The sequence below is a fragment of the Oreochromis aureus genome, linkage group 15 (genome assembly GCF_013358895.1).
Source record: "Oreochromis aureus strain Israel breed Guangdong linkage group 15, ZZ_aureus, whole genome shotgun sequence".
NCBI lineage: Eukaryota > Metazoa > Chordata > Actinopteri > Cichliformes > Cichlidae > Oreochromis > Oreochromis aureus.
The window spans coordinates 7,534,775-7,676,196 of NC_052956.1; the positions used below are offsets into that span (position 1 = coordinate 7,534,775).

The window sequence follows — 141,422 nt, forward strand, 5'->3', positions numbered from 1 at the left end:
TATTATCATTCTACTTTTTTTTTTCCAGAAACTGAATATTTTTAGTAATTTAAAAAAGGATCCAATCCATTGTTGATAAGAATAGCCATTGTGTTGTTGCATCTTTTATTGCTTACAGAAGCAATCAAGCTTATTGGATATCTCAAATTATGAGTGATGAGCAACAACCTTCTCATGACCTCTTCAGGGCACCCTTACTTGGAAAAGGGATAGTTTATAGCAGTGCTACTGTGTAAATAAATGACAGATTGTCAGGTCAGCAGGCAACAATTGGTCCTGGTAACAAGCAGCCCAACAAGCTAAAGGAGAGGGGATGACAATCACGAAGGCCAATCAGCTGAAGAATCCACCAGTATAAAAAAAGAGAAAGTTTAAATGCTGACAGACACAAACAAAAATAGCACAGAAAATCATGCACATGGATATTCACAGTTCAGACTGAAGGTTAGAAGAGAAGCATTGTTGACCGATCACGTCTCTATTTTTATTCCCACCGCCCCCGAGAAACGCACACCCGCACATGACTTCTTTTTGCCAACTAATCTGTTCAAAGTTTCTACAGCATCATGCTGCGTTTTATTACAGGGCTTTACTCCAAAATAGCCCCATTATCAGCAGCAGCTCAAATAGCATCATGTTACCTAACAAATTGTTGCTGTGTGAATACATATCAGATATCACCTGGAAATCTGTCAGACCTCTTTAATGTGACCCTATCTAAATACACACATGCAAACTCACAAGAATTCCACTTGATCTTTCCAGTCTCTTCCAGCCGTTCTACTTGAAGCCGGTTTGGACTAAACCCAGCAGCTGGAAGACTGTGCTCAGCTCCAGCACACCAGCCAGCCAGACTGACTGAGTTTTATTCTGCTGCTCAGAAAGGCATCAGGATCTGAAACCTCACACAGTGTATAAACCGAGGGACTGGAATGACCACACACACCTTTATAAATGTAAATGTGATCCAGGATATACAGTAGATGATTTGTGTGTTCAGCAAAAGGAGCAAGTGGGAGAAAATTAGAGGTTAAGTGTGTGAATGTGAGTTCAAAGTCAAGAAGGAGAGATATAAAGTTAAAGGGAAAGAATGAGATCATGACTCTGTGTATGTGTGTGTGTGTGTGTGTGTGTGTGTGTGTGTGTGTGTGTGTGTGTGTGTGTAAGAGAGAAGCAGAGTGAGCGGTATTGGCCACGGTCTGACTTTGACCTACACAGACTGCCAGTGAGAAAGCAGCTGACAGTCTGTCCAGTTGGCATGCGCGCAGTGCTTCGGCAACGTGCAGCCTGCCTCGTACACAGAAACTGTTACCGAGCACGTCTGTTACTGAGTCAACAGCAGCCACTGGTGGACGAATCCAGACATTCATTCATAAAAAATTATGACTACATAGTCTCGTGATTACATCTAGAAGTATGGAAATCTACACTGTGATGAGGCATAGATGAATCAGTTGTCTGCTTTATAACTATTTCAGACATAACACATGAAGCAATTATGCACATACGCATTTCCTGAAGATATTGGCTATACATGTCTTGGAAATACACCGGCACATATATGGACACATTCTGGCTCCAGCTGGAAAAACAGAGTCTCCATACAGTCACCAGCACATCCTTTGCTATAAAAGTCATAAAGGCAGAACAGGGCAGAACAATCTCCACCGGGAATCCAAACTCATACTAATTTAATGGTTGACTACTTTTGGTCTAAAGGTGGAGGCAGATCAAAGTGTTTTTTTCTGGGGCAAGAACACTGTGCTATGCTTTATGAGGGACACAGAGACCAACACAACCATATAATGTAAGCCATTGTGACCAGAGCTGGAGGTATCTGGTCTTTGAGTAATGCATGAGCAAGTAAAAGTAGGAGGAACAAGGACGTCAAAGCGGTACCAGAGGCAGGAGTGGGATTGCAACACTGTTAAGTAATACCTTTCAAGCTTTCCATGATTGCCTAAAATAAAACCCGGGTGTCCAGTCTGGGCTCCAGGAAATGTCCACCGACAGGAAATGACGAATAAATGGTCACTGTAACCAAAAACTCTTGTCTAAACATTAAAACGTAAGAAGGCAGCCTGGTGATGTGGACTAGAGCTCTCTCTGGGTTTGAAAAAGATGGTAAGGCAGCAAATTTGCAGACTTTTTTTGGTGTCTGCAACAACAACAACAGCTTAATAATCTTTTAATACACTCAGCTGTTATAGTCAGTCAGCTTTGAGAGACTACCTCAACAGCAAATGAGAAAGAAAGCTAAAGACAAGAAGATGTGTTTTCCCTGTGCCCCTTTTTTTCCTAATGTGAGTAAAGGATGAATAGTTGTTAGCCGTTTTATATGCACACAATGAAAATCAGACTTTATGCATGAAATTAAGGTTTCAGGTCCATCATATTTTTCTAATTATTCACCTTCTTTTCATAACTCCATCACATTAATGCTGTTATTATTTACATGTCTGGCGATTAAAAAAAAAAATAACAGGGGCATGTTTAATATTGTTTAAAATGGCCACAGGAGCCAATAAAAAAGGCATAACACCATGATGAATGGAGAGGGAGCATGTAACAATGTATAGCACCTTTTCTGAATTGGATCGAACGACAGCGTGGTGATGTCAGGAGTCAGCCACCAGCCAAGCAGACTGGCAGCATGAGATGGGGTGATGATGTCATCAGGCTAATCTGAGATGCACGATGGCAGTGTTTCTGTCTCTGTGCACACAAATCGTACTCGCTGTCTCTGCTTCTCTAGAAAACGGCAGGTTTTTGTGTCAGCGCGCAGGCAGGAATGTGTTAGGTAACAGGGCAGACACAAAAGAGCCACAGCATGATCACTTTCTTTTTCTGTAGCAGCACCTATTACGTTTTGAGCATGTGGCCCCCTTTGAGACCTTATATGTATTCTGACCTATATCCAAACTCCCATCTGCATGCCGTTCGTCCCGGCGCGGTCGTCAAATACCCCTTCATCTGTATTGGATTTTGGAGGCGCAAGGCAGAGAGTGTGACTAGCAGCAGGACGGAGATGAGTGTGATGGTGGAAGAAGAGGGGGGGGGGGGGACCCAGAGAATTGAATCAGGGCTGTTGGTGTTGTGGGGGCACAAAGATGAGAGTGGTAACTGCGTCTCTGCAGCTGTGGCCTACGTGAGCATCGGCAGGAACGCTCTCCTCGTCTCAGCCCCCTCCCTCACTCATTCCCTCGCTCTCTTTCTCTCTCTCATCTCTCCCATTCGCCCCCTCCTCTGCTCATTTGCACTTTCAAATAGACTTTTGAGAGGCCCCCCCCCTTCCGCCTATGCCCAAATCCTTCTTGCTCTGTTCTCTCATTCTCTCTATCATCCAACTCCCTTCTTTCACAGAAAAACTGCAGGGACCCGGACAGTGAGAGATGCCATGCTCTGCCAGCTAAAGGATATCTGAGATGACTGAATGGGGAAGAACAGAAGACAATGATCCGCTTTCCCACACGGATGCAACAGCACAGACGTACACAAAGCCAATCTAGCCTGAATTGACCTAAAGGGGAGGTGTGTGTGTGTGTGTGTGTCACCGTCATTCATTTCAATGCACACGCAGCAGCATGCATGCCAATGCCCACAGTCATGTGACTACTTCAGTATCTTGAATCGGTGGGCAAACACTGGCTTTAAGGCCAAGGTCAGAGGTGATACGCGCAAGATTGAGCTGAATGAGCCAAGTGGGAGGAGGAGGAGAGAAGGGAGGAGCAAAGATGAGGAGACAGAATGAATACAATGAAGGAATTAACGGATGATGCTCACTGGAAGAATTCAAGGACAAAATAAAGTATGAAATAAGTTAATACATTGTAGTACAAGTGTCCATATTAAAGAAGGTGACGTCAGAGAGGAAAGCATAATCGAGAGAAAAAGGACAAAGCAGAATGGGCTGATTGTCCTTGCACTGTTAAGCAGGTGCACTTTTTGGCAGTGGCTAGAAGGCCGAGACAGACTGAAGAGCAGTGCTGACCTCTGCTGGCTGCATATAGGGTTGACTCTGAGTGTATGTTAGCTAAATTATGGGTTTTTCTTTGTATGTTCGGTGCCTTTGTCTGCCAAGCAAATCTGTGGGTTACATTTCTGTATATAGGTACCAAACAACAAGGGGGTCCTTGAGTGATCATTTATTAATTCAGAGTTAAAGAGACTTCATGTTGCTAACTATATTAGACCATAGGCTAGCAAAATGCACAAGTGTAGATTAGAGCTCTTTTGTTTTTAATGATCCACAGTATTGGAGGGCTTGTCAAACATTCGGCCTGGGAGCCAGAACCAGGAGCGTCCAATTTAGCCCACTGCATGGCTTTGGAAAATGTGACAAATGCAAAGAAGGAAGGCACAAATTTACACATTTAACTAGTTTTGACAGTTTTGCAGCATTCTTACTGACAAAGACATGTTTGCCTAACATGCTACACCAAAATATGTAAAAAAGATAAACCATTAATTATAGAGATGGACATTTTTTATGTTGATATTCCATTAAATAACAAAAAAATGTTACTAGTTAATATAGAAATGTATCTTTTCAAAGCTGGTCCACAGTAAAAATGACATTTTCTCCCTGTCAGTTAACAGTAAAGACGTAGTGATGTAATTACTTCACAAATACTTGACATTGTCTTTTTTGTATTTCTAAAATTTAAGCCCAAAGCATCGCACTGGGAGCTTTCTTTGACTTACTACAACGGTGTTTAATTTATGAAGTGTAAAAAATACTAAGACGTAACAATGAACTTGTATTTCTTTTACTTGAGACATTTCAGGGTTTAAACTTCTTTATATTGAAAGAAAGAGGAACAATTTAAAGTTTTTTTGTTTTGCTTGTTTCTAAGTTAATGGGAAAATGGGTAAATTTTAACCCATTAATGCCCAATGTATCATATTATATTCAGTTTTTTATGATGTTTTGAGACTTTAACATCAATGGGATATTTTCCCCCCTGCAAAATGTTAATGAATTGCATAATAAAGTTAAGCATTTTTTTTTTTTAAACGCAAGAGTTAGCAATAGGAAAAAAAATAAAAAGTCATATATGGAAAGTAAAATTGAATTTTTTTTTTAAACAAATATGTCAGTTGGTTCAATAAACTCTTTCTGGCAATCACTTCATAGCTCAGGCTTTAAGGGTATATAAAATGATTTTAACAGCCCTGCTTTAGATAACAGTAGAGTGAAAGTGCTTTCAATACCAAGAACTACAAGTGTCTTGATGACAGGGGGTTTCTTTAATATATAAAAATAAACCAACAAAAAAGAAATTTTATAGAAAACAGAACTGGAACTAAACTGACCTTAAGAGATGTCACTTTGCGACAAAGAACTGGGAAGTGAAAGCTAAAAGTGAAAAACATCTTAGTACCTTTGAAAAAGCTTGTAGGAGCTGGCTGGAACCCATATTACTCATATGCTAATAAATGGATGTATAGTGCAAAAATCAAAGCACTCTGCTGCACATGTTTGTATGGACTATGTAGTTCAATGTAGCATGTAATCACTGAAAGGAAACCCGAAGAATTGAAATACAGCGTTTCCATTTATTTAGAGAATTTGATGATAAATTGTTTACTTAGGTCACATAAAAACATATAAATCATTAATGAGTTTTTTCTGAAACTTTTTTCCACTTTAGTCTTTCTGAGCTGACAAAGACTGTTCTCTATTAAAAAAACAAAATCTAAGAGAAGTGAAGACCTCTCGGTCACAGTGCCAATCTGGGATCAGTGATTGTGCTATATCTCAGATAAAATTTTAAAATCATCAGCTATCATTACTGTTGAGCACAGAAACTCTTGTTGCCCAGTTACTTTCAAGTGAAGATTCAGCTGGAGATCGCATCAACAAGAGCACATTTGTGCCATATACATATGCAAAGTGGATGTCCCTGAGTTTCAAGCATGTTCTTACTTGGAAGAGGCACTTGTAAAACACAGTGCAGAGCTACGCGCCTGCACCTGTGCTTAGACAGGAATAAATCATTCGATCATCAAGACATTACTACTGAGACAAAAGACAAAAACTTAAGGATTAGAAAGTGGGGTCTGTGAGTGATCAGAGGAAAACCCGTGGAATGGCATTTTCCTCACGATCATCATAGACACGACCATGGAGCGTGCCCCCTTGATAGAACTGGCGGAGGTTGAATTTGGCAGGTGCAGAGACGTACCACATCACCACCCCTGTGGGGTTCACTGACACTACAAATTCGGTGGAGTCTTTGAGCGATGTGGCCTCATCTGTGAAGACATTGAAAACCTACAAAGAAGACGGGAAACAGAAGTGAATTTCTCTAGCAAGTATAAAGACAGACATCTTGCTGATAGAACACTTTTGGTCTCAGTGGGAAACCTTTGGTCAGATTTAGCTAGTTTCTCATCATGTGTTCCTTAAAGATCTGTTCTAAGTCCCTTATTGTTCTCATTGTATATAGAATAGAATAGAATAGAATAGAATAGAATAGAATAGAATAGAATTCAACTTTATTGTCATTGCACATGCACAGGTACAGGGCAACGAAATGCAGTTTGCATCCATCCAGAAGTGCTTTAGTGATATAGATATATTACAATATATATTAGCAATAATATAGATATGTAAGTATATTACAGAAATGGGTCTATTATGGTATGTTATAATGTACACGGTATGAAGTATGTTGTGAATATTCTATAACTATAGGTATGTACAGGCTGTAGTGAGTACAAGCTATGTACAGGATATGAACAGGATATAAATATGAAAAACTATACAGAATATGAAATAAATAACTTTACAGAAATCTGGCCAATATGGCCTACCACTAGGCCATATTAGTAGTAATATCCATTTCCTATCATCTGTATGCAGATGATATTCAACTGTACCTTTCTTTTAAACCTTATGAATTGGATAAACTATCCATTCTAATGGACTGTCTTAAGGAAATTAATGGTTGGATGGCAAACAATTTTCTGCAGCTTAATACAGACAAGATAGATAGATAGTTTAATTCTGGCTCCAGAGAGCATTAAGCCCCAAATTAGACAATGTTTGGGACCTTTCTCATCCACTGTAAAACCTCTGAATCTTGGGTTAATTTTTTACCAATCTTTTGATGCCCACATCAAGTCTTTGACCACCTCTTTGCTTTCTTCACTTAAGAAATATCACTAAACTCAGGACTGTTGTCTCTCAGGGTGAATTGGAGATGCTTGATGCCTTCGTCTCCTCCCAATTAGCCTGTTGTAATACCCCTTTTCCTTGTCTGTCAAAGGCTTCTATAAATCGCCTTCAAGCTGTCCAAAATGCTGCGGCAAGCCTTTTAACTCGCAAATCTTGCTAAAGAGTCTGCACTGGCTTCCAGTTAGTTTCAGATTTCAATTTAACATCTTGACTCGTACTGTTATGGCCTTACGAGGTGAGGCCCCCACTTATATTGTCAAGCTACTTCACGCCAATTCTCCAAACTGGATCCTTAGGTACACTGATAGTGGTCTACTGGGGATTCTACACAACCAAACAGGATTATGCCTTCCAAACCTTAGCGCCAAAGGTATGGATCTCTCTCTCTCACTCTCTCAGAGTGATACGGATACTAATATGTTCTCAAATATATAAAAGCTATATTTAAAAGTCCAATATTCCGATATATCTGTCAGTATATTTTTGTCTTTGAGACTTCCAAACAAAGAAGTTGTAGAGTGCCCCCTGGTGGATAAATTATTCAGACAGCAATCATAACAGGGTTGAAGGGTGTTTCTCCACTCTCTTTTCCTAATTTTCATTCATCAGCCATTATAATGCTGACACCAATTACTAATACCGGTCGATAATATTGCCCGCTAATAACTGGTTTCGACTCTACTTCAAATTGTAGAATAATAATGTTCAGAAAACTGAATTTGTAAAGTGGCAGGGAACAGATGTGCAACTGGTGTATTATGGCTGAATTCCAAATCTCCAGGCAGAGGGAAAGGAACAGCCCAGGGATTATACACAATATACACAGATGAAAGCCATCTCCACATTACACACATAATATCTTCTCCAGACTAGAAACCCATGTGATGAAGCCCAGAAACACAATTGTTGGTCTGTTGTTAAATCTTGTTAATGTTAATGCATATACACCACACTGACAAAACTTTTGTCAGTGTGGTGTATGTAAAGGCCCAGCATTACTACATCTTCTTTACCTTTTAGTGTGACTGCATTTGCAGGATTTTTTTTATCGTGTTCAGCTTAAAGGGATTTGATACAAAACATACTCACAATGTTTTGTTGTTTTAGTCATTCGATTGATATCCTAAAAGACCTACAACACATATGTTTCCATAATACCGACACCAGTTAAGCTCGCACAACTGCCCTGACCTGCTGCAGCAGTTTCAGCACCAGCGTGAGTGACTGTGCAATTTTTCTGTGCTCAGTGTGAAATAAGAACTGGAGCCTGCACTTGTATGACATCCAGCTTGCCATCCTGACAGCCCCTTTTTTGTGTTCTCTTCCAGTATGACTCATTGGACCAGTGCCTGAGTTCCAGTGCTCCAACCATAATAACTACACCTGCTTTAAACGAGACGCCTGACTGTCACCCAGAGCCGCTCTGATTTCATGTCACCAGCCTGCCCCTGTGATCCGTCCTTGTGTATGATGAGCTGGACTTGCAGTTGATACTTTGTTGCTGTGTAGCTTGTTTCTTGGTTGTCGTGTGAGACACTCGCCACACCCTGGAGACTGGGCCAGGTGTTAGCTTCCACATGTCACACCACCCCAACTGATCACAGATCAGGAGTTGCTCTACGTGGATGATTTTGGTAGGTTAGTGCAGCACATGATTTAATTTTATTCACGTAATCCTAATAAAAGACTGAGTCATGTACCATGCTATAACGCTATAATATTTGAAAAGATTTCAATCTTTTGTTTGTTTGTTTCTTGGATTTTTTTTGTTTTGTTTTCTCTAGTGCCGTTTTATGTTGTTAACCTTGAAACTTTAAAAACAGGAAAGTCTGAGTCAACCTTGCTTGCTAAAATTACCTCCCTCACCCCTAGTGAACCAGGTCGAAACACGATACACATCCCTCCTAAGTCTATAAACACATACCTTGTAGCTGCCTGCGGTGTAGTTGAGTTTGCTGAGGGAAGTCGTGTAGCGATAGGGCATGTCTGTACGACGGCTGAAGAACAATAAAGCGCTGGCATTCTTTGACAGGGGGCGCCAGAACACTTCAATGCCACTTTTCTCCTGGGAGAAAGAAAAAATGTGAACAATGAAACAAAAAACAATGCACAAAAGTCCACAAAAAGAGTCTTTTTAAAAAAAAAAATTGTATCTACTAAATTGTGCTTCACCTTCACAATGCGTCTTCCCTGGATACCCAGGGCATCCTGGTTGATGCTGATGGCCATTTTGTTCCGCAGGATGCTCTGGGCACCGCTGGAGATGGTGCGGAGGTCGTTAGACATGAAAAGAGGAGCCGCCATGATCGCCCAGAGAGCCATCTGAGAACGAGACTGTTCCATGCTGAGGCCAAAGTCGCCAATAATCAGCTGTGAAGATTAAAAATTTTCACACCAAAGAATTAAATTGGAGGCTGTAGTCTCTAGTACATGTAATCTCTCTTTCAGTATGGAGGTGTAGCTGAATGATTTGTGCAGAACAAATATATATGTAGAGCACTGAAGAGGCTTAAACAAATCGTAAATATAGACATATATAAAATCCTGTTATTAACATATAAAGCTCTACATAGACAGGCTCCAGCTTATATAGCAGAGTTTCTGTGACTGTATCACTGTAGCCAGCCTCTCTGGTCCTCTAACCAGCATCTCCACCTGCCCCTCGCTCTGATTTTTAAACCAGAGGTGCAGGTGGAGATGAGGTAATTGCGTCCAAACTGTGGAATGGCCTTCCTCAGTCTAACAGGCCAGCTGATTCTGTGGTTTGTTTTAAACAACTTCTGAAAACCCGTTTTAGTAGGCGAGCTTTTCATTTGGAATGAATGTCTAATCATATGGTAGATTTTGTGTTTGTTCATGTGTCTGTAAGTGAAACATGTATATGTGGCTTTTCTATTGTTTATGCTATTCTATAAAGCACTTTATAACTATTATTATTATTATCATTATTATTATTATTATTATTATTATTATTATTATCATTATCATTATTATCATTATAAATATGTTTATATTTGGGGAAAACAGTACAAATTTCAATTAAACAAACCATATCAGGGTCGTTCCACCTTCCGGGTCCTGCTGCAGGTGTCAGGACGTCCTGGTTTTCAAAGAACCAGTCAACAATGTTCAGTACACTGTCCCAAGAGTCCTGGATGTCACCATAGTTACGCCACAGGTTGCAGATCTCACCCAGCTGAGTGTAATTTACCTAAAAACACACATCAGTTTCATATAGTGAAGAAGCAAATACTAAGTATTAGAACAGGATTCGCACAAAACATCAAAAAGTATTTTGGATTTTAATTGTACCTTAGGTGGCAGCCCACCCTGGTAGGCAGGCCAGCTGCAGGAATAGCCAATGGGACGCCCTGTAGCATTTAAAGCCTTTGACATGAGAGGGTAACCTGTTCAAGACAGTGAACAGGAGATCTAAAACGAGGTCCCAATCAGCAATATCTTAATATCCACACAGAAAAGGTTCAGTCTTGTGTTTTTACCCTGCTCTTGCTCCGTGGCATTAGAGTAACAGCCGTCATATTTAAACATATCCACCTCCCAGTCTGCAAATGTCTGAGCATCTAATTCGATCTTATCCAGCGGGGTGCCAGGGTAGCCCCCACATGTGAGTTTGCCCATGTCCCCATAGATGCCCAGCTTTAGGCCTCTGTCATGCAAGTAGCGTGCCAGCTTCTGGATTCCTCCTGGAAACCTGAAAGAGTAATATCAAACACACATGTTTAAAAATGCCTTCAGTTTTAATTTTGCAACCACAGTATGATTTTTTTTTTTTTTTTATCCTGTAACCCAATTTCCTTTTGCACTTTCCAGGGAAGTGAAAATTCATTTTTGTGCTGACACTAAAACACCTGCTATGAATCTACTGAGTACTGTGTTTTGTTATTCATGTGATTGTATGACTGTCACACTACTTCACTGGGTGTAGGCCAATAACAGATATATGTTTACAATGGTCTTTGTGCTCACACAGCAAATACTGCACCTCTTAGGATCAGGCTGCAGCCGTCCCTGATCGTCTCTTTGTTTGGAAGACCAGCAGTCATCTATGTTCACGTAGACGTAGCCGAGTTCCTTCCAGCCATCCTCTGCAAGTCTGTCTGCCATGTCCATGAACAGATTCTCACTGGAAGAAGGACAAAGATGTTTCATAACGGTCTCAATCGCATTCCTATTTATGCTGATACTGCATTTGAAGATAAGAGTGTAAAGAGCACTACCATATCTCTTACATATGCAGTTCAAGCCAACTGCTTCTACTGGCTTTCTTAAAAAATATCCTGTCATTATATCTCTCTAAAACTGAGACTAGACCATTATTGTTATAATACCTAAATACCTTTTAAGGTTTTAATACAATCAAGCCTGGTGGTACACATACAAAATTTTGGCTTACCTGATGCAGTTCTTGGGGTCGTTTTCACAGTCAATATCACATCGGTATCGTTCCCATGCCAACCACCCCATGGGAGGGGTCCTCATCAGTCCATTGTCAAGGGCCAAAGTGGTCCCAGTGAGCGCAAAGGCAAAAAAGAACACTGCAAAATGCATTTCTGCAAATACAAAATTACAAGTTGAATCAGATGTCAGTGCAGTGTGTCAAAGACGAGCCAGAAGAGTACGTCCAGAAGACTAAATAGCAAAATACAGGTTAATGATTGCAGCACCTGACGAATAATCACCTGACATGGGTGTGAACGCAAAACAACCTGCTCGGTGACTTACCAGTGAAATAGACTGATTGTGTCAGATGATCAAATGAAAAGCCGATGCTTATGTAAAGGATATTCTGCTAAATAAAATTTATAATATAAAAGTTGTTCGCAACATGATCGCCATCTGGTTCTTGTAAATACACAACACTCGATCTCAAGCGAGTTTTTTGTATTATGAACACTAACTTGACGGTAGCTTATTATTTAAAAATAATCTGGCATAGATAACAATTATTCTAGCAATTTAAAACGCAGGAAATTTAAATACACTTTTAATGATTTAAATGAAGGGGTTTGCTGAATACATGCATGAAATGAAAAGCTGAACTCACTGAAGTCCGATCACGGCTCTTGGAAACTGGAAGCTAGAAAGAGCAAATAAGACCAAGGGCTCAGCCTCCTGCAGTCCGATTCTGTGCCCTTGTCTCCGGTCTTCCCCTCACTTCTTTAAATAAATGCTGTGATAAAAGAAAATCTGCTCGGTCCTACTGTAGGGGAATATACAAAAAAGTACACATGACAAGGAAGTGGGAGCCACGTGACAAAGGAGCCCTATCAGCTGACCACAAAGCAGGAAGCAATGGTGAAAAAACCGCCGGGGAGACCGTTGATTACGGTTTATTTACTACAGTTTTGTAGCTAATTTGATCTAATAAACACCTTTTCCAATATCGAACTGTTTATGTTTAATGAGGTCATGTTAAATGTGATAAAATCATTCATACAATATTGTTTTATAAAAGCTATAGATTGTAGTAGCCTTCACCTCTCATTTGGAATTACAATCCTGATAATGTCCGTGTGTGATGAACAAAATTACAATTGCTTCTTCATCAGAGAGGGAGCCTTATTATTAGAATTATTACAGCAAAAGTGTAAACATATCCACATCCAGCAGGAGGAGCACTTGAAATACAAAATTTCGAACCACAAAACCTGGATTTAGTTGCTTCAAAAGTTGCTAAAAATTCATAGATGATAAATGCTATAAGATAAAGTCATCGGACTCTCACTTTGGTAGAAAAGTTTATTATTGCCATTTTTCATAGATTTTATTAAAGACACGAGAACAAAGTATTGTATTTTGACCAGCTGCTAGTAACAAAGTGATTAAAGATACCATTTTAAATTAGTTATTTGCTATGTGTAGACACTACACTGGTTCATCCCTTGAATTGGGTGCCTTTTTTATGCTTGAAAGATTCCCAGGTCGGTGTTAATTGTCTGAACAAAAAAAACAAACAGTCCTGAGATAATGGTCAGGTGCCGTGAACGGGCTGAAAGTGATAAGGTGGTAGATCATGAACAAAGAAAAACTCTGAAAAACTTTTAGAAAGCTTATTAAAAAGGACGACAGTCAGGCTGCTTTGAAGCAAAATATAAGAGATGGCCCAAAACGTGTATATTACTGTATATTTAACAGTTGTTTACTGTTTGTTTTTTGGGTTTTTTACACTGGAATATTAGGGTGACGCACTGACGCACGCAGCCTTTTTGTTTTTCTGATTGGCTCAGACCACGGTGTGTCAAACGTGACATCAAACAGGAAACGGTGAAACCTATGAGCTGCTACACAGGGAAACATGGCAGACGCAAGCCAGGGTAAGATACTAAGCTGCAAAAACTACTTAAAAAAATAAATAAACCAGGGGTTTAAACAGTATATTAAAAATCCATACAGCAGCTACCTTTATGTAATGGATCCAAGGGTTATATCACACGGATGTAAAAGCTGCAGGCATGCTCCAGAGCTAACTAAATGAAAACAATTGCAGACGAGGGTTTAATATCTCTCATTTGGACAGAATCGTCTCTATTGACATAGACTTTAGGGTGGGTAGCTGGTCTGTTGAAACGTTTATTGTCCTTTTTTGCGTTTAAACAGACTTCCTGGTTTCAAGTTTCAGTCGTCCACTCGTTTTCATTTTCCCTTTAAAGTGACAGGAGCAACTTCGCGCATGTGCAGAACAGTCTGCGCATACAAGTTAGCAGACTAGCAGTATCACAGTGTAAAGGTGGCACATTACACATAAATAACTGCATTTAATCCATCCGTGGTGACCTCTTGCAAGTAAAGGGCCAACTGAAATAAACAGACTTCCTAGTTTCAACTTCCTGAAATTGTAGCTGTCAGACAAACAAGTGAAGTCAAACCTGCATTTGTGATCACACTGTCATCATGGGCATGAATTACATGGTAATTTGGGGCTTTTGAAGATTCAGTTTGAACTGTTTTTTTCTACTGTGGAATGATTGTACAGCATACATCTTTAACAACTTTTAAAAACAAGAATTGAGTACAAATGTTTACATTTCTTTTGAATTTTCTGAGATCCACACACAGTCAAAAGTACATAGAAACTCAAATATATATACATATATCTCCACTAATATTTACACTTCCACCACATGCTTTTGGTAGCAAGCTTCTGACACAATTCTGACTGGATATTTGAGTCTTCATGGAGAAATTGAAGTTTGTTTCAAGTGGTTGGTTTACTGACACAGACCTGGAATTCAAGCATAGTCCACAAATTTTCAATATGGTTGAGGTCGGTGCTTTTAGAAGACCATTCCAGATTATTAATGTTAGCCTGCTTTATCCATTCCGAAACCAGTTTTGATGTGTTTTGTCGATTGTTGTACAGTTGGAACACCCGATTTGTGCAACGTGGCAGTACCACTGGCAGCAGAGGATGATGCTACCACCACCATGCTTGACAGTTGGTACAGCATTCGTGAAAGCCTCACCTTTACTCCTCCAATTATGTGTCTTGTAACTGTGGTCAGATATCTCAATCTTTACCTTGTTTTGCCATTAAACTTGCCTCCAGAAGGCATTTGGCTTGTCCATGTTGGCAGATGCAAATTTTAGTCAAGCTTTTGAAGCAGGGGTTTCTCACCCATGGTGATGTAAAACTGGCTTCACTGTGTACAGTGACACTGGTGACGCAGTTTCCTGTTCATGGCAGGCTTGAGCCTTTGTGGTTCCTGGGTTGTTTCTGAACATCCTAACCTGTTTCCTCTCATCTGAGGGTGACAGTTTGGGTCTTCTTTCACACCTTGGCAAAGTGGTGATACTTTTTACTCTATACTTAGATAGCATTGTTTGAGCTGATGAACTTGAAATCTGAGGTTGTGTAGAAATGGCTTTAACAGACCTCAACTTGTCAATCCAGTGAAGGCCGTCAAAGAAATCCTTTTTAAGCTAGTAAACAGAAATTCCTCGTTGTAGTCGATCATGATCACCAACGAGAAGTTGATAGGCCTTTACCTTCTCAAGTTAAGACGTTCAGCACCACTTAAAAGATGATTGTGTATCTATATATTTGACCTTGTGTGGATTCGAGATTCAAACTTCAATTCAAACTTGTGCACCCAATTCTTGTTTTTTGCAGTCATTAATAATGTATGCTGGTCAATCATTACACACCCTGGAAAAAGAAAGTGCAAAGAAATCATTACAAACCCAAAATGATTATGACATGCTTGCCCATGATAAGTGGATGTCAACTTTTGACTACAGCTCTATTTTTCCCCCTTAAATATAACAGAGAGGTAGTAGTGAGGCACAACACAGAAATCCCTTTTTAGTTTCTAGTGCTTGTTTATGTTTTATGAAGTCAGGTAAAATTTTGTGGGATGAAAACACTTTTCTACCCAAGGAAACCTTTTTCCAGATGACTACTAGAGTAATACAAACTGAGTGCATATACTTAGAACTAGTGCTTGGATTGGCTTTCAAGTGTAAATCAGTAGACAGTACTTGACTTAATTCCTTTTGTATTTCAGGTGTTTTTGGTGTGGTGTCAGCCCTTGTTGGAAGTGGAGCGGCAGGTTTTGTGTTCGGAGAAGCTGCGTTATTTGCAGTTGAACCCACTCTGACTGAAGATGGCCTCCTGCTTAACGCTGCAACTCTGGCTGCTGGACGGGCCGGTTCCACTGGTGTTGCAGTAGTGACTGCATGCCTCGTGTTCACCTCGGTACTCTTATGTCTTGGAAGTGGTTTCCTCCTCGCTGCCATGGTGATGACACTATTGAGTAAAGTTGGAGTGAGACTGCCCTGGTTAGCAGAGGCCACAACAGGAGCCTCTGTTGTGGTGGGTGCTGTCACTACTGGATTGTTAGCGGGCGTCCTTCCACCGTGGATCTACATTGTGTTGCAAGGTGCTCTGGTCCTTTTCGTCTACTCATACTCCAACATTAATGACATGACCACAGCTCTATTGATCATCTTCACCACTCTATACCTCAGTGTAGTGTATGGACAGTTGGGAACCTTTTTTGGACTCATCAGCATGATTCTGACCATCGTTGTCCTCTTTGTCCTTCGAAGGCTACTAACAGGCCGTGTCCCTCGAAGACCCAAATCTAAAACTGGGTGCAAACTGCTGGAGAGAATATTCTTCTACTCTGTTTTTGTGGGGATTCTGGGATTTTTTGTGGGCTTAGGGGCAGGTGAAGCAGTAGATGGGTCAAAAGAAGAGGTGGTTGTGATGCTGCAGTCAGTCCTCTGGGTGGCCTATCTGTCTGCGGCGCTGCTTGGAGCTGGCCTGGGAACTGTGGCTATGGTCGGACTGGGTCCAGAGGTGGCTGGTAAGGTTGCTTTGGGAGTTGCTATAATGACATCAGTGGCTTTGAGAGCCATTCTGCAGTGGAGCTCCTCTCTAGGGGCCCGAGGCAGCACAGCAGGGACGCTAGGGGCGGCCACAGCTGCAGGGGTCTCACTTGGAGCCGCGAGTGTTGCAGCAAGACGGGCATTTGACTCAAGGAATTCAACTTTAGCAGTTTTAGGTTCGGTCGTCGTCGGTGCAGTTGTGGCAGCAGAATGCCAGTTACTTAAAGCAAGTCCGTTCACCGCATCAGAACTCATAACAATCACCTTTGTTGCAACAGGGGCATTTGTCCTGGGTGCACCAAAGAGCCCGTTCCACACTCAGGTGAATCTGCAAAAGGGCCTCCTCACGGGGACTGTGCTAATAAAAGAAATCGGCATGGAAACAGTCACCGCAGCAGCAGCACCTATTGGAGCCGGGGCACTTGGGGCTGCAGCGCTGGGCACCGCGGCTCTGGGGAAACTGGGGACTGTGGGAGTCCTAGTGGCTATAGTGTTGGCTTTGGGGAGCGCTCTAAGCGGCATGATAGGAAAATCACCACCAACTACAAACGCTCACAGAGACTGATTGACGCCTGAGTTTACATCTGTCTGTAAATCTTCTTGTGTTGCTTTTTCGCAAGTAAAAAACGTAAGGCAAAAACAATAAATGCAGTGTCATAAGGTATGGTATCTGTTATACAGATAAAATGCTCGTGTTTTAATGTGCTGTTGTGGATACCAGTGTTAAATAAAAACATCAGAAAGCTTTTTTTTTTATTTCAGTGGCCTTAATCATCCTCTTTCTTCTTCTTTTTTTCTAAGCTCTTCACAGCATCACTGCCACATTTCCCAAGACATGACTGCACACTGGCAGTTTCTTTGGTTTCGTCTTAGCAACAGTAACAGAGGTGCTCAGAGAAGGGGGGGTAAGGCAGGAGAAAGACAGAAAATGATCAGAAGGCGGAAGAGCATCTTAGAACTGATGTGTTTAGGCAGATAAAAGTAACCAGAGTAAAGCTTACAGTAGTCTCTCTGAAAATATTATATTTTGCATTGATATTGATTTAGTAGATCTACAACGATGACAAACGAGACTTCACCTGCCTGGGAACTAGAGGCTCTGAGAATCTCCTCTATCTTAAATGTGTTTTTGTATTTGAAGGCGCTAAATCTAAATTAAAAGGTAAGCCACTTTTCATGGTGGGACTGAACTGAGGAATGGAATGGAGTTATTTTCTGCTTTAAATCTTTTTGTCTCGTTTGGAAGAGCCTTTAAAAGTCATGAAAACTTTGATCATGCGGTCAGCTGCAAAAAAAATAAGACAGTAATGGGGCACGTCACAACTTTTCCGTGGATTTTCACATTAGTGTTGTAACACAGTATTCCACTAACCAAGAGGATTAACCTTTAACAAAGAAGCATGTCTCTGAACCGGGTCCGCACAATGGACACGGAGCCGTCTGCAGAGTACTCGGTGGAGTACTCGGCCCAGGTTTCCAGTGATCCGGGCCGTGACGTGGGTCGGAGGCGTGAAGTGACCGTAGTGCAGTCCAGCTGCTGCCGCTGCCTGCCCCGCGCAGTGCGCCTCACCTTTACCCCCGAGTCGTTGGAAAGGCTCTATCAGAACTACTTCCGTCGGCAGAGACAGGAGAACCTGCTAGTGCTGGTGATGTTCGCCGCTCTCTTCAACAGCTTCGTCATCATAATGTGTGCGGTGGTGTACACTGAGGACAAACTGGCGATGGTGGTGGTGGCAGCTGTGGGGCTAGCAGCGGACGTTGCGCTCTACGTGTTGTGCTGGTTGCAGAAACTCCCCGCATCACCTGTGTGGCGCGGAGCAGTGCCCTACATACTGTGGCTGATGGTCACCGTGCATGTTTTGTGTTACATGGGACTGAACTACGAGCGCTTTCCACATGCTAGTGACTCGGTGGGCTGGCAGACTTTCTTCATTTTCTCCTGCTTTCTAACTTTGCCACTGAACCTGGTGGCCCTGCTTGTCCTCGCTGTCCTCTCGTGCGGGATTCACACTCTGGTTTTGGGGATCACGGTGGCTCAGAAGTTTAAGGATGGCGCGCAGGGGGCGATGCTGGTCAGACAGGTAAATGTCTGGTAAACTCACAAGGAATAAAGCAACTAGAACTTTGAAACGTTTGTAAATCCAAAACAAACAACAACAAAAAAGAAAAGCAGAAACTGTGATATTAGATGTGTGTACATTTGATTCTAGGGCAGTGGTTCCCATCCAAGACCCAAATTTATGCATGTTGTCAGTTTTTCTTTTTACTAGGCTGCATCAGCTCTTCACCAGGCTAGAGCACTGGTACCCACAGTAAGACCATTATGCAAACAGTGCAAAATTTAAGGGGCCTCACACTGTTTTAGGGCCTAATACCCAAGTGGAGAGGTGTGTGACAGGTAAAGTGGGTTTGAATTATGGATAGTAAATACATTCATAATTCACTACATTAAATAAACCCCTTTGTTTTTTTGATTTTGTGCAGTGTTTTGTTAATGCAAACTAATTTCCTTCCATTCACATTTGTTGTCTTTTTGCCACACTTGGGCTAAGTTTTAGGGCCCCAAAGGTAAATACATATATATATGCCGGATATAATATTATTTTAAACGCAGTCTCAATTTATAATGAGAGTGCATGTGAACACACCATGTGTGATTGCACTGCATGCCAAATAATGTAGTTTGGGCAATTTGGAAACAAAATTGCATCTAAAAGTTAAAAGTCAGTTTCCACACACTGATCTTTACATTAGATTCAATTTATTGTCACTGCAAAGTACATTACTCAAATAAAAATGAAATTTGGCATCCACTTCAATGTAGAAATAATATAAACATATATACATACAATATATACATACATTATATTCACACATTAGGTTTATCTTATATATAAGCTAAGATAAATGCTTTGTTTATCCCATATTTGGTAAATTCATTTCAGCAGTTGAGAGGTTGATGAAATTATAATAATTTTTATAAATATACTGTATATTATAATGCATATTATTATTGTCCACACAAACACTTTTGTGGCACTTTTTGTCCTCTTTTTCAGTTGCTAGCCAACGTGATGCTGTACCTGTGTGCCGCCATAGTGGGTGTGATGTCGTACTACATGGCAGACCGGAAGTACAGGACAGCATTTTTGGAAGCTCGTCAGTCACTGGAGGTGAAACTGACACTGGAGGAGCAAAGCACCCAGCAGGTATATTACCCATACCCACGTGCACATTTTCTTTGGTGAGTGAACGCATTTTCTTATTTTTGGCCAAACAAACCCACAAATGCACAAGTACACAAATAGAAGGGTGAGATGCGACACGCTGATTAATTACAGGATGTTTTGCTCAGCTCAGGACTAATAGGTTGTTAGAGAGGCAGTTGTTTTCACCAGCGCAGCCACCGTCAGGGACCTGACACAATAAGGTCCCTTTAGCACTTTGCCAGCCAACAGATGCAATAGAGAGAATGAGGACATGTTACCCCATGAAGCATTTTAAAAAAGAATTATGTTTTTACACTTTTTATTATATTTTAGCCTGTTTATTACTTCTTCATTTTAATCAAACCTCAAGCTGCGTTCAGGTCACCATTTTGCTGTAAATCCTTTAAGATTGCTCTTTTGCGTTCCTTACAGTCACTATGGCATGCTTTACCTTCTGTGGCATCAATATTAATCTGTTATGAAGGCTTATCTCGGCTAGAAGAGGTGTTAAATTAAAGAAACGGCAGTAACGCATCTAACAGCAATCGCAAATTGCGAAAAAACTGGCAATTACTCACCATCATCACAGATTGAAAGTTGATACAAATGTGCAGTTATTGTCACCAAGCATTTAATTCTTCCCTTTAAACACTGTCACGCCTGCCTGTGACTATTTGCAAAACAAAGACAGCAGACTCTTGAGAGTTGTTTGAAAAAGGGGCGGAAAAGATGGTGAAAAGCGAGGGACGTGCGGATACGGATGGGGAGGCAAAAAGACAAAGGAAGAGACAGAGGAGAGATAGTATTCCCACCGTGCCTTTTCAGTGGGAGACTGGGTCAAAGATGGAAAACAACCAGCCAGTTAGGACATATCTGACCACTTGACGCGATTCTTGAGAGCTAAGAGGAAAATAAAATGTAAATTTGTACACTTTCTGTACACGTACAGAAATAGGGATGACTTTTCTTTTCCTATTTCTCACATCTCGCACCTTCTTTCAAATCTTGCTCTATGTAGGAGGAACTATTACTGTCCATCCTGCCCAAACACATCGCTGATGAGATGCTGCAGGGCATGAAGAACCAGGCAAATCAGAACGAAGTCCAGCAGCAGCAGCAGTTCAACACCATGTACATGTATCGCCATGAAAACGTTAGGTTAGGATCGCTAAAAAAAAAAGTCTTTTTAATTTTATCAAACCTCTGTTTCACAATATTTTTTGCAACAGGAAAGTGTTACATTGTTTTTAATCATCCACTTTTATTGCAGCATCCTGTTTGCAGATATTGTGGGCTTCACCCAGTTGTCCTCAGCCTGCAGCGCCCAGGAGCTTGTAAAGCTGCTCAATGAACTGTTTGCTCGCTTTGATAAACTGGCAGCAGTGAGTATCAGAGTGGTTTCAACTGTTTTTTCCTGTGAGATATATGTACCCATAAGCCACTTTATTAGGTACACATAGATTCAACACGGTGCTGGAACATTCCTTTTTGTCATACTGACATGATAACATCACACAGTTGATCCACATTTGTCAGCTGCAAATCTTCAGTTCTGCCTCATCCAAAAGGTGCTCGTGACTGTGGAGACCAGTTGAGTACAGTGAACTCATTGTCATGTTCAAAAAGCCAGTTTGAGATGGTTTGAGCTTTGTGACATTCCTAGAAGCAGCCATTAGAAGATGGGTACACTGTGGTTATATAGGGATGGACATGGTCAGCAACAATACTCTAGTGGGCTGTGGAGTTTAAAGAATGCTAAATTAGTAATAAGGGCACAAAGATTGGCAAGAAAATGTCATCCACACCATTACACTAACAATACAAGGCAGCATGGATGCATACATTCATGTTATTTAAACCAAATTCTGACCCTACCAGCCCTATGTTACAGCAGAAATCAAGACTCATCACACTAGGCAACAACTTTTCAGTCTTTTTGTTGAGCCTATGCTAATTGTACCTTCAGCTTCCTCTGCTTAGCTGACAGCAGTCGCACTCGGTGTGGTGTTCTGCTGCTGTAATACAGTTTTCTTCAAGGTTAGATCTGTTGTGCCTCCAGAGATGCTCTTCTGCATACCTTGTTTGTAAAGATTTGGTTATCTGAGTTACTGTTGCCTTTCTATTAGCTCGAAACAATGTGTCGTTTGACATCTGACATCTGAAACCAACAAGGCATTTTTGTCCAGACAACTGCTGCTCAGTGGATATTTTTCTATTTTTCCTCTGTAAACTCTAGAGATGGTGGGAAAATCCCAGTAGATAAGCAGTTTCTGAAATACTCAGACCAGCCTGTCTGATACCAACAACCATGCCACCTTCAGAGTCACTTAAATCACCTTTTTTCTCCATTCCGATGCTCCTGTTTGAACTTATACATTAACAAGCAGTTGAACAGCTGTCCCTAATAAAGTAGTCATGTAGTCTATTATTAGATATATTACTACTGGATATTTCTGAATTATCGTTGTTAAGAATTTAACAAAATTCTATGCTAGCTTGACTTGGTGTAATTTATGTAGCTTATTCTCTTGCCTCCATTCTAGTTAGCACCCAGTTTCTGCTTACCTGCGATGCTACTGTACTACGAGTGCACAGACAGACTCTGTAAAGCTAGTAGCCACCATGACATCACCCATTGGTTTTAGACATTTTAAAACCTTAACATTAATGTTTTGACTGCCACCATGTTGGTTTATAGGAAGTCATTCCAGTATTTTGAATGAAATGATTGAATGCTGAGTCATCAGCGAGGGCTAACAAGTTTGGTTAGCAGGCTACATCCATAAACTATACAGCACATACAGATATATGCTAAGTACTGAAGCACAGTACTTAGTTAGCACAAACCTCTTGGGTGATTTGTACAACACAAGAAGTAATATTATTTGTCAGATAATTCCTCCAAAATGCTATACACAGTGTGTAGAGGTCCAGTTAATAGCAGACAGTCATCAGCTACAGTTCTGTGTCTGCACACCTGTCAATTGAAGCAGGCTCACCCCTTACTTAAAGTCTTAGCGGTTCTCAAAGTTATAAACTAACCGACCACTGCATAGAATATTGTGAATTAGAGCTGGAGCAACTCTGCCAGACAAAGAGATGAGATGACACAATTTCTTGATTTCTACAAGCATCTTTTTTCTGAATTATGTTCTGAGAAGTGTTTATGAGACTATATAATGACATTATTGGATTGTTCGAGTTATAGTACCAGTACCTTTCTGTTATTGAGGTAAACATCCATGTCTGATCTCATATTACAGGAACATCATCAGCTGAGAATTAAGATTCTTGGAGACTGTTACTATTGCATCTGTGGTGTTCCTGACTTCAGGGAGGACCATGCCGTTTGCTCCATAAAGATGGGCCTGGCTATGGTAAAAGCCATCTCGTAAGTAGTGACTTTACTAATTAGGAATAAAGGAGGAAAACACAATGAAAACATTATTATTAAAACATTAGAATTAGAACTGTAATTTTTTTTAAAACGCTTACACAAAATAATGGAGAAAGGAAGTCACCACATAGAGAAAAAAAACTAGAGAGGAAAGAATCAATTAAAATTTTAAAGCTGCTTAACAATATGAGCAACAGTTAATTTTCCAGTGACCCCTTGATTTCTCTCATGGTCTAGGTACGTTCGAGAAAAGACACAAACCGAGGTTGACATGCGCGTGGGCGTCCACACCGGCACCGTGCTGGGAGGAGTACTCGGGCAGAAACGCTGGCAGTTTGATGTTTGGTCCACAGATGTCACTGTGGCCAATAAAATGGAATCTGGAGGGATTCCTGGGTAGGAAAATTGTGCGCTTCCTTGGTGTCTGCGTAGTGTTTGTCTGAGAGCAGTTCATTTTTTTTCTAAATTTCACTATTTTGTATGCTATCTAGGAGAGTGCATATTTCCCAGACCACAAAAGACAGTCTGCATGGGGAATTTGAACTGGAGCCGGGGAATGGTGGAGAGAGGTGTGAGTACCTGCTGGAGAAAGGCATTGACACTTACTTAGTTCTAGTTCCTAAGCAGAAAGCCAGTGGAGTCAATGGAAATGTGAGTGGCTTGTGCCTTTATCCCATACAAAATAAATAAAATCAGTTAAATGAAAATGTTTTGTTTTTGTTATTGATGTAATATTACCAGGTGTCTTATCTGCTTCTCCTCCTCAGACACCTGGTACACTGACCAATAGAAATTCCAAACAGTTGATCAACACCACAGCATCCAATGGGAATGCAGTCTCACAACAGTCCACACCTACTGAGTCTAAAAAGGAGGTGAATTACAGCTGCCGGTCATCATTTCAGTAACCAAAGATTAAAGTGTGTTGTTTATTGTGTATACATGAGTAAGGCCTATCTATATGTTTATAAAAAGATAAATGATTTGATTTATTTTTTCAATTATAAAAGACAAAGGTTCGCTTGGTAATTTTGTCTGTATCTGATGCGTTTCTCTTTGTATTACTGGCAACCTTAGATGAATAACAGAGCCGAGGAACAAACCATCAACAGACGACTCCAGCAGGAGCTGCTGGAGAGGGAGACTCAAAAAATGTAAGAGAAAGAAACCCCAAAATTTTAAAAAGTGCAATAAAAGGATTCATTTTAAAGACTAAATAATAGAAATCGGATTCGGTGTTCCAGGAATTGAAAAGAAACAAACTCAGTGAAGTAACCCACCTGCATCTCCTCAATCTGTGCGCCATCTCCCCTTTTTAGTATCAGTGTCCTTCAAAATGTTCTTTTCTTCCTGCTACATCTCACTGCATTTTTGACAGAATGAAGGATCATGTGATCAACCCAGTTTCTCTGCGTTTTGTGGATGGAAAGTTGGAGGACCACTACTCCTCAGAGAAGGAGAGGAGGAGCGGAGCGGCCTTCTCCTGCTGCATGATTGTACTCCTTTTCATCACAGCAATGGAGGTCTTCATAGACCCATTGTGAGTTTATGTATCATGTATGTGTCACTTTATAGCATGGGTGGCACAGCAGTGCAGCACCATCACCTCCCAGCAGACCTTTGTATGTGGAGTTTGCATGTTCTCCGTGTAACTGTGTGGGTTTCCTCCCGCAGTCCAAACACTTCCATGTTAGGTAATTGCTGATACTAAATGAGTGTGAGCATGTGTGGTTGTCTGTCTCCCTGTGTTAGCCCTGCTATACACTTGTACTGGGTATACCCCGACTCTCACCCTGTAACAGCTGGGACTGATTCCTTGGCCATGTATGAGTTCATATACATTTTGTTTATGTATTGTTGCAGTGATAGCACATGTTAATTTATTAGAAATTGTAGGACGTTGTCTGATGATGTGTGTTCTCCTTCTAGGTTGTTTGTGAACTATGTGACCCTCGCAGTAGGACAGGTGTTGCTGCTAATACTCACAGTATGCTCCCTGGCAGCCATCTTCCCCAGGGTGAGATTTTTTTTTTAAAAGGAAACTTAATTCTTTTGTAAATTGTCGATAATAGTAATCTATTAATTGCTAAATGCCTTTGATTAGTTGTTCAAACCTCTCTAACAATAATGCAGAGCCTAAAAACTATGGTGATGTGACAAATTGAGTACACCCCATGATTCAATAGGTTTTAGAGCAACCTTAGCAACAATACCTTGAAGTAACTGTCTGATGTTATCAGTCTCTCACATCATTGGGTGGGAACTTTGGCCCACTCTTCTATACAATGTTACTTCAGTTCATTGAGGTTTGTCGGCATCTGTTCATGCACAGCTCTCTTAAAGTCCCGCCACTGCATTTCAGTCAAGTTGAAGTCTGGATTTTGACAAGGTCATTGCAGCACCTTGATTCTTTTCTTTTTCAGCTTTTCTATTGTAGATTCGCTGATGTGCCTGGGTCATCCTGTTGAACAACCCAGCTAAGGCCAAGCTTTAGGTGTTGGACAGATAGCCTTGCTTTTGACTCTCGAATACTTTGGTATACAGAGGAGTTTGTTGTCAACTCAGTGACTGCAAGGTGTTCAGGTCCCGTGGTTGCAAAACAAACCCAAATCATCACTCCTCCACCACTGTGGTTGACAGTTGAGGTGTTTTTACTGATATATGCTGATATATTGCGCTTGGTTTTTGCCAAATACAGTTGTGTGCATTACAGCCGTACATCTCCATATTGGTGTAAAGGACGTTGTTCCAGAAGTTTTGTGTTTTTTTAAGTTGCAGCTATGCAAACTTAAGCTGTGCTGCCACACTCGTCTTAGAGAAGAGGCTTTTTGCTGGCAACCCTTCCAAATAAGATATACTTGTTCAGTCTGTTTCTAAATGTACTCTCATGAACTTTAACATTTAACATGCTAACTGAGACCTGTAGAGTCTGAGATGTAGCTCCTGGTTTTTTGTTGATGTTTTGTGCAGTTTTCTGAGGATTGCACAGTCTAATCTTGGGGTGAATTTGCTGGGACATCCACTACTGGAAAGATTGTGCCATTGTGTTAACACACACCTGAATGCTCCAAACCAGCAAGCTGACAAAACCTTTGCTTTTATAGAGGTGCTCACACTTGCTAGTCAAGTGCATTTGATTAGCAGCACTTGGCTGCTTCTTAAGGTCTTAATTCCTATGGAAGAAGTAAGGGTGTACTTAGCTTTTCAGAGCACTGAATTCAGTCGTGTGAAAAACATGTTCTCACAGGGCTTTAGCTAAGTGATATTTAGCATTTTGATTGGTTTTTACAATTGATAAGGAATTTTTCTCAAAGCAGTACTGATTTTATTGTCACACAGGACAGAATGAAAGTTATACAGTTTACACTACACTATATAAAAGTTGACTATGTTTTTAACATTTTCTTATCACAGATGTTCTCCAAGAGGTTGGTATCTTTCTCAATGTGGATTGATCGCACCCGATGGGCGAGAAACACATGGGCCATGGCAAGCATATTTGTTCTAACCATGGCTGTGATCGCTGACATGGTACGACTTCAAGAAACTTGGTAAAACTGCATGTGTGCATGTCCGTAATCGTGGCAATATGGATAAACTTTTTTGTCATTTCGTTATATAACTTAATGTCATAACAGGAAAATACATACAATCAGTTTCCAGGAAATTCCAGTAGGGATTAATGTACAACATCATATCTCCCAATCTGAGTGTGTGTGCGCATTCGACTTTCCATAAGTGTGTTCCCACTTTGTCCTCATCAAACTATCGCTGCCTTTTATGTGTCTGACTGTATGATCCCAGTGGGGTCTATTAGTTGTCTGTCTTGCTGCCTGCTGGCTCATTTGTCACAGCCCCATAGGAGCAGCTTGCTACACACGCTGCTGCCTTTGTGGGCTGACGAGAATAGCGGATGCTAAAGAGAGCATTCATTTCTCTGCTACGCTGTCACGTAGAAGTGACAGTCGCCCTTTGAAGAAAATGAAGGAAAAAATAAAATAACGGAGCATGTTTTACTACTGCTGTTCTCGTATCCGGGTTATTCTCGACAAGTTTTAGCTCAAAATGTGAAGTTGTTAATTTTTCTGCCAGTTGGAGTGAGTGGATTTTTTTCTTTTCGTTGTGTTGCAGTTAAGTTGTGCACCTCCATCCCTTCGGATCTTCAACAGCACGTCTGGTCCGATGTTGGAGTCGCTTGGTGACGGAGGCTGTGCAGATAATCCGAAGCACTACAGCTTTATGGCTGTGATGTCACTAATTGCAACAACCATGTTGGTGCAAGTGAGCCACCTGATTAAACTAGGCCTCATGGTGCTGGTTGTCACAGCAACTGGAGCCGTTAATATCTACAGCTGGCGGGACCTATATGATCTGTATGATTACATGCAGTTTGCCTCCTACAGGTGAGAAATGACTAATCATCGATAGATGTCTCTTTTAGGTTATTCTGGGCGTTTTGCTTTAGGCTGGATTTGCTGCTGTGTCTACAGTGCTGTGAAAAAGTAGTCGCCTCCTTCCTGTTTTTTTAGGTTGTTCCAGATTTGTCATACTTACATAGTTCATATCATCAAACAAATTTTAATAGTTATTAGACAACGATAACTTGAGTAATAATAACGCAAAAAGAACATTAAGAACATCTCATAGTTTCCAAAAAACATTTTGATGATCCCCAAAACTTTTGGGAAAATATTCTGTGGACTGACGAGATAAAAGTTACATTTTTTGGAACATTTGAGTCCGGTTCCATTTGGTATAAACTAACACAACATTTCGTAAAAAGAACATCATACCTCCAGTCAAACATGGTGGTGGTAGCGTGATGGTCCAGGGCTGCTTTGCTGCTTCAGGACCTGGACGACTTGCTGTAACTGATGGAACCATGAATTCTGCTCTTTACCAGAAAATCCTGAAGTCTGACTATGAATTCCTGCCATGAAGCTCAAACACACTTGGGTTATGCAGCAGAACAATGATCTGAAACACCAGCAGATCCACCTTTGAATGGCTCAACGAAAGCAAGATGAAGGTTTTGGAGTGGCCTAGACAAAGTCCAGACATAAACCGGGTTAAGATGCTGTGGCGTGACCTTACACAGGCCGTACATGCTTGAAAACCCTCCAGTGTAGCTGAATTAAGACAAGTGTGCAAAGAAGACTGGACCAAAATTTCACTACAGTGATGTGGAAGATTCATTGCCAGTTATTGCAAATGCTTGATTGCAGTTCTTGTTGCCAAGAGTGGCACAACCAGTTATTAGGGTTAAGGGGCCAATTACTTTTTCTCTGCACTGTTAATGACAGTATTGTCTCTAATGGTATCCCGCTTTTGTATTTTCAGAACATTGATAGTCCCATCCAAGTATCTCATGACAGTGATGATTATTGTTATGATGATTGGCTTTTACATCTTTGCACGCCACGTGAGTGTCACATCTATGTAACACCCGGAGGGTTAGAACCTGCACAAGAAAATGTTGTTCAACAAAATTCAAATTTTTCCATAATAGGTTTCTCTCAAAATATTTCATTAATTCTGTCTGTGTTGCGTGTCTGTGTGCAGCTGGAGCGACAGTCCAGGAAACTATTTCTGTGGAAGATTGGCGTGCACGATCAGAAAGAGAGAGTCTTTGAAATGAGACGCTGGAATGAAGCGTTGGTCACCAACATGCTGCCAGAGCATGTGGCAAAACACTTTCTGGGCACTAAAAAAAGAGACGAGGTATATATGTTGAGTTTGTTACCATAGGAGTCAGGGAGAGAAAACAACATGAGATAATGGAGGAGAAGTCATATTAAACAGCATTTTGCGATTTAAAACCATTTGAGCTTACACCTTCTGTGTGAGCAGCAGAAAGAGTTGTTCAAAAGCAGCTTAAAGTATTGAAGTTACCGCAGGTGATGCTGTACTGTGCCATCTTGTGGTCTATCTTATAATTACATATTAGTGGCAATAAGCTTAAAAACTGTTTTTTATGACCCAACAAGTCATTTGTTTTGTGTAGGAGCTGTACAGCCAGGGGTATGATGAAATAGGGGTAATGTTTGCATCCATCCCGAATTTTTCTGATTTCTACACTGAGGAGAGCATCAATAACGGGGGCATTGAGTGTCTGAGGATTCTCAATGAGATCATCTCCGACTTTGACAGCGTGAGTTCTGGCAATGTTGCACACTAAACGTGCAGCTCTCATGTGACCTCAGAGCATGAATGTAACACCAGGAAGTAAAACTAATCAGTTTCCACTTTCCCCACCAGTTATTAGACAGGGACGAGTTCAGGTGCATTACTAAGATCAAGACGATTGGAAGCACCTACATGGCCGCGTCAGGCCTCACACCGGAAAGCAACACAAATGGATACGGCAACCGCAAGGTGTGATAATCTATCAGCATTATATGTCTATACCAATCTGTTGAAGCCTTTTATCTAAACTGATTATTCTAATAATTGTAAGAGCTATTTACTGGTTGTCTACAGCCAGAGGACCAGTTGCTGATTGAGCGCTGGCAGCACCTCGCTGACCTGGCAGACTTTGCCTTGGCCATGAAAGTCACCCTCAACAACCTCAACAAGCAGTCCTTCAACAACTTTATGCTACGAATCGGTCAGTGTGTGCACCTGAGAGTGAGTCTGAGTGTCCAACTGCAAATGTGCACATGTGTTCATGTCTCCTTTTTGATCCCTTAAGGTCTAAATAAAGGAGCAGTTCTGGCCGGAGTGATCGGAGCTCGTAAACCTCACTATGACATCTGGGGCAACACGGTCAACGTGGCGAGCAGGATGGAGTCAACCGGAGTGATGGGAAACATCCAGGTAGCACAACCAAGCGCTCCCAAAAACAAAGATACAGCAAATTTAAGCATCCTTTTTATTGTGTTCATCTCTTCTAAATTCTATGTTCTACTTGGTCCTCAGGTTGTAGAGGACTGCTATGACATCCTGAAGGAGTACGGCTTTCGTTTTATCCGAAGAGGGCCCATATATGTCAAAGGGAAAGGCGAGCTGCTGACCTTTTTCATGAAAGGCAAAGACAAACCCAATACCAAAGATGGTGCAGTAACTACTACCCTTCCACACCAAGTTGGAGACCTTCACTGACGTTTTTTAAAAAATCTCTTCAAATGGCATAAGCCCGATAACAGCCCTGAGCAAAATGTCCGTTTTGTCAGCCATGAATTTCACAGGATCTTGTTTTTTGTGCGCTTCATAGCCCATGTGAAGAATATGACAGTAGACTGACACAACAAAAACGCTAATTCACAATTAACAGGACTTTTATAGCAGTGAACTAATGTTTAAGAGAAAAAACATGTTTTGTAAAGTTGTATATATATTTAAGAATGTCTCAGAGAGCTCCTGGGTTAAAGATTGCTGCACTTGATTCATGATTTTTTTTCAACATATTTGAAAAAGCAAACACTTCATCCTCTTTGATACAGTCCCTGTGAATAAATTTTATAAGCTCACATATAAAAAGGACATTGTTTAAATGTTGAAAAACGGTATAAAAATTAAATGCATCCCTACAGACAATGAACTGTGACAGGGTGAGGTGTTTATGTATTTTGTGTGGTCATTGTATATAGACCTAAAGAGCTTTCTGTAGCCTTTAGAAAAATTATTTTTTATGTCTGGTAGGTGATTTAAACAAGATCTCCAAATTATCTGAAATAAATAATACCACAATAAGTAGTATTATACATGTAAAGAACTATCAGTTTGTCCAGGATTGGCCACTCCATCAAATTACACCAAAGTGTGTCTCTAAAAAGCCAGAAATTTTATATCAGCATCTACAGGTAACTATAAGAGTCAAAATGCATCTTTCTGCAATCAGGGAGAGAGTGAATAAAATCAAGCAGCATGGAAGGTTGAATTTGGCTAAGAGGATTTTAGAGTAAAACTACATTTTGTCGGTGAACACAGATGCAAAGGCAAGGGCTTTTAGAATAAATTTCTCTGCACAAATAGAGTTCATTGCTTACAAAAACAGTAAACATGGTTTGATTGTTTTTTTTCCAGACCAAAGACAATTTTGGGGGGCAATGTAACCTCATACAATTTGTGGCAAGAATGTTCTGGTTTAGGTTTATTTCACTGCCTCTGGGAGCACACAGCTTATAATGAACGATCCAAATATGAATTCACATCAAAGGTTGCATGAAGGTAATGTGAGGCCATGTGTCTGAAAGCTTGGGTTGAAGCAGATGTGGACTTTTTTTTAACAGGATAATGATCCTAAACAAGAAAAGAGCACACAAAGAATAAATGTAGGGTTAGTTAAATCCTAGAAGCGAACCCCACTGTATTTTTGTGTGGAGGTTTGAAATAAGCAGTACATAACAGAAAAGATACCAAGAAAGGTACTGAAGGAACTGAGCATGTAAGAGTTTTCAAAGCTGCTCACCTACAAGATCATGAAGTATCTTGTGGTATCAGCTGGTTCATATTAATGTTGAATAAACGAATAAAAGAGGTCAGAGGCATACAGCATCTTTATTGGTATGCACTGTTTCAAAAAGGGTCGGGTGTTTGCCTTGTATATTACAAGTTTTCATTAGATAAATAATAAATGACTTTCCTTTTTCCTTTCTTTTTTATGTATCTTGCACTGGAGTTTCTTTTTTAAATGATGTAAGGTAATCACAATGCAATTATACTGCGTTAATAAAACATTTTTGCATTAAACTTCTTGATTATTCCGCCTTGTGGGATTGACTTCAAGATCCAACATCAACTGGTCTGCTTGCCAAAACCATTTGTCCAAAACTGTGCTTAAATTAAATACCAAATAACTGCCATGTTTAATTTAGTCTGATAATACACTCATGTTGATACAGTCTCATGGTTAATATAATTGATTTTCATTCTTTGATTTGGTCTGATCTAATGTTAAGATTTTCATTGGGACTGACCATAAAGCACAAGGTTTGAAATCGGTACATCAGAGGGACAGTTCAGGTTGAGCAGTATGGAGACAAAGTTAAAGAGGCAAGAAGGTTTGGACATGTGCAGAGGAGGGCTGGTGGATATACTGTACAAAGGGTATTAAATATTGAGCTTCCAGGCCTCGAGCGAAAGAGGAAGCCCACAGAGAAGATTCATGGATGTAACCAAGGAAGACATGTCGAGGGATAATTTGATGGAGGAGAAATAGGGTGAGATGAAGGCAGATGATCTGCTGTGGCAACCCTAAAGCAAGCAGTCAAAAGTTTACACTGATACACTTTGGAAGTTCATGTTTATTTGGGCCTGGTTACTAGTCTTTTGACTGAGTGATTCATAAATTCAATCACTTATGAAGATACCAGAAAATAAACCCTTGTTTATTCTTAACGCGATTACGTGTGTAGTATTTTAGTGATGAGGTTAACTTTTATAACCTTTAGGCCATGAATACGAAGATATTGAGGACACATTTTCATTTACTTATTTTGTCACTGTGTTAGCTAGTGATCAGTAGACTAGCTACACTAGATTTACTCATTACGTTAATTCAAAATTCCGGATATATTACACTTCAAGTCTCTGGAGCACTAAAATGAACTTTAATATGAAATGTTATTGTTTTTTGATAATTATTATGCTAACTAGGTTTCATGCACCACCCATGGATTATAATTCTACCCGGAAGCCTGGTAGTGTAGGAATTTCCGGTTACGTCAGGGCGTCAGGACTCCATTAGAGCTGCAGCTGTTTTGAGAGAAACAACAACAAAACGGGCTAACTGACAGAGCTTCCACAGTGACAGTACGCTCTAAGCCTGACAACGAGGCCTCAGATCTGGAAGCTTAACCTTCATTTCCCACCCGGAGCTTCGCCGGCTTCTAACCACGGCCGCTCTCGGTGAGGAAACTCTGGCCTCCGCTTCCTCCTCCTCCGACTCGGACACCGGCGGAGCGTCGCCGCCCCCGCGGAAGAAGCACCGAGCCTCGGCGGCGGAGGGAGCAGGAGAGCCCGGGGCTTCAGCAGTTTTGACAGGCCTTTCCGGAGTTGTCCTAGGACGCGGTGCACACTCTCAAGCCACCTCTGCCATCCACTTTAACCGAAGTGTTGTCAACAACCTCAGCAGCAGTATGCAGGCAAACGGGGCTGGACAAGGACAAGAATCCTCGGAGCTCTCTTGCTTAAACAGCGCACAAAACGGGGAGTCCTCCTCGGTCGGAGGAACTCACTCAAATGGGCTTCTCTCCAGCACAGATAACGGTAATAACGTCGGTACCAGTAATGGATCTTCAGTAGGGCCCTGCACGGGGACTTCGGCTGCTTCTACGGCCTCGAGTTCGGAGGTCGGCTCGTTGAAAAAGAAGAAACGACTAACGCAGGCGGAGGAAGATGTCATACGATTAATAGGGCAACATCTCCACGGACTAGGACTGAAGTAAGTTTATTCAGTGTGTCAGTCGAGGAAAAACTCACGAAGGCGGTTAATGTTAGCATTGAACGTAAGAAGTGCAATCTGTATAACTTGGATTTTATGTGAAACTGCGATATAGCAGCTGGTAAAGGCGATATTAGTGCGCTTGACAGACACAAACATGGGGGGATGGGGTAGGTAGTTAGCCTGTGAGCTCGGCAGTTGGTAGAAAGAAGGGGTCCATCTTGCACAATAACAGCTAGCTTAATAGCTAGCATCGGTAGCCTGCGCTAAGGTGTTGTGTCCTGATATTAAACGTTCACGGAAAGATAAAACATAGTTCAACATAGAGCTGTTTCACGAGTTCATCATAACTCGTAGGAGGCTTTTAATGCCAGTTACGTCACGATCTATTAATAAATGTTATAGATTTCGCAGTGAATAAAAGGCATTACATCATCTAACATTAGTAACGTTTGTTCACACAAAACAAGGATCGCTGATTTGTTGTGGTTTTTCAGCCATATAAAATGGAGACAGTTCGGTTTTCCTAATTAGGTACTTAAGCAGAATGATCGAGTTTACGGCGTGCGTTTGGCGTTTTAGAGGTTATTGCGCAAAAAGCAATTGCGGAGAAAAATGTTAGGTTAGTGCACGGCGTTTTCAGCGTCGGCTTTTTACTCTGGTGATAGGTGGCTTTCTTCTTTTTGTAGCTCGTCTGCAAATGCAGCACTTTTTAAAAATGTATTTTGGGGTTTCTTTTAGAGATATACGCGGATAAGTCTTGTAATACTGAAAGACACTGTAATAACGGGTATGGGTTATGAAATATGACCTGGTTATTTTAGTATTCCTAGTGCACTCTTTGCATTTGTTGATGGGTCATTGGAACTATTTATTTCATCAAATCAGGCACCATTTTACACAGCTATCTCACAAATGTTTGAACTTCTCTCCTGCCTTCATTTTTTCCGTCTTTGTTACTGTGTCCGAGCAATGTGTCAACAGCCAGTCACAAACAGTGACGTGCATGTATTGGAGCATGTATTTATTTAAAGCCAGCAGTCAATACTGTGGGCGACATTTGTTCCCGAACTGAGCAGAATTGGATGGCTTCATGGCGGCTGAGGAATGCGCTTTCTGCCAGCTGTTTCACATGGAAACGTTGGTTTGAATCTAATTATAGAAATGAAGGGGTTTTTTTCAAGAAACGTGTGCATGGTGATCTTCAAACTGCCAGTGGTGTGCACTGTTGGGTCCTTTGATTTCTAGCCTTCAGCTGAGAAAGTATAGCATTATAGGCATTATAAAAAACATTGAAATTGCCTGGTATGAAACAGAGCCCCTACATTTCAGTTAGGGAAATACAAGCAAAATCGGGCTCAACACAGAGCTGCTGCGCCACTCCATTGATACCTGAGAATGATGTCATCATGCTGAAGGTGTCAGCCACCCCCCCATACCCATTTCATTGCATTATCTTGCACACACATCTCTGCAGGAGCTTTTATGGCAGTGAAGTGTGTTTAGCAGAGGGATGGTGTTTGCACAGATGGTTATGGTTCACTGTTGACAGAGCCGAAGGGGGTGATGTCAACCGCAGTGGAAGCTTGATTCATGTTGGTGTCCACAAATAATGCTTGGGTGACACAACTGCCCCACAACCGGCTTCTCCCAGTTATTGTTAGCCATTAAATTATCTTCTCCCTACTGTCGGCCACAAACATTAATACTGTCTTGTCACCCAGTACACTATTTGCCATCACCATAAAGTATTGGCATAATGACATAAATGACTAGTGAGGAAAAAGGTCTATAACCTACCTAAAAAATGTCACTTAACATAATGATGGGCTAACTTGTCAGCTGACTGAGCTCACATTTTCAAGTATTGAGTGCCTGTTAATAGCTGGAAAACCACATTTGTCCATGATTTTTTTTTTTCCTTTCACATGTCTCACCATTATATATCTGGATAACTTCCTCTCCTCCACTCTCCTCCTGTATCTCTGCAGTCAGACGGTGGACCTGCTGATGCAGGAATCAGGCTGCAGACTGGAACACCCCTCAGCTACCAAGTTCCGCAACCATGTCATGGAGGGGGAGTGGGACAAGGTTAGTATTTGTTTACAGTGGCTAAATAATAGGACATATTCTGGGCAACATGGAATTTGTGAGCGTGAAATTTTACTTCAGAAAAGCAGAGCTAGAATACATACAGTATATCTTTGCAGATCAGTCTCGTCTCATAGTAATTATCAACTAAAGCTAAGTTTATGAAAGCAGCAGGTGGTAACATAGGTGAGTCCAAACAGCAGTCTGTGTACGGGGCACAGTTATACAAACCCAGCAGCATGAACTTGTTTAACTTTTAATGTTGAAGCCCGCAGGACAACCATCTGTGGCTGAGTAGAATGAACAGAAATTTAAAGGTGAAGTAAAATGCTTATTAAGGTGTCTTTATGTAATTGGCTTTTAAATTGCCAGTTTATTTTATTAGTGCTTGATCCAGCACTTTACAGCAGACCTATAAAAGTGTTAATGCTGGTACAAATGAATCCTGGTGTAACGAACCTACATCAGTTTAGAACTCCTGTGGTCATAATCAGACTAATATACAAGCAATTTGTTTTGATTCCATAAAGTTATCTACAAAACGGTAAAAGAAGCTGGTACTTTTAGATTCGTGCTTTACATTTTGATCACAGCACAGTTGCATTGTCAAAGCCTTATAGATTAGGTGACCATAAAATCTGTATCACTGTTTATATAATTCGTTTTTGGGTTTTTTTTTTTTCTTGTGCATGCATGGAAAGTGCTGAGCTAACGATTCCTCCCTCTTTCTCTCCCCTCTGTCACCCTCCTTTTGTTTCGGTGCAGGCTGAGAATGATCTCAACGAGCTGAGAGCATTGATGCATTCTCCCAATGCTATTGTGGTAAGCTCCCTTTGCCCAAACCTGAACTGGACTGAATGACAGTCAGTCAGTTAGCAGGTACAGCTGGAGTTTCCAGAATGATACAGTTAAAGAGCGGATTCCTGTTGTGGACAGCGCCACAAGAAGGAGCGAATCCAAATTTAGATTTAGAGTAATGTACTGGATACTGTTTTTAAGCAGAGTGCGACTCCACATTGCAATGATGTTGTTTTTTTTTTATATAGTGTCTTTACATCGATTATAACTAATCGATTTAAAAGCTATGTTTTGGTTTGATTCTTGCTACTACAGCTTTGTTTTTGGCAGATCAGTCAATACTGGGAGCAGATATGAGAGATCAAGAATTTGCATTACAGAACGTGGTTTAAAAGAATTAAATATGTATACATTTAACAGCACATTGAGCACATATCCATGTCATGTACAGTATTTAACAGAACAGACTGCAGTTGTGTATTTCTGCGGTACACAGTAGATCTAACAGGGCCTTTAATATTGAATACCACTGATCCACAAACATTTATTCCTGTGAAGATTAGTATGAGAGTAAATACTTTACAGTATTAGTTTGGTAATGAGACTCAGCTCAGACTAATTATCCCTAGCTAGCATGCTAATTAGCAACAAGATGAGCTCCAAAAATACTCCAGAGTCAAGTGCCTGCTGCTCTGTGTCATAAGGTTTCTAACAGCCATTCCCTGCTGAGTTATTGTGAAAATGGATGTAGCTGTTTTTTCTTTTTTTTCTTTCAGAACGCCATTTTAGTTCTTGAGTTGAGATTAGCGTTGTCATAGTCAACATGACATTCACAACAGTTCTGGAGCGCAGTTTGCTCGTGTCACGGGCCTAAGGGGGAGAACTCTGAGATGTGTGTTTCTGCCCTCTTTATTTACAGACTTATGTGGGTGGCTTTTGTGTAGTCGATATGAGCGTGCTTGCTGTACTTGCATACCTGAGATAGGATGGAGGCGCTTGCCACCGCAAATGACATCGCTGAACTGCAGTGATGTGTAAACACTTACTGATAACCATCCATATAAAAGAAATGATGATGTTAATATTACCACATGTGCTATGAATATTTGTAAATATATTCTAATAATGACAAATTAATTTTTTTTTATTATATTCTACCACCAGTTTGAGTTTTTTTGTATCAGTGTCATATATCCTAAATGAGAATGTTTTGTTTTTTTGCTTCCTTAAAATGTGGTACTTTATCCTTTTTTATGATAAAGTTATGCAAACTAGCTGTCATGATATATATGGTTAAAATCACTTCCTGTCAGTGACAAAACAGTAGTTTAAGCTTATTTGTCATTCTTTTATTTTCTCCTTACAAACAGAATGCCAGTACAGTCTGATAAATGGTTTTCTTTGTTGTGGTACAAAAAAGAAACATGTTTCAGCTTGAAGGCATTATCCACGTAATTCAAAACAACAATAAATGATAACCAGGTGAGCTTTAAACGTCACTCAGTAAAAAGAATGCATAATTGCTTGATAGGGTGAAGCACACAAAAGGCCTTTCTTATTCCTCAACTAGAAGTCCAGTATGATGTATGTTGCCAAGTATTTCAAGGTGTATGAGTATTGCTTCCTCTTTGAAGGTGTAGTCACACAGATGCATTTCTGTTATGGGGGGAAGCATATATGTGTTATATGTTACAATCTGAGGCCAAAAGGTTTGAACAGAGATCTGCTGTTGAGCCGTTTCTTACATTTTATTTATTAGTATTCCATATTGTCACTGTGCAGATGCATATGTCGGTGCCACTTATTTTTGACTTTGATTATAAAATGTTATAAAGAGCTTATAAGAGTTTATGCTATTGTTGGACAAGGTCAGGAAACTTCTTATTTTTGTTGGCGTGTTTTTCTGATATTATTTATCTGTATATTATGATAAGAATGTTACTATGGGATGGGGACGTCTGCTCTTGGGTGATAATGTGGCTTTAGCTACATGAGATTCCTAAAAAGTACTTTGCGACACAAAACACATATCGTAGTTTGGAACACCTCTGTGTGAGTCTTTATTCATTTATTATTATAGATGGTTTCATATTTTTAATCTGACTTATTTTCAGTTATAAAAACTGGATGGGGTTTCTGGCTCTGGCAGTCATGTTTTCTTCCTGAGAAATCTTGTCTTGCTGGGTAATTCATTTATTGATGCATCCTATCATGCAATTATATATTCTCTTTAATGTTTGATGTTTGAACCGTTTCCCAAAATTAGAACGAAGGCTTTGTTAGGCGGCGCCAGCCTTGTTTGTTTTGATATTTGCAGCTATGGGAGACTCGGTGCATTGAATGTTTGGATTTGAGTACTGTTCCTCCTGTTCTTTACTGTTTATTTCTTCCTCCTGTATGTTTTTGGTGTTATAGATTACCTTCTCTATACCTGTGCTTCTCTTCTTTCTACTCAGCGTATGAAGTTCCTGCTGCTGCAGCAGAAGTACCTTGAGTACCTGGAGGACGGAAAAGTCTTGGAGGCTTTGCAGGTCCTCCGGGGAGAGCTGACGCCACTCAAGTACAACACAGATCGCATCCACGTACTCAGCGGGTACTGTTTAATGTTACCTCTGGCTTATAGCCATCATCAGGATGTTCACCCTGTCTGCACAAATACACACCTACTAACCACCCATATAGCTATTGGAGAGTCCTGTAGATGCTAATGGTACGCCTGTTTGGTGATTTATTTGTACCAAAATCCGCACCTGTATAAATATTGTTTGCTGATAATTAAGGGTATATTAAATTGTCTTCCATTATGATGATTGGTTAAGCTTAAGCTGTTGAATTCACTGTAAAACTTCTATATGGTAAATGATTTTAGTTGTAATTTTCATAGTGCAGTTCTTGTTTTATCAAGTTCTCCAGTAATAAAACAATCATGGATCTTTTGCTTGATCTGTGAATGTTAGTCAGCTCTTTTTTTTTAAATATCAAATACCTGAATGTAACAAGTTCATCTTAGACCCTTCAGGATGCTGTATTTACCACATCTGAAAGTTATCAAAACAATTTTGTCCATTTCGCTAAATTTAGTCTAAGTTAAAATCTGTATTGTGTTGTCAGTGGTTGTAGTTTACGGCCATTCTTATCACTATTTTAAGCTCCTGCTTACTTCCTGGTGATAGGATGTCTTTTTAAAATTGTAGTAATCCTTCATGGATGTTATGATCTCTGCTCAGTGTGTGTTTTTTGCTTAAACTGTGTTCTTGTATGTTCTTTCAGGTACCTAATGTGTAGCCATGCTGAGGATCTTAGGGCCAAGGCAGAGTGGGAGGGCAAGGGCACGGCTTCACGCTGCAGGCTGCTGGATAAACTACAAAGTGAGGAGGCATTGCCATAACTGACCCTGTACAGCTAACAGATGTCTTATTTTTGTGTGTGTGTGTGTGTGTGTGTGCATATTCCATGTGCAGCTGTGAATCTGTATGATCCTTTTTTTTTTGTCTCTCTCTTTGCAGCATACCTGCCTCCTTCTGTGATGCTGCCCCCTCGTCGACTGCACACCCTGCTCCGGCAAGCAGTGGAGCTGCAGAGGGACCGCTGCCTTTATCATAACACCAAGCTGGACAATAACCTGGACTCGGTCTCTCTCCTCCTTGATCACGTCTGCAGCAGGTTGGTACTGCAAAGCTAGCACATTGCGCTCTCTCCAAGATGCTAGACTTTGCTAAATTATAAAACTGTAATATTTTACTCTTGTTGTTATGAAACTAAAATGTTAGAGCTCCTTGTGATTCTAAATTTTGTTTTTGGAGTGGAAGTCAGCTGATTTTTCTCTTTAATGACCTACTCCACTACTATGTCTCCACTACTTCTTTTCTTTTGTACCTTGTTGCTTCGTATATTTTAACCTGTTGCATTTTCTCTCTCCTATTTATTTGCTGTGTATTGTAAAATGTCCCAAACACCTGTAGCTCACCAGAGAATGGACATGCAGCCTCTGGGGGTGTCCTCTGGTGTCTGGAACTTTGACACTGGCAAAGGATCCTTTAAGTCTTTTGTAGTGTGAGATGGGGTGACGTTGATAGGTTGAGGGAGTGGGGTGTTTGGTGTGCACCAATGTTTAAGTAGATGGTACATATCAAAGCAATATCCACCTGAATGCCAGGATCCAGGATTTCCCAGCAGATAATCACTGTTGTTCGCAACCGGTCAGTGGTTTTACTAAGATTGATTGTTTTAACTGACACAATGAAGGGAAGATGAAATTCAAGTTCTTTAAGGCTCTGGTTGCTCTGTTGTCTTTGTTCACACACCCTTGGAACAATACGCAAAAGTCACGAACAGTGCCTTTGGATTGGCAGACTGGGGATTGACCTCTTTATAAAGGCCAACCAGTGGGTGTGTTATATCTTCAGAGGATCACAGTTCAGTGCAGTTGTGCTGGCGAGGAGAGTCTAAGCATTAGTTCAAACTCCGTTTCGGAAAGAACAATATAGAAACTGGGCCAACTGTCGATCTCAGGGGATAGTACAGGGTGTGTTGGAGTTTTCCCCATGAATCTACATGCATATTATGGACCTGGGAAAATGCATATGACAGCATCCCTCAGGGGGCTCGCTTCATTCAGTGGAGGAGTTCAAGAACTTTGCAGGCTTCTTCATGAGTGGGGCAAGGGTGGAGTGGAATAGATAGGAAGATCAATCAGAAACTGCAGTGATCTGGGCACTGTGACTGTTCTGTGTGGTGAAGAGAGGGCTTAGCCCAAAGTTGATGACTTTCTGGTAGATCCTACCCTCACCAGTGGGCACCAGCTATGGGTAGCAACTAAAAGATTAAGAATACAAGGAACAGAACCAAGGCTCTTTCAAAGGGTGTCCTTACAAGTGTAAGGATTAGCGATACCAACTGTTAGCTACAAAGTGATGGGCAACAAGCCAAGTGTTTTTCTTATAGGTGGGCTGTAGAGCTGGTGGGAGCTCTGTTTTGCATGAGGGGCTCAAAGTAGAGCTGCTGTCTCTTTGCAGTGAAAGGAGACAACCGAGGTGATTAAGGCTTAGACGGCTGCCCCGGCCACCTGGACCTGGGTTAAATGGATGACTGAATTAAGATTTTAACTTTTTGATCTTGTGTGCGGGGTGTGTGTGTGTGTGTGTGTGTGTTACAGGAAGCAGTTCCCGTGTTACACTCAACAGATTCTGACTGAGCATTGTAATGAGGTGTGGTTCTGCAAATTCTCAAATGATGGCACCAAGCTAGCCACTGGCTCCAAAGACACTACTGTCATAATTTGGCAAGTGGACCCGGTAAGTTTTGGGTTTTTTTTATTTTTTAAGTATTTTAATTTCAGACTTAAAAACAAATTGTCAAGAGGTTTTATTTTTTTTAAATTTCCACAAACAAGGGTCCAATCCATATTGTGTCTCAGTGTTTTTCTTTGTCCTCTTACTATCTGTGTAGGAGACCCACCAGCTGAAGCTGCTGCGAACCCTGGAGGGTCATGCGTACGGCGTCTCCTACTTAGCCTGGAGTCCCGATGACACCTACCTGATCGCCTGCGGACCAGATGACTGCTCCGAGCTCTGGCTCTGGAATGTTCAGGTAAGTTTGATGCACGGTGGCTTCACTTGTTAACTTTAATGCTATATTGCCTCTTCAAACAGCAGAGAACATAATAGTACAGTTGTGTAGAAAAGCATAGATGGGTGAATCTCAAAATCTTTTTTTTCTTTTTCAAAATGAGGAAACGTGTGCTAGATAACCTGCCTTAGATACTCTGTAGTGTGCTGTGTGTACTCAGTGACCTCTCTGCTTCACCGATCCCCTTCTGTTTCCTTTCCTGTTACTCATCCCTCCCCCACTCTTGCTTAATATTTCTTCTCGCTGTCTCCCTTCCCCCATTTTCTCTCCTCATGATTTGCACTCGGTCTGTCAATCCCCCCTCTTCACCAGACGGGGGAGCTGCGGACCAAAATGTCCCAGTCCCATGAAGATAGTCTGACCAGCGTGGCCTGGAACCCTGATGGCAAGCGCTTTGTCACTGGAGGACAAAGGGGACAGTTTTATCAGTGTGTAAGTGAATTAATGATTTTTTTTTTTTTTTTTTAAATCTTGTCTCTATGTTTAATGCACAGTTGTTTTTAGTTTGTGCTTTTGAAAAATATTTCACCTTTTTTTTTTTTTTTTTTTTTTTTCTTGAAAAGAATTAGTCATCCCAGCTATTTTGTTATATTTTTGTTGAATTTAACTTAAGTTTAAACTGCTGTAACAATTTTGCCAAGTTTGGTGCTAAATAAAGCATATCTTATCCTGTTATCATTGCTTCTGTTAATCAGTGCTGAATTCCTGGAATGCTTTCATAATGGCGTGCTGGGGAAGAGAGAAAAGGAAAAGAGATTTGGTTGTGTTAGCAGCTGTTAAACGTCTATTGAAATGCTGGGATGACCTTAATCAGGTTTTCAAACAATCATGGACTCTTTTAGTGTTGTGATTTTCTATCCAACTTACTGAAAGAGCCCATAAAAATATGTTTTTCACAGTTGATCTACAGCTATCTGTGTGTGCTTTGTGACTAAGCAGGTCTTTTGTGTGGATGATAAATGGTTGAAAGAAAAGAGAAGATTCTGTTAGCTCTTTCCCCTCCCAGGGAGGTTCCCTGTACCTTTTAATGAAGAGTTTTGACACCTTGATATATATCAATAAAGATGTGGTTTGACCATTGGAATAAGTTTGGGATTTTTCCCAAAGGTTTCCTCTCGTAAGCTGATTATCCCCACTAACTTCTGTTTCACAATCGGTCATTTTGTCCTGGAAGCAGGCCTGAAACATGACAGAAACCACTTAAACCACTTCACAACAGAGAAACAAGTGCTTCCCCTCGTAAGCGTCCAATGGGAGTAAGAGTTAAGTATGATTGCCGTACTATGCTGTTTCAGTGTTTCTCTTCTCTGATGTGTGTATTTCAGGACCTGGATGGCAACTTGTTAGACTCCTGGGAGGGTGTGAGAGTGCAGTGCCTGTGGTGCCTGAACGATGGCAGGATAGTGCTGGCCTCAGACACCCACCAGCGTATCCGGGGGTACAACTTTGAGGACCTTACGGACAGAAACATGTATGTGTCAGCGCTCCTCACCCGTGCACTGTTGTATACCTACATGAAATATTGTTGACATGTGCCATTTTTCTCAAGGGGCTAGTCCAGATGTAATGAATCGCTAATCATGGTAGTTGTTGAAGCTGATCTCTTCTGATGCCGAGCAGTGCTCCTTTTATAGCTATGGTTTCACTTTAAAACGGATCAATACCACAACAAACTGTTCCCGAATTTTAGGAACTCTACAGCTGTCTGTAGTATTTGCTCCAAAATATCACGTTATACTTATCAGCTACATCACAGTTCCTGACAGCCTGTGTCTTGTTCACATGTCCTTTACAGAGTTCAGGAGGACCACCCTATCATGTCTTTTACTGTTTCAAAGAATGGAAGATTAGCTTTGTTAAATGTAGCAACTCAGGTAAGCCACTGACCAATTCAGGCTCTTTACAGCATCAGCCCTGCTAAAATGCATGACTGCTTTGTTTTGCTAAACGGTGTAAAGTATCCTTCAGTAGTTACAGTCTGTTGGTCTATACCTTTTTGTAGGGAGTGCACCTGTGGGACCTTCAGGACCGGGTGCTGGTAAGGAAGTACCAAGGTGTTACCCAGGGCTTCTACACAATCCACTCCTGCTTTGGAGGACACAACGAAGACTTCATTGCTAGTGGCAGTGAAGGTACAGTCAGAGTGCTATGGGAATAAATGGCGACGTTTTGACTATGTTTAGTAGAACATGTATGAGTCTTCTTTCAGGGTAGTGTGTTCTGGTCCAGTGTCCTTTCTGCGTGTAGCTCTGCATGGCTTCTGATTACCATTATAGTAGTGACTTATTTGGGAAAAGTAACTTGAATGCCTTTATTAGGATAGTTAAAGCCCTCAGCAGCCAATTCCCAGCCAGTCTGATCCTTTGCTGTATTTCATTCCTCTGCTCCCTTTCCCCATATTCCCTTGTGAAATATGGAGAAATGTTTCTTCCTTTCATTCAGTTTCTCGAAACTTTCTAAATTCCGATCAGTGTTGTCTTTTACATTAATTCCCCTACAATTCGAACCCTGTTTTCCTCCACCTGTTTTATTGCTTTCTTTATCTATTGCCACAGACCACAAAGTATACATCTGGCATCGGCGTGGTGAACTTCCTATCGCTGAGCTCACAGGCCACACGCGCACCGTTAACTGTGTGAGCTGGAACCCGGCCATCCCAAGCCTCATGGCTTCTGCCTCTGATGACGGCACAGTACGCATCTGGGGCCCTGCACCCTTCCTTGAATCACAAGAGGCAGATGGGCTCAACGGTAGTTGTAACTGTTGGTTATAACACGATTTTATTTTATTTTTGTTTTTGTTCATGTTGATTTATGCTAAAATTCTCCTCAAATCACCATTTTGATCTACTAAATGTTTATTTCCTTCTCAGAAAACTGCAGTCACATGGACAGTTGATGGTCACTAATAGAGCAGAAACCGTGTCTCTAACAACAAACAACATCCTACAGTAAAACACAATGTTCATGGGCGAAGAAAACCCAGCATCCACATATTGCAAGAGAAGAATAATCAACAAAAAAGAGAAAACATACGGAAGAAAATTGTCTCCTGACTGGCCTAGAAAAAAATAGCGGGTGTGAAGACGGACCGAAAACTTGCCTTCATCTGAAATCCGATTCTGACATAAAGGCCTGATAAATGAGTCGGCGCCCAGCGGGCTACTCCCTGGAGAGCTGTAATGGCTGTTCTCCTCTTCCAAGCAAACCCTTCTTCCTCCATGTCCCTGCGTGGTCACCAGCCATGCCAGGTCCTCACAAGTTTCCCAGGAAACCCACCTCCATCTGGAGCTTGGAGCACATCAAGTCCCCGTGATGCCTCCAGACAGACACCGCAGATCAGCCGTCTGCTCACTGGACTACATCTGTGTGCCTGTCTGTCTCTCACGTTACCTGTATAATGTCTCCGTGGACTTGGGGTGGGGTCTTGCTGGGGGAGGATGGTGCATAGAGGGGGGATATAGCAACTATTCTGTATGTATGTTTTCCTCTCCCCCTCTTTCTTGCTATATTAACATTCAATCTTTTGGACAAAGGCTGAAAGTCCACAGTGGAAACATTGACCGACCAGCTGACACAGACAAAAAAAGGCTATGCTAAATGTTGGATTTTTTTATGATAGTCATAGGGTTTATTCTCATTTAAGAGGTGAATCTTAGCAAGTAGTGCCCTTGGAAAGCTTTAGTGTGAAGATTCCACTTTTTGTTTCTCAACATTAGGAAAAATAAAACCTTTTTATTCCTTAATTTAACTGCTAAAGGACAGTTGCTGTTCTGTTTCCAACTGACAGTACACCCCCCCACACCGTCTGTCAAGCTAGCTACCGCACAACTCCATTACATCTGCCTAAGAGGAGGACAGAGGAACTCACAGTTCACATATCATCTGCGAGGAGGGAGGGGTGGGTCATTCGTTGTTGATAAGGTGGCGTTTCCACTATCAAGACGTACACGTTGACCTTTCTCAAGAGACATGCTTTCAGATGTGGAAAGTGCAACTTTTAATGCACATCAGTGACTGCTGTTCCTCCTCTGTGTATGTGTATGTGTGTGAGTGTGAGTGAGAGTGAATGAGCGATTATGCATGCACACATTAGTATGAGAGCTGACGTTACCGAGTGCAGATTTAATTGGCGTGTGTGTGTGTGTGTGTGTGTGTGTGTGTTCAATTCGCACCAGCAGATAATCCCCCACCCCTCTCTCCAATTCTCCTAATCCCATGTTAAAATTGTAAAGAGGATTTTAAAACCAGTTCTGAGTTATCCAAAGCCCCATAGGGACCTCTATCTGTGGAACAAAGAATACTTGAGAGCCATTTTGTAAAAGAAAGTCATTTTGTTTGGGTTTTTTTTAATCTGGGGCTTTAATTTTTACATTCAGATTTTTTTTTCTCTTTTTTTTTTTCTCCTTACCACGTGGCATTTAAGCAACACTGAACCAGTGGCATCTGCTTTTTGTGGGTTTGGGGAGGAGAAGGAAATTTCAAAAGAGCATTTCGAGCGAGACATGTTTCTAAAAAGCTGTAAAGTGTTGTTATTAGCAAAGAGTCATTTCTTATGAGAAGTTAATGATTGTAATTAATGGACGTGTAGTAGGACAGCCCCAGAGAGGAGAGGCACCAGTACCCAGATCCACACTTCAAGCACACAGTTAGGGAGTGTTGTTGCAATCCTGGAAACGCACACAAACTGCCTTCCTGTTTATACAGTTGCACACAAACCTTCACTATGTACGGCAGCCCCCCGCCCAAACTGCACTTTGAGTAGTCTTTTCTGCTCTCTTGCACATACAGCATCCATGAAGTTCCCAGCCTTTATGGTTACCACATTTGCCAGTCAGATGGCGTAAAACGTTACATTGGTGAAGACACAACCTACATAGGAGATTGCTTAAATGAAGCGAGCCCTTACTATGCCTCTATGCATCTAAAAAGCAGTGGCTTGTCTTTGACTTTTTGAAAGCTCGCCCTCACTCTCAAAAGGCGTAGCAGCCTCTTCTCGAGGGTACCGCTGTTGGAGCTTAGAGAGAATTCAGCATTAACCCCCCCCCCCCACTTCACTCTCCAGCCAAGTTATTCAGTGGTCAGTGCACCATTCAAAGCTTTCTTCCTCCCTTTTCAAGGGTATGTAATGACTATTTGCTACAGACTGATATACAGTGAAATGTTTCAAAACAGTGCTTTTCTGTCTGTTTTTATTGGACTTTTTTGTTACTTTTTTTTTTTTTTCCCTTTTTTTGTTGTTCATATATCATTTTTTGGTTGATCTCTTTCTCTGTATGATCATATTAAAGTATAACCAGACATTTGGAGTCCTTTTTGTTTTTGTTGTAATCTTTATAACCCTTTTTAACTCTTTCATGTTTTAAATATATTTTGTTCATCTGTATTCAGTTGCATTTTATCTACCACTATCACAAAAAATAAAATAATATGCACAGTAACACTCATGCACGTAGGAGTGAGAAGAGTCATAGGAAGTGTGTTACGTACAATCAAATCAGGTTTGATCTATCCACCCCTCGCCTTTAAAGAGTTTCCTTCATGTGAAAATCTTGTTTTATCGCATGTCTGTGTATGCGACTGATCATCTCTCTCGGCGTGCCGTTGTAAATTGGCAGTGGCTACTTCTCTGACCCCGCATCAAAGCCAAATTTACTTGAGGCACTTGTGTATGCGTTGATCTGATATTCACACATTGGAAACCTCTCTCTTGACTCCTAGACCCTAGAATGGACTCCTCTTCCACGCCCTGCATCATTTCAGAAGACTTGAGACAAATGGTACACACCAAGACCCCAAATAAGAGTTCCAGTAAAGCCCATCATTCACCTGCTGGTGGCAAATGCTATGTCTGTATGCAACCTGGTGTCTGCTCTGTTCTTTTGTCTTGGGTTTACCAAGGGACTTGTTTCTGATTTAACTGTCTTATTTCTCAGAGGTAGAGGTGGTGGGTGGGGGATACTAAGGGCTTACAGTAGCATCTCTAAGTTCCTTGGGTTTGGGCGGGAAGGGGAAATGTGTGGATTTACGTTCAATGTGTTATTTACAAAAGTGATTGTATTGTTTTGTATTGTTGTGTAGGGAAAGTGTTATGTATGCATATTTTCAATAAAGCATTCAGGGTTTTGAAAAAAAAACAACAACAAAAAGAATGGTCCATCGCCGTTTGGTGGGGCAGGAAACTTAGGCACCTGTGAGATGCTTAGAAATCCACTCTGTCACTCTCCCATCCTTAAACAGCTCGGCACAACTCCACCCCGAAGTCACCAATGTGGCAAAGCATTCGTGAAGGTCTCTGTTTCCAAAAGAGTTGGTGCGCTGTGTAAATAAATACTAGAATAAATGGAATACAAGGAATGAAAATAATTTAAATTTCAAAAATGAATAATAGAAATGTGACTTCAAAATTATACATGTACTCATTCTGAATTTGAATCATGCTGAGATGGGGACGCCTTCACTCTTAAAATTTGTTGTGTAAAATGAAAACAAAGCTTCTCCATACTTGCTTCATTTCAATTGCTAAACAGTTCTGTGTCAATGTGTGGTTTAACATAGTCCTGCTGAAATAATCAAGGTGTGCTGCTCCCAATACCTGTGCATATCATTAAGTATTTTGGTGCCTTCGCCAAGGTCCCATCCCATGTGCATTAAAGCAGCCTCTCCTCTTTTTACACCCTCATACCAAGACTCCTGACCTCTCCTCATTAGTGTGACAAGTCGTGAGCGGATTTATTTCACTGTTATCAAATTCAAAGTGAGCATGCATTAAAAAGGCAATACTTGTGTTTCTTCATTTTCTTTGTACAATCAGATCAATAATTTCAATTCTGTTCCAATCATCTCAACCGTTACTTTTTCTATGGCTATAGTTTACAAAGCATTCCAACTTTTTGGAAACAGGGTTGTATTTTAATTCTCTTCAGTGATTTCTGAAAGATCATTAAAGAATGTTTGGAGTCAGACCTTCTGGGAAGAGGCTGCCTTTGATATCAACATGAGGAGACAGTAGAATAATCAGAATAATTTAAGTTAGGTGTTGTTGGCCATTTCAATACAAAGATGGCTATTTTGGGTTGTAATAAGTACACGTGGATTGGGCTCAAACTGCAATATTTTATGTGAGCCCACAGTGCTCAACATTTAAGTGCAAGTCCAAGTGAAATTATTATTTTAAACTAAAAGCAATATGAAAACTATTGGCATAGCTGCTGAAATTCAAAAAAGAAAAAAAAAGAAACAGGTTAAAATGACTGACAATAAACACCAGTTATGAAAAGGGGGACATCTCATTAAATACATTTTCATTAAATAAATTGTGATATTTTTGTTAAATTGTACTTTGATTTTTTGGCAATATTGTGTTAGAGACTGTCATGCTAATAAAGCACCTTTGAATTGGAGTTTGAAATATCGGGTCTATATTGAGACATGCAATTCTTTCATAATTTGCTTGTTTTCACCTTAGTAAAAAGTTAAAAAAAAAGTTGCCAAGCAGAGCTAAGTCGAAATGCCACATTATTGTCTCTCAATTTTGAGTTACCTATCTCAGAATATCCAAATTTCGAGATACAAAGGCAAACCCAAAATTTTGACTTACAAACTGCATTTGTTTTATTCTTTTCTTTTTTTCATGTGTCCCACAATGATAGGCGAGAAAGTAGTATCGTATACGACGTTGAAATTGTCGTGTATGTGCAAAGTCATTGACATGACATTTACTTGTTTACATGTAATTTACTCAGATTTAAAAAATAAATAAATAAATAAATAAATTGGGTTTTAACAAGATCTATGATTTGATGATTATGTCGTTGGAGTACTGGCCATACGACTCCAGTGATCACCTGCCAAAAAGTGATCTGTTATAAATGACTTCTTGTCCCGTAATCTGTCAACCATAACTCTCATGAGATCATTCCTGTCACAAGGTAAAAGCTGCAATCAGTTTTTATAGATTCAAAGATTCTTTATTGCCATGCAGTCACAGAACGAACTTCTGTGGTAGTTCTCAGCCTAAAAGCAGGCGGTATTTAAAACAACAGGGTAACAGTACATACAAACAAGATATAACTCATGAAAACAATATAGAAACACCGGAAACCTAATTTTTCGACACATGGATCAGTTTTTGGCACGACACCTGCCGTGTTTGTTTTGCTCCATGGAAAAGAGGAGGGACGTCGCCGATGACGTCACGCGGCTCAGCCCGCCCACCCCGCTTCTCCTCTGTGTCTCCTTCTCGCAGTCTGGTCGAGAGTCAAAGCCGAAAGCAGAGAGAACATCGACGGTTCTAACTGAACCGAGAATCCACGGCAGTCATGGCGGCGCCGTTAGCCCACTTTGATGAGGACTGGCAGGACTTTAACGAATTCAAGCCGTCCTCGGACGCGGTCGACCCATTGGACAAGCTGAACTCAAACGTGGGCGATTCGTCGGGCCTAGACGATTTCTCGGATCTGGACAACAGTTTCTCTGGGGAGATCTGCAGCTTCAAGTCGATGGAGGACCTTGTCCACGACTTCGATGAGAAGCTCACAGTGTGTTTCCGAAACTACAACACTACGACGGAAAACATAGCTCCCATTAAACCTATCACCGAGGATAATTACTTGAAAGACGACGAGTGAGTGTGATTTTTGTTTTTATTGCCAGTTTTCTTAGCGCTAACTTTTAATCTCCCGGCTAGCTAACCACTTTAGCCTCTCCAGGCTAACCTTACATTGGCACTATGGGAATCTTAGCTAGCTTCAATCAGTGCTATGCAATATTTAGCCAGAATACACTTACGATAACACATAACTGAACGTGTTAAACCCATTATCTGTCACCGCTTGACTCGTTAAGTTGGTCTTTAGGAAGGAATAGCATTTTACAAGCAACAAATACAAAAAATAAACAGATTTTTTGCTATCTAAAGAAGGAATCAAGAGCTATATATGTGTGGAGGACGTGTTGATGCCACGTTAACAGTGCTGGATTTCATGCTGGACTGTTTGATGTTGGCCATAAAACTGGTGATCCTTAAAGTGTACATTTGGGAATAATTGAATAGTTGTTGACCCCTGTGCAAATGCTCTGTCTCCTCCTGTTTTCAAATCGCCTTTCTCACACGACACAAAAGAGTTTCTGCTTTTGGCTTTCATGATGTTTCCTCTTTCTGGATACAGAGACATGTATTCATAGATTTTATTGCTGCCCTGATGTCAGCCTCCTTCACTGACGGTGGCTTATCAGTATTTACTGATGTACGTGCTCCTTATTTATCTGCTGTGCCACATGCACCTTGCACTAGATTAATGTTTGAAAACAGTGGGATGGGTAACAAAAAGAAGAAAATCCACAAAATGTCATGATAAATGAAAAAACTGGGTATGAAATAAGAATTTATCAAACCCTTCTATTGACTTCAACATCTGGGCTCACCATGGACTCTACATAGCCAGGTGTGAAACGTCCAGTTAATTGCCTTAAGCCTGCATTCTTTCTAATGGGAGCAGCACAGAAAGACAGGAAAAACCATCCCACTTCTAACTGCAGTACTTTTTGTACCTGAGTAAATGTTTCCCTCATTTGCTGGATAGTTGTCTTCTTGTATTGTCTTGTATAGTGGTCATTTTTATAAGTTGTGGTTCTGTTTAGGCTGAAATAGCTTATGCATAAGCCACATGATTCTGGAGCATCTGTCTTGTGTTTGACGATTGCTGTTTGGGTGTGCTTAATATCCCTACATTGTCACTGATGGTTCCAAAATTCCAAACTTTAAAGGAGGATTCAAAATGGGTGTCCAGGAACCCAAGTGGGTGATGTCAAAGTCACTCGGTGGTTTTTATCACTAAAATTTTTTCTATTTATTTATTCATTATAAATTCCACATGAAGGTACTTCGTTTATGTTGTATCTCACAGGCACACATACACATTTACATGAAAACCTGCTATTAATTCAAAGCAGCAAGTCACATCAGCCCTGCAGCCAGTGTAGTTGTCACTTTAACTACTAAGCTGTCTTGACTGCATGAGTCACTCTCCTCCTCCCTTTTGTAACTAATATTTCAACACTGTGGCACTGTAAGATGCAAGCACACGATGTGGGGAAGCTTTCCCACAGCCGACATGAATAGAACAGAGGTTAGCCATTGATTTCTGCTTTTATAGAGGAATTATAGAGGAACACAGTCAGGATAAATTGATAACACACAAACATAAGTGTACTTATCATGTCTTTTTTTTAGACACACAAAATAGTAGCACACAGTTAAGGCTGTAAAGGTTGCCGTACCCTTGTGAGCAACTTGTCCAAAAGTTACTTGGAGTGAGACGTACCCACTAAGAAGTTTTAAAATTGGAATTGCAGGTTGTACAGGTCCCCTTCCTTATAATTAGAGGCATCAGAGTCTGCTCTTTCTCAGGAAACGGTGGTGGATGTGTGACCCATTCAGAACAACTTTCCTAAGATTCAAAAACCTCCATAAACCTTTTCTAACAGTTTTTGACACAGACTGAGGGTCCAGAGGATTGTGCGTAGAATTATACAAAACTCTGCTTGGGCACCCAGTTTTGATTTTTATTCTTTTCTTTCTTTTTTTCCACTTCAGTGCAACACACAGACAGTTGTGCACATCAGAGAGCTTGTCACAGCAAAAAGAAGTAGCAGTCTGTCTCACTTAATGATCAGTGGAATCCTGTGGGGAAGCTGGCATGACAGCGGAAAGAAAACATTTATGGTTGTTGTAGGTAAAGAAACAGGAAGCGGGGAATGTAATAATTGGACAGCAGCCTAGTGAAGCCTAAAGAGCAGTGCCAGACTCGGTGAGAGTCTTTTCTGGATGACTGCACTTTTGCGGGACGTGCCTAGACGCTTAACGAGTTCTCTGGCAAAACCATGCCTGAGACGAACTGCGGGATGACAAATGTGTGTGTGCTTGAAACAAAGTGGGTAGAAAAATTAAATTATTAAATATATATATATATTTGTACCCCCGCAAGCATACATGTATTCTTAAAGTAATCTGGACAAATTTCCTCAGCACTGAGGTAAAAACAAACTAATCGAAAATTTCAATTGAAATAACAACCAGGCCTGTTTTTAAAATGCAAATGCATTCGGTGATACTGAAGCTAATGGTGCATTTTGGCACGGGCTCACGTGGCAGAGACGGCGTCAGTGCTCAAGGCACAAAAAAAAAAAATAGTTCCTTGCCAGCCTTTGCCCTATTTAGAACAACCCAACAGCCCCACGCTTCCCAAGCTGTGCATGAGCACTTCAGGGAGAAATGTGCATGTTATATAAACATTTGCCTGTGTGTGTCTGTGTGTTTGTGTTTCCGAGGATGAGCAAGAGGCTATGACAATGCAGAGCCATTCTGACACATGGGTTCACAGCATCCATCCTCTCTGTGCTCGCACATGCAGAGCCAAAAGAGGAGGGAAAAAAATGGACCTCCTGCATGCACACTTGAGTTTAAACCCTGAACTGATTTGATTTTCATGTCCTAGAGTTTAAAAAAACATGCAAAAGTACCCATGGGGGACTAGATGAAAGTAGTTTCCCGCAGTATTTATATAATTGAACCTAACCTTTATCCGTTTCACAAGAATCCTCCGAGCCTGCTGACAGTCTGTTAACAAATATGTTTTTACGCATGATGCTGGATTTGTGTTTAACAGTAACTTGTTGTGTTGAACAGACTCCGTGCCACCATCTGTTCGTCTCTGCTAAGTTGTCTGCCAAACTCGAATGCTGCACAGTATTGTAAACATTCAACAGTCTGTTGGTGTCACTGTAACGCTCCCCCCAATCACCCAGTGTTAGTCACACACTCAGAAAGAGCTCTAATAGTAAAAATTCTGAAAATAATTTGAGAACCAATGGTTTAACCAATGGTTCGTCACATTTCAGCAGACCCTGGGCAAGTGACGTGTTAGAGCTGTCGCATTTATCAGCGGCTTCGGTGTGATTCAGCAGCAGGAACGCGGTGAAGTGGTGAGGGGGTGGTCAGAGAACAGGACACAAAAAGTGCCAAGTAATGCTGTGTCACACTAAAAAGAGAAGGACGCTGTCTGTCCTGTGTACAGATAAAACTACGTTTCACCCGTCTTTCTCTGTTTTGCTCACTACTTGTCTTTATTTCTCATAATACCCAATCCTAACTGCGTCACGGATGCTTGTGTCTTTGCTCCAGGGTGTGGAACGCTCTGACGGATAACTACGGCAATGTGATGCCGGTGGACTGGAAGACATCTCACACTCGCTCCTTACACCTGCCTACCCTCAACCTCACCAAACACGAGGTACCGCAGAGGCACACGCGGTCCAATGTCATGTCTGATGTTTAAAACACACAGTAGATATACATTTCTAAAAGTGAAGTGCACAGATCGGTAATCAGTTTGAACCCTCTGCCTTCAATCTGCTTAACCACCTGTTTGTTGTCTCATCCAAGTTTCCTCTCTGTCTCTCAATCTCTGCCCTCGCTTCTTTCCCCTGGGACAGAAGTTGGATAACCAATCTTTAGATCTGTCTGACGATGAGGAGCTGAGGGAGCAGATGGACATGCACTCAATCATTGTCTCGTGCATCAACGACGAGCCGCTTTTCACAGCTGAGCAGGTAAAACATTCACACCTGAGCACAGCAGTGGTGTGTTTTGGCAGATGTTAAAGAAACTTTGATGTGGATAATTGGGCCTCAGTAGAATTGACATATTTTGCATCTTATGAAGACCAGAAAACACAGTCTATCTATCCAGCTTACAAAGATGCACTGAAATCCTCAACACAGTCACATTTGGCTAAAGATGAGTGTCCAATAGATTCACTTAGGAATGATGGCTTTGGGACAATAGTTTTCAAAAGACATGCTATCCTGTAGCTCACGTTTTTTTCGCATCCATCATGCAGGAACAATGGAGTGATAGACTATATTTTGCTCTCAAAAAGGTGAATAAACAGCTTATTTGTTTACTAAGATGTCTTAACTCACAGAAATCTAACACCATTTCAAAGTGAAAACATTGCCCTATGATTTTGTCTGTTTTTCTTAGAGATGCACCCAATTCATATGAATAAGGAGGAGCACTTTTATTTCGCTGCAGAGATTTGGATATTGGCAGCATAACATGGATGTCAAAGCAGCGTTATTTTTACGTGACGTTTTCGTCACTACAATAAAAAATCATCATGTCAATATAGATCAGAACAGTTGTTCCAATCGTTTTGGTCATGTAAACAAACACTGAGTTCTGCTGCTTTTTCTTGAAATGGCTCACCTTATCCCGATAATTGGGGACTGTAGGACTCTGATTTCAGCCAATGTTTACGTGAACTAGCAATAATGTTTTCTGTGAGGAAATGTGTGAAGCCTTTAGCACGGTGCTAGTTGTAGTGGGAGGTGAGGATAAATGTTTTTTCATTTTCAAAATGAATTTTTTTTTTTAACACAATTTAGTGGGCTACATGCTTAACTTAGACATTTTGTTTCTACCCCCTATCCTATCACACTAGTATCAATCCGATACCAGCGTTGGTATCGATACTGTTGATATTTGGATTGATCCGCCCACCTCTGTGGTTTTTTTGTACAGGTGATTGAGGAGATAGAGGAGATGATGCAGGAGTCTCCAGACCCAGAGGACGATGAGAGTCCTTCACAGTCCGACTTGTCCATGCTCTCTCAAGACCTTAATGCTCTGAAACGCTCCGGCTCCAACACCAGCTACGAGGACCGTGAGTATCACCGTGTACACCTAAATTGCAGCAACAGAAAGCTTTAAAGACGAAACGCTTTGATGGTGGCGTGCTCGTTCCTCATGTCTGCGCTGTCCAGTGCGTGAAGAAATGGTCAGGCACATGCACTCGTCTGATAACATTCTTACATAACGCATAACAAATGCGGACAAACAGCAAATGTGTTGCCCCAAAATGTTATATAATTACATATCTGCCTAATGCTGGACTGGGGTGGAACATGCATTTGTACACAGAAAGCCTTAAGGCCATTTTGTTTCAGGTATTTGCATCTGTTAACTGCAGATTCTAGTGGGTTTGGGGTTATTTCAAACACTGGAAACTAGGACTGTGAGTGTCACAATGTTTGTCTGCAGTATTTAAACATTTACTCTTATTTGAAGGGATAAAAATATGTAAAGCTACACAAGATGTTGCCAAAATACCTTCTTTTCTTTCTTCATTTTTCGCATTAAATTTGTTTAAGATGTAAAAGGTTTCGTGTAGGTTGTAAATATGTCTGACTTAAAAACATTCAAGTGTAAATTATATGTGTTTTTTCCCAACAAACACTGTATGGACTCAAAACATGGCAATCCATAATCTATAATTACTTGTGACCCTCTGGAACTATGTGGAGGTGTATTATTTCATGGCCTTCAGGATCTTTTTTGCTGAAACCTTCGGGCAGTGGGCGTGTAGCCCCCAGCCAGTATCAGCATGAGGGCTGCGTAGGCAGGAGTCTATTAAAAAAAGAAATGTTGCGACCAGGTTACATCACTGTCTCATGCTCTGCTCTCTGTCTGTGTCGTGGAAGTATAAAAAGCTCCCTCTATCGGTGCTTTCCTTTGTGCTGACTTCCCCCATATTGGATCTCCTTCTTGGATCTCAACTTTTCCCAGCGAGACCTAGAAAGACATTCAAGAAAGAGGCACAAAAACGGAGGATGCAAAGCTTCTTAATGAGAAGTAATCAATTCCACAACATCTGTGATAACTAGCGTCATTCTGTGCCACTTTTAGAAGTGCTGTATTTGTACGTCAGACCATCGGCACGTCCAGAAGCGTCCTCGCTTCTCATCTTCTTAAGTCTGGATCTTAGTGCGGTGTAAGATGTATTTTTTTCAATGAAAGACTGGGAGTCATTTCCATGTCATAAGAGAAAAAAAGACACAAGGAAGCTTAAGTTAGGAACGCTACGTTCAAATTCAATTCAGTTAAGTTTTATTCATATAGCACCAAATCACAACAGTGGTTGCTTCAAGGCGCCTTTATATTGTAACATTAACAAACCACAATAATAGAGAGAGAGAGACCCCCAACAATCAGATGACCCCCTATAAGCAATCAATTGGCAACAGTGAAAGGAAAAACTCCCTTTAAACGAGGAAGAAACCTTGTTTAAAGAGGCCATGCCTCCATATTTGTATGGAGGCGTGGCGGTGTTTTTTTTTTTTTTTGTGCGTTTAAACCTAACCTTTATCGAAACAATAGAAAGATACCAACATCTTCTCTGATTGACATGTTTGTTCTCACTAAAGCTGCGCTGTCTCTCTCTCAGCATTCGTGCTCTAGCTTGCTCAAACACTGCTGCATAATACACCTTTAAATGGCTAATGCCCCTTTGTCTCCTTTTAAACTGGTACAGCAGATGCTTGTAACATGGTTATTACACATGTGAACCTTGTGATAGCACTGAAGTCACTAACAGATACAATCTAAGGATTTTGTAAACTGCTGTTCATTGTGAACACCCGTCAACCCACGTACACCATCTTCACTCTCCTCCTTCCTCGTATGTTCACATGGTCCTCAGGGCTGCGTCACATGTCCGTGTCAGAGCTGACTGAGACTCTGGAGGAAGTGGAGGCGGCCATTCGTCGCTACAGTGAGGAGCTGATCCAGGCTCTGGCTCTGCGAGATGAATTGGACTATGAAAAGGAGGTACTTTGATTTATTTAATTATTTTTTAAATCCACAGCAAGGCAATGACGTTCAGGCTCAACAATGACAAATGGCGGCAAAAAAATAATAGCCTGTCAGAAAAGCTCTGTAGTACTTTTTTGTAAAGAAGCCTAATGTGAAAGGATAGTTAATCGATAACCTATTTGTTTTATAGCAGCAGCTCTCACAGATTTCTACAAGCCTATGAACCTCTGGCAGCTTTATTTTTAGCCTGACTTGTCATTGTCACGATTCTGTCACACAGTTCTGTCTGGTTTTCTCCTTGAAGCGTCCAAAAATAGATTTCTGGCATAATAATAATAATAATATTAATTTTAACGAGAATAGCAAAGGGTAGTGGGATCACAATTAAACCGTTTTTTTGGGGGGGGGGGTTTTTTGGGTTTTTTTTTTGCATGTATCCAGGTGAAGAACAGCTTCATCTCACTGCTCATTGAAGTGCAGAACAGACAGAAGGAGCACCGCGAGCTGCTGCGGAAGAAGAAGAAAATCCGTCACACGACTACGACGGGGCCCAATGGCCAGAGGACGACCAGCACGCACATACCCGGCACGGTGAGTCACGTGGTCACGCTTGTGGAAAAAGACATGCATGACTTTGATGAAAGTGTTTAAATTATGAGGAGAGATGCATAACCTGATAAACGGTCTGCATGTCTGAGAATCTTTCATCACAGCACCAAAGGTTCTGCCAGGCGCTCTCCTTCTCTTCGCACTGAAACCAAATCCTTCTCATCTCTCGCTTCTTCTATCTTCCTCTCGCTTCTTGTAGCTCCTCACTGTGGAGGGACTCTCCAATATCATTCAAAATGGCCTCCGTCAAACTTTTGGCAACACAGGAGGGGACAAACAGGTGCCCCTGCTCTTTCTTCTTTCCACTTCCACTGCAGATAAAATTCTCTGCTTCTTCTGTTTTTTTGTCCTGCTGCCATATTTGTTTCCTTTTGTGCAGCTGCAAACACATGCTCGCCATCATTTTAATCTGTCTTCTTCTTATTTATTTATTTTTTAATTATTCTTTTTTCCCTTCACTTTAGTCATTCTTATCTTTGTCTCAAATGTTGTTTTTTTTTTCCAGCATGTACGTCTCAGTCATCTGATATTTTTATTTTATTTTTTAATTTTTTTACCCTCACCTCAGTAAACATTTTCTCTGAACGGCTGCTGAAAGGTTGCAACCAGCAGCCAAATATTTACCACATGTTCATGTGATCTGCATGGCGCTCACAGATATCATATTTTATTTTTTATTTTTTATTTTGGCGTGAAGCGTGACGGTAGCTTTTTGTAGCTGTGTCATTGTATTTGACATAATTTATTTTCTTTGCAGTACCTGACCACAGTGATCCCTTATGAGAAGAAAGCAGGCCCCCCGTCTGTAGAAGATCTCCAGATCCTCACAAAGAGTGAGTCGAAATCCATATCAGAGGAAACGCAAATGTGTTTGCATTCATATATGAAATAAACAACAATTTACATTCGATGATTACAATCAAAACCTGTGTGAATTTTATCAGTTGGACCAGCACCAACCCAGATAAAATGACATTCTGTAAAATGATATTGTGTTACCAGGCAAACCCGGTGTTGCCGTTTGATTGGGGCTAACCTGTCAGTTTGTGTGGTTGTTTTCTAAATGTAAAAAGCTGCTGTCTTCATTCTAGTCCTCCATGCCATGAGGGATGACAGTGAGAAGGTACCTGCCCTCCTAACAGACTACATTCTCAAAGGTAAGCACTAAGACTTTATTATTACCAACTCTATAATTTGACTAAAAAAAGGGGGGGGGGGTCGTCAAAATTTTAGATCTCTAACAATCAGGTGACTTTATTCAGACATCCACGCTCTGTTTTGCTTTAAAAGGGGGAAACGCACAGTTCCCTTCTTTGTTTTTAAGGAAGCTGACAGTGCAGAAACGTAAGCCGCTGCACAAAGGTTACTTAAAGGAGGAGAGAAATGCTTTCCTTGCCACCCTTCAGTGTTGACCTGTACTTCCTTTGTCTTTCACCTGTGCCGCGTTGTCCTTTGGGGGTAGCTCTGGTATGAGAGCAGTGGAAACTGAGGTTTGTGAGGTGACCACAGATCCAATTCTCTCTCTGTGCGCATTGGTGACCTTAGCTATACCCAGAAGCAGCAGCCGTCCCCTCACTCCCTCCTCGCTACTGTGGTGCTTGTTTGCTGCACTACACTTCCTCCTAAAACACAGAAGCGCACCCATATTTTGCCTTTACTGCGAGCTTGTAGTAGTAGCTACGTGTTCATGTGTGCTTCTCACCTGTAATTATCATTTCCTCTTCACTCACTGGGTCCGTGCTGTAGTTGCTTTCGCCTAATGTGCAGCTCTCCTTTTTGCAAATAAAGTAAAGGGCGTTTCTGCTCTTGTTCTCTCCACAGTCCTCTGTCCCACATAAAGTCAAAGGCGACACTCCTGTTTCCAGAACCATCCACTGGACCATCAGAAGAGGGTTCTGGTAATCCAGGAAAAACCCACAAAGTGGCCCCCAGTTTCCACATCATAGACTTTCTTTCCTTGTGGTACTTTTTTAAAAAACTCTGTTGATCCTAGGATTTTAACTCTCCTTGACTCGTATATTCCATTGTAACTTTTAACTTTTTAATGCTTGAGTACTACATCCCTGCATATATTCTGACTGCATGATAACTTGTCTATAGATGCCAGTAATCAGTATTAGTCTGAACACCTCACTTCCTGGTTTGTCCGGGCTTTTGTGAACAGTCAGGAAAATAACAAGGTGTAACTCGCGTGCACCGTCATCAAGCTCGTGTGAGGCGAAATTTGCATCCGTGTTGTTCATGCCTGACAGGAAAAACACATCCGGGCAGAATCTGTGAATCTCAAAGTGCCAGGCAAGTCGTGTTATGAAGTCCTGTTTTGTTATTTCCTTGTTAGGAATCCATTGCATTAATGGCATTTGTTGATGGTTGCACATCATGACGACGTCTTAAGGTTGAAAACTGCTTGGTGAGGATCAAGGAACAAACCCTTTAATTTAAAAATGCAAAACTGTAGGTAGTGATGTTGTTGCATGTTGCTTTGGGGTTTGCACTCGATAGTAGCTGTTAGCTGAATGTTAAGATGAAATATTTTGTATATGATGAAAGAAATTGCACAGTTTGGGGAACTTTTTTTTAAATGGGGAAAAAAAGTGGAAAGACTCAAAGTCGTAGCTGGATGAACAAATATGTAAAGCATATTTTTGGATAAGGGGATGTTTTTAGTGAGATAAGGGACTTTGTAATCATTTTGTAAATCTAGTCTGTTGACCTCTGAGCCCTCAAGTAGTAACCTCCCCATCCCCACCAATGTCATCACTTCCCCACGAGGTGTCATTTCACGAGTCTGCAGATACCTCATGTGCTAAAGTTCAGCATTAGTGGAAACCAGTCTGTCTGATTGTATGTTAGCTTGGTGTTGTAGCTCAAATGAAGTCAGATTTGGTAAATAGTTAAGCATCTGTTATTAGTTGTGGCATTTTTAAATCAGTCTCTTACATCTTTAGCGCTTAAATTTTAGTGGTAGCACTTTACTCCGTCAGTGATCTGATCGTGTGCTGTCGTAGCACAGAGTACGTCTCAGTAGATTAGTGTGTGGTGAAGCTTAGAAAACAGAGCTGAGGTGAACAAAGATGCTAACATGCATTTATTTCCCAAGGGGCACTCCCCTGAGTTTACATTACCATCAGCTTGTGGATCATGAATCAACCAGCAAAACTGCTGTGTAATGTCTTCGGCGGCTCTGGAGAACCTTTAACATGATGTCACCGAGTTTATTTCATCCCAGGCTTGAGAAAACCTTCAGGATCTGCACTAGGACTAAAAGTCTGGGCTTTCTTCCAAGTCTTTCTGGAAGTGCAATACTTACTGGCAGGAGTTGCCCCTCTAAAACCAACCGCGTCTTCAGCAAGTTGGCACGCTAACGTTCGAAACACCAGCCGCTACAGGTGCACCACACACTGTCAGATCAGGTCTAGCCTAGCTCTCAGGTACGATCATCAGTGTTAGTAGTTTAAATCATCCTCAGAAAGTTGCTGACATTCCTGAGTCGTCTTTTAGCAGCTAGACTTGGAGCTTGGTGCACTTCTATCTTAGAAATGTTCTCATGCATAGCAGCCACTCAGCTGAACCCGCTCAGAATCATGTAGTACGCTCTGCAGTCATAGCAGCAGCTGTAGCGTAGGTAAAGACATCTGTAGAGGCTGCAGTAGCATCTGCTTGTTGTAGGGGTCTTCTTATAAAAGCATAGCTGTGGTTAACACGTCTGTCTTTTACTGGGTAAGAATCGAACGCCTCGCTCTGGAAAGGGGAGTGATGAAGATGATGAATGTCGGGGAAGATTGCACAAACGGTTGCTTAAATGAATAGGGGGCCATTTATTTTGTAAAGGAAGTCAAAAGCTTGTTAGTGCTGTGTTAAAACTATTTATATGTAACCTGTTTCTACTTTTGCCAGCTAAGAAAACATTCACAACCAAGCATGTGCTGCATGCACTATAGTGTTGCAAACACATTTCTTATGGTTAATGATTTGTCTGTTTAGGAGCATATGGATATTAGATTAAAGGGACAAGCAGAGAAACCTGTTATGATTTTAACTCTTAGAAAGTAATCTGAAGTCCTAAAATCAGAGGCAGCGAAATACTTAAATCATATCTTGAAAGGCGTCTATTGATTTGTCATAATCTGGTTAGTAAAGTACTTAAATTAAACTAGCTTTTAATGCCATCTGTGTAAATAAATTACTGATTTATGACACGGCAGTCAGCACAGAGGTCGCTGAAAGATCTCGTCTCAGGCCAGAGCCTCTCATCCAGCCTGCTCAGCAGACATATCAGTTCAACTACAAATTTAGAGATTTATATTTATACATGTACAACAAGCAATGAAATAAGAGGCTGCCTTTGTAAATGCCTAAAAATCTTTGTACAGTTAACAAATAACTCCTTTTTTTTAATGCAATATAATTCCCCAGTTTGGGGTTTTATGTTTACTGTCTCATGTGGTACTGCAATATATTAATTTATTATGTAAATGTTTGTTTTGTAACCATATTATTGACTGTAATGGTACAAGTGTTTTGTGCCCTCATTGCATTGCAACCCATTACAAAATAAAAACTAGAGTTACCTCCTCATGCTTGTTTTCCCTGTCAATTTGCAGGTTAGGTCTGTGCATGTCCATCCTTGACCTTTCAGATATGAAGTGTCATTTCTTAATCTTTGTACTCTGTTAGACATTTGTGCAAAGTCCCATCGTAATTATTTTCGTGGAAATTAAGTCACAAAACTTTGTATTCGAATATCAAGGAAAACCATTTTTGTCAAGTTTGTGTGAAAAACTTTCCAATATGATGTAGAAATTATTCACATGACTGTTTGCTTGATGTTGAGCAACTCGGGAAGTGTGGATGACGAAGCCCGATGTGGGAATCATGCATTGGATTTCATGGAAAATATGAAATTCACCTGAAATGAATGACTCATATTCACCAGTTTAATGTTACCACTGTGAAAAAATAGATGGGAAAGTCTTAAAACTAAGACAGTCTAGTGTTTTCCTCCATCACGACCATCTAATGTTTGTAAACTTGCAAGCAGCTCCTTCCAGGGCGACCGGAGCTTTCTCCCATGGCGAAAAATGATTGCATAGAGGCTGTTCATTCAGCTTTTTAAAAAACCTTTTAACAAACAAGTCAATTATATTTTACAGACCTGTTTCAGTTTAATAGCTGTACATTATGGCTTCATGAAACACACCTCAAAACACATTTCTATGCGTTTACATTTTTTTTTTTCCCAAACCAAATGGAGGAAAACAAACTTGTCATTTAAATTTCCAAAACAAATACCTTTACAGACCTAAATATGCAAGATGCAAAACAGACTTCCTGGAGACTTCACCAAGCTGTTGCACTTTGCTGACTCAAAGGAAAGACGGCCCCAACAAGAGAGCCGTTAGAATTATATAGTTCATTCAAGAAGGAAATCCAACATAGATTTTGGCAAAGGACCTTGATTGTTCCCTGTCGGCTGTGTCTAAAATCTGGAGGAAGTACAAACTTAATGGGAAGATTTATAAAAGAAAAACATGGATCCACATAAGATGTCCAAGTATGAGGATGAAATATAGAAAACAGGAGTTTATGTTTGTGACAGAACTGCAAGAAATAGTCTAGCACTAAAACATATAAACGGTCGCCTCAAGGTGCTTTTATTGCAATGTAAAGACGCTACAATCAAATGACACCCAATGAGCAAGCACTTGGCGACAGTGGGAAGGAAAAACTACGGTGGCCCTAAGAGGCCAAACGGACTGCAACTTAAGAAAACACCAGCAATAAGAAAAACGCTGCAAAAGCACACAAAACACAACGGAAATAGGAAAAAAAAAGAAAACAGAAATAGGTAAAAAACAGATTTCGAAAAGCACAAGCGAAGTGTTTCTGGGGAGACAATAACCCGACGGACCAGTTGCAGGAACCAAAATATGCAATAAGAATTGCGCTGGGAGACACTTAAAAGAAGTGGAGGATCTATCGGTTTTGTGAGGAAAGAAAAGATGAGAGGTAAGTGTGTTAGCCTAACTATTAGCCTAAAAATCCGTCATCAGTATTATATGAATCATAATAAAACACACCTACAATGTTTTGGGTTCCTGCAACTGGTCCGTCGTTTTATTGTCTCCCCAGAAACACTTCCCTTGTGCTTTTGGAAATCTGTTTTTTCCTATTTCTGTTTTCGTTTTTCCTATTTCTGTTTTCTTTTTTCCTATTTCCGTTGTCATTTTTCCTATTTCCACTGTATTTTGTGTGCTTTTGCAGCGTTTTTTTTTAGTGCTGGTGTTTTCTTAAGTTGCAGTCCGTTTGGCCTCTCAGGGTACGGAAGAGGATTAGGGCCACTGGGAAAAAAAAAAGTGGGCACGTCTTTTTTTTTTCTTTTTTTTTTCCCTGAATTCTGAGAAAAAAGTCAGAATTCTGACTTTTTTCTCAGAATTCTGGAAAAGAAGAAAAAAAAATTGTGCCCACTTTCCCCCCCCCCAGTGGCCCTAATCCTCTTCCGTACTCAGGGCCACCTTAAAAAAAACTCCCTTTTAACAGAAAGACATCTCCAGTAGAACCAGCCAGGGGCAGCCATCAGCCATGACCAGTTTGGGGGTCAGGGGAGGGAGGCACAACAAAAGACTCACTCTGGGAGAGAGCCAGAGATTAATAATACCTAAGAATTAATAGTAACTAATGAACCCAGGAAGGAAAAACCTTCTTATAGTGTAATGCTTCTCTTAATGACTCCAGATAGCTTTTCCTCTACTTCATCTTTGGAAGTGTTAAAGTTCATTAAAAAAATTTGAGATATGTTTATGATATATAAATATGGGAAAAACTGACATAAAAAGCTGAATGAACATGCCAAGGTTTAAATAAGAGATTTTTTTAACGGAGCATCCGAATACAGCATGACTTCAAAGGTTTTACAGCAGAAAATGGCAGGAAAGCTTTGATATAAATGAGAAAACACACAAATTCTGTGTGTCCAGTGGTGATGTCAGACGCGTCCTAGTTTTCCTTCCACACAAGCAGCTGCTTCCACCTTCCGCTCTGTAATGTTTGAATGTCAGAACATTTCCCTTCTCCTTCCTTCACAGAGTTATTCCAGTGTTCTTGTCGTGAATCCCATCGGGCTCCTCTTACTTTTTTTTCCCCTCTTTACTGCAGCTGTGGCTCATCTTGAGAGAACTGTTAGCCAGCTGCTATGACGCTTTAGCTGAACATGAAAAAAGGGTGGATTTAAGCATTTTAAGAGTCTTGTTCAGGATGTTGCTGTCCCTGCCGCTGGGTCACAGGTTAGTATCGGTGAACATGGTGTGCTCCTTCCTCACAGTGCTGAAACCTTTGATTGTATCTACAAATTCTTCATCATCCATAAACTGTAGAAGAAGAATGGAGATTATTAAAGGAAACAGTCACATTTCCAGTGATATGTTTTTCCTTATTAACTAAGTCTCTCTCCTGTGAGTGTTTAAATACCTACAGTTCTGTGGACAAATGTAAAAAATGTGCAGAGTGAGAAGGTCATAGGTTAGCAGCATATAGCGTACTACATTCCTCTGCTGTGACTGTAGCAAAAGGCTTTTAGTGCTTCCAGTTTAAACAGGCACAGCATACGTTTTTGGGATCTCTCACCATCCCACTGTCATGGCCTGAAATGTTGGGGTCCCACACGTCATCGTCTCCAGTGAGTGACTTCCCATCCATCACCTGGCTGACGCTGCGCCTCAGGGAGTTCACACTGAGGATGCCCAACTCACCCTGTGGAGGATCCTCATCAGCAGGCTCACATTTAGCTTCCAGCACTTCCTGGTAAGACAGAAAAAGTGCTAAATATCACTTGCATATAGAATAAAAATGTATTTGTATATGTAGATTAGACATTTGCTTTACCTCCATCTTCATGGTGAAGCCCTTGAGCGTTACGCTGTTGGAGAAGCCTGTTGTGTCAGGCACAGTATCAAACTAGGGGGGAAAAAGTGAATGAGAGAATTTTTCAGTTGAGAATAATGTAACAAATGTATTTTATGGGCTACAAATATTAGTAATCCTTTCTTATTTGCTAAATAGTCACCTTTTTAATACATTGTAACCTCTTTAATAAACTGGTAATAATAAATTTAAGCAGCGAAACTACTAAGAATAAATACTAAGAAAACACTCAAATGTTACCCATCAATTAAATTTGAGTGGTGTATGCTGGTAATAACTCAGATAGCATGGCATACTTCCTTGAAAAATATAGTAGTATTGATTGCCCATCAGTTCTTGTATAGTATAGTATAGACCAGCGGTCCCCAATCCCCGGGGCGGTCCGTGAGTTGTTTGGATATCGGGCCGCGAGATGAGGCTCGGGTGTGAAAACGTATGGTTTTAAGGGTTTTTATCATTTTTATCATTATTTTTTTATCGTTTTTATCGTTAACTCAGTTTCCCTGGGTCTTTTCCCGTGTGTTTTGAATAAATCTTCCTTTTTTTGTTAGTGGTACTGGTTTTATTTTGTTGTATATATCGACGACGCCTTAAAGGCCGGCCCATGAAAATATTGTCGGAGATAAACTGGTCCATGGCGCAAAAAGGTTGGGGACCGCTGGTATAGAAAATAAACAATATAATATACTATAGCATAAAATATATAGTATATCACACTATAGTGTAGTATAGTAGTATATACAGTTGTCCTGGCAAAAAGTCTAATCAGAAAAGTCATGAGTGTCATTCATAATATATAAATATTCGGTGCCTGGTGACCCCTGGTGAATAAGTCAAACACAGCTAGCTAGCTGCAGTCAGTAACCAATGGTTACTGAGAGACGTACAGTTTCACTTACAAATTGTAAGTGAAAGGTTGAATAAGCGATAAGACAAAAAGAAACCAGAGTAAATCTTCCCTCACCAACATAGAGTTGCTGGGTGGGTAGATAGCCATGGGACTCCTTTTCTGCATGGACAGGGCCACCAATGGAGGTCTCTCTCTGCTGAATGGGGGTTTGTTCAGGGCCTAGGCCATGATGAAGAGCGGGAATGGAAAGTTTGGTTTAGGCTGCTTTCTAATGGTTGAAATGATCGACCCAGTTGTCTATGATGCAGTTTATGCACATTTTTATTAATAATGGAAAGAGCAATTAGTACAATCAGTCTGTCGGCATTCACACACAGTAACACAGATGCTGTTTCTTACCTTATGAAGCACAACAGCTAGCACGATGGCCAGCAGCAGTAGGGCAATGCCTGCCATCACTACAATGAACCACAGTTCCCGGACAACTTGCCTCTCCTCTTGGCCTCCCTCTGCCCTCTCACCTCCCCCTCCTCCTCCTACAAGAGGAGTGGGGTTTGGTGAATCTGGAATGATAAATCAGTAAATACCATAAAGACACTATGTATTAATTTTGCACAAAGCTATTCTGTTTTCATGAGTCTGGTAGCCCTGGTAGGATGCTATCATGGTTGCATGAGTTTTTATTTTGCAGATATCATCTGAATATACAAGCAAGAATGATGATAAAATGAAAGATTCTCAGATAAAGTAAAAGCGTAGTATGCACAGTTATGACTTGTAGGTTCATGCAAGTTAATCCTGTAGGGTTTAGATTGCATGTCACAAATCAACACTTAGAGAAAGAAAGATGATCAGATGCTTGCCGAGGAAGAGATAACGCTGTAACTGGAGACACTCTGGCTTGCTTGGCCTAGTTTCTAACCTTCAGAGAAAGCAGCAAACACCACACTTTCATTCCATTTATACTTTAACAGAGACCATGACTGGCAGTGGATATTGGTGGATTAAAGAGCATATACTGCAGGTAGGCCCCTGAAGGCAAAAAGGTGCTGTATAATGAGCATAACATGAGCAATATTTCATGCAGTTTTCCAGCATGTTCCGACATTCAGTACCAGCCTATTTCTGCCCAAGATGTTGCAGACACTCACTGCAAACTGACAGCAGGTGAAAAATGATGAAGGGGTTGGTGGAAAAAGTTGCTGTGTGGGAGAAGTGGGACTCACCGGTGCTGATGTCCGTTGTTCGGCCTGTGGCGGGGGGTGCTGACAGCCCCTCGCTGTGTGACACATCGATCAGAAGGGCAAAGACCTGCCAGGCGTTTAGGATCACCACTCTCCACCCATCGGTATTTTACATCTGATACTTTTATTTGCTGACTGGCTCCCTTCAGGACTCAACACTCAATATTGCAGCCATGTCTTGTTACAAATTATTCCCAGACAGCAGGAGGAAGACAAAACGCCTAGTATCATAGCTCAAGAAGCCTTGAAAAAACCTGCATATGAGTCCTTCTCCACCTCCGATCAACCCCCCAGCGGTGCCATGGTAACAGCCAGGTGTCTGGTTTCAGCTCACCTGAAGAGGCATATTAGCATATCACCCCTGTGATCCTCCAGTGTACTGATAGTGTGAGTCATTTCTTATACAGCCTGTCTGTAAGTATGGACACTCATATCAAATGATGCCAGATGGAATAGTTATACAACCTAAACTAAGCTAAGCTACACTAAAAGCTAATAGTTGCACTTTGAAAATATATCTTTTTAATAAGAAACAAAAACCAGACTAGCTCCAACAGAAGAGCTAGTATGCGGACATGGAGTATGAACACAATATAGTATAAGACACAAGAATTTCTATAATCCAAATATGTAATCTGCTCCAGTTGTTTGTCTTTCTGCCTGTTTGTTAGCAGTTTGGCATCCACAGTTTTCAACCTATCAAGTTCAAATATTGTGAGATGGTAGATATCAGTAACTTTAGGTGAAAGATCAACATCACATCCAAATTAGTGTGAAAATCAGTAAAAACTTTATGTTACCTAAAACTTTTTATGGATTTTCTTTTAATTTCACAACAACATACTAGGTCTTGGGGGACATGGGTGCCTAGGTTGGCTAAGCATTTAAGCGTGACCTTAGCATCCTGTATATCATATGAAAGGCCACGGAGAGAGCTGTACAACACTTTTAATTTTCTCAGGATGATGCACTAAGACATCACAATGACACCATAATATTTTTGTAAGCAAGTGTTACAACTTATAGAATCTAAAGATTTCAGCTAATTCTTGTTTGTTTTTGTTAATAAAAACAGGCTGACATCATGATATTGTAATAAAAATATCAAAGTTTTATTGTAGGCCCTGCCCTTTGGGGGGAGTTGTGCGCTCTGAGTGCCCTTAATACTCCCACTAAGCATGCACAGTTAGCATGTTAATAATGCCTTTTTATTTTATCTGTGCTTCAAAAAAGGAACCAGTATGAGTTTAACTTGGTCATTTCTGTGCATCAAGAGGAAATTGTACATAATATTTGCTTAGTTTATTTTCAAGTGAAATCGGTCATCTTACATTTGGAGTTTCTCTTTAAATTTTGGGTGGAAAACTCACTTTTTCTTTATTGCTAAATAATAGTGACTAAAAAGAAACCCATCTAAAGATAAAGCTGTAATGTGGTAACTTCTGTTTTATCGTATGCCCTTTACTCCACTAATGCTACTCCGATCACTCAAAAGGAAGCAACTTTTGTCGGTGACTGATTTAAAGGATAACACACTGTCTTGCTCATAAGGGGCCGTTGGCCAGCATGAGTTTCAGTTACACTGTTTAACTGAATTTTATGCATCATCATGTTATTGCTGGCGCAGTTGAAAGACATGTATGTAAGGTTAACTGCTGATTTTAAATGGGCTGTAGGCATGAATGTGTTAGTCCTGCAACAGATTTGCGACCTGTCCAGCCCAACTGCATCCCTGGACCGGATATGTGGAAGAGTATGGGTAAATGGATATACTTATAACCATTTTTGGGTGAAAGCTAAAATATTTTTTATGAAGAAAAAACCTTGTAATATGAGCTCCAAATATTTCTGACAATAACATGAACTTACTGACCTGTGCAATATCCTGTATGACCACACGATGGCACTAGGCAGCTGCTACTGGCTTTGTCCTTTCCTGAGTGAACCTACCTCACACCCAGTCACAGTTTTTTATTGCACTGCAGTGAGATTTGGAACAGCTGCATATCCCGTCACATGTATGCTCATTATTTAAAAAAAACAATAATGATATTAAAAATCAACTAAACCCTTCAATTTGTGTGCTGAAGAAACTGGTGCACAAAGTCTTAAAGTGACCTTCAACTTTTCGGTTGTTCAGTCTGCTTTGGTGGAGGTGATGGGGTGATTGACAGTAAAGAGCTAAAGCAGTAACTTTACTAACAGTTTTCCAGAGGATTGCATGAAATCTTTAAGCTTGAGCCACTTTGGTGGAAGACCAGAATGATTTGAACTCTGTGGTCTTATTTTCTTCTTCCTCCTCAGAAATTCTACACGAAAAATGGTCCCCCGCTGTATCCTGGATGTATGCATTGATGCAGGTATCAGTGTCATCTGTTTTCCTACCTACTTGTTAAAGTCCTCAGAATGATCTGTGCACAGTCTGCCACAACTACCATCTGCTTTCACTTCATCTACTAAAGAAGGGAAATTTCTCACCTGCTCACCTTTAACATGTCTAGATAGATGATGATTATGTGACAGCGCAGGAAGGAACTCGTCACGGTCCAGTGACCGATCAGTTAGATAAAAGCAGTGCATCAATAATCTTTTTTTCACACTAAGAGCATTTGAAGAAAAACTTACCACCACTTTTCCCAGTATGTATCAGTTGTATCACGAAATCTTTGTTTTACGTCAGTTTTACCATTTATCTCGGAACAGTTCCAACATCCATTAAAAATACAGCTCTTTCAATGACCTTTGGATTATTCTGTCATTTTATTACGAGGACACAGAAACTAATTTTGTCTTTAGCTCGTTGTTAAGAAAGCGTGATAATTACTCTCCGTGAATTTTTCTTTTTAAGGACAATAACGCCTTAAAAACCATACCTCACTGCGGCCATTACAGAGCAACTATTAAGAGGAGCCCTTGCAGGGTTAGTTGAGTGTAAGACATTGCCTGTAATCCAACAATGAGGGACTTGGAATAATTACTCATTATTTACTGCTGTCTTTGTATCTGAAGCCATTGGGCCCCGGTTGTAGACACCATAGTTCTGTATCAGAGGGACCCTCTGCATTAACTCGCAGCTCATTTGATTTATTTTTACAGAGGAGCTCTCTTTCGCCTAATACCCTAATCAGCATTCATACCTTGCTGTGATGATTCGGGACAATGCTTTTTTATTGAGGAAGTGATCTCACCCTTGAGTGCCAGAATCAGCCTTTTTTTACAGCCCATCTCCTTAGAGCCTCATCCATCACCAGCACGTCTTGGCGACACGGCCACTAGACACATACTAACTCATTTAAGAAGAGGGACATACAGGGATATATCACTCAAGATCACTAACTCACTTACTGACGGCTGATGGTGTGAAAAATCTCCAGCTTGTTGCAAATCCCTCTGTGCGCGCTGTGAGTTTTAACCCCAGATAAATGAGGAGATTATTTGGCTTCTGCTGACAGACAGGGAGGGGTAAAGGACAAATGGCTTCACTTGGATTCTGATTTGTCTTTCTCACAATTCATCCATCTTTATTCCTCAGGTTTAGCGTTGCCTCCTCCTCGCTCGTTTCCTCGTCGCCTCTCCTTCTTATCATGTTACTGGAATTCTGATGTAATATTTGCACTCACTGGACACTTTGTTAGGTAACACTTCTTGGTGTCTGGTTGGACTTTCTCAGTTTCAGTTCCTCGAGGCACAGATTCATCAAGTTACTGGAAACCTGTCAGAGATTTTGGTCATTATTGACACAATAGCAACGCACAGCTGCTGCAGATTTGTCAGCTGCTCCATGATGTGAATTTACCTCTCTACCACATCCCAAAGTTGCTCTACTGGATTGAGATTGGGTGGCTGTAATGATTTGATCTTTGTGACATGACTTATCCTCCTGGAAGCAATTCAGTTCAACGAAACAGCACCAAACAACAACACTAAACAACAGTTGCGTCAAGGTGGTTTATATTGTAAGCTAAAACCCCTACAATAGTACAAAGAAAACCAAGAAAACCCAAACAATCATATGACCTTCTATGGGCGAGTGCCTTGGTGACAATGAGAAGGAAAAACTCCCTTTTAAAGGAAGAAACCTCAGGCAGAAACAAGCTCAGGGACGAGCGGGCAGCCATCTGTTGAGACCGGTTGGGGGTGAGGGGAGACAGACAGAGACAAAGACATGCAAAGCAGTCATCTAAAGATGTGCACACTGTGGTCATAAAGAAATGGACATGATCAAGAACAATATTTAGGTAAGCTGTGGTATTTAAATGATTCTCAAAGGGCCCCAAAGTGTTCCAAGAAAATATTCCCCACACCATTACACCACCAGCAGCCTGAAATGGTGATAAACAGTAGGATAGATCCATGGTTTCATGTTGTTAAAACCAAATTCTCATTCAACAAACTTAGATTCATCAGATCAGGCAAACATTTTCTGCTACTCTGTGAGCCAGTGTGACTCGGAGCACCCATTGTAGGCTTCTGCCGCTGTAGCCCATTTACTTCATGCATTGAGAGATGCTCTTCTGCATACTTTGGTTGTAACAGCTGGTTGTTTTAGCTACTGCTGCCCTCCTATCAACTCAAAGCAGTCTGGATATTTTCCTCTCACCTCAGTAAGACATTTTCTCACAGAGAACTGCCACTCACTGGATATTTTCTCCACCCAAAGTCGCTTAAATCACCTTTCTTCCACTTCCGGGTGCTGGTTTGAACTTCAGCAGATCGCCTTGACCAAGTCTGCATGCCTAAATGCATTGACTTGACTAGATATTTGTGTTAACGGGCCATAGAACAGCTGTGTCTAAATAAGTGGCCAGTGAGTGTATATCAGTTGTGCAGCTGTGGATTTGGCCGTCACACACCTAATAGACATACTTTGCAAGGTGAATCTAATAGACTACACTGTAAATCTAGCCTAACCTTATTTTTCCTGCTGTATTAAATGCTTAATAATGGAAAGTGAAACACTGTTACAAAAAAATAATAATAATGAGTTTGTTTTGTAAGGATCATAGTATGATGAAGTGAGTCAAATGCCTCTACTTCTGAGTCTCAACAGGCAGCTGATGACCAGCACTCTCTGGGGCCACTGTTAGACTTCATTACATTATGGCTGTTAATTATAAATCTCCTTCCAACTGGGCTCAGATGGCCTAAATGTGCCATAATGGGCCCAGCTTGAAAATGACAGTCCATTGTCAGACTGCACGGAATAGACCGCACCCACTTACCAGCTCTTAATGAATTTGTTTCAAACCCCTCTTCGCTTTACCGAGGAAGAAGGGGACACACGGATAATATGAGCTTTTGCATTAAGGGGATCATCTTTATTGCCCAAAAAAATCCACCTGAGAATGAAATAGCACAGTACAGCTCATCCAGACAAAGCTTAATTGCATCTTTAGACATTATCTGTTGGCATAAGACGTGATGTATATACAGCAAGTCATATACGACATACATTTAAACCGCCATTCTGCTGCTACATCTGTTTTTCTCATCACAAAAAAAAAGCACATTATAGTGTCACAGTACCTTGAGTTAAATAAAGAGCAAGACTTGGACATTTTAATTCCATGTACTGAGGTTCCTTCCCGAGTTTAATCCCTTCATTTAACAGGTGCAGAAAACAAAGACAGAAAAACGACTCTTCACACAAAACACGCTAACAGATTAACAGAGCGCCATCACCAGTTTCCCCAGACTTTATGGCTAAAAGGAAAAGTAGTGCACAAATTTGATCCTACACAGACTTCTATCATAGAAAAGACATCGAGCGCCTCCTTAATCCAGATTATACAGTATGGCAGCCATTATTTATTTTTATTTTTGTATTTTTTACATAGTTAAAGTTATATCTATGGGTCTACACAGCTCTACGACATTATGATCTTCAAGTACAGACTCCACGTTTAATCACGTTGTCTTTCATTTTTGATGATATGGTATTGGTATTAGTGCTGTAGCAGAGAAGCTGGTAAAAAATTATCTTACAATGATATCATTTAAAAATCTTTAAAAAAAAATCATTATCCACTGCAATTGCTCATTAATGCCACATTTAGTAAAAGAAAAATAACAAAAGAGCAGAGCCACTTTCTAAATAAATATCACTTCAGTTGCATCATGATATACTCTTTCCCTGAAATTTTCTCTAAACTCCAGATATCAGTTGTTGTTGTATTAGGTGCTGATCGTTTAATTGCTTCACTTTAGTCACTGATGTATGAAAGTAGTGATTATTTATATATATATAAGATATTTTTGCAATAAACCACAGAGCAGGGATGAAGGTTTATGTGAATGCCTTACAGGCCACATCATATTACTGTGGATATTTGCTGGTATTATTCAATAATATGAGTCTCTACTCTTTGGCAAGACTTACTCTAGTACCTCCTAGGACATGTATACCTTTTTCTATACAAAAAGGACAAACAAAACCCAAGTCATAGTAGGTTCTCTAAATGCACTAGAATGCATATTTTACAGGCTTCAAGATGAATAAAGTAATCCACAAGGATTTTCAAGTATCATGTGGTCTTTTGAGAAAAGAAGCTCTAAGTTTGGCATGTAACCGTAGATATCTCTAGAAGGCGACTCTTCTGCTTTTAACGCCACCTGTCCATTTGTCTTCATCCTTTGAAGCGGGTCAGCACGCTTAATTCGGTGTCACGAACGGCAAAGACGACAACGGCCTTGTCACTGAGACACAGCTTGCCAGTTTTACAGCTTTCTTTTCCGCTTTAATTTAATATTTCATTGGTAGAAGGAAGGGTGTGGCTTCAAAAAAAACGTTCCTGCCACTTGCAAATTTGAGACTTTACTGTCAAATGCGAACTGATGTGGACAAAAAAACATGGCGTGAAACCCCACGATTACCCGTTATCCTTCACTTCCTCACATGCTAACCCCTGCAGGACGAAGCGAATGGCTGTCTGCGTTCAGGTCAGGCTTTAGCCTCTAGAAGTTCGAGGAAGAGTTTGTGCATAGGCACACGTCCGTCCTGCTTGATGCTGCAGAAGTGCTGGATGGCACGAGCAGCTGTCTGACGGAGAAGTGGAAGGGTCATGATCATTTTGCCCGCTCGCCGAGGATCCTCTGGGTGGTGGATGGTCTCGTAGTCCTGCAGGGCTCCGTGAAGGACATCCTGGAGCCTCTGCACTGCCTCTGAGTCCTCAATATGCATCGAGTCTATTAGGAGAGATGAAAGTAAGATTTTAAGGTATGTCAAGAAATTGAAAGGTTTTACTGTAAAAAGAAATGCACAAATTCAGAGGCCAATCTTCATAATAGGAAGCTTCATACCTGAGTTAGCAAGTGCAATAGCTTTGAGTACCACAAACTCCTCCTTCTCTAGCCCCATGGCTTTGTATTTCTTCACCAGCTGCAAGATAGCATTGTTGAGGTCAAGCAGGCCAGCTAGCTTTGACTGCTCCTCATCCATGATGTAATCCTCAGCATACACAAGCTTGTCCTCCAAGGCCAGCGAGCGAAACACCACTCGAAGAATCAAAATCTCCATCCAGCCGCTCTGCAGCAGACTCATCTGGTCCGCCAGAGAGAGCGAGGGGAAGCCTGAAAGGAGAGAGAATAAAGAAAGATTTCCCACATGTCAGCTTACATGTCATGGTTAGTCTTACAAGGCCTGTACAAGACAAGGAACTTTCCAAAGTCTGTGAAAATAACTTCTTTGGATGGAAATTGAGACTTGTGACAGAAAAACCTCAAAAATGAACCTCCTTCATAAACTGAGTGTTAAGCTTGAATGAGGAGGGTATTTAACAAACAGAGAGGGTCTAATGGAAGATGCTATTAGGCTGTGCAATGGGAAGTTCAGTCCTGTCTCTCTACCCTCAACCCCAACTGGTCATAGCAGATGGCTGCCCCTCCCCGAGCCTGGTTCTGCTGGAAGTTTCTTCCTAAAAAAGGGATTTTTCCCTCCCATTGTAAGTGCTTCACCACAGGGCGTCATTTGATTGTTGAGGTTTTCTCTCTATTACTCTTGGGTCTTTACCTTACACTATAAAGCGACTCGAAGTGACTGTTGTTGTGATTTGGCGCTATATAAAGAAAACTGAAAATTGAATTGAAGTACAGGATCCAGAATTTTGAAAGTTTAGCCTGATCCATCCTTCCTTTGACCTTGTCCTCAAGTTTTTTGGAAGGGCGGCTACTGGAGTAGTTCACAATTTCCTTTTATTACTCAACCTTAAACCACTATTTCAATTTTGACTTTCCGCATTGCGCAACATGTGACAGATCTCTTAACTCAAACATCTTAAATCCCAGCCCTAAATACAGAAATTGCAGATCATTGTCTATCCTGAATGCACAGATCTCGGCCATAACAAAATTTCTGACTTTAATGAAACCAGTTTTATGAAAACGTGACTTGAATCTGATAACACTGACTTGCATCGCTTTAGCTTAGAGGGTAAAGCGGGTCACTGGTTGAAAGTCCAGCTCCACCAGTCCTTGTGTTGAAGAGTGCTTGGGAATAAGACTAAACACCAAATTGCTGATGCATCAACAGTGTGAGTATGTGTCCACATGATAAATAAAGCTTGCATAGATTAAATCCCTGTATGAATGTGTGCATGAAGGGGTAAATGTGGCTTGTATTGTAGAGCTCAAAACACTACATCTATTTAACATAAAGTTCACCGTGTGGTTCTTACTGTCAAAGACAATTCTTTCCTGTGTCCTGTTCTGAGCCTTGACGCGCAAAAGGACTTTAATAGGCTACAGTGGGATTAGGCTACTTATGGGAGTTCTTGCAGTGTTTTCAAGTGGGTTCTTATTTCATTAAACTAATTCAATTAATACATAATAAACCACCTGCAATGATAAATACCAAATGCTTCTTCTCATGTCTTTAGAGCTCCATGCCTATTATACATCACTGTATGGTGATGACACATTGTTATATTGTTATTAGACAAAGCTAACACCTCGTTTATCGTTGTCTCTTAGTTATAAAGTCCTAGCATAAACCGGGTTATCCATGTTTATTAATATAAGCCATGATAGAGAATTTGCATACAACAGAATGATTTTACACAAGGGAAGGCCGCACAGCAAAGGGCATTACAAAGGACACAGGGAGCAAATAGGTGGTGAATCTAATTACTCTCTGTAGGACGCACCTGCTTTGATTGACAATTACACCCCACAGGAGTATGATTAAACCCACCCACAGCCCCCGCATAAACCTACATTTACACACATGCTTGCACACGTTTACTGTAATTAAATGAATGAATTTACAGAGCGAGGGAGCGGAGTGGGAGGTGTTTGTATTTTTGACACCCCTGGTGATTGTTATCAGGATCCACTTCTCTTTACAATCAGCACAGGGACGTCAGTGGTACCCAGTTCCCCCCTACTATCACTCCCTGATTGATTGGAAAAGCTGTCTGTGCACAATTTTATTGGCCAATAGGGATCAGTATTCCGGCGCAGGATCATCGATCAGAGAGAAAGACCAGCACGAGTACGTGTTTGAGCCTGCATGATGAAATCGCAAGCAATATATTGATAGATTTTGAGGTAAAGTTAAACCATCAATAAAAAGAAAAGATCATGCATTAAATGGACCAGGCAAACATTTACTGAGGGCAACAAGGAGGAGAAAAATCTTGCGCGTGTTTGGATCATATCAACAACAGCACATGGACAGTCACACTACAGTCACCCTTTAAGCATATTCATTTGACAGCCAACTTGCATCGCTGACTCAAAAAGGCCAAAAACAAAGAGGGCAGTTGGTCTTTAGCCAGCTCATCTGCCAGTCCGGCCCTGAGACTTCAGACCACATCACTGTCAATCTGCCTGATAAGAGCAGACAGGGAGGAGGGGGAACAGCCAGGACAGTAGCCACATCACACTCACCTCCCCCTGGGCAAAGAACTCAGATGGCCCGGGCCACTTTGCCCAGGACCCCGATTCTCTCAACAGTGGGGGCTGTGTGTCCTGCCACTCACCCAGAGCTGATGTGACATGGCCATTACGCTGCTAGGAAAGGCCAGTCTTTTTTTAAATACTCGTATTCTGAGTGCATGTGTCTCTTCAATCTACATTTTCTCTTTGTTTCCTGTCAGCTGAGCTTTCTTTATATCTTTTACACCCTCAACCTGTTCCTTAAAAGATCCCATTGTCATGTCTGTTCTTCCTTTTTTTTTTGTCTCTTATTTTGAGATGCTTGTCATATCCTCTTTTGCCAATCTCATCTGTAATCTGCTTTTTTCTTTATCACCGCTGTGATTTTGATGCCTCTGACACGGTCTAGAAGGCTGAGCACTAAAGGGACAATGTTTTTAGATAACAGAGTGGTGTCCAGGTAGGGACTTGAGCAGTAACTTATTTTATTCACACTTAAAAATATCAGATTGTTTTTTGAACAGGTCTCACCTGTTTCCACTCTTTATCACTGAGCTTGGCCAACTGGCTCCAGCTTTAAGTGGAAGTAGCATGGATCAATTTATCTAACGATATGCTATAGCGAGTGAAACGTGTACTGAATACATAGCAGCAGGTTGGGCCTCACGAGTCTGAATTCAGTGAAATGCCATTTAAAAAATATAACATAATAATAATAATGGAGCCCATGTATTATTTGATTTAAGATAAAATATATATATACATATTAAAGGTTATATGACACTAAAGTAGTTAAAATATTTTCACAGCTTTTTTGTGACATTTCAGAAGTTTAAGATGTGCCTGACATTTTGATTGAATTTCAAAAATCAAAGCCCCCCCCCCCCAAGGTATGTGTGCACCGCTGCTCCGCTCTCCCAGTAAACCTTCCACTGGCAAAAGGGCCACAAATACACCCATCACTCGGACTCCCATCTGTCTTGACAGTAAAGAGCCAAACAACGGGAGAAACGCAGACAGTAGGGGCCCCGGGAGGTGAGAAGTGGGTGGGGGGAGGGGGTATTATAAGAGAACAATGGAAACGCTGATGACGGACACCAAACACCAACACACACTCAAATGATTGCTTCATGTTCGCTTCGTAGGGGCAAGCATGGAGGCGAATGTAGGTGAGAGAAGTGTTTTTGTTTGTATTGTAAGCATTTTAGAGATGAGGCATCAACAAAAAAATCCCAGGTGTTTCCCCTGACATGTTTTGGGTGTGGATATATATATATGTATATATGTGTATATATACATATATGTAAGAGCAGAATCAAGACCAATGATGAAACTCTGTCTGAGCTGGTGTAAATAATGATTCAGTTAACCTGCAGTTTTCAAGAACTTTTCACCAAACTTGTGAAATATTTAAGCCAAGCATTTTTTCTGTGACTGCGTTTTTCCACTGAATGTTAATTTTCCACCTTCATGAAGTCACTATGCTGTATTTGCACATGTCAGGACCACCACTCTAACTTAAAATAAAGTAAAAAAAAATATGTTTCACTGCAAAGCATGGATTTTTTTGGATGAATGTCCAACTAGCAGGCCTTATCCTTTTTGTTAATAAAGTCAATATGAAATTGAACAGACTTTTCTGTGAGTCACTACCACTTTCTCTGTTTGATCGCAAATGGAGCATCTTTTTTTTTGGACTGATGATTGAATTTTGAAGACATTAGCTTTAATGGTCTTTTTTTAAATACAATTTTCTGACACATGAATTGAATGACTAAATTAAATACAATCAATACTGAAAATAAAGCCTAAAATGCCGTCCCTGTTTTCCACAGTTATTACATTTTCACTTCAGCACCAATCTAAAGCAGTCTCCATACACTCTGATAATGAAAGTATCCCACTCTTGAAGACGCTGCAGGATTAGGAGAACTCATTTCACCAGTTTGGAGCATCTTATATCTAAAGGTGGTCCAAAACAACCACTCAAAGTATGTAAACTGCTTCTGAATGGAGGTCCTTTTATCATTCCTGGGTCTAAACCTGCAATATCAAAAGCAGATCCACTGTGCATACCTCTGTGGCACATGATTACAACCATCAACAAAGCTGTATTAATCCCACTAAGCTTTTAGAATGCACTTCCCCTCTGCTTTCTACCCTTACATTCAAAGAAGGAAGAAAAAAAATCTCCGGACATCCTTCTGCTTTTCCTGTGTCAGAGGAGAAGCTAAGTGTGCTCCAAGTGCCAGGAGGATTTCCATAATTCAGACTGCACAGGGAGACGCCTGCGGCCCAGGAAATGAATTAAAACTTCCAGGTGGCCGCGGCTCATCTGGCTGATATATTAGGAGCACACTTTGGTCAGCAAGGGCACAGCGCGTACACACACACACACACACACACACACACACACACACACACACACACACACACACACAGGAGGTTGACGGACAGATAACACACAGCCAAGCCAACATTACCGCCCTCCTCTGGGCTTCCCGTGAGTGTCTTGGCTGCTACAAGTCAGAACAATCCTTCCACTGATCTGATTAGAGACTTAATGGAGCTAATGTGTGCGGTGTGCTTGTGCGAGGAGAGTGAGTGAGGCAGGGGAGACCAGCCGGAATCATACCTGGGATGTGCTTGGCCCAGCCGATGTTGACCACCAATTCTCTGTCAGCCAGGTCGCACAAAGTGGTCAGAGCCTTGATGTCGCTCTCAGGTACTGTGGGATCCGGCATGGCGAAGATGCCCTCTGGCTCAGCGACCAGCAGCAGAGATACCACCTTGTTCTCCACCACACCACCTACAGAGACTAAAATGAGTTGGAGTTTATTAATATCATAACTTTTGATCATTATATCAGGATTTCCTTTGAAGAGAAGACACAAAAGAAACACACACTGATGCAAAAGTCAAAAAAAGGTGGGGGAAAGTAGAAAAAACAAGCATTGCATTGTTAGAGATACCTGAACGGTTCTACCTCGCTAAGCTGAATCTTTAGTCTTTATTTGTTTTTAATTCAGTTTAGTTGAAGTTAGTTTCTAAAATGGGTCTTCTCACTTCAATTTAGGTTTAACTGTTTGAAAATGTTTAGTTTTAGTTTAGTTTTCATTATTTTTTCTTTTCTTTTTCAACGGTTATTACAATATAAAGAGAACTTTTTGAAAGCAGTTGACTGTAGACATCCAAATTTTTAATCAAATATGTAAACAAGATTAAAAAAGAAGTCTAGTTTTTATCTGTGTTGCTGTTAACTAAAATGTTTTTATATATGATTTTAGATTTTAGCTGAGTTTAGTTAGCTAGAAAAACCTAAAAAACGCTGTTTTTTCCTTGCTTTTCTGGCTTTACTAATGGAACACGCTTGTGTCAGGAGTGACGTCACTCGCAGCTCCGACATCTGACTTCAGAATGCACTGCTAGCCTAATGTTTGAAAATGAGGTAGCTTTAAATAAGCGCTTAGAATAAGACATTGAAAATTAATTGTATTATAAAGCAATAAAAGTTAATTTTGTTTGCTTGTGCAGACAGACAAGATGACAGAAAGCATTAGTGGACTATTTTGGCTCCCAAACCACAACTTAAACCGTAAGAAATGACTACATTAACACTTATTATAAAATTTTATTTTTACACTTACATGTTTTTTTCTGCGGCAAGGCATTCTGAGGGTGTAGATATGGGCTGTTCTCAGCGTCTATTCTTCTCTTGTACTTTTGTCTGCCACCTCGGACCCGGTCCAGACGCACACCTACATAAACACAAACAGAGGACAATGATGTTTAGCATAGCCACAAACCAGTAATCTTAGAAACTTTCCCAAGCCCGGATATTAGAGGAGGGTTTTGTCATGAAGGGCATCCGGCGTAAAATCTTGGCCAATTCAAACATGTGGATCATAAAGAATGACAATCATGTTATAAATATAGACGCCTGTTTGTCCTTTTATCACCCTAATGTCCACTCACTTACACAAAATAAATTACTGCTATTTCATTTTGAGTCACATTAAGTGTGTTTGAAACAAATCCTTGTTTGAACTAATGCTTTGAAGGCATATAAATGGCACAGGTAGCTGCTAAGTGTTATATTGAGTTTCTTAGCATTATTTCACCTCGACCAGATGCTTTTGGTAGCCACCAATAAGCTAGTAACAGAATTCTGACTGAATATTTGATCACTCTTCTTGGCACAATTGGTTGGAATCCAATTGTGCTCAAGTTTTAACTGTCTAGTTCTTAAATTTAGGTTAAATATTTGGAGCTAGTCTTCCTTCTTCATTTTTCCATACACTTGTGGACTGTACCAGTCCCACTGGCAGCAAAACAGCCCCAGAGCGTAAACATACTACTGCCTAATATTGTCAAATAGTTCAATCGTTGTCTTTTCTGACCATAAAACTTTTCTCTAGAAGGTGTGAGGAGCTGCAAATTTCAGTGGAGCTCGAAGATGTCAATTTTAGAGGACTTTTTGTTTTGTGGTTGGCACCGTCTTCGTCCATGGAGATGTAAATCTTGCTTTCCGGTGGCTTGGAAACACTGGTGTTCCAGCAGTTTTCAATCTAAAGCTGAAGACTTGATTGTTCCTGTGTTATTCTTGAACATCATCTCATCTGAGGATGACTGGTTTTCTCATGGACCTTGTACATACATACAGTTGTTTGAACTAATCATCCTGGAATGCAGTTATGTGCCCACCTAGTGTACCAAAAATACTAGAATTAGCTGATAGCCTAGCACTAGAACCTCTCACGTCAAAATAAAACAAGACAGACTTCATTAGCATCAGTGCTGAAATTTCAAACTTCATAATAGTAGCTTCGAAACCAGCGGTTGATGTCATGGTGGCTATGTCCATCTTTTTATACAGTTTATGCTCAAATAGCAAATGAAAGTGTTTCATGATGACTAAGTTAAAAAAGTTGGGATGTCAGGAAAATGCTTTTTTGCCAAACCCAATAAACCCTCAGGAAGTTGGTCAATCACCAAGCAAAATATACTGACATCTCAAGGAGAATAGACAGGACAAGTCTAATGCTGGCACCGCAGCATGCATCCTGTAACATGACACTCAACAACTTTAGAGCAGCTGGTGACAACTGCTCATCTTAACAAGCACTATGGCAATAACCTAGTCACCATGACGATAGGGATTTAAGTGTGTGTGTGTGTGTGTCCAAAGGAGGCAGTTCAACGAGGGGAAACTGATGGGGTTTATACTCGTGGAATCGCCATGTGTCTCTGCAAAGACGAAGCATGCATCCAGTGAGGTGAACGTGACTCAGGAACCCTTCAGTAGTGGTGTTGGATTGCCCAATCTACACAGTGTAAATAGCTGTAGTAGCCCTGAATAGATACATAATGGCACTGGCATCAGTAAGAGACACACCAAGGGTATTTGCTCACTTGACACCTCACAGTAATACCCCACGCCTTTGAGCCTGCAGCGTTCTGTACTTAGCCTTACTTCTGCAGATATTTATGTACCGCTTACATCAACATTAAAAACATCAAATAAGGTTCTCTTAGTCAGACATGCAAGATGTGTTTTGCGGTTTTATCAGTTCCATACCAGTGGTTTGTAAAGCTATTTTATAGGTGTGATTTACTATAACATATAATTCCATAGAATTTATAGAATTTCTACTTTATGAGTTAATGTACCATGAAGAGAGACAAAGCTGAGCTAGAGGAGAGGTTTGTGCATAGCAATATGCCGGTAACCTTTACTGTAAGCCAACAGGATATAAACAACTATCATACTGCTTGTGTTTATTTCCACTTTTAAAAAAGTGGACATGTCTAACACACAGACACCAAATCAATATGTACTCATCTCCGCAAATTATATCATATTACACAGTGCTTATTATTCAGTCAGCCTCTTTACATGAGTGACAGGCATCTATTTGTACATAATATTCTCAGCAAATATATCAGTAATTAATACTTCACAGAAGCCATTTGTGAGTCAGAGTTTTGCTGTGTGATTTGCTCACTGCTTTGGCACCAAACAGGGTTCAGCAATATTTGCATTAAAATCAAAAACCAGTGTAGGGTTCCCAGATGTTTTTTTTTAACATATATATATATAAGCAGCAAGTCCAACCACACCCACATAGTCCTGTTTAAGTGGTTAATTTTTAAAAAACAGTTTTTCTAATTATTAATATTAAGATGATAGCCAAGGACATTGTTTTTTGTTTTGTTTTTTAAATTTGTATATATATATATATATATTTTTTTTTTAACAAATATGTAAACAAATTTTAAAAAAACAAAAATGTGAAGTGCTTTATATCTACCATTTGAACGAATTAAACAATACCCAGCTGTATAATACAAAAGGGATTTCTTATTAAGTTTTAAGCTAAATGAATAGTTCTTTAGGTGCTACAAAGAAGTTTTCAATATCAACTACTCAAAAGAAGCTGTAATACATAAATGACCAGCATCCCTGTAAAATAACTTACATGTGCAACAAAAATAGCATCCAACCATTAACCTAAAGTACAGAATCACGGGGTAATCATACTTTTAGACCGCACATAAAATATGTACACAGCCACTGTGATGTAACCTGCTTATCTTGAACCCTTGAGCTGAGCCATCAACATCTTACTGTTGTGAAGACAAATGCAAGTGACATGCAAGGGAATACTAGGTAGCTGCTTCTTAAAACAGGGATGGGCAATTCATTTCTCAATGGGCCACATGAGAAACTGGGACTGCTGTGGAAGGCCGCACAAACACTAATATTGGTGAAACTAGGACTGATGAGAAGAGCCATATCCCAATATTGGTGAAACTGGGACTGTTGTGGAAAGCCATATGCCAATACTGGTGAAACTGGGACTGTTGTGGCAAGCCGTATGCCAGTATTGGTGAAACTGGGACTGTTGTGTAAGGCCACACAGTAATATTGGTGAAACCGGGACTGCTGTGGAGGGCCACATACCAGTATTGGTAAAACTGGGACTGTTGTGGAGAGCCATATGCCAATATTGGTAAAACTGGGACTGTTGTGGCAAGCCACACACTAATATTGGTGAAACTGGGAGTGTTGTGGAGGGCCACATAGCAGTATTGGTAAAACTGGGACTGTTGTGGAGGGTCATATGCCAGTATTGGTGAAAATGGGACTGTTGTGGAATGCCACACACTAATATTGGTGAAACTGGGACTGTTGTGGAGGGTCATATGCCAATATTAATGTGCATCCAGTATTGGCACAACAATATTGGTGTGCAGTCCTCCAAAACAGCCCCAATTTCTCATGTGGCCCTTTGGGGAAAAATTGTTAATGTTTGTCCTAAACAGTATTCCTGCCTATTATCTATTGCACTCAAAATGGGAATGTAAATTTTGCAAATTCTTACAAAATGCAAATCATGTTGTATTAGGTAAGACCTGAAACCTATGATCGGGGCATGAACCTAATGAGTTTACTGAGGTCATAAATCAAGTGCAAAGTAGAGTTATTTTCCCCTACCCTTCTATATATTCTGACTTTCCTTTATAACCAGGCATCGTGTTCGTCTTCATTTCATTTTTTATATACAGTCCATGGTCATACTTTTAACATACTGTGCTTCAGTACAGTATGTTGACGTTTTCTTTTAAGAGCAAGAAAGAAAACGTCATATCAATATAGATGCAGAACAACTATGACATACTAATAATTTTAGATCACGTGTTTGCTAAGTTTTAAGATTCTGAAGACTCAGGAGTTAAAGCTGAAGAAGATGAGCAGGGTATAAAGGAGAGATTAGCTGTGGAAAGTTAATGCCCCCTGACCTACTGGTGATGTCATAAGGGGCGAGTATGGATTGGCTGGAAGAGGATGTGGGTGCCTCCTGTGTGTTGTCATTAGATTTAACACTGTTGGCAAACATGTGATTATTCAAACACTTGTTTGTGGCTTGATTTGTAGAAAAAAGTGAGCTTCATGCAGGTATATTTGTTTCCACTCACATGTGAGAGTTACAACACACATCAGAGCTGAGTGTAAGTTTTCACAGTGGAATGTGCTGACAACCAGAGGGCTAAGAATAGCTTTCGTGGATAACAAAACAGATATTCACGCACACCTCCTTCCTGTTCCTCTGAACAGCCCATCTCAGTTTGATAAACAGGGAGTAGTCATATTTATTTTTTGCCTCTTACATCAGACCATCTTCCTTTGAAGGGATATGGACTTCCACATGAGACACTTTACAGGTTCCTAAAATGCACCCTGCATACAGGTGGTTGAGAAACAGAGAAATCCAGCAGCTGATCCAGACTGATCCTTGTTAGCGTGGTTTAGTGTTTAGTATAAACAATCCCACGCTCCTCAGATATTGAGACAAATGTACACATGGTGCTACTAACAGCACTATGGCGTTATCTTTCCTCTGTACTGATGCCTTTCTCAGAATGCTGAATAATGCTGAATGATTAACACCCCTAAGAAAAGGTAACTCCAGCCGGGAGGAAGTAGAGATTAGACAGTAAGACAAAACAGAAAGGTGGGGGCTAGTCATGGAATTGTTGCACCATTGGCCATATTTCTTAGAAACATAAACCATTAAACCATAAAAACACAGAATCACATAGTTTCTGCTTTATAACATCTATTTTCAAAATACTTTTCACATTTTTAAAAATACTAATTTTTACTGTTCTGAGTAGCACCAGCAACTGTAGAAATGGGGACTAAACAAAGCTTAATCAAATCCTGCATGAGGTCTATATGTCTTTTAGCTGTGTTTTTAATATGGCTCTGACTCTCCCCATTAAACCTCACAGCTCCTCTGTCTCTTGCTTTACTACGGCCTCCCCAGGGAAGAGCGGCATTACGATACACGATGAAGCGCATTACGAGGGCGCTTACGGCCAGAGTTACGAGGGGCAGTTCACATTTCACGGAGGTCCAGGAGTCCCACAAGGCATCTGGAGGAATTTACGAGGGAGGAGGGAAAGCAAAGAGAGGGGGGGCTGAGAGGTAGACTGGGATGCTGCTGATGCCCCCCTCCCCCGCCACGCACCCACCCCATTAAAAGCAGCTAATTTAGAAGAAGGGCAGAGACAGTCCTGCTCACAAGAACACAGTGGCATGAGCATGAATATGGCTGCCGACTGACATGTTTAAACATAAACATGTGTACCTGCTACTATTCTGTGTATCAATAACTTACAGGCACATTTATACATAGCTGCAATGACCAGATGCTGTTGTGTGCTTAGTGACAAGGAGGTGGTATTAAATTATCATTGCACTTCATTGCAACCTGACCGATTGTTACCCATTGTTTCTACTGGTTTAGCATTAGACCAAAAAAAGTAGCTGGAGTCATCTGAGAAGTTGACAAACCAAACCAAACCAAACCAAACCAAAGGAGAGGCTGACTGAAATTATGATAATCTGTCAGCAGACAGGCCATAATATATGTTCTCTAGGTTTTATATGATGGACATATAAAACCTAGTTCAAAGTCTTGAACTTTGTGAGACAGCGTACATCACGGGAGAGTAGAAACTTGTCGGGCTACTTCCTTATTCCCAGCAGATGGATCCACATATTTGATTTGGCACAGATTTTTACGCAGGATGCCCTTCCTGATCCAACCCTCCAAGGCGTTTGTGTTTCGTCAAGGCCTCAAACTTGGGACATTTCACTTGTCAGTGAACAACACAATGAGCTATCTCTCACTGCTCATGCTCACTGAATTTGGGATCTAATCATTTATTTTGCAGACAGAGAAAGTTAGATCCACTTTTATGGAATCTAACAAGAAATTTATATGAAGCCCATCAACCTGCAAACTGCGTTTAACATTCAGAGGAGGATTGCATATGCACAGAGGCAACGGTGTATCTGTTGCAACAGCCATAGTTGTGTTATGAGCCTATGTTTTTGAGACATAACTCTGAAGGAAGAAAAAGGTCTTTAATTTTTTTTTTTTAAATATGGTAAAATCAATATAGAGATGAAGTGAAATCAGAACAGTGCTGACCCAGAAGAAACATAACCTTTACTAAGGAAAAAACAAACGCTAAGAGCAATAAAGCAGCATGGTGAGTTTTTTGTTAGACCCTGCATGCTGCACAGAGGTTGACGTGCCTCTGATGCTCAGGATTGTCCAATCCATAGAATGAGTTTTCTGGGGACCCGTGAAGATAATTCAATGGGTAGCTACGTCCATCTTGTATTCTGCCTGTGACCGAAACATATTAAATGAGAAAATAAAGAGAAAAAGCACGGATTCAGAAAGGTAGCTGACACTTCCCTCGCGTCTTCCACTTTTTGAACTTTGACCCACATGCCTTTGAAGATTAGAACGCCATCTTTCTAGCTTTCATTGGTGGAGATTAAAACGGATGAAGCCATCACAACTGTTTACCCATCTGAATTAATCCATAGTTTGAAAACACTGAATAAAGGTTTTTGAATTCAATATGGCTCTTGTGAATTGCATGGTGTGTGATGCTGACAACAATGCTTAATAATTCTATTTACTCTCTCCTATGACTTGGATTTCACCCGGCACCCACCCACTCATGCATTTCATCAGCTCCCCCCTCTCTTCCTTATCTTCTCGTGGACACACGCAGAAGGCAACAAGTGGCCGGTACTGTAGGAGGTCGCTAATGTTTTCCTTTTTGAGTCACTTCTAAATCTGGATAATATGTCACCACGCAGGCACACAGTGGCACTGAAGGAGCACCTGACCACTGTCACAGATTACCTCAGGAACATATTTGCCACTGTCATCTCATGTTTTTGAGCATGTATGATGAAATTTTGCAGGGTGGACCTTAGCTATAGAAAAAAGGCAGGAACATGAAAGCTCATTGCTAAAATTATTTGATGTATTGTATTGTAGTAGTATTTAATAAGTATAAATACACTTTAAGGTGACTGGGATCTGTTAGCACAGATCCTATAATTCTGATGTAAAAAGTGGCAGAATGTTATTGATTACTGCAAAACAGCAGGCTCAGTAGGCTTTAATAGGTAACTTATCCCATTCTAGTTTAATTTGCCCTTAAACTCTCTTCTGTTTTACATTTGATGCAGCTCACAGCGTGCTCTGTTATCTTAATAGCTGCTGCAGCGCTGCTCACACACCTACACAAGCTGGCACATGTCCAGAGGCTATTTCAGAGGAAGACTCATGAAGCAAAGACTGACACAGATGAGCAGTTATTAGCTTTCTCCTCCCTCTCTAAGACACAGCTCTGCATTGTTCAAACTTGTGTTTACCACACATACAAATTACCTACACACACACACCTCGTAGCCGGAACAGAGGGCTTGAAGTTTAACTGTCAGAAGTTTTAGGTTTCATTTGAGTTTACACAACTACTGTCAAGGGTTTACCAGGTTATTGTTTAGAGGAATGCACTACAAAGTATTTGCAGTCAGACTTGTATTAGGCTTCACTCTCTTTCTCAACTGTCTGAAAGAGGAGATTTGAACTTCTGCCAAGTCCACCGACTGATCGATCTCAGAAAAAAAGGCAGCTCAAGTAAGGTTTTGACACGGGTCGGAAAAGGATTTTTTTTAGTATATAGCTGACCTTCTCTCAACATGCCCACTGCCAGACATTTCACAAATCGACAAGCCTGGCAAGATTTCCGTCTTCTCTTGGTGATTTCACATTCATTGGATGCTGGGCAGCTGTATTCGATGTTACCTGGAGGATAACAAGTGAGAAAGTGGGGGGAAAAAAAACTTAGTAATTGCTTTGCAAACAATGAAGCAGCAATTCAGTATTACTCATTGTCACTGCTCAATGTCTGAGAAAATGTTGAGATTACACAGCAAACCTCACTGGCATCTGTAAAGGATCTAAACTGAGGTACTTTTGAGAAACAGAATTGTTTTGTTAAAAGAAATGTTAAAATCTAAACCAAGGCTGAGATACGCTGACTTTAAGGTTTTAGTTCTTTAGACTGTTCCTTATTTGCACCATGTTGGATCTCAGGTTTTCTGTTGTGTATTTGTGGTCTTACCCCATAACTGACTCTGATTAACCTGACAAGTTAATTTCACTATAAAGTTGTGGTAAATTATACCAGAGGGTTTCTGTAATGTATTTGTGGTCTCGGCTTGTAACTGACCCTGATTACCCTGATAAGTAAATTTCACTGTAAGGTTGTGGTAAATTATACCTCAGCTTTTCTGTTATGAATTTTTGATTTCATCCTGTAACTGATTCTGATTACCCCGATAAGCAACCCTGATTACCCTGTCAAGTGAATTAAACTATAAAATTGTGCTGAATGTCCAAATAAAAAAAAAAAAAACAAAACCATACATGTTCTCCACAACCCAAGGTGTATGTTAAGTCTGATGGCTTTCTGCCAGTTGGGGGTGCTTTTAGCTGCCACCCTTGATCAGCGATAGGAAGTATCTGATGAGCCAGATCTGCTTGTCTGATGCGACAGCCAGAGAAGCTTGCTGTGTGAACTCATCTAGAGTAGCCAACTTCTAGAGGCCTAAACTAAACGCTCCCTGTCAGGCTCCTGACCTGGGGCAAGAGGGGGCAAGCTCCAGGACAATCCCTTTAAAACACACACAAACTGCATGCTGCCGGCTCTCCTTTGCTGACTTCCTTCAGGGCTGAAGCGATTGCGCACACATGTCAAGCTTTAAACCTAAACTCAGCGATGTTGACTATACACACAGTGGTCTAAGTATAACCGCATATCAGCTGCTTGCGAGCAGATCTTTATTTAAAGCCTTTCTGCAGTTTTGAAGGCGGAAGCTGTGAGCTAACTGATCAGGGCTTGTTTTTCCCAAAACAAATGATCAGGGAACATCTACACCTTGTTGCTCCTAAAACAGGTTTATATGATGCAGGAAAGCATTATCAGCCATGCTAATCACAATAAACGCGGTTACTGAAACCGAGCATGTTTGTGAATGTGTGTTTTATATACAGTGCCAGTCTCACCCTGGATGGTCCTCTTGAAGAAGGCCTTGCAAGCTTCACAAGAGGCCACACCATAGTGGTAGCCAGAGGCCACGTCACCACACACTAGACATAGGCGCTTGGCTACAGAGCCCAGCATGAATTCGCACTTGACTTGGCCTTCTTCCTCACCAAATCTCCTGGAGAGAGAAAGGAAGAGTAAAAATAAGGGGAATATATTGATATAGTAATAATATCATTTCACATACAAAATGGAGTAAAACAAATGAAAAAAAGGAGAATATGACACATACACCAACCTATTTGCTCCGACATTACTGGCCAACCCCGCTGTGTGACTAAAGAGGCCTGGCGAGTCCTGCCCATTATTGTGATTGTGGCCTTTGGTGAGAGGACCGTAGCTGGAGTTTGTGTCCGAGGAAGAGCTTCCAGGACTGGGCTGGGCCGGGCTGACATCACCCTGAGAGCTGGGACTGGGGCTGGAAGGCTCACGCTTTATAGAAGAGGGACAGGTGGGGTCCAAGCCCCTCACTGACATCCTGTCCAGATGCCTGGAGACAAAAAAAAAAGAAGAAGAAGACAGGAGGAGAATTTAATACATATGATGTGTGTATGCATCTTATTTTAATATATATTTATGTTGGAGAATTTGAAGTCATCTTTATTTAATGAGTCACTCTGGTATTGCTATTAATATTAATATTTGCGGTTGACCTTCAGGTCAGTGGGCTTTGATTAGTTTTATATTAGTTTTATTATCATCTACACAGATAGCAATCGTGTAATGAATATACTTGATGTATGGGTTCGCATCTCTTCACAAACACAGGTATGTATTTGTTGGCTAAAAGGTTAAAAAAAAAGAATGAGAAAGGCCGTCATTTCTGTTGAATACATCAGTTTTTTAATTTCACAAATCCACAACACTTCAACAACACCACATACCAGTCTCCACATCCATCTGAGTGTTACAGAAACCAGCCGTTTGTGATTTCCCCCATATGCAAAGCTGCTGTCCATTACACTGCTTTGTTTTCAGAGAAGCGATTGCTTAAGCAAACCTAGGAAAATAGCTAAACCAGCAATCATCCACACCGTCATGTTCAATCCAAATATACTCACATTCCTTCCACTTTTATTGCCTATTGTCTTCAATCTATTTTCTCTTTGTTTCTCTCATTTATCATATTTGACCTGATAAACTGCCTGAAGCCTACACCAGATACAACAACTGAGCAGGCGTTTTTTGTAAGAAATATAAAGTGGAAAGTACAGCTTTTGTTAGAAGTCAATCCTTAACTAAATGAAAGAAGGTATTTATATATTTAAAAAAAAACCTTTCCATTATTAGTTATATATATAAAAGCTGGAAATAAATCTTCTCCTAGGCCTGCATGTTAAAGTGTGTATCATGGCTCTATTATTGGATTAGGATGTGACCACAACAGACTGTCTGTCACCATGCCGAGGAGAAAAAGCATTTGAAACCAGCTGAAGTATACAGTAGGCTCGCAGGCATGTGATCTGCGCTCACACACCTGCGCACACGCTCGCTCGCATTGTGGCGTCAGACTTTCATGCGTGGATGTAAAAATAAAAAACTTCGCCGCATACACTTCAGATTCCTACGATCGGGAACACACTACACCTCCTGGCACGCACACTCTTACGGACACATTGTCAAAGCATGTGTCTTCATAAACACCCTAACACTTACATTGCATGCAGCTCTTTGACGCCAGGCCTAACTTCCAAAAAAACAAAAAAACAAAACTGCTGTACACACACTCCACACATCATCTGTACATCTCTCCCACTCTATTCTTGGCTTGTTGAGGTTGAGGTCCAATTCAGTCGGTTTCCTGCCATGTAAATCAGCAGTCTTCCAATCACAACTTATTTGGTAGGCAAAAAGACTGGCTGCTTTTAACCACCCACTGAGTAAACCATGGCCACGCGCTACTGACCCCTCTACAAGCCCACAAAAACATACACGGACACGCACAGTAAGGCACGGAGCAAGACAACTAAGGTCTTGATAGGAAAACCAAACAACTGTACCAATGTTATCACAGCGACTGCTGCCTTCAAAGAGCTTGGAAATCAAAGCTCAACTGCTTTGGTACAGTAGAATAAATCCAAAGCACCAGAATCAAAAATGTTCGAGCACCAAAAACTGTGGCTGAGCTTTAAGTTGCCTTCTGTTAGGAGATTTTTTTTAATCAAATTAATTCAGTTTTTTTTGCCAACCTTTAGAAATACTGTTGCAGTTTGGCAACTTTTGCCAATTTACATATCAGAGTAACATCGCCGTTCATTTGCGATCCTGTTACTCGCATCTTCCAGCAGATAAAAAGTCTTAGATACACTCTCCTCTGAGCCCAAGCTGCTTTGCTCTCCCACAGCCACCTGCAGCTGGAAATGACCCCACATGGTGCTGCAGAGTGGAAGAATTTTCACTGCACTACTTTTCACAAAAAAGTGCTATTTTTACAATAAAATACTGTTGCTTGTGGTGCCTTAAATGTTTCATTTTATCCCTATGATGCCATTTTGCTCCTGCGCTCCCCGCTGCTACATCTCCACCCTCTCCAATCCAATTCAAAGACTATAATAACAGCACAGTGAATAGATTTCAGTTTCCTTTTAAAATGACTCACTGGTAGTCTCAATGGCTATCCATCACAGGTGTCCATATTGCTGTGTCGAGTCTCTGACAGGTACAGAGTGAGATATACTTTGCGCTCTCCCATTATAATGCATCACAGGGGGGAGTGTGGGGGGGTCGTAGGCATTTTGCTTTCATAATGAAATTGCATTAGAGTGGGGTGATCAGATGTGATGTGATATTCACTCTGACAGATTACTAATCTACAACTCCACATAAAAGCCCATCAAAAGACGGTTGGTGCAGCTTCTACAGCTAAGTGCAGCAGGGATAAATCATTGTGTGTGTGCGTGTGTATGTTTGGTTGGGGTGGGGTATTCAAAGTTATCATACCAGTATCCAAAACAACTCTAACTGCATCTTGGCAACAGCAACAAGAAGACAAAAAGACGGAGAGGCCGACAAGAGGCGGGAGGAAATTACAAGGGAGGCAGACAGATAGAGGGAGTGTGAAAAAAGCAGAGAGGGACGGAGAGAAAAGGGGGGCAGTCCTGAGGCTCATTAACCTGAGGGGGTGTCAAAAGGAAAGGAAAGGAAGGGGTAAGGGGGGGGGGCACTTTCTTTGAAAAGGAGCAAAGTCATAATGCAGACAACAATGACCCGGCTGCATGGAGGGAGGGAATGAGATTGAGGGGAAAATAGGGAGGGAAGAAAATCTCAAAAACTGATCACAATACGCTAAGAAAATAGAGCAAAATAGATTTATTTAAAAACCTCGAAGGAAGAAAAATATTTGTTTAATATCGCAAAACCTCCCCAAAAGCTTCAAGGGCCTGTTGACTAACCTTTTAGCTCCAAACCTTAGGAAGAGCGATTGAGGTCAGCGGGGTCTCAGCAGTGTTTTTATTACTAATGAGCCAGAGATGAGCAGGGATCAGAGGCACCCCGAGCGGCCGTAAGAGCCTTAGTCAGGCTTTGGATGAAGCACAGAGATGCGGCACCCGTGGCTGGAGCTTGGGTCTGCGGGAAACATGGATAGCGTGCCATTCACACGGATCATCTGTGGCCGCCATCACCTTTTCTAACGTTCCTTATCCGGTTGCTTGTGTCACAAACAATCAGGGAAACAGCACGCACACTTGTCTGCTAGATTTCTGTCTTCGTTCCCGCTCTCTCCCGAGGAATCTTACTCTAAATCCCCAAACATTCGATCACATTGATTACGCCGCCGTGATGATAATGAACCAATTTTTTGTGTTTCTGTTTGTGATTACAGACAAAACAAGCAATCAAAAAAAACCCAGCAAACTCGCAATCAAACAGCTGCTTGGTCCATTTTCTTTTCCCATTTGCATTGTCCTTGTGGAGGATTTTTTACCAGCCTTGGATGACACAGGCCAGCACTAGTTACCTCTAACCTGACCTTGCCTGCTTACCCTCACTATCAACAAACAAACAATGAACAATGGCTACTGTGATCAATCCAAACAAACCTTCATACTCATAAAAGTTTGATCTGAACGTACCCAAGGCACATAAAACGTTAATGAAAGTGTTCAAAGTGCCAAAGAACAAGAGCTGGAAAGGACTGCATGCCTAAATTAACATGAACATGAATTCAAATATTTACACAACATCATGTCAAAAGAAGACAAGATGACACAGATAAGGCTGCTTGTGTGTGCTTAGGTGTATTCTTCTGAACAGAACAATGAGAACAAGGTAAATGATCAAGACAAAATGAGCAAACACCGTAGAAATACAAGCAACTTCCTTTTCTTAGTAAACAGTAAACAGTGATGATGCTGTACCACAGAAAACACTTTTTTACCCCGCCTCGTCACCCTCTGCAATAAAGATTGTCACAGGCCACGTCTGTTTTGCAATAATGATTTGAGTTATATTGCAAATACAGAGAAACAGTGAGTCAGTCGATGTGATGAAGCAGCTGTCAAGTATGGCGTGAACACAATCCTGGCTTCTTCTGCACTTTGTACTGTTTGAGAGGACACCCTTCAGGTTCTGTGGAGTCATTCTGCTATAAGACAGTACTTACTCTGTGTCAGAGTGGTAGGTGAAACACTCCGGGAGGTAGAGGTCGACTAAATCCATGTGAACTCTGTCACCATGCTCTGAAGAGGAGGAAATGTTCTGTCCAGGGACGTCTGCTTCTGCCTGCCTCCTCCTTCCCTGGATCTGTCCTGTCCTTCTGCTCGACAGCTTTTATCCGCTATTATCTATCACTGCACCGTTTTTCACTTTCTCTATATTCAGCCTCAAAAGTTTGTCTCCATCTACTGCCCGTCCCTCTATTGTATCACACTATCAGCTCCACTCATTGTCCCTGCGTCTGTATTCCTGTCACTCACTCTTCTCACCAACAGCCTCTGGCTGCCTTTGAAGTCCTGACTGTTGTGACTGGTAGCTGTGTGTGACAAGGGTCTCCAAGTAAAAGCCGGCCCTCAAGAACACCCAGCCACACAATTTGAATGGCCATCCCCCAGAAGGTTGAGCTTGCAACTGATTGGCTGCCCTCTAAGCCAATGAGAGACATGGCTACTGGGGCAGGTGGCTATATGGAGAGGATGACTTTAACATGTTTTAGTTATGAGAAAAATCCAAATATGTAACAGGTATTATTTACTGTTGTATTGCTACTTTATATTAAAAAAGACACTAAATATATCACAAATCTCCAAATGTGTGTATTAGTGTACATCTTATGGAATAATCTTTATATGGTTTTCTCAAAGCACCGTAACAACAAAAACTACAGATAACTACAGGACATTCAAATTGCAATTTAATAGTGTGTGTCCAGTTTCTGCAGCTTATCAGATATATTTAGTCTAATTTGGTTTGAAGTTAGAATGAAAGAAATATGATCAGTAATTGGTTTATGTTTTAAGCAAAAACGTTATATACATATTGAATATTTCTAGGTTCAGGAAATAAGTAGTAAACGAACACTGAAAATGATTTTTAGCTGCTGCATTACTCATATCCATTTTGTTTGAAATCTATAACACAGTAGGTGGCACCAGCCATGTAAAATAATTTATAAATGCTGAGCTGAAAAATGTCTTCATTCCCCTCCATCAATCAAAACAGGCAAAGCAATAAACAAACATATGAACATCCACTCACACAAAGACATTTGCACGATTTCTACCTTGCCCTTAACTGACTTACTGCTGTTCTAATGAGCTATACCTGGAAGCCTAACGTGATGGCTTTCGCTCGCTAAGCACATGTGCATACAAGATAAGAAACACAGTAGTTGTCCAGCACAGCCAAAGACAAAGTTAAAGGATTATATGGTTAACAGAAACAACACAGCACAGTAAATACAAGAAGAGATTTAACAAAAAAAACAAAGTATCTTGATGTTAATGTCAGTGCTCTGATCATGTACAGCTGTGGTCAGAAATGTACATACACTCATCATGGGCATGAATGTTGTGGTAATTTACTGTTCTTTGACCCAGGTGTAACAGGTGGATTTAGTGAACAAGTTTTAACTTATTTTCTATAATGCACAGAGGGTCAAAAGTATACATCACTTTTAACTTGACAAGACCTTGTTAACTTGGGCTTGTTAACATCTTGTTAGCGATCATGATTGACTACAGCCGAAAAGGATTTGTTTGACATCACTCATTGGATTGACCTATACCCAGAATGATGGGAAAGTCCAAGGAACTCGGTGAAAATCTAAGACTGAGTACTTGTAGATTTACACAAGGTGGGAAGATTTCTTAGAGCCACTTCTAAACTGCAAATTCCAAGATCATCAGTTCAAACAATTGTATGCAAGTACAGGTTATTTGGATGTGGCAACACAACCCTCAGATGATAGGAAATTGGATAGGATGTTCAGAAACAACCCAACAAAGCTTAAGCCTCCCATGAACTGGAAACTCCTTAAACCCCAGTGTCACCGTATACAGTGAAATCAGTTTACCATTACCATTGACTGAGAGGATGCCGACCGAGAAAGAAGCCACTGCTCCAAATTTGACACCTTAAAGCTCAACTGAAATTTTGCAGGTACCCACACAGCCAAATGGCTTCTGGAGAAAAGTTTTATGGTCAGACAAGAAAAAGATTGAGCTATTTGACTACAATGTATGCAAGCATACCTACAATGTGCGTATGCTTGGTGAGGTAAGGCGAGGTGAGGTGAGGTGAGGTGAGATGAGGCTTTCAAACATAAGAACACTGTACCAGCTGTCAAGCATGCTGGTGGTAGTATCACGCCCTGGTGCCAGTTGTTTCAGTGCCAGTGGTACTGGTACACTGCACAAAATAGATTTAATAATGAAGGACGACTATCTGCAAATTCTTTAAGTTCAGCTCAATTCAACAGCTAGAAACTTTGACATAGTTTAGTCCAACAGGACAATGACCCCAAACACACATCAAAACTTGTTTTGCAATGGATAAAGCAGGCTAGCATTAAGCTTCTGGAAAGGCATTGCCAAAGCCCCGACCTCAACCACATTGGAAATTTGTGGACTATGCTTGAAAGCTGGGTTTGTGCCAGAAAACCAATCAAGTTAAATGAACTCTACCAATCCTGCCAAGACGACTGGTCAAATATACAGCCAGAATTATGCCAAAAGTTGGGGAGTGGCTACAAAAAGCATCTGATCAAACAGTAACTTGTTAAGGGAAATTTAAGCAGATATGTTTGTATACTTTTTAAAAATCATCATCAATCATTCCAAAAAGTACCATGACGTTCATGCCCATGATGAGTGTAAACTACCCAACACAAGTACATGATGTAGCATGATGCTATGTCAGAAATCCAACACAACTTTGCTTTATATTGTAAGTTTCTGAACAATGCAATAATCAAAGTAATAAAACAGTCAGTCCTCTAATGAATCCTGCCATTCGTCCTGAGAGAGTGAAGCTACTCTAAGTAGCTCAAGGGTTAGATGGGTCTTATGCAACGCATGGTAACTACATCCTAATCCACTTTAACGACAAAAACACACATGAAGGGGTCAACAAAAATCCCTCTATGTGCAGACACACAAGCACACGTGTAAACGCAGACATCTGCCGTGAAGTGTGTTTGGTTATGCTGCGAGAGACAAATTTCCTCACAGTCAGGATAGAAAGTCATCGGTGTTAAAATCAAAAAATGTAATTTTAACATTGTAGTGTATTATACCGTGTGACCACATGGTTCCAGTTCTATCTGATTAAACATGCAGCAGTTTAATGTTTTCCAGCAATGCACAACACAGGTGTTGAACATGCATTTTACTTTTCCTGACCAGCTGATCTGACCTTTAGGTTTGAAAGGAAGAAACAACACAAACTCAGATAATATAAGAAATCTACAGTTGTCAAAAGGAGCTTTATATTTCCAAGCAACAGAATGTCTGCTTTTTCTCTGGTCAGTCTTGGCCCATCTTGTCTTCTCTGATCGTCATGATGTCGTGTTAGTGCTCTGAGCCAACCCCCTGCTAAACTTCCACAGGAATGAAATCACCTGCGCTAATCTGTAGCTCAGATAAAAGGCCAGACAGCAGACTGCATGGAGTGGGACTTTATCTCATTATGCACCACATGAAACACCCAGCCAACGCTAACACACTCTGCATTAAAGCAGCCTCATACACAGATATGTGTAAACAAACATATCAATGCAAGCGCATGCAAACACAAAGGGGAAAGTACATAAGAAAACCTGTGAAGGATAAAGAGTGTGATTTCTAACATAGACAATTTTATCACAACCGTAAAACACAAAAAGCCAGACAAGTATCACGAGTCACATCTCCTTAAAGCTGATGTAAGAGATAAAACATTTTTACACTGAGAAATTATCTTCTATAAACCATTTAGGAAACTTAGAGTTGACATTAAAACGATTTTTATCTGTTTAGTTTGGCTCAAAAGGGGTCAAGATTTTTTCCCATATAATAAATGCAGAAGAATGAAAAGTTCAGGTTGAAATTAAACAACAGATTAATTATTTTATCAGCAGTTAATATTTTCCTTGGCAACAGCCGACCATTCTCGAGACACTCAACAACAATAGTAGGGTACGCCTGAGCCAAGTCATAGCGGCGTCAATTGAACCACTTGAAAGAGAAATGTTCAGATAATTTCCTTATGACTTTGTGCCACTGTAGGAAAGGGTTCTGTTTTTTCACTTTGCAGTTGATGTTTTTAAGTTAGACAGATAAGATGTGGCACTCATTAACTTCAGTCAGTTGGCTGAAAAATTACAATCAAACAGGTTTAAAGTAAGTTCTCATTCAGGCAGCAAGTATTACATATTTCTAAGGTAAAATAATATGTAAGCAGCCGACCTTTCCTCTGTAAATTGTAAAAACTGAACGTTAACTTTTTAACTAATTGAAAATCTTATTCTATCCAGTATTTGTCCAAACTCCTTTTTTAAACAACACAAGTATACATCCCATTTAAAACATTCACCGGTCAGTCTATTGAGTACACCTGTGCAACTGCTTGCTCACACAAATATCTGACCAGTCAGTCACATGGCAGAAACTCAATGCATTTGGCCTTGTAGACGTGGTCAGGACAACCTGCTGAAGCTCAAACCGAGTATCAGGATGGAGAAAAAGGTCATTTACATGACTTTGAATGTGGCATAGTCTGAGTATTTCAGAAACTGATTAGTTACTGGGATTTTCCCCAGACAACAATCTATATGGTTCAAATGGTCTTAAAAGTAAGAAAGAAAGAAAGAAAGAAAGAAAATATCCAGTGAGCAGAAGTCTTTAGGTTAAAAAAAATCCCTTCTCAAAGGTTAGAGGAGAATGGCCAGACTGTTTGGACTGATAGTAATAACTACTCATTACAACCGAGGTATACAGAAGACCATCTCTGAAAGCACAACATACTTAATATTGATGCAGATGGGCTGCTGAAGCAAAAGACCACACCAGTTGGCACTCCTGTTATATAAGAACAGGGAAATTGGAAAAAAGACTGAAAAAAACGTCGCCTGATCTAATGAGTCTCAATTTCTGATGTGACATTTAGATGGTAAATGTGTCTTGAACAACATGAAATAATGGTTGCTTTGTTGCTTTGCACAAACAGTTCAGACTGTTGGTGGTGTAATGGCATGGGAAGTATTTTCTTGGCTCACCTTGGGTCCTTTAGTACTAACTGAGCGTAGTTTAGACACCACAACCCACCTGAGTGTTGTTGATGACCATGTCCATCCTTTCACGACCACAGTGTCATATCGGCTCATATCATCTTAAACTGGTTTCTTGAACATGAAAATGAGTTCACTGTACTCAAATAACATCGGCAGTCACCAGAATCCAATCTCATAGAGTAAATTTGGGATATGATTGTCATGGATGTGAAGCAACTGTGTGATGTCATCTGTGGACCAAAATCTCTGCGCAGTGTTTCTAGCACTTTTGTCAAAAAGTCAAAAGGGGGTCCAGCCTCTTACTTGCAAGGTGTACCTAATAAAGTGGCCAGCGATTGCATTTGAGTGTGCTTCATTTGAAAGGATTTTCTTTTTTGGACAAAAAAAAAGGAGTTATTTTCATTTTAAATATATATCTATATATATATATAGATATATATAGATATATATCTTCAAAGCTATCCCCATTGCTCTCAGTTGTACTTTTAAGCTTTTATTAGCAAATGTTAGCACCAAGAAGCTAACACAGAAGCTAAACATACCATCTTTTTCATAACCAACAGGCTCTTTCTCTGCATACACTGTTTTGGTTGTTCATTTTCAGCTAAACTATGGTAATTCAAGAGTTAAAAGGTATGCTCACCAGAAGTGACCGTGCAGTTTCGCTATCAGATCCACCCTTGGATCATCAGTCCTATTTCAAAGCAGCAAGATGGTGAAAACAGCTGGAGGCTGGAGGCCTCATAAAGGGACATTAAGGTGGGTTATTCCATCAGCATCAAGGCTAATTTATCAGTTTCTTGGCCTTGGGCTATTATAGCTGTCGCCTTATTTTCCATTGAGGCATCAATATTAATAAACTACATCAATGTAGTCTATGATTCATCAGCTAGTTAAACAGCTAACTATTAGCCAGGATTTAAAACAAAAGCAAGAAGTGACTAACAAAATATAACTAATGTTTTTTTGACCCATTTGCCAAGTTTGGGCCCTTTTTAAGTATTTAACCAAAAATAAACAACAAATGACAAAACCTGACACTGAATAACAAGCTAACTGGGCAAACTTGGACAACGACATGAATGGAAGTAAACTGCAGCAAATGAAACCAAACACGCTGGGCTGCAGTTAAACATCAAAAGTATTTTTACACTGCTGAGCCTGAGCCGACGACAGGAGCTCAATATCTGCTCTGGAGGGATGCTGCATGTAACAAAGCACCCAGCTGTCAGGTATTGACCCCTCACACCAGATGCATCCAGTTTGTCTGAGAAACAGGAAAAAGTACGGGTTAAACAGGCACACTGCATATGCGTGTATGCGTGTTCTTCCCAAAAATCACAGCCACCGTCTCTCAGCCTCTGGGTCCAGCTGTCGCATTGACTTCCAAAACTGGACAGTCACTCTGCAGCTCCAAACCCCTCCGTCATGCACATTAGCATCAGCCCTCAGATCTAGTGAGTGTAATCTACTTAGTTTATATCTGACTCACAGTCATCCATCAATTACTGAGACAGTGGGAAAGACTATTGACACTGTGTGCAAACCCTGATGTCCCGCTGCTCCGACACAGCACCTCTCCGGCACTTAAATGGGAGAGACGCATGAAAGTCAAAGGAGAGAAAAACAAAAGAGAAATAAGACGGAAAACAAATAAAGGAAACTACAATGTTAGCTCTGCCATGTGCTTTGCAGTCAGATGCCTTTAAATAGATGAATGGAAGGGAAATGATACATAAAATGACAGATTAAGTGGCAGACGAGCATTTGGAATCGGATCACTTCACTGTATTGATCTGTGGTACACTGCACAGGGATCAGAGGTCACACACACACACGCATACATACATACACGCGCACACAGGCTTATGCCAGAAACCTGAGAAAGCCTCTGGGAAAAGCTAAAGCTACTATAGAAATGTCACTTAGAGCTGCTAGAACCTGCTGCAGCTATCCTTAGTGGGTCAGTGGTCTTCAAATGTTTTTTTTCACTTATCTGGAGATGTTAAGTCCCTCTGGGAGGGTGGAGGGGGTGAGCCATTCTGGGAAACATACACAGGAAAGCTTTCAGGAAGGCAGGATTTCATTAGGACTAATTTAAGAGTATTTTATGAATATTTGAGACCAAACGCACTGAGTAAGAGCTTGTGTTATTGGTTAAATGAATTGACTAGATTACCCCCTAGTGGAGGGATTGTGTGTGACATTTATAAAACGGGACACAGCTTTTAGCTGAACAAGTTTGATAAGGGATGATTATTCGAAAGCACCGTCAAGGTCCATCAAGGCGCGAGCTCAAAGTCAAATACGTCACTGGTCCGCCGTCCCGTCACCGTGCCATGTTGTCTTCTGGCATGAGCCCATCTGGAGGTTCTTAGGGTGATTATGTAACCGAGCTTCTTCTAACAACATAATGTGGATTACTACAGCAAGTACCCTTTCATATTCTCAACAAGCAGCAGCCTATTGGATTAACCGCTCAGCTTCTGGCCTGTGGTCAGCCGCCTCTGTTTCTGTGTGCTTTCCACTGAAAGGGGAAGAAAACAGAAAAAAAAAACAAAAAAAACAAGAACATCTCCCGTCCCTTCTCCTTCGCTGTACGTAATGCCCTTGAGCCTCGAGTCCTCCTGTGCATATTATCGAGGAGGTTTGGTGCATAGCGTCATTTAGAAGTTACTTGACGTCTTCTCTAAATAAAGTATGCTTGGATTTCATTTACTTAATATGATCATTATTGAAATTCTGTCCTTGGAGATTGATTCTCCTCTTTTTCCCTGTGTTTTTTTAAACCAGCACCACAAAACCAAAAAGCTTAAAGTAATTAAATAGATTAAGTAGGGAAAGCTTAATTCAGAAAACGTATCCACTTGAGCATTTGGAGTTTCTGCATTTTTTTCTTACTTTTTGAGTTAATAAACTTTTTTTTGTAAACTTTAACTTGAACTATTTAACTCTCATCCTACTGACACATTTAAATCACATGGACTACCGACCTATCTCTTACTATAGCACTATTAGCTATATGATTAATTTCATCTAAAGGAAAAAAAATAGATTGTTAGTTTTGCAAAATTACAATTAGCTTTCATATTTCATTGACCAAAAATCTAAACCTTTCTTTAATATAACTTGTAGCTTATATCCATGTTATTACTTAAAAGCTTATTTACCATCTTTTGACTCAGATATCAATTTCAAGTAAACATTATTTGTGTTGTATTTCATTACACCAGTCATTTTGATCCCAATCAAAAATTGAAATAACGCACACAACGAGCCAGCTCAGAGACTTAATTTCTCCAGCTTGTCGTGGGTCTGCCTCGGGGCCTCCTCCAGGACATGCCCGAAACATCTCACCTAGAAGGCGTCCTAGCCGGATGCCAGAACCACCTCAGTTGACTCTATTTGATTAAGAGGAGTAGCGGCTCTTCTCAGAGTCTGTCACTTGTATCTGTAATCTTATTTTTTCAGTCACTACCCACAGCTGACAGCCATGGGTGAGGGTGGGAATGTCGATCAGCCAGCTTCACTATCAGCTCTAACGGGCAGAAAACAGAGTCTACTACAGTAGAGGTGGGCAGATTGATAGATTGAGCATTGTGAGGGGATTGATACTTTGTTTCTATCCTGTAAGTTCAGTATGTAGCCCAGTGAATTGTGTTACATGGGTGAAGTTCTTTAGAAATGAAAAATGCATGCAGCATGTTCTGCACCAATCTACCACTTCCCTCTCCTCTTACTCATAAAAAAAAGACTCATATGTATATATATATATATATATATCCACTTAGGACAGTAATCTTTTCCTGACCCGGAGTGGGCACTCCACCCTTTTCTAGCTGTGGACCGTGGCCTCAAACTCGCAGGTGCCAATTCTCATCACGTCTCCTTCACCCAAACTACAAACTGCTTTAGCTGGAGGTCATCATCCAATGAAGCCAACAGAATCACATCATCTGCAAAAAGCAAAGGCATGTTCTGACAACTTTCTGTGTGAAACCATGAAGGTGATGAATGCAGTGATGGAGTCTTTCCTGTTTAAAATGCCCGACAGAGTACCATGACCCCCAACTGCATGCTGTATTTTGCTTTAATTCAGGACCCATGGCAAACATGACCTGTGAATAACTAGCTTCATTTATTAGAACTGCATAGATGGAATTTGGTCCTTTTGAGTGGAGGCACGTAGGGCAGAACTACTGTGGCATCATTAGGATCAAATTCATTGACAAAGCCGTAAAACATTAGAATGATAGAACAGAAAACAACCCTGTGAGATATGAAAAAAAAAGAATAAAATACGACCACAAAATGCATAATTTTAGTGATAATAATAATAATAACACGAAGAAGATAAGGAAAGCTTCAAAATGCTTTTTCAGTCCGACATTGTTGACATTAAAATTGTTAATAGGAGTAATGTTACCCTAGAAGACTATAATACATGTAGCCCTACATTGTTATTAATGTAATGACGAAAGGCAGGAGAAAGGGAGTAAAAGCAGGCTAATCTTACCTGTTTATATCCCCGAGCCTTTCCTTTAGTAGAATTTTAAATGCAGGATTTTTGCATGTATTTTCACTGTTTGGGACTTTTACTCAAGAGTATTATCTTTGTCATTGGTGCTTTTTCACAAGTTGTTAACCCTCCCTTTACACACATGCACACACGCGGTTACCCGACCGGTCTCTGGTGAGGATCCACTGATGCGGGACCGGGGCACATTAAATCCTGGGAATCAGCATCTCACACACCTAATGCTGATGTCAGGAATTATTATAAACATTTCACATACCCACACACACACATACACAGAAACACCATGCAGCCCATCTCATCATCTCACTTTTATCTCCACAGGTGGCAAATTTTACCCTCAAGCTCAATGTCAGCATGTCTGCATAAACAAATCAACGCAAAACGCACATAGACTGAAAGAGCTTATCCTGTCACGTTATCTGTTTTTTTTTTCCCTTTACCACAGCTTTATGAATTCACCCTCTGACTCTCCGTTTATCTGCCCATCCGCCTCAAACCCAGCCAAACCCATTTTGTCAGCAGCTCCACAGGTGAGCCCGTCTCATTTCACAACGGCGTCTCGTACCACGTCGAGCTAATGCCAGGTCTCTTCCTTCAGTTATTTCACCTCCCTCCATTCATCTTTCAATTTTCTTCACACTGTGCTTCTGTTCTTTCTTTCCCCTTATACACCTCTGGGATATTTCAGCTTTTGAGGTGAGATGTGACACTATTAAACGTCTCCCCTTCCTGCCCAACTCTTTCACCCGGCGTTGGGGGTGGGGTCCTTGCGGTGACCCCACCTTCCGGTCATCCCCTCAGCCCGCTCAGCACAGCGCACTTAATCCCGGCCGTGCCAAGGTAGACCAGTCAAAATGTAATTTTCTGCAAGATTACACATGATAATGACTCGCTTTGGAGGCCCGCCATAAATAATGACTTCCAATTATAGATGCATAACTATCGATCTGTCAACAGAAGCACCGAGGAAGAAGAGAGAAGCCCGGGGGTTGGGTGGTGGTGGTGGTGGTGGTGGCGGTGGTGGGGGCAGAGCTGGACAGATGTTGTGTTTACTGACATTTTTTTTTTTTTTTTTTTGGATAGCATGCAGACAAAAAAAACAGAAAAGAAAAAAAAACAGAGGACGCTGCCGCAGACACACTTAACAACTGCCCAACCGCTTTACAAAGTCTTACATGAAGGCTCAGAAGCAAGTGTTGATGTGAGCCAATAAAAATAAAAATAAAAAAGCCTGAGAGATGAGTTCACCTGGGATCAGAGCAGACCTTCACCTGCTCTGGCACACACACACACACACACACACACACACACACACACACACACACTTCTGCTCCAATTCAACACCACACTGGACTATTTCGAAGGAACAAAAACAGAAAACACACACACACACAAAACCACATCACCACCACATTTGCTGCAATTAAAAGAAACCTCGCATCTACTTCTTCTTCGTCCGCTCAGCCTTATTGCTCTCGCTCAGTACTCACTGTCAGTTTCATGCACTGGCTGGCTGGCTGGTCCTCCGCTCTACAGCTGCAGTCAGTCAGTCAGTCTCAAGGACAAACGCTCCAGCTCTCCTCGCCTCCGGTCTCTGTAGCTCAGCGATGCAGCAGCACGCGCACGCACGCACACACACACACACACACACACTCTCCCAACACACAAAAATTTCATAAACACACACATTCCCCTCACCCTCCCTCCCTCTCTTTCTCTTCTCAGCGTCTCACTCTGCTCCAGTGCTGAGTTTACCTGCCTACCTTGCTCGCAGGGGGAGTCCTGAGAGAGTGTGTCAGACAGAAAGTGTGTCTAAGAGCAGGGGTGGGTGGTGGGCAGACTGTTGGAGGGGTGAGGGAGAACACAAGCCAGCGTACCCTTATATGCAGAGGGAGGAGGTGAGTAGGAGGGAGGGTAGAGGACACACAGGGTTCCTGTATTCCCACAGATACAGAGGAGGGATTTCTATTGCAGCCTTGCAAAAGATGGGAGAAAAAGAGAGGAGCGAAGAAGACGGAGAGAGAGCGCGAGCATCATATTTCAGTGATGTTGAGTCAGCATGTGCATGGGATGTGTGCGTTTATAGAGTTGGAAATATTTTGAGGCCACGTTCTGATTTGCAGAAAGCTCTCTTCATCAAAAGGGAGCTGCGACTGTGCCGTCTCAAGAGCAACCAGAGAAGAAAGTTGTCCTGGTTTGTATTTAAAGGGCTCACATCCTGATCGGAGTAAGTTGCCTCACTGATGATGTACGTTTTACAACTTGATGTCAGTGTCCTAAACCAGCGGTCCCCAACCTTTTTTGCCTCACCGCCCGGTTTATGCCCAACAATATTTTCACGGACCGGCCTTTAAGGTGTCACGGATAAATACAACAAAATAAAACTAGTACCGGTACCAAAAAAAAGAAGATTTATTCATAACACATGTGAAAAGACCCAGGAAAACAGAGTTAACGATAAAAACGATAACAAATTAACGCTGAAAACCGATAAAAACCCTGAAAACCATACATTTCACACCTGAGCCTCAACTCTCGCGGCCCGGTACCAAACGACTCACGGACCGGTACCGGTCCGAGGCCCGGGGGTTGGGGACCGCTGTCCTAAACGACTGCCGATCCTGATGCTCTGTTCAACCAACTTTAAAGCCTCAAAAAATATCGGTTTAACTCCACAGGACAACTCTCAAAATTCAATCCCGTTGTTGTTAGTATGGGTAAATTAATAAAAGAAATTAAACACTTAAATGCTGCATAAACTGCTGCTTTATTAAACCACTAATCTACATAATACTATGCAAGTAAAAAGAGCCCATCATCAGGCCGAAAAAAAACAAACACAAAACCCATCAAAGTTCTACAGGCAAAAAAACATAAAGAAAATCAGCAATTTGGTACATTTTGGTGTAAGGAAGGCGCTGGTCGAGAGAAAAAGGCCTGAAAAACAACAGAAGAGAAAATTTGACAATCACAGAATTCCTTTTCCTTGACAAAGAAAAACCTTTTCACAATAATCCAAGACAAGAACACTCTCCAGGAGGTAGGTATATCATTGTCAAAGTCTACAATCAAGAGACGCCTTCATGAAGGGAAATACAGGGGGTTTACAACAATGTGCAAACCAACGTTTACACTTCAGAACAAGAAGCCCAGATTAGACATTTAAAACTATTAAATATTTTTTTTAAACAAACAAAAGAAATAGATGTCCCTAGTGGAAACAGTTGATTTATGGCGAAGATAGGAAAGGCTCATTATCCACAACATAACCACAGTGTTAAAGCATGAGCATGTATGGTTCCAGAAGAGCCTGGTTACTTGGAGTAACCTGCTGTAGTGATGATGATGTGGCTGCTCACAGAAGCAGCAGGATGAACTGTGAAGTGTACAGAGCAAGAGTCTCTGTGCAGATTCAGCCAAATGCTGCAAAGCTGATTGGACAGCGCTTCACTGTACGGATGTATAATGACCAAAACATACTGCAAAAGTAACCCAAGAACTTTAGGTCAAAGAAATGTAGTGCTCATAAAAATGCTGAGTCACCTTAACCTAAGTAATCAGGCTTTTTTTCCCCCCTTTCTTCAAAATCCATCCTCTACTTGGGGCTGCAGTAAAAATGTAGAGATTTATCAAATTACAAAATCTCTTACAAAAAATAGGACAATCTAAAATCAAATTAATAAACAATTAATGCGTTAGTCTTTTTTGCTTAGTTTCAGATTTAACAGTTTTGGTTTACCGAGGCTAAATTTCTACTGTACACGCTTTTCTTCCACATCAGAGCTCCACTCACATGTCTTTGAACTGTCACGAGTTTAATGAGGTAAGTTAGGTCCTAAGGTTAAAAGCTGTTCAGAGGAAATACTGCTACACTTTAAATATCCTGCACCATTTCTAATCAACATCTTTCTATTTTTTTCTGGCCCCTTGATCTCTCAGCTGCACTTAAATTTACTTTAGCTATATATCCACAACAATCCGCTGTGTCTGGCCAATATGCTAATGGGGTTAAATTACCCAACAGCTGCATAGTAAATAATACAATTAGGTAAGCAGCCCAACTTATTTTAATAAATGCGTCTGAGTTCCTCTGTTGTGCCGCAGGTGTCTGATTAGACGTTAGCCAGCCCGCACTTCCCCACAATCCTGCGAAAAGGTCTAATCAAGCAAATTAAGTGGAAAGCACCGGTTAAACACAGGTTCCTTCCTTTAAGTGTGTGCACGGAAACGCCAAAATGCTCGTATCATACCGTGTGTGTCTGTGTAAAGTCACAGAGCGTGCTTACTCTTGGCTACGTTTACAGCAACACTGTTTAAAAACCTTAAATAACGTTCAATAAAACAAAACAAAAAAAAGCAGGGTGTGGTGAAACTTCAGGCTTCGTGTGCAAATGTGTGCATACTGGTGCTAAATGAAGAGAAATCTGTAACTTGGATTTTCAGCCTTTTTTTCTTTTTCTTTTTTTTCGGGGGAGAGATTAAAAACATTCTCATGACAAGATTTCTCCAATTAAATTAACAATAAAAAAAGGAATTAGGAGGGGAAAACATCCAGATATCCAAACTTACATCAATAAAGCGTACCCTAAATTCATTACAATTAAAAAATAATTAATCTTGAGGTATAGCCTTCTCAAACAGTTGATTTTAAAATTCTTGTGCAACATCAGACAAAAACCATTTATCATTGATTCACTAACCAACACAGCCAACTGAAAAACCGTTGCCGTCGTCACTGGCGACCTGAAGCAATACTGTTTATATGTAGTCAACAGCACCCCAGTTCTCTGACCAGTAACACTGGCATCTGAGGTAACGGATGAGACATCACATCACTTTCTCCAACATGGAGTTTCTCAAGAAGACGAGTTTGCCAGTCTTGTCTGTGGATCACTTTCCGTCCTTTACTTTTACATGTTAAGGAGTCTGTGCAGAGATCTCAGTCTTCTTGCAGTTTCCCCAACGTGGGAAAGGTTATTTTTTGTTTCAGCTCAGGCCATTTGCTACGATGAGCAGCGTCCTTCTCTCGTTGTTCGTGCGCCTGGATTTTTCCAGACCTTTGTTTTTTTTGTATAACCCTGAGGAGAATTTCATCTCGTTCCTCCTTGGTGGGGTATATTATCCTGGCCTCATTCTGGATGTTCAGCTGAAACCCAAACCCGTGCCTTTAGGTCTCTGGGTGGCCCGGATGGGCTCGGTAATGCCTCTTCCCTCAGGACCCAGGCCCATCCCAGGACTCCAACCCATGGTTTGCAGCATGCGGTTCCCCATGTTGGTCTCCGGGATTGGAGGTGCGTTCTCCCCGACCACTCCTGAAAACAAAATTCACAGATTAAAGAAAGCTAATAATTTCTGTCCACACATCCTCACTCATACCATGGTACACACTATGTACAAGCGTCAGCTATAAAGGAGATCTTCAAAGCAGTTCAGACAATGTACGGTTGAAATGAGTAGATAATAAAGTTAGTTTGATGTCATGCCCCACAAACAGTTTAAATACAAAGCTAGAGACACTTATAGTGCCGTAAACAACTTAACATGACAGGAAATTCAATCACAGGTAAGTGGTACATAAACTCTTCTGATTACTTTCTCTCATCTGAAGATCGTAGCCATCTTCCCAGCAACAAATTTTTTGCTCCCCCAAATAAAGTAAGGTAGACTTGCCTTTTGTCCTTAGTGCCTTATTGCTATGTATTACTATTGATATGTCTGTGAATGCAGTTTACAGTGTAAGAAGTGCTTTGAGTACTAAGTCAGAGTAAAGAACAGCTATTTATATAAATTTCAGTCCATTTAGCTGGGACTGTACTAGAAGGGAAAAAAGTACTGGTGGCTGCCAGTGCTACCCTCTCAGTCTCCTGGTAGATGTGCCTATGGTTTGAATTTGAAAAATGTAGGTGACATCTTTGTTATCATGGTCACAAGACTTTCAGGAAACTTGACCTCTAACCATAATCTTAAAAATAAATAACTGGTTTACAAAACGATGACAAGATACGTCAGAGCCAAGGATGCACTGAATACATGAAATTCCTTGAACTACACAGGAATAAATTGGCACCAGAATAATGTTAAATAACTACTTTGTCATAGTACTATCAAACTGCTAGCACTTTTTTTACTCATATAAATCAAGGACAAAACATCTGAAATGTATCCAGTGGTTGGAATATTGTGGCAAAACACCTGCTTTGTATCCATCTTTTTTAAAGTTGATATGTGCAAAACAATTAGCTCCATTATTAGATCTGTTATGTTTTAATCACACAGGCTTAGAGACCATGTCAGTGACAAATGTGTACATCTCAACCAGTTGGTGGCTGTTGGCTGTAGCCAGGGCAAATCAGTTGCAAATAAGGTTTACAGTGCAGCACCGTATAGGTCTTTACACCTACTGTCAACCTACTTACAGCCAGCAGCTACTCGCCAACCTTTTTTTTTTTTTTAACATTATAACTTTGAATTGTGGCAAAACATTTGATACTTTTTCCACACTTTTAAAGACACTAAAAACTGATACTTGAAAAAAAGGTTACTAGCAGTATTTTTTGGATTTACAATACATTAACCCTAAAACATAAAAATCCTTTTTCTTGTTTACAGATCTGACGTTCTGTCTATCTGGTGGTTCAGCTTTAGTATAAACATAACCATGTAATTGACTTGGCCACATTTTCAATGGTGTAACAAATGCAACCAGTGAAGGGAAGCTCATCCGTGTCTGTCTCAGACAGTGATCATTTTGTCCTCCCTCTTCCTGGAAGTTCCCAGTCCAGTCACAGAGTGCAACCTATTACCCTTTTTAATCCTCCTTTCATTTGTATGCAGGGCAGAGTAAAGCTGCAAGCTCATTTGCAGACGCGATCGTCTGAGGGTTCGAGCACGCCAGGAAGTACGTCAGGCCTCAGAGTACAAATATATGCCAAGTGAGTGTCAGATATGTACACAATGCAACACTGAATATGCCACAATGACACTTTGGTAGCCCAGTAGACAATGTTTTCAATGTGCGTGCTGGGTGTTGCTGCCCTATTTAACTGATTTTATGCAACTTTTTAAGCAGGCAGCCTGAAATAAGGATCTCATAGAGTTGATATTAATGTTCGGTTACACTTTTTTTTGTCTGCACAATTTCTCTAATGTGCGCTCCATTTCTTCTGTTTTTAAACACAAATGCTTACCTTTCTGTTGGTCGTGGGTATAAATTAAAGAAGCCTGCACCTGACCCAAAGCATGCATGACTCTTTAACCCACGACCGACAGCCAACTTAATCTCATAAAACGCTTCAGTACACTAATGTGGATACAATGTCAGCGTTTAGGTATAAATTACAATCAAAAACAAGACATTGCTCCAGACTAAATAAATTACAGGGCCAACATTAGCATTAACTCGTCCTTCCTCCTCCAAAAGGATAAACTGGCCCAGAGGTAAGAGGAGTAGTTTTTTTGGAGGAGGTGGAGGGGCTGAGTGGCTAACGGCTAATCCAGTATCTCTGCTGTGGCAGCGTGATTTAGCCAGCTGACTCTTGTCCAGCAAAGCTTAGGAAGGAAAGGGCTTTATTAATGAGAGAAGGTTGTGCAGGAGGGAGGATATGAAGGGAGAAAGATCCACTTTCTCAAAAAGTGCACATTTCATCCCAGTCCGTACAGCAGAAGGTGAGGAAGAAAGCTTGGACACATTGAGCTCAATGAGGGGGGACAGAAGAGAGCCAAAAATACAATAAAAGGAGCAGTTGGTATAAAGTGCCAGATGGTGTGCTAGGTGAAGCTAGGTGTGCATCCAATACCTGAGGGTGCAGTGGAACCAAGGGGGGCTGCTTTCCGCCTCCGCTTGATATCCCCTGTGCAGAGTGAGCCGAGGTGTCCGCTGGTCTGTCTGTAAAACCAGTCAAGACACGCAAAAATATGATAGCACCCATTTGATCTTAAATAACAACAAAAGTTCTCGTCCCTTTAAAAAAAAAAAAAAAAAAAAAACCAACAAAGTTAAACTGCTCTCACCTGCTTGCTGTTTTTATTGAGCAGGTCCTCCGATGCCCTCTGTCTGAGAGTGGGTCCCAGTGCAACTGAAGGGGCAATGAGGGAGACACAAAAGAGCGAGTTACCCCTGGAATGAACTTTGTATTCTGCATTTTAAAGTCATTTTGGAGGCTTTTTTAGCCTTTTTTAGGTCGGTGTAGAGAGGATAGGAAAGGTGGGGAGAAAGAACAGGTGAGGGAAGGACAGGCAGTGAATGGCCTCTGAGCGGATTCAAACCCTTTTATTCCACAATAAAAGGAATAAAAAGAAAATTAAAAAAAGAGAGACAGCTCACCTGTCCGTGTTCTCTCCTTGAGCCTGAGCTGAACCAAGGCCTGTTGGAGATATTATGGTATCATTACACAGAAACTATTGCTTCTCTTCTACCACAGAAACTAGTACAGATCCCCCAAAGAAAACAGATCTTATGGAGATCTTTCTCACATTAGCTAACACACAGGCAAACGCTGAATGAGGTCTCATCATCCTTCTCTGTTGTCAAATAAAATGCCTTTATGATGTCAGTATAAAATTGTAAAACCCAAATTTTGATCATATCCTGCAGGTTTTTAAGTTACGTTTATTAACTCTTCTACACCAAGGCTACTTATTTAAATAGCATCTTTCATAAAATGGAAAAGGTGATCATGCAGAAAGAACTCACTCGTGGGTGTCCTGAGTTTGTCTGCTCAATCTTTCGCTGAAGCCCTGACTGGAGGGCCCCTGGAGCCCTGCCTCAGGTGCCTGATGGTTGCCGTGAAGGCGGCTCAACCGGGCTTGGAAACCTGACAAACACCAGCGCAGGTTCATCATCATTTAATCTTACGATACGATACGATCAGTGAAATCACTCAATCGGTTGGGTCAGGAACATTTCAAGGTAGCAAAACACTGATACATCTTTTGAAAACCCAGCTTATATTTCAACAGGTTTGTAAACAAAGCATTATGCACTGGAAGCTGGGGTAATCTCAATATGACGTACGGTATTCAACAAACTTATTAGACCACCTGACAAATTAAATAGTTCTAATTCACACATAATTACCAAAACGCTTCATTTTTATGGCCTCCTTTGGAGCATTTACAGAAATAGAAGCACAATGGAATCTCCACCATAGGTGCAATGCATCTAGCATTGAAACATTCTGCAGCTTTTCTTGGACATAAACACAACAATGCTGACCAAGGAGTTTAAATTTTAACTTTTCCACCCACAGTACCTTATTCCAGTCATCTGCAGTCCAGTGTTTGTGCTGCCTGGCAATTTTAAAGGCAGTCCTGGATGTTTGCATGTCTCAAAAATGGCTTCTTAGCAGCTAGCCTTCCCTTTAAGCCTCGTTTGTTCAGTCCTCTGCTTATGGTCATCCTGAAGACCTTCACATCAGCAGTGATTTTCTTTCTGTCTTTAGTACTTAAAACTTTGAAGGACTGGACATCTGCTTTCTGCCTCTTCCTTGGCACATTTTCTAAGCATCAGTCTTAGCAATTGATCGGTCCACAGCATACATGACCACACTGTGAGAATAGTTTAAGTCTTGCACAATTTTGTCACAAAGCATACCCAGCATCAAGAAGTGCTTTAACGCAGACGCATCGAGTTCTCAACGATTTACCATTTTGAAAAGGATCGATGGATTTCAAACTCAATTCACTAATTTTTCTGTTTAGGAATTCAAGTGAATTAATTTGGCATCTTACTATTTTTTTCTATGTTTTTTTGTAAAACAATACATTTGAAAAATCATGGCTAAGAACAACAATTATATTTTAACAATCCTTTTGATTAAACAGCTTGCACATACTGGTGGATAATCCATTGCAGAAACAAAAAATGGTTTTGGTAATGACAGTACCTTTAATTTAGGGTGGCTGTGGCATAAACCTGTGGTCTAACAAATCTGCAAACAAACAAATCTCCAGCTTTAAGTCCAGCAACTATCCTGTGTGATGTGGGCTCCAGCTTTTGGGCACTGATGTGAAGGTAATTCTAAATTAGGCACCAGCACCACATTGGTTGGAAAATAGGTAGGAGATGATATGTCACGACTAACAAGGTGTGAAGGGGGGGAGCTAGAGAAACACTGGAGGACACGAGTTAAAAGCAGGTAGCAAAAGGCAACTTCATGCAGCAAAAGTCTGAAAATGTTTCTTTTCGGTGCTGAACGCTGCAAACAAAGCCTTTTTTAAGAGATGTTACTCTCTTATTCCATACATCAGTTTATTGCTGTAATGCTGATATGTCAGTGTGAACCGTTTGCCTCCTAGTGGCCTGTAGTGAGACTGCAACAACTTTTCACTACAGCATCTTCACTTTGCCCCTCATACTAGATATTATATTACGTAATACATAAAAACATATGTTATGAAGCTACTCCTTCCATCTGCTCCAGCTAGGGGGCACCACAGGAGATCATCGGTTTCCACCTAGTCCCCGTCCTCTGTCTGTCAAACCAACCACATTCATAAAACTCCTCTTTGCCCATCCTCTTGCCTAGGAGCTTCATCTTAACATCCTTTTCTCAATGGAGCAGCATATCCCAGTTCTAATCCAGCTCAGAGAAATTCAGTACATGCTTGTTTCTCCCAGTGGAAATCTGAGCATCTTTAAATGAGCTAATGACTCCTTACATCCAAACCTACAGTCTGTTCTTCACCCCTCTTTAGTGCCACCATTGCTGTGGATGGTTGACTAAAAAGGGAGGAGGAGAAAAAAATTGCCATCGTGTCCAAGTTTCTAAGTGATTATAATGTGACTCTGAAAGCAAGCACATCCACCAAGCAGAAGCCTACCTCTCTGTGCACCAGGGCTCATGAGTGGGAAGGATCCAGTGAGAATGCTGTTAAAGACGGGGTCCGCTAGATCTAGCTCCTCTGACCCAGTCTCCCTCTCCCACCAGGGAACAACTCCTGCTATCCCACAAGCACCCCCGGGCCCCGGACCGGAGCCCGGCTCGCCCTCGTAGAACCAGTCACTCTGCTCATCGTCACCTAAAAGAAGGAGTATGAAAAATGGGACCTCACAGAAAAGCTGCTTAAACTCATATACAAAAATGAAATAAAAAGCAATTTCACCATATTTAGAAATAACTGGGCAGTTTAAAAAAGCTAGCAAGATGTTTGAGAGAAGTGCTTTTATGTTGTTTTTACACCTGTGCTGTTTTTTTCTGTTTAAACTGTACTCTGGTTCATTTTCCCCCACAGTCCAGTTCACTTATGCAGGTGTTAACAGGGTAATCGCACTCAGGTACAGATCAAACAACCACACCGAACGCTTTTGGAGGAGGTCTAGGTCCGATTCCAAATGGTGTGTGAATGCAATTTGAGTCAACTACCAGGTGCATGCTGCAAGTCTGAACTAAACATCTTCACATAGCCAGGAGTGCTTTGCATTCTGGGGTGCGGCAGAGTACCATAGTTATTCACAAACAGTACACAAACAGTCAGTGTGGGTTAGCAACTAGCTGTAGTAATGTAAATTCCCCATGTTGGACACTCAGCCAGAACACAGCACCTTCTTCCTGTACTTACTTTTGTTGCTCGCGCTCCACACACAATAAGCGAACTAAATGTTCTTACGTGGTTTGTACTGATGCATTTTGGTTCACTTTGAGTTTTTTCTGTGTCAATAGAAACCAAACCACGGGAAAAAACTAAAGGTTACAAGTACAAACCAGAGTACATGAGTCTACCAGAGCCCAGAGTACATGAACTACTATAGGTGTGAAAATACCCTAAAATTAGATTGTGTGCACTTCCTACAAAACACAACCCAACACAACCACTGTGTCCAGATGCGGCCCCTTACCCTTTCACAAAATCCTCACTTCTATGTGCACTTCTATGCAACATGCCAGACAGTTTTAGACACATCTCAGTACATACCTTGCCTCCCCTCATCATTCGTATAGAGGCCTCCATCACTGCTGTTACTCACACTGCTGGTCTCACTGAGAGAAAAGGGTGGAAAGGGAAATTCAACCAAGTGTTTCTCCACTGCATGACTATATCACAAATCCACATACACACAGCTCCATGCATTTACAAATAACATAAATGCTAATAAATGATACCTTAGACACTTTGTGATAATATATAACAGAACAGTAACGTAAACTCCTCCATGTTGAACTACTGCTGGCAACCTTAATCTTTCCTCTGCTCTGCAGCCTTGATGAGCTCAGCACAGCTATCCACCTGGTGGCAATTTTTGTTCGAGTCCCCCTTCAGCTCACAAAGGATCTTAAGAGCAGAACAAGGACTACCTCTGCCAGCTGCAGTTCATGATGGGAAAAGACTGTCTAGCCCCAGGATGAGAGACTCCAGACAGTTCATTACCATCAAAGCCATAACGATAACCTTACCAGCCCTACAACAAGTAGGGAAACGCGAGATGGTAGTTAGCAAATTAGATTTAGATTTTTTTCTTCTTTTTTTTCAACAATTTTTCATTCAATAAAATAAGCTCCCAATACGTTCTAAATGAAAGCAGCCATCAAAGAACAAGCATGAGAACTAACTAGTCTGGAACTGGCAACATTTCAGCTTTTAATATTCGCTTCTTTTTGGTGATCTATGCACCAAACACATTTCAGACATTTCAAAAACATAAAAAAAAGATATTAATTTTAGACAACCAGCCCCAAACACTCCCTTACCTGCAGTACCACAAACTGACACTCAGAATCCATAAAAATCGCACACAGTAGCACATACAGAGGGAGCTACAACATCGGGAATTACGAGGCATAAAAAGAAAGGCAAAACACTAACCACCTGTCACTCATGTCCTCATCCGAGCCCTTTTGCTCCTCCAGCTCCATCTTGTCTTTGGACCCGTCTGTTGGAGAACAGACGGGGTCTTCACTCTCCACCACAACCCCTTCATCCGCAGCTTCCACTCCCAGCCGGTGTGTCGCCAGTTTCCTCTTTTTTACTCTGTTTTTGTTTCCACTTGGCTCTACCAGTCCACCTCCGCAGAACTCCATGGCACCTCTGCCCTCACTTGCACCCAGTCTATGTGGCTTGCCACCAACACGGGCTTTGGGTACAGGCGGTGGCCCAAGCATAGTGGAGGTGGGAGGTTCTGGATCTATGGGTGGGTCCACAGCCATGCGTTTGACCTTACGTCGTCGCCTAAGGCTTCGAGTCCCCTCTGCTGAGCCCAGGACACCCAGGTCATCCGGCCAGAGCGGCCGTTTACTTCGCCCCATGTCGGCTGTGTAGGGGATTCGCCGTTTGGGGCCAAGTTGCTCATCTGAGTCACTGTTGTCACGGGCATGGCTATTGGCAGCAGAGACAGCTCCTGTACTGGCACGGTAGTCCTGCAACAAATGACACTGCGGTGAATACCAGGCTGTGACGCCGATGCTAAATTAAGACACTTGCATCAACACGAATATGTCAGCTAAGACAGAAGCAACAGCAGTGGGGCCAGATTTATGAAACACAGACACATTTCTACCCAAATAAAAATGTTTGCTATTGTCCAAAACGCCACACTATTTTAATATGTTTTGGATTTATTCCCCCCCCCCAGTTACATTTTCTCCTCTTCTCAAAACAACTACAGCAAGCCAGACAACTACATCCTTAAATGTAGTAAAACTGGCTCAGGTGGTCTTAGGGTAAGACTGTTGACACAGGGTTTCAAACAGATGTGTCTCGCCCACAGTCCCTATTCAATTCACCCTATCTCACCTTATGTTCCTCCACACTGGACTCTGAACCCTCACTGAGGTGGCCCGTCTCCCACGGTGGATGTGGGTTGTCTGAGCGTCGTTTCCTACCCCTCCGCTTCCGAGCCTGTCTCTTTAGCAGACAGCCCACTGCTAGTGCATGGTCACCTCCATCACCAAAACCACCACGGGCAGCTTGCTCTGAGCTCTCCTCCAGCGCTGACACCAGGTCATGGACCAGCTCGTCCATCGTTCGGCGAAAGTGCCTGAGATGAAGCAAAAAGGAAGGTGGATACCATTTCATCTCACACCAGGAGTGGACAATCAGATATCTAAAGCACTTACAAACACTAAAGATTTCCCGTGTGCACAAGTATTGGTATAGAGTATAGGTATATCACATATGTATACATATACACTGCTTTTTATTCTATCTATTTATTTATTTATTTATTTTCACCCTTATTGTATATTGGTTTCTCTTCTTCTTATTTTAGCACCTTTGTGGTCCAGCTACCCAATTTCGCTGTGCAAGAAACTGCACAATGACAATAAAAAGCTCTAAGTCTCCAAGTCTAAGTCTAAGTATGTAGCCATTATGTGTAGATTCCTATTGATTGGCAAACCGCAAGGAAACTTAAGAGACGACTGCTGACTAGACAGATACAAATTGAAATGCTATCACGTCAGCTAGCTGTCGATAAGCCCAACTGACGGTGACAACTTTGGACATGGGAGTAAGCTAGCTGTAAAATATCTGAGACTACAGCCTGGTGATTATTCACATTACATAACGTCCATATCTTCTCAGCAAGCAAAGCTAGGGCTAACACACGATGGGTGCACTGCTGAAAAACAGTATTAACAAACCTCAGGCGATGCTATTTAATAGCCCGCGATTGCGGTTGCAAGGTTCTCTAAATCGACGCTTGCTTTAGTTTGCACTTTAAGTTGTTAGCTTCGAGGGCTAACGTTTTCTTGCTACTTAGCCAAGCCCTTCCAAAACAAACGTTGAACTACAGAATTTAAAAGCTGACCAACTGCTGGTACGTAACAGCGTTAACCTGTAATAACACTCACGGCATTAACTTATGCTTAGTTTAAACAAGCGCCGTCAAAAAGTAAACAACAAACACACCCTAAAATATTCAGAAGAGCTTAGCTGCTAGCCTGTTAGCGCAGCTAGCCTTCTCTCTGCCTCTAGCCGGCTGATTCACGAGAGTGGAGTGGACGTGAACAATATGTTACGTCTCCGCGGTTTCAAACACCACCTACCAGCCAGTTCCCGCTTTGCCGATGGTTTTTAGATTAGCTGCACGGAACATGAAAGCCACCAAGTCCCCGCTATCCTTAGCCAGAAACAACGGACAAACACTGACACGCCACTGAAACCATTCTGGCACAAAAGCTAGCGATCAGCTAACTGGATCAATATGCGACAAGAGGAGGACACCGTGAAAGCAGCAGCAAGGTACTGTGTTGCCTTTGGGTGCTGCAGAAAATTGTACTACTAGCATTGCTATGGAAGAAAGAGATCGTCAGAACATAATAATATTAAAGAGCATTATAATTATTCGATTTAAATACACCAAAACTGGATATAATATATATATATATGTATGTGGTTGATAACAACATGTCGTATATATAAATATTTGCGTACCACTAACTGTCATGTATGTACACAATAACTGAAAAGCTGCTGTTGTAATGATGTACGTGAAGGCAACATCCGGCGCTTGACTTCCACGTGTATTGAACACTAGAGGGCGGTGTAGTATAAAACTGGATCCTATGGTTGAACTCTGTTGGGCTATGAAATACACACCGATCAGCCATCAGCCAGCAAACATTAAAACTGGTGACATTTGAAATGAATACATTTCATCTCTTTAAAATTAAATGTGCTGCTGGGAATCCTTGGCATTCGTGTGAATGTCACTTTGACACATAACACCCACCAAACAGTGTTTTAGACTAAGGAACCCCCCCCATTCCCCACCCTTTAGACTAACAAAGGTCATCAGTTCAAACACACTATGTATAATAGTCTAATATTAATTACAGTAATCACTGGAAGAGTCACTGGGTACTTGGGAGTCTTGGATTTCACCCAATGCAACAGGTGGTCTTGTCTCAACGTGATGCAACAACACTATATTGTCAACAAAGGATCAACACCCACAACAGGTGGCACAGTCTGAACTAATGAGACATTTACATATTAAAAGGCACTGTCGGGCATGTCTTATTAGGTAGATCTCTGTGCCAGTGCAGCTTATTGTGTCATTCTTGTGTGATCATGTCTAAAATGCTATCAAACAATCCTAGCAGGTGTCCCCCTCATCAAATGCCTAAGAAGTCAGAGGGTCTGGTGCATGATGACCACTCCAGACCCAGCTCAGGTTTCCAACCAGGGGGCCTAGGTAAATTTAGTAAGACGCTGTTTACTTGCACTCAACAGTCAGACACTTGACATGCGCGAAGAGAGTAAGGATACAAGTTATTGAGCAGACCAGACTCATATCTACCGAGAGGTGGCAAAGACCAAACATCTGCCGCTGGGATTAAACACACTATGGAATCATGATATCAGCAGAGGATGGAGACGAGTTTGATGAGGCTGCTCAGAACTATGCCACTGACACCACCTGGAGCTGGGTAAAGTGATTTAAGAAAAAAAATCATCTGCATGTGTGGAAAAAAACACAAAAGCATGAATAACGCTTAAAGCAAGTTATACCCGTTTGTGTGTTAAAGCATTTGTGCAACGTGAACATGAATAAAGTAGTTACGACAACCTTTCAAAGTCATGCAGAAGGTTCTCTGAGGAGAAGCAGGGAGAGCGGGGTTGTATTTTTCCATAATCCACCAGTGTAAGACTAGACGTTACCACTGAAACTGAAGATGATGGGCTCAGACTCATTAGGTCAAGTAAAAGTTACAAGATACCCTATAGCAGTTGTTATCAACTATATTCACAAATGCATCCACAACACCGAAAGACAGCAGATGTTTTCTTATTTGTTTTCTGTATTTGCTTGAAATTTTACAGTTAACTTAAATTACTTTTTAAAAACAATCTGCAACCATAAGCCCTGGAAAAGCTCATTATTTTTCCTTTTAGTCTCTGAGTCAGAGTTTAGTCTTTTCAGCCTCTGTCTCATGATCCTCAGGCCAGAATAGCCTCAGCCAATCAGAAACCTATATTATTTTAACAACTGACTCAATTAAAATGACGTTTAACAAGAATTGCTAGTACCTGAGGCAAACTGTGTTGCGTAAGTCCAGTTTATGGTGGAGTCATTCATAAAAAATGACTGTCAAGCACCTTTCGTTGCATTTTTTGCATGTATTGAAGTGCATGACCAGATCCATGACATGACAAGCAAACATTTTACCTGTAAATCAGTAATTCATGAGTAAACGTGGTTAAATGTAGTACGTTGTCAGCAGATTGGACAGTGTGCTATAACACCCTTACATTGTAAGTATGTGATCACTGCTTAGGAAGGCAGTGAACTGACATCTCACAAGTCACCACTTCCTCCTCACAGGGTGTGAGAGCACAAAAGTAAAAATGATTTCCTCTTAGCAGGGCTGTCCTAAAAGAACAAGAACAGCTTACATGTTCACCAGTTGAGGTCTGTTACAACAGTGTAAATGCACCGAGTAGAAAATTTGAAGCTGATATTTTTCTTCAGCTGAGTAGGCAAGTGAGACTGTCACATGTCAGCAGGTTTCTTGTAGCCTGACACAGGTCACGTCTCTGACCATTCATGTTGAAAATTACACTGCTATCATGTGCTTTTTTAATGTGTACAACACTGGCTGAGTTTGCCTGGCAAAACAACGTGTTCTTAGAAACATGTCGGCAGCTGTGTGGCTCATGTATCCTCGGAGCGCCCAGTGACGCCAGCGTTTGTCACTGACATAATGTGTGGCCCGCCTGTTTACGTAGGCACTCTGGGATAGGCTTACCGATGGTACAGATATACATCGGTATGTGTAACATCAAGTGTTTAAAGGACAGGGTGTTTACTGCAGATATTCAAAATAGTTTATGTTAAAGAACATTGAAATTGTTTTGGCATTCAGTTTAACTTGCAAGCATAACATGTTTTACACTGATGAGTTGTTTTGACCACTTTTTTAGGTACACCTGCTTAAAAGGCTTGTTGCTTAAATGTAATCACATGGCAGCAACTCAGTCCATTTAGGCATGTAAACATGGTGAAGACCGCCCACCAAAGTTCAAACTAAGCATCTGATTTAAGTGCCAGACAGGCTGATCTGAGCATTTCAGAAACTGATGATCGACTGGGATTTTTCCATATAACCATTAGTAGGGTTTACAGAGAATGGTCTGGAAATGAACAAACATTAATTGAGGCCAGTTCTCTGGGTGAAAGTCTCCTATTGATGCCTCAGGTTTGAGGAGAATGGCCAGGTTGCTTTGAGCTGATAGGAAGGCAACTACAACTGTACTAATCACTCATTACAACCAAAGTGTGCAAAAGAGAATCTCTAAATGCTCAACACATCAAACCTTGATGGAGATGGGCTACAGCAGCAGAAGCCCACACCAGGTGCTAGTTCTGCAGCTAAGAACAGGAAACCGAGGCTACTGAACTGTGTTTAAACACTACAGCTATTGTTCCTGACTATGTCTAACACTTTAGGACCACAGTGTACCCATCTAGTGATGGCTGCTTCCAGCAGGATAATGCGACATGGCTCCAAGCTCAGATGATCTCAAACTGGTTTCTTCAACATGACAATGAGTTCACTGTACTCAAATAGTCTCCATAGCCACCAGATCTCAAGCCAACAGAGCACCTTTTGGATGTAGTGGAACGGGAGGTTCACGTCATGGATTTGCAGCAACTGTGTTTCTAGCACCTTGTTGAATCTGTGCCATGAAGAATTAAGGCAGCTGTGAAGGCAAAATGAGGTGCTAAGAATGAATAAAGTGGCCAGTGAGTAAAAATGACCATAGAGTGTAATAAAGTAAACTTAAGTTCTCCAAAAGGGAGATTAAAAGCATCCTGATCAAAAATTTGCATTGCTTCCATTTGAAATTTGCATTGAGGAAAAAATGACTAAGAGCGCCTCATATTTCCTGACACCAACCGTCTGAATTTGAAAAAGGATGGTTGCGAAAGTGCAAACCTTAAACAATAAATGCACATTTTAAGATGTGATGAAAACTACTAATGAAGACGCACACTCTTCCCCTTTCTGCCTCACAATCTGGAAAAACAATTAGATCGTGTTCACTCAGAGACACATTTTGCCAGACACACAGGCTGAGCTTGCTCTGGTTGCAGAAGAGCTGCACGTGAGGCTTTTGTAGCGTGTAACCCCGTCCAGTATTTGTCCTGGAGCATGAGGGGAGAAGGAGTCTGCTGTCAGGATTTTGGGCTCGAGACACAGAGATACAGACAGAGTGGTTTTGGCAGTAATGTAATTGCACCATTAATGAGAGTAGAGCCCTTTTTTATATAAGAAATGAAATTAGGTGGATTTACATCATGACTTCGTGTCCTTCTCGAGTATCTTAGTCTTTGCAAACTGAGTTGACTCAGTGTTTGCATCTTTCTACATTAAATACCCATTTTTGCTTACGTTTAGTAACCTAATCTCACTAACCACGAGCCGACCACATCCTCTTTGCACAGTCTCACTAGAGGGTCTCGCGCTGTAAGCAAACATGACATGTGCTACTAGGAAGAGCTGTGATTGGCTAGAAAGATCACCTCACAGCATCAGACCTGGCTGACAGACTGGTGACTTTAAACGCTTACGTAGCTTCCACTGCTTCCCGCTGTCAAAGATTTAAGTAAAGTGAGATGTCTTGCTGTAGATTTATTTTTTTGTTATCAGGGTTGCAAGTTTAATGCGACTGGATGTAAACGGTAACGAAAGAGCATAAAGTCACTCTGTAGGCACAGAAGAGCTCCGACAAAGTAAGATAGAGGGTAATTTTGTTGCCACTGTGGCAACTGAAGCGATTTTTTTCTTTCTTCTTGGCAACTCAACAGCTCGACGCTGATTGGCCAACTAACGGGTCGGGGTTTTTTTTGCAAGTGACGTTACTAGTGACAGGACTCCTGAGTGAGAGGAACAGACTCGCTTAGAGAGGGAGAGTCAACGCTTTAACTTAAACGGTAGCGTTTTTGCTCCATGCTCCCAGGAGCTGCATCCGGGCATCAGACATCACCTGTATCGAGGAACAGGAGGTCTTTTAAAATGTTTCGTTGTTTCGTTATTCCCGGTTGATGAAACGCTCGTCTCCCGTGTGTTGGTTAAAAGGCAGCCCCTCAGCTCGAACAGGTATGTTTTGGATTGTTTATGTATATTTGACTGCACCTGCCTCTGAGATGAAACCGATGATAAACTGGCTTTATTTACTCTGTAGATGTCTGTTATAACCACGCTGGACACTTGTCTGTCTTTTATCTGTCTTTACGCTCATTAAGCTATTTTCATTCATCACAAAAAATTCCCTTTTGCCCTTTTGTCAGGAGGTATATGAGTCAGCTGTTTACCATATCGATTAGATCTTATTACTCTTTTAGGTATTTGAACATGCGTTATGGAAGCTGATTTATCACATGCATTATCACGTGTCGGAGTTTTTTGTTTAAAAAAATTAAATAAAGGAATTTCCTTACATGTAGAAGGTTTTATTTTCTTACATAATCAGGAATAGTTTGCATCTTGTACTGCGTGTTTCTGTGTATTGATGTGGGACTGAACACATTGTCTGCTAAGCTGTTCAGCCAGACTCTTCCAAATGAACATACCACAGCTAAACACAAGTCGATGGATGGATGGATCCTTTATTGATCCCACTGGGGAAATTATTTGGTCACAGAGCAGGATGTGCCACAGGCATATACTGTGAGCCTTATACTACGAAAAAATTTGCACACAACGGTGATAAAAACAAACAAACAAACAAACAAATATAATAAAAATGAGATTAAGTTGAATAGTAAACAGTAATCGTACCAGAGAGTAGTGCTAATTACATTAATGAATAGCATCCACACTATAATTCTAAAAATTAATTAATTAATTAATACAGTTTAAGGTAAATAAGGATTATTTTCAACTGTGAATAATACTAAGCTACTCTAAAGGATAAAAATGTGGCGCTGAAAAAGTGCATAAAAGGTCTTCTTTAGATGGAGGAGTTGTATCCATTACAGCTCTTTTTCTGAAACCCAGCCCGAGTATTTTGCCAGTGTTCAGAGACACTGAGATGAAACAAAAAGAGGAACAAACACAAGACATCTATTTTTAGATTAGGCTGCACTGTACTGTGTAACAGTATTTTGCACTAAAAGTCCTCTGCTTGAAAGTCAACAGTGTCGTAACACAACGCCCCGGTGGAAAATTCAGTTAATAATTTAATACAGCAAAGGTAATTTAGAAGAGATCTTTTATAAGATTTAACAGTCAGTGTCTCTGTTCTTCAGACAGGGCCTCGTCTCTTGTTCACATGTCCTCAAGGGGTATGATATGTTGGCATTTTTCCAACATATTTAAGCCCATCTTTCCCTGGATCACCACCTCCAGCACTCTCATCCTGTCTGTTACAAGAAGCTATACAAATCATAATAGTAGTCAGTCTTTACCCTCTGTAGCCTGCTTATGCCAAATATAAGATGCTAAATATGTTCCAATTTTCACCATCGCGGGGCTAGAAATGGAAGCTGAACTATTTATAAAATGTTTCTATTTACGTTTGTTTTTGTTTTTTCTGCTGGTGTTGAAAGGTTGTTTGACTCAAATGGGCTTAAAAAAATACATAAGGGGGTGGATGGGGGTTTTATGCATTGAATTCATGCTATATTTACTGTATTACATTACATACACTTGACTTGACAGTCTGGTCTAACTTAGTCTGTTCTTTGACCTTTTGATGTCTGAATGGAAAACAGTTGTAAGGCTTTACAGACTTACAGTATGAGGCCCGAGGGGGTGTAAGAGGACAGTAAGAGAGACAGTAAGGTCAAAGTGGTAACAGGTTCTTTGTACAGTTTGTAATTACAGATCAGGAAATAGCTTCAACTCCTTCTTTATCCTTTATCCATACAGAAAGCTTATTTTACTTCAGAGTGTTGGAATAGCCCACCCTATTTCCAGCGGGGGGACAGTTATGTCACCAGTGCTTTGATTGACGGGCTGAAGATTGCTACGGCAGATACCCACTCATAAGCGCGTCCACTTTTGAAAGTTGACAGAGTTCAGAAAGAGGTGACTTATGCAACTCATTTTAATCCATTCGCTTGCCCCAGACCCGTCAAACCATGAACTTTGTGGGTCAGTTGGCGGGCCAGGTTTTTGTCCAGGTCAAAGAGCTGTACCGAGGCCTCAATCCCGCCACCCTCTCTGGCTGCATCGACGTCATTGTTGTGAGACAACCCGATGGCTCCCTGCAGTGCTCGCCATTCCACGTGCGCTTCGGCAAGCTGGGGGTCCTACGGTCCCGAGAGAAAGTGGTGAGAAGATAAAAAAACAACAACCACAACAACAACAAGGGCATCTTTAGAGGAAAAGTTTAATGTTCTAGTTTGTTCAGCTCTCACCCTCTCTTGTCTCACCCCTCTGCTTTTAGGTGGACATGGAAATCAACGGAGAACCGGTAGATCTCCACATGAAGCTCGGGGAGAACGGCGAGGCGTTTTTTGTGCAAGAAACAGAAAACGATCAGGTAACGATCGTGAGCGTTTCCGCGTAGCATAATGCTGTCTGCATGTAGTGATATTTTGATTAACTAATTTGGCCAAATCATCTCAACTCATGTGTAATAACTGCTTAAATGAACAGGTGAGAAAATGACACAGCAGTGAAGAACTTTATATAAAAAACCCTAAAAGACTGTTATACTTGTAGCTATTTAAAAGGCAGTACGTTTCCACCTTTATGTGGCCTCCTTGATTAAAATAAAACCAAGATTCAAATGATAACACTTTATTTACACCCTGCGCTCACACACTCCCCATTTGCAACTGAAAAGCGTTATCCAAACTTTCTTTTTCCTACTCGGAGTGATAGTAGTTTGAACAAAGTCGCACTGTGTGCAGAGTTGGCACAGCACCCAGGAATTTCTCCACTTTCCTTTTTTTAAAAACAGACTGCCTTTGTTTATCAGCGAGCAAGAGCCGAGAACGCAGAATTTACTGACCCAGGCTTTAAGACCTGGAAGTATGTCAAACACTGGGAGCATGAGGATAAATCTGGAAACAGGAGAAATATGCTTCTGGAAATTTAAATGTTTGAGGTATTGCAGTATTTGTGAAACTGGCTTAAGTATTAGAGAAATTCTCAGAGCTTGGCGAGTTAAATATTTGTCAGAATTCCTCCAGTCTGACCTACATTTCTACTTTTTATGTTTACGAAACTTCATGGAAAGCCGTTTTTCCTCAGTTTTTTGGAAAGTCAGTGTTTAATTTGGTTTTGGTTTTGCGAGGTTCAGTTGCAGCCTGAAAGAGCCCGGTTGCATGTACTCTCATTTTCTTTCTCTTTCTCTTTCTTTTTGGCTTTGTATGCATACGAGGATGCATGCAGAAAAAGACAAAAACAAGCACTAAAGTACTGAAGCTTGGGGCTGGCTGTAACGAGGGAAGTGTCTGATTTATTTTCCCCAGGGTGGTGTCAGATTCTCAGGCTTGAACGAGCAACTAGGGGAGGAGCGTTGTTTCTCTGAACCCATTTTCTTGGCTCAGGGAAGCAAAACGTGAGGCATTGTTGTCAGACCACAAATCATGGTGTTATACGTCAGTTTGTCTTCGCTTTCTGTTTTTCCCCTAAGTCTGCACACACATATTTATGTTCCCCTGGATGGACAGCAGGAGACCTCCTGGAAAACTCTTTTCTTTTCCTAGAAGGAGGGATCATAAAAGTGACTCTAAACTTCACAGAACTGAGAAACAGAGTCTGCTTCTGCTTTGGCAAACCCTTTCCTCTGTGGAGGTTTTTGCAGTTTGGCAGTTAATTGCAAACCTATGTCTCAGACCAAAGTCATGCAATACACTATGGAGTGGGGGGTTTATTGCAAACATTATAATCTACTTTTATGCAGAGTGTTGTCATCTTTTTGTTTCTCAATGGATGACATAGCTTCATGTCAAAGCGGGAGATAATAGCTGTGCAGGTTGCACAACCACATGTTGTTCTGCATTACAAAAACCAAAGTGTGAACAGTGGGGGAGTCAGCAAACACTCCTACAGCACCCAATTTCAGTGCAGACCTAAAGCTTCGACAGTAAATCCAAACAGATTTCCTCATGTGGATAGCTTTTGGTGTAACGTTCAGGCTCTTTGTCTGCTCGGCTTTGTTTCACTCCTGTTTTCTGTCTTAACAGGAAGTGGTTCCCTCCTACCTGGCCACCTCTCCTATCCTATCAGATGGACCCGTTTTGATGGGGAAGACCTCCGGGACACCCATACAGAATCTGTGCTCCGTGGCAAGCAATGGCGAGAACAGTAGCGTGATGATGAAGAAAAGGAGGAAGAGGAGGAGGAAGGCTCGGGCGGACAACCTGAGGAGAGAGGAAAGTGGAGACTACTCTGCGGACGAAGACATGTTCCCCATAGACATCAGTTCGGATGAAGCGGCAGAAATGGAGAGCAACAGGTAAGAGCTGGGGGTGAGGAGTGAAGGGAAATGGTGAAGGACTAATCGAATACGCATGCAGAGGATGAGGATGATCACCTGACAGTGTAAGAGAGAGTAAAGTAAACCCTGACTAACTCGTCTTTGTGTACTGCAGGTCTTCATCTCGGGATGTCTCTAGAGAGGAGAACACAGTTGGTTCAACCAACAGTTCTTTCAAACAGGCTGGCATGTACACTCGTTCAGATGGGGAGTGGAGTCCCATTCAGAGGTGCTCAGCTCACACAAAATTCTTTCACACCTACAGTAAATGCTATAAATGCATGAAATAAATGTGGAAATGCTATAATCTCTTTCTCCTTTAGTCCTGGAAACTCTCGCCCCACATCTCCCAAGAGTGATTCTGAGCTAATTGGCAAACCGTCAAACGCAGACAATCAGAATCCAGAAATGCACTGGGCGTGGGGAGAGCTGCCTCAGGCTGCCATGGTAGGAAAGCCTTAATCTTGATACCCTAATCTGCAGTGTTGTTATTTCTTCAGCTCATATCATCATCTTCTATTCTCTACTTTTGTAGCCATCTGTCCTTCCACTGAAGTCCAGCCCTCCACCAGTTTGCCCCGTATCCATCCCGGTGTCTGAAAGCACGCACTTCCGTGTGATTACGCCTGAGGTGTCTTCGGAACAGTGCGGACCGTGCTCGGAAATACCAGCACTGCGACTGCTGATGCCGACAGAGACGATGCACGCAGAGGAAATGGTCGTCGCAGTTGGTCCGGATGCAGAATCCATTGGGATGGAGTCTCAAACAGCAACTTCGGAGATGCAAGTTACAACAGCGGGAGGCGTGGCAGCTCGTATGGTGGCCGACATGGAGGACACGTCACCTCGTCCACAAGGCAAAGCAGACTCTCCGTCAAAGAAAAAAGGTAAACCTTAAAAAGGTTTCCCCACGTATTATTTAATGCACTGTGTTACGTCGAGAAGCTGCAGCTTCAAACTGCAAATTGCTCAAACTCAACCAGTGGCTCTCCTTAGTATATTAATAAGATGGATTTACAGCCAAAAATGTGTCTAAATCGCTGCATATGATTGCAAAAATAAACAGGGGCCAGGTGAAAGGATCTGGTACTACAGGGAAGCATACAGCCTCATAATAATCCATCCATAGATCCTCTCACAGAGATCAAGCTGGCAAATGATTTGCTTCTGGATAAATCAATCAGGGGGGAAAAATCTAAGAGGCTGAAAATCAATTTGCTCTTTTGCAGATAAAAGGAGTCGCCATCTTGGTTCTGATGGAATTTATCTGGACGACATCACTGAGCTTGAACCGGAAGTGGCAGCCCTTTATTTTCCTAAGAGGTATTTGGACATCACACACGCTTTCATGTTAAGAAAAGTTTCATACAGTTGTATTTCTGAACTGTGTAGAATGATTGACGAGATTCTTATCAAAAGTATCTCCTCTTTTTTTTTTTTGCAGTGACATCGGCGCAACAGTGAGGAGCATCTCAGATCCGGGCCTCCACAGCACCAGTCAGTCTCCTCAGTCTGTAAGCTCTGGAGGAGACAGTGGAGTAGACAGTTACTGCGATCACATGTCTGACCTGCCATCAATTGCCATCTCTTTGTGTGGGGGGCTCAATGACAACAGGGAGATCACTAAAGGTAAACAATCATGTGACATGACATGACTCCAAGATGCACTTCCAAGACACTGTTTAGTAAGCATGGGGAATAAGTAACGTGTGGGTTTTTTTCTTCTCCCTTCCTTTTATAGAGCAATTTTATAAGAAAACCGTGTCCTATCAGCAGTTCACAGACAACCCCTCTATCATCGACGACCCCAACTTAGTGGTGAAAATTGGCTCAAAGTAAGACATTCGAGTGTACTGAATGGATTCATGTGTCACACACTGCGGGCAAAAACAGCAGCGTTAGCGCAACTCTATGGCCTAATGAGCCGAAATTGGCTGAAAAACGTGTGTTTTGTTGCATTTATGGAAGGGCTAAAAATACATTTTGTTATCTCCCACAGGTACTATAATTGGAACACTGCAGCTCCGCTTGTGCTGGCTATGCAAGCCTTTCAGAAGCCTCTGCCAAAGGTAAGAGCTGATTGCAGATGCTGCACAGATACTTAGGACTCAGTAAGTTGGGTTGGATTACATGAGAAGTATTCCCCCTTCTGACTGAACCCGGTACTGCACCAATTTATATAACATAAGGCCTAATGTGGAGTCTGTGGACCTCAAACCTCACTGTGTTCAGTTTTTGCAGCTGCAGACAAAATTTACGTTGTGTGACAAACATCTTCCAAACTTTTGCTCTCAAGCTAAACGTTGTCTTCCCCTTTGTTCTCTCCACATCTTATTTTATTACTCCCTCCATCCATCCGTTAGTCCTCTTGCCCTAGTTACATTCACTCAACCTTACAGTTCCTCCTTTGCTGTCTGACCAGTGTTCTGGGCTACAGCTCTGTATGTTTATTTTTTGTTTTAAACACCCCTCCCCCCTTTACTATCTCTACACTAGCTTTCACTCTTATTCTGTTGGTGTATTTTCCCCCGCTTCGGCCTCAGGCACATTCTTGGTTTTGCCTCACTGTTTGTTGATTTACGGTATAGTTTGTATTTATTTTTTAAGTGTGTCTTTATGGCTTTGTGTTGTGGTTGTTTGGTGCATGTGTGCATCCATGTGTGTGTGTGTGTGTGTGTGTGTGTGTGTGTGTGTGGTCTGCTTCAGGCTGCAGTGGAGAACATTATGAAGGAGAAGATGCCCAAGAAAGGAGGAAGGTGGTGGTTCTCCTGGAGAAGCAGAAACAGCAGTGCCAAATCGGTAATTTAAAGCGGTGGCTATGTTAATTGTGAACAAGTTACACGCCAGATAAACACCAACCTGGCACTGTTTTTATTACCTATAGGATTCAGCCTCTGAGCGTGGGGCCTGTTGTACTGCTGAGCAGGTTGGGAATATGACAAGCAGGTAAGAAAGCATTCCTGGCTCAAAATTGTCCTTGCTCACTTACAGAGGTTTATATTGAAGCATTTAAATGCCCTGTTCACCTCTCTGATGACAGACTGAAAGAAGAGTCATCCTCTAGTGATGAGGACCACCGGGAAGCCAAGCAGAACTCTTCCCCCATACAGACAGAGCCGGTACTCACAACGGGAGGCGTGTCTTATAAGAAAACTCTCCGACTCACATCAGAGCAGCTGGTGAGCACACAAGTTAAAGCACAAGTTTGGATATGATAGAGAGATAGATAGCTCAAACATTAAAAAAGAAGCACAAAAGAATGAGTTACCACCTTGAGCAAGATGGCAGCAGTAAAGATCCACCTGACAAGCCCAGATGGTGCAGCTATAACAAAATTCTCTTCCTTTCTGAGTGGTTTTTAATGGATTTTCACCCCCTTTTTTCAAAATTTCCCAGCTGTCTCTTCAGTTGCAAGACGGGCCTAACGATGTCGTGTTTAGCGTCACCACTCAGTACCAGGGAACCTGTCGCTGTCAAGGCACCATCTACCTCTGGAACTGGGATGACAAGATAATTATCTCCGACATAGATGGAACCATTACCAGGTGCGTGTGTCTTGTTTTTGTTTGTTTTGTTTGTTCTTTTACTGCATAATGAACCTTAGTTTGGAGTGCAAAACTACTAGATGTGGCTCCAGTATTAGGTTCATCTGCATGCTGTACAACTCTGTGTACAGCAGGGTTCAGTATGATGAATAAACTCTTCACAGCTGTACCACCTGTAACATTTATTCACTGCTGTGATTATGAGGCAATTTGTCATTCCGATCCGAAGATTAAATATGCAGCTTCTTGCAAAGGTAACATTTAATAGAGCGCGAGCAGGTACTTTTTCAGTTAATGTAACATTTAATCCTCTCTCAGCCTAAACAGAGGATGCTTTTATATATTGCAACAATGAGAAATATTACAAAGGGTTTTAAATCTGGATGACTTTGACATAAAACATAAGATTTTTACACAAGTGCAAGAAAATGCATTTTTTATAACGCTTGCTTGTATTTGTCTCCAGGTCAGACACATTAGGTCATATCCTGCCCACACTCGGGAAAGACTGGACACACCAGGGGATTGCTCAGCTGTACCACAAAGTCAGCCAGTAAGAACTACTTTATTAACAGTCTACTCTCAGTTTTGAAGTAAAGCATAAAGGAGGTTTCATAGAAAAAAAATACAGCTCTTAAAGACATGATTTACAAAGTTAAAGAAATTATTTAGTAGCTTCAACTCTCTGTTGAAAGAAGTTGGTTAATATTAATCTCTTCCTCTCCACATCAGAAATGGCTACAAGTTCCTGTACTGCTCAGCCCGAGCGATCGGCATGGCCGACATGACTAGAGGTTACCTCAACTGGGTCAACGAGAGAGGCACTATGCTTCCTATAGGCCCCGTCCTCTTGAGCCCGAGCAGCCTCTTTTCAGCCCTGCACAGGTATTTCAAATCACAAACATGCATCTGTTTTTCTATATTAGCACATGAGAGGATGCAGGTGGAACTCACCGTGCAGTGCTGATTGTGTTTCACAGGGAGGTGATAGAGAAGAAGCCAGAGAAGTTCAAGGTGGAGTGTCTCACTGATATCAAGAACCTCTTCTACCCCAACAAGCAGCCGTTCTACGCAGCATTCGGCAACAGACCGACGGTAACTCACACGCAGATCTGCAGAGCTTACAGACAGTTATATTTGCTTATAGTTTAGTCTATTTCTCCCCATAAAAGTGAGTTTGGATGTTCACTGAGGGTAAATTGAAGCTTTTTAGGTATTTTTTCCACTGTTTAAGTCTAATATCCAGTATATCTAACATTAAAAATGCCCCTGTTCTTGTCTTTGTAGGATGTATACTCATACAAAGAAGTTGGGGTGTCACTAAACAGGATTTTTACAGTGAACCCCAAAGGGGAGCTGGTGCAGGAGCATGCCAAGACCAACATCTCATCGTAAGTCCTTCACCCACGTCCCACTGGGTTGCTCTCATGGCTCTTATAGCAACACTGCATCATCTCGCTCTCCTCTCTTCTCTTCAGCTACGTACGTCTGTGCGAGGTCGTTGACCACGTGTTTCCGCTGAAGGCCCGAGCATCCTCGTCTGACTTCCCCTGCTCGGACACCTACAGCCACTTCACCTACTGGAGGGAGCAGTTCCCTCTGGTGGACAATCAGGAAACTACACCTCAACAGACCGCCAGCTCCGGCAGCTGACCGACTACCTCTGGCCTTCGGAGCAAGGACTGAATGATGGTGTGTTTGAGATGTAGCAGAGGGTTGGAGAATGATGTGTGCGAGTGTATAATTGTTGAGTTTTTGCTTTTTTTTTCAACAGAAGATGGAGCACTTTATAAGTGGACAGCGGAGAGTAAAACTAGTAAACGAGTAAAGCAATCTGCTGTGAATAGTCTTAATGCACAAGATGGATATAAGCGCACTTTTATTAAAAGATGGACTTTGGGGTCATCTGACTAAAAGTATGTATGTGTAGTGAGGAATAAAATAATAGTATTTTATTCAGGCAGCTTAGTATGGATACTATTTTAAAGGGAGTGTTGACAATATAACAGTAGCTAGACTTCAAACTATGACCTAGACAGTTCTTTAACACACACTATAGCCTAACTATGGCCTCTGTCTATCATAATGAGAGAGCAGGTTACTTAAACTTGTGCCAAATAGTCAACGTGGAATTTATTTTCTTACTGTGATCATCTGCTCTGCAGGGCCAGAAATGGCGTAAACATTTCCACGTAAATACATGGTTTAAATTAAAACAGTATAGTTAAACCAGTGTCTTCAGTTGAATTCTACATTTGGCGTTATTTCTGTGTTTATTTATATATTTATTTAACCAATGCCATTTTTGGTCCTCTTTAGTTTACACACAGCCCTCAGTCAGCATGGAAGTGCAGCTCTCCACATGCATTTGTACTATGTAGCAACACATATGTGAGGCGACCGAGCCAGTGAGTGTCAGGACAGAAAAGCACAACACTTTAAATCATCGTCTTCCTCTATAATTCAAGATTGTCGTTATCTGCAAAAGGGATTGGTGAAATATTTGTTTTTCTATTCAGAGTCTGCATGTGTTGTGGTGAGAATGTGATTTCAGTTTGTGAGGCCTTTCTGTTATAGTTCATCTAGTCTACATTACTGTATAAGATGCAGACTGTGTAAGATGTAGCGTACACTTCTGCTACTGCTAGCAGCTAAGAGAGGTCATAGTATTTTAAGAAAAAAAGGATCTTTATATCATATAAATCCATGGATAATGCGGTCATATGAATATGTAAACAGGGACTGAGTCACTTAACAAATAAAATTGGCAGAGTATTATCAGCCTGTAGTATAGTTTCTAAGAGATGGTGTGTGTGTGTACATAATGCTTTAACAATGCTATTATTCTTTCAATGAAAGAGCTAAAGTAGCGTGAAATTGTTTTTATTTTTGCCTTAGCTGTGAACGTGATCTGCATTTTGCTCTTTTTTGAACAGTTGCTTGTTAAACTGGTGCAGTCGGACTCATTGATGACACTTGGGTAAACAGTTTATGTGTGAATAGAAACAATAAAGACTCCTCTGCTTGCCTAACTCATGAGATGATCATTGTTCGGCAACAAAAAATACATAAATAAAATGAAGATTTACAAAAATTCTCACCTTCATTTTTGTGGTTGTTCTTCATTTTGAGACTGCTCACTGCTGAAGAAGCCGATGCCAATTGCTCTTGACTGGTGAAGCATGTTTGAGTCTGTAGCTCGAGACTGAGTGGACAGAGGGATGGAGGCCAGGGCGAAGGTTAACCAAAAGGGCTTCAGTAGTAGTACTAGTAGTTCTACATGATTTGCTTGTAGGGTCACCTTTAGCAGCAATAACTTTAACTCATTGTTTTCTGCATGACTTTATCAGTCTCTTACAACCCTGTGGAAGAATTTTGCCCCACTCTGTACGCCACCACTGTACAATGTTGCTTCATTTCATTGAGGTTTGTGGGCATTTATTTATGCACATCTCTCTTAAGGTCCCGCCAAAGTATATCAATTTTACGATCTTGACTTTGACGTGGATGCTGATAGATTTGCTGAAAGGCTTGGGATCATGGTCCTAATGAATTACTCAGTTTTGACCATGCTTTAGCTGTTGGACAGAAGGTCTAACATTTGCCTTCAGAAGACATTGGTACACAGAGGAGTTCATGATCAACTCAAAGACTGCAAGGTGCCCAAATCATGACCCGCCCACCACCGTGCTTGCCAGTTTGCGCAGATATTGCACAACAAATGTGGGGCTGTGCATTACCATCTCCACTTTGCTCTCATCTGTCCAAAAGGACATCGTTACATTGTTCTAGTACATTTAACATTGTAACTGAAGCCGGTACACCTGGAACTCTTGGGGTTTTTGCAGTTTCTCTGAGTGTTGCCTTTTAGGGTGAATTTGATGGGAAGTGCACTTCTGGGAAGATTGACAACTGTCGTGAATGTTTTCCACACCTGAATAATCTTAAGCACATCTGAATGCTCCAAACCAGCAAAACTGAAAAACAAAACAAAACAAAAAACGATCATTTAATCAGTCCATGTGGACTGCACGCTCAGTTAATGTTTAATTCCTGGTTATGTTTCCTCCAAAAATATTCAGACATTTTTTTCCACAACAGACAAAATCCAGATCACTTAAAACATTAGCTATCATACTCAACAGCGCGCGCGGGGGGGGGGAGGGGGGGTGTTACTTGGGAGCAGAGGGCTGAGTATTAGGAGGAGTTTCCCAAACCCAGCCACACCATTGGCCCCGGGCCCCGAAGTGCTGCATATTTCACGCAGTGTGGAGCGAAGATAGCGTCCAAGCTCAAGAAAGAGAAAGTCAATGAGGCCAGTCACCAGTCAGCTTCAGTGTTAGTGTCCGCAAAGAATGACGAGTACGGTAAGAAGCAAGTTTTAAACGCGTCTGTTTTTATCTTCTTCTCTCGGGCCCGTCCACGCTTTTCTTCAAACCTTTCAAAGTTACCGGCGACTATAAAATATATAAATCCCAGGAGGAGACCGCCTGAAGGAAACTTGCAGGGATGTTCGCTTTTGTCTGTCTTCAAACGGGGCTTGTTTTTGCTGTTAATTATGCAGGCAGGGGTGTCCTGTGGAGCCTGGCCGCCTTAAGCTGCTCAAACTTTGGCCTACTAAGAAAAACAGCGACTGTATGTAAGCCGCTGTTGCTTAATAGTTTTTCACCAGTGTTGGCAGGTCACAGCAGCCTGCAGAAGAGAGCAGCGAGGAGATAACGACTTTTATGGTTTTAACTCGATAAACTTTGTGATTTAATAAGATAATTTGTCTCAGACCACTTTTCCAAAGTAATAATACGTCACCTTTCCCTTACTGTTAAAATAAACAAAACTAGCGCTTGTATAAAAGGTTAATAAACAATTAACACATTAATGGGATAACTATAGGGATGCGCCCGTTGTAAAATAACAGTTCAAAATAACAGTGTGGCAAATAGTTATTGTCTACATATATTTTATTTTACCCCCGCCCCCTGTTTTTTATTTTATTTTCATTTTTTACCAAAGAAATAAAGAGTCTTACAAAACTACACTCTGCTCTATAAGAATTATAGCATTTTTTAAATGTATATATTTCTGTAGTTTTTGTCTCCTTTTTGTGAGCTTGCAGCTTTAATTCAAGGGTTTTAAGAAAGTTTTGCATTAAGTGCCTTTAGGTTTGTATTTAATAGCTAAAAAGCTGCTCTGCTGGTTTGACTATTGAAGGGCATCCCATTTATTTTTCCTTGAAATGCTTTTACAGTATGCTTAGGGTCATCATCCATTTGCAGTGTCCGATCAATTTTGCAGCACTTGACTGAGTCCAAGGCGAGAGTATAGCCCTGTAAACTTAACAGATCATCCGGCTTCTTCAATCAGTACTTACATCATCAAGAAACACCAGTGATGCAGCTTCACTTGCAACCATACATGTCCATGCCATAATGTTCGGCAGATGATGTGGTATGCCACGGATCATGTGCGCTTTTAACTTCTTAGTCATACTTTGGTCTTACCATCATTCTGGTACAGGGAAATCTTGGTTTAATATAAATACAAGTGCACTTTCGGAAGTTGCTGTGCTTGACAGTTTATTATTTTTGCAGAATGAACCAGATTGTTGAGTTTTTTTACTATGTGTCTGATAGATTTATTTCAGTTTACATTCAAGTCCTGTAATAAAAATTCAAGTGAAAAGCTACAAAATGCAAATTCAGCAGTTGCAATCAATGCCAAATATTTTATTAGCTTTATGTGTTACGAAATAACAAGGGAACAACCTCACCTTGTCATGAAATTGCTTATCAGTCAACTGTCCAATTAATTTATAACCTCTGAAAATGGGACGCTGTGCATACAAATGGATATAATTCCTAAATGGGTAATGCGGTAAATTTGTTGGACCCCTTGAATTAAAGCAGAATGTCTGCAGTATAAAAAATGTGGTGCTAATAAATCCATATTCAAAACAATCTTGCTCTGTACCCACGTTACTGAGTTGGTAGATTAGTAGCGTTGTTGTTGTTTTCTATCCTGTTACAGATGTTCCAACATCTTAACTTTGAGACTTTTAACATAAACCTTACTCCTCCCTTCAGTATAAAGATTCAGGCACTGCAAGCCTGAATGATGAGGAGGAGTTTACGGATATATTGGAGGAGCGGAGGCGCAATACTGATCTTGGCTATGCCCTGAGGACCTTTAACCCTCAACCGTACAAAGGAGCCCCATCCTGCTCCACTTCTGACCTCAACAAAGCTGTACTGGAGTCCCAGTATCTGCGCTATATTGCCAAAGAGGTGAGTCACTTTATTTATTAAAAAAATATAGCTTTTACTGTTTTGTTGTCAAAATAGTCAGTTTTTCCTCGCCTCCATATTCCCTCTCAGATTGCCTTGGAGACGGGGTCATCCGTGGAGAAGGTGAGACAAGAGGCTCGTGGGATTTTGGAGGAAATGTCTCACAATCTGCAGCTGGGGTTTATCAGGCTGATGGCCTACACTTTCAATAAGGTGTTCAAGAGACTCTTCAGAAGCATCTATGTCAACATGGAAGGACTCAACATGGTCAGGACTCATCAGAAATCAATACACTTTAATCAGTTATTGGCCAGTTTGTTTCAACAGTAGATCTTTAGAGGTCACACAACCATTCTGATAGATTTGCTTTACTATGGTATTTACTACTATTTACTATACAGAGAACCTTAGAAGTTAAAATTTTCTGTCACTGCAGCTGCAGCAAGCCATCCAGGAGAGTCCCGTGATCCTGATGCCCAATCACAGGAGTTATGTGGACTTCTTGATTGTCTCCTTCGTCCTGTTCACCTACGACATCCCAATACCTGTCATAGCTGCAGGAATTCGCAAGTATCTATTTGAATTAAGACAACAAAGTGTTATTTAAATCATACTAATTATACATGAGATTATATCCATTTTGATTGCATCGTAGCATCCAAATATTATTATTATTATTGTTTATTTTTTTGTTCCAACTCCTTCTCTTTAAAGCTCTTGCAAGCATGAAGGTTGTTGGAGAGATTCTGCGTCGCTCCGGAGCTTTCTTTATCCGACGAGCAATCGGCTCTGACAAGCTGTACTGGGCGGTGCTTTCGGAATACGTCCGAACAATTGTCAGGGTAAAACAATTACTTTTTAAAAGTATTCCTAAGTGCATCTTTGGCAATCAGCTTCTGTATTTAACAATTAAAAGAAGAAGGCTTCCAACAGCTGAATGTGTTTTCCGTAGACAGGATGTGCTCCTTTGGAGTTTTATGTTGAGGGTTTCAGGAGTCGCACGCTGAAGTCTGTGGTGCCAAAGCTTGGTAAGTGTCCAAATGTACACCTGTTTTGTTTTTGTTGCTGTTCACCGGGATATCAAAGTGTGTGCATCTCATTATTATGGACTTTTTTTTTTAAGGTTTAGCTGCATGATGTTAAGCATGATGACCTTTTCTATGGTGGCCCTGGGAGGTCAAATGCACTGCAAGTCAAGAAAACACCAGAAAAAAGAAAAATGCAGCACAAGCAGACAAAATACAACTGAATAAAACAAAACAGAAATGGTGAAAAAACAAACAAAGAAAAACACAACCCACAACAGAATTTGAATAAAACACAATTGAAGTACGGAAAGAAAAATAAAATTTCACTAAATGCAACAGAAGAGTTTCTGGAGAGACAATAAGGTGACGGACCAAAACATGCAAACAATTACACTTAGACTCACTTAAAAGATTCATTTAATAATGTAGGTGTTTGCTATTAGCTGTTTAAGTCACTTCCGCAGCTGGTCCGTCACATTATTGTCTCCCCAAAAACACTTCTGTTGTGTTATGTGAGGTCTTTTTTGTTTTTTAGGATTTTTTTGTGAGATTTAGCTGTGTTTTTTCTATTTCTGTTGTATTTTCTTACAGGTTTGACCTTAAAGGGCTATTGTACCTTTTGTCATTGTACTTTACTTTTGCACACCAACACTCACAGTTTGGGATATTTCAAGTGTTAAAAGTCAAACAAGTTTACAGTATTTTTAGATCATTTTGTGTAATTTGAATATTCTTTTCAACTTATTTTTATTTCCATATTTTT

At 41.1% G+C, this 141,422-nt stretch overlaps 9 protein-coding genes across 15 annotated transcripts in view; 5 read left to right on the plus strand and 4 right to left on the minus strand.

Annotated features, from left to right (window-relative positions):
- Nucleotides 1–5,539: 5,539 nt before the first annotated feature.
- naga (N-acetylgalactosaminidase, alpha) lies at nt 5,540–12,453 on the minus strand. The gene is made up of 9 exons (XM_031726223.2): nt 12,249–12,453; nt 11,598–11,754; nt 11,187–11,327; nt 10,684–10,895; nt 10,496–10,590; nt 10,233–10,394; nt 9,356–9,553; nt 9,108–9,248; nt 5,540–6,277 (listed from the first exon to the last, which is right to left on the minus strand). Exons 2-9 carry the CDS (start codon nt 11,750–11,752, stop codon nt 6,074–6,076), a joined length of 1,308 nt encoding a protein of 435 aa, XP_031582083.1. The 5' UTR covers nt 11,753–11,754; nt 12,249–12,453; the 3' UTR covers nt 5,540–6,073.
- Nucleotides 12,454–13,441: 988 nt separating this feature from the next.
- LOC116309546 (adenylate cyclase type 3-like) lies at nt 13,442–30,680 on the plus strand. The gene is made up of 21 exons (XM_031726183.2): nt 13,442–13,518; nt 15,709–18,615; nt 19,594–19,743; nt 20,762–20,901; nt 21,014–21,125; nt 23,007–23,134; nt 23,378–23,536; nt 23,632–23,791; nt 23,908–24,015; nt 24,218–24,294; nt 24,519–24,680; nt 25,070–25,157; nt 26,555–26,671; nt 27,272–27,543; nt 28,481–28,562; nt 28,703–28,861; nt 29,145–29,291; nt 29,399–29,515; nt 29,621–29,747; nt 29,832–29,956; nt 30,059–30,680. The coding sequence occupies exons 2-21, from the start codon at nt 17,935–17,937 to the stop codon at nt 30,239–30,241; spliced, it is 3,294 nt and encodes a 1,097-aa protein (XP_031582043.1). The 5' UTR covers nt 13,442–13,518; nt 15,709–17,934; the 3' UTR covers nt 30,242–30,680.
- A 2,103-nt stretch (nt 30,681–32,783) lies between these two features.
- Nucleotides 32,784–47,349, plus strand: wdr26b (WD repeat domain 26b). The gene is made up of 14 exons (XM_031726167.2): nt 32,784–33,524; nt 35,516–35,615; nt 36,381–36,437; nt 38,870–39,006; nt 39,684–39,781; nt 39,920–40,076; nt 41,569–41,707; nt 41,862–42,002; nt 42,354–42,473; nt 43,367–43,512; nt 43,837–43,915; nt 44,044–44,173; nt 44,597–44,791; nt 44,914–47,349. Exons 1-14 carry the CDS (start codon nt 33,220–33,222, stop codon nt 44,937–44,939), a joined length of 1,830 nt encoding a protein of 609 aa, XP_031582027.1. The 5' UTR covers nt 32,784–33,219; the 3' UTR covers nt 44,940–47,349.
- Nucleotides 47,350–50,255: 2,906 nt separating this feature from the next.
- Nucleotides 50,256–62,882, plus strand: si:ch211-57i17.1 (uncharacterized protein LOC565010 homolog). The gene is made up of 9 exons (XM_031726195.2): nt 50,256–50,666; nt 54,225–54,333; nt 54,536–54,652; nt 55,626–55,767; nt 57,583–57,710; nt 58,137–58,286; nt 59,062–59,137; nt 59,396–59,461; nt 60,126–62,882. The coding sequence occupies exons 1-9, from the start codon at nt 50,362–50,364 to the stop codon at nt 60,140–60,142; spliced, it is 1,110 nt and encodes a 369-aa protein (XP_031582055.1). The 5' UTR covers nt 50,256–50,361; the 3' UTR covers nt 60,143–62,882.
- A 2,699-nt stretch (nt 62,883–65,581) lies between these two features.
- On the minus strand, nt 65,582–68,605 carry si:ch211-57i17.5 (usherin). Its single transcript, XM_039599075.1, has 6 exons — nt 68,301–68,605; nt 67,474–67,637; nt 67,189–67,293; nt 66,186–66,257; nt 65,928–66,101; nt 65,582–65,671 (listed from the first exon to the last, which is right to left on the minus strand). Exons 2-6 carry the CDS (start codon nt 67,528–67,530, stop codon nt 65,582–65,584), a joined length of 498 nt encoding a protein of 165 aa, XP_039455009.1. The 5' UTR covers nt 67,531–67,637; nt 68,301–68,605.
- Nucleotides 68,606–73,609: 5,004 nt separating this feature from the next.
- On the minus strand, nt 73,610–107,080 carry LOC116309580 (estrogen-related receptor gamma-like). 5 transcript variants are annotated; one of them, XM_039598844.1, is made up of 8 exons: nt 106,918–107,080; nt 91,414–91,671; nt 91,142–91,299; nt 89,762–89,878; nt 81,839–81,949; nt 80,827–81,009; nt 75,618–75,887; nt 73,610–75,503 (listed from the first exon to the last, which is right to left on the minus strand). In XM_039598844.1, the coding sequence occupies exons 2-8, from the start codon at nt 91,656–91,658 to the stop codon at nt 75,259–75,261; spliced, it is 1,329 nt and encodes a 442-aa protein (XP_039454778.1). In that variant the 5' UTR covers nt 91,659–91,671; nt 106,918–107,080; the 3' UTR covers nt 73,610–75,258. The 5 variants fall into 5 exon arrangements, with proteins under 5 accessions (XP_039454778.1, XP_039454779.1, XP_031582097.1 ...); XM_039598845.1 differs by lacking the exon at nt 106,918–107,080 and adding an exon at nt 101,531–101,572; XM_031726237.2 differs by lacking the exon at nt 106,918–107,080 and adding an exon at nt 95,785–96,156 and having other exon boundaries at nt 91,420–91,671.
- A 1,095-nt stretch (nt 107,081–108,175) lies between these two features.
- On the minus strand, nt 108,176–120,615 carry gpatch2 (G patch domain containing 2). 2 transcript variants are annotated; one of them, XM_039598843.1, is made up of 10 exons: nt 120,409–120,615; nt 119,156–119,399; nt 118,232–118,779; nt 117,341–117,405; nt 116,249–116,446; nt 114,120–114,240; nt 113,751–113,790; nt 113,438–113,502; nt 113,224–113,312; nt 108,176–110,739 (listed from the first exon to the last, which is right to left on the minus strand). In XM_039598843.1, the coding sequence occupies exons 1-10, from the start codon at nt 120,456–120,458 to the stop codon at nt 110,570–110,572; spliced, it is 1,590 nt and encodes a 529-aa protein (XP_039454777.1). In that variant the 5' UTR covers nt 120,459–120,615; the 3' UTR covers nt 108,176–110,569. The 2 variants fall into 2 exon arrangements, with proteins under 2 accessions (XP_039454777.1, XP_031582081.1); XM_031726221.2 differs by having other exon boundaries at nt 118,229–118,779.
- Nucleotides 120,616–121,672: 1,057 nt separating this feature from the next.
- Nucleotides 121,673–136,456, plus strand: lpin1b (lipin 1b). Of its 2 annotated transcripts, none has more exons than XM_031726192.2 (20): nt 121,673–121,794; nt 127,443–127,646; nt 127,763–127,858; nt 129,513–129,784; nt 129,921–130,034; nt 130,129–130,252; nt 130,341–130,692; nt 131,035–131,128; nt 131,250–131,434; nt 131,547–131,640; nt 131,805–131,874; nt 132,512–132,604; nt 132,690–132,751; nt 132,846–132,984; nt 133,202–133,350; nt 133,817–133,903; nt 134,083–134,235; nt 134,331–134,445; nt 134,638–134,741; nt 134,829–136,456. In XM_031726192.2, the coding sequence occupies exons 1-20, from the start codon at nt 121,720–121,722 to the stop codon at nt 135,001–135,003; spliced, it is 2,757 nt and encodes a 918-aa protein (XP_031582052.1). In that variant the 5' UTR covers nt 121,673–121,719; the 3' UTR covers nt 135,004–136,456. The 2 variants fall into 2 exon arrangements, with proteins under 2 accessions (XP_031582052.1, XP_031582053.1); XM_031726193.2 differs by lacking the exon at nt 121,673–121,794 and adding an exon at nt 124,914–125,469.
- A 1,103-nt stretch (nt 136,457–137,559) lies between these two features.
- Nucleotides 137,560–141,422, plus strand: part of gnpat2 (glyceronephosphate O-acyltransferase 2) — an 8,293-nt gene continuing 4,430 nt past the window's right edge. The window contains exons 1-6 of the mRNA XM_031726196.2: nt 137,560–137,717; nt 139,431–139,631; nt 139,722–139,898; nt 140,068–140,197; nt 140,346–140,473; nt 140,584–140,659. Of these exons, the coding sequence (XP_031582056.2) occupies nt 137,706–137,717; nt 139,431–139,631; nt 139,722–139,898; nt 140,068–140,197; nt 140,346–140,473; nt 140,584–140,659 (724 nt within the window). The 5' untranslated portion in view covers nt 137,560–137,705. The remainder of the gene's footprint in view (nt 137,718–139,430; nt 139,632–139,721; nt 139,899–140,067; nt 140,198–140,345; nt 140,474–140,583; nt 140,660–141,422) is intronic.

Excerpts from the sequence above, each read along its gene's own strand:
- si:ch211-57i17.5 (XM_039599075.1), bottom strand. The coding sequence starts at position 67,530 with ATGGCAGGCATTGCCCTACTGCTGCTGGCCATCGTGCTAGCTGTTGTG. Across the intron at positions 66,258-67,188 it reads CACCCAGCAACTCTATGTTG|TTTGATACTGTGCCTGACAC; the intron begins GTGAGGGAAGAT and ends TTTCCCCCCTAG. Across the intron at positions 66,102-66,185 it reads GCTTCACCATGAAGATGGAG|GAAGTGCTGGAAGCTAAATG; the intron begins GTAAAGCAAATG and ends CTGTCTTACCAG.
- si:ch211-57i17.1 (XM_031726195.2), top strand. The coding sequence starts at position 50,362 with ATGGCGGCGCCGTTAGCCCACTTTGATGAGGACTGGCAGGACTTTAAC. Across the intron at positions 54,334-54,535 it reads TCAACCTCACCAAACACGAG|AAGTTGGATAACCAATCTTT; the intron begins GTACCGCAGAGG and ends CCCCTGGGACAG. Across the intron at positions 59,138-59,395 it reads TCTCCAGATCCTCACAAAGA|TCCTCCATGCCATGAGGGAT; the intron begins GTGAGTCGAAAT and ends TCTTCATTCTAG.
- LOC116309580 (XM_031726236.2), bottom strand. The coding sequence starts at position 95,840 with ATGGATTTAGTCGACCTCTACCTCCCGGAGTGTTTCACCTACCACTCT. Across the intron at positions 81,010-81,838 it reads CTTGCCGCAGAAAAAAACAT|TCTCTGTAGGTGGTGTGGTG; the intron begins GTAAGTGTAAAA and ends AACTCATTTTAG. Across the intron at positions 75,888-80,826 it reads CTGGGCCAAGCACATCCCAG|GCTTCCCCTCGCTCTCTCTG; the intron begins GTATGATTCCGG and ends CTCTCCTTTCAG.
- wdr26b (XM_031726167.2), top strand. The coding sequence starts at position 33,220 with ATGCAGGCAAACGGGGCTGGACAAGGACAAGAATCCTCGGAGCTCTCT. Across the intron at positions 40,077-41,568 it reads CTTGATCACGTCTGCAGCAG|GAAGCAGTTCCCGTGTTACA; the intron begins GTTGGTACTGCA and ends TGTGTGTTACAG. Across the intron at positions 41,708-41,861 it reads TAATTTGGCAAGTGGACCCG|GAGACCCACCAGCTGAAGCT; the intron begins GTAAGTTTTGGG and ends CTATCTGTGTAG.
- LOC116309546 (XM_031726183.2), top strand. The coding sequence starts at position 17,935 with ATGTCTCTGAACCGGGTCCGCACAATGGACACGGAGCCGTCTGCAGAG. Across the intron at positions 21,126-23,006 it reads GCTTTGATAAACTGGCAGCA|GAACATCATCAGCTGAGAAT; the intron begins GTGAGTATCAGA and ends CTCATATTACAG. Across the intron at positions 24,681-25,069 it reads GAGGTCTTCATAGACCCATT|GTTGTTTGTGAACTATGTGA; the intron begins GTGAGTTTATGT and ends TTCTCCTTCTAG.
- lpin1b (XM_031726192.2), top strand. The coding sequence starts at position 121,720 with ATGATATCAGCAGAGGATGGAGACGAGTTTGATGAGGCTGCTCAGAAC. Across the intron at positions 129,785-129,920 it reads GCAGAAATGGAGAGCAACAG|GTCTTCATCTCGGGATGTCT; the intron begins GTAAGAGCTGGG and ends TGTGTACTGCAG. Across the intron at positions 132,752-132,845 it reads GTTGGGAATATGACAAGCAG|ACTGAAAGAAGAGTCATCCT; the intron begins GTAAGAAAGCAT and ends CTCTGATGACAG.
- naga (XM_031726223.2), bottom strand. The coding sequence starts at position 11,752 with ATGCATTTTGCAGTGTTCTTTTTTGCCTTTGCGCTCACTGGGACCACT. Across the intron at positions 10,896-11,186 it reads CTGCAGCCTGATCCTAAGAG|GTTTCCAGGAGGAATCCAGA; the intron begins GTGCAGTATTTG and ends TTACTCTTTCAG. Across the intron at positions 10,395-10,495 it reads AGGGTGGGCTGCCACCTAAG|GTAAATTACACTCAGCTGGG; the intron begins GTACAATTAAAA and ends GTGTGTTTTTAG.
- gpatch2 (XM_031726221.2), bottom strand. The coding sequence starts at position 120,458 with ATGTTCCGTGCAGCTAATCTAAAAACCATCGGCAAAGCGGGAACTGGC. Across the intron at positions 117,406-118,228 it reads GAGGACATGAGTGACAGGTG|TGAGACCAGCAGTGTGAGTA; the intron begins GTTAGTGTTTTG and ends CTTTTCTCTCAG. Across the intron at positions 113,313-113,437 it reads TCAATAAAAACAGCAAGCAG|ACAGACCAGCGGACACCTCG; the intron begins GTGAGAGCAGTT and ends CTGGTTTTACAG.